This window comes from Ambystoma mexicanum, chromosome 8 (genome assembly GCF_040938575.1).
Source record: "Ambystoma mexicanum isolate Mex_15411 chromosome 8, UKY_AmexF1_1, whole genome shotgun sequence".
NCBI lineage: Eukaryota > Metazoa > Chordata > Amphibia > Caudata > Ambystomatidae > Ambystoma > Ambystoma mexicanum.
The window spans coordinates 1,315,238,207-1,315,382,385 of record NC_090929.1 but is presented as its reverse complement, the minus strand read 5'-3'; positions in this window follow the sequence as shown (position 1 = coordinate 1,315,382,385).

Here is a 144,179-nt window from a genome sequence, read left to right as displayed (position 1 = left end):
AAGCTCCAGTACTCAGAGCTCCTGACTACCACCAAACTTTCATTGTACAAACTGATGCTTCCAATGTAGGTATAGGTGCAGTTCTTAGCCAACTGGATGAGAAGGGTAGGGAACACCCCATTTGCTTCATCAGTAGAAAACTGAAGGAACCTGAAACAAGATGGGCAACAATCGAAAGAGAATGCTTTGCTATTGTGTGGGCACTGGAGAAGTTTAGGCCATACTTGTATGGTTCTACTTTTGTCATTCAGACTGACCACCAACCCTTGAGATGGTTAATGCAAATGAAAGGGGAAAATCCAAAATTATTGAGATGGTCAATCTGCCTCCAAGGGTTTGATTTCACCATTGAGCACAGGTCAGGGTGTCACCATCAAAATGCTGATGGACTCTCTAGGATGTATGTCATCGACTAGAGGTATGAGGTTCATCCAGGAGTGGATTAAATCCTCCTGTCCCTTAGTCTGGGGGGGGCGAGTGTTAGGAAGAATTCTCTGTTTAGGCTGAATTTCCTAACCTAGTGAGTCCCCCAGCAGCTTTGCTGGATTTTTGGGGTTTATTTTTTTCTCCTGCTAAGAGTGAGACTCTTTTACCCTCACTCTTGGACATGACTTGAGAGTGTTTCTGTGACTTGCTATGTGCTTATGGGCTAGGGGGTAATTTTCCCCATAGGCCATCATTGGTTTTTGAATGTGTGTTACACAGCACCCTCAGTGCAGTAGCACAGGGGTGTCCTAGAGACCCCCAAACATAGACTCCACACCCTGGGACTGACTACTGTCTCCCTGGGTCTGTAAAGTTACCATTTACTTTACTAGTCTTAACTTAGGAACTTAACCAGTACAAACCATCTTACTGTGGAAGTACTGGTAGGGGCAATTAGATTGCCCCTGGGTCTGTTGTCGAGGGGGGTACTGTCCCGTCCCCCCCTCGCCGAGTTCTGGCTGGTGGCAGTGGATACCACGGAAATATTCCACCAGAATATTTCCCAATGGGATTTCCCATTGTTTTTAATGCACCACTTTTTGGTGCAATGTTAAAGATACCGCCGGGTTATTTATTTAATATAAATTCACCGGTTGGGATTTTTTGCCAGAACTCGCCGCCAAAATGGCGTCTAGGTTCACTTCAGTAACCCTGAATCCGAGTCGAGCCTTTGTTCCACTTTTGGCGGGCTTCTGCACAGAAGGCCTCCAAAGTGGTGCCATTCTGTCTGGGTACCACAGGGGGTGTGAGAGGGGGTTTAGGCACCCTGGACTGAGTTGCCTTGCCAACTCATGTCGCACTCTAGTGTGATTGGCCCAAGTGGTGAGCCACCCCGCTCACCACTTAGCATGTTTGAGTGACAGCTAGGCTGTATGAATGGGGGTTTGCTGCATAAAAGCAAGGTTTTTGGGACTGGTTCTTCAGAAGTCGCCACAGGACCTAAGAAGCCGAAGAGGGAGAAGCCGAGCCGAACTGCCAAGACGACACCACCGGTGAAGCCCTGCAGAACCGTCTCACCACTTTTCCCGACGACAGAGGAGATCTCCTGCCGGAGAGTCTTCTTCCCTTAACTGGTGGGGACAACCAGTTGCTGCCTTTTTTTCGCCGTCCCGAAGCATCTCGTGGCCGCCTTGCCTGTGCCAAGCACCCTGGCAACCGGGATACCACTTTTTACCTCAACCGCGAAAGAGGGGTAAAAATCCTTTGTGACCGGAAAACTCCACGGCTGGTCTCTTCCCTGGTAGTGCAACGACCTGCAGGTTCCCTCCACGTCGGGATCACCTCTTCCCCTGGACGACGCCGGGACTTACACCCACTACCAGGAACAACTACCACCGCTGGAGGATCCTTTCCACTTTTTAAGGTACTGTGTTCCGCCCGGCCTCCCTTGCCACCGATTGTACGGGGTAGATTTAGCCCTCGGCTCTCGAACCTGGGTAGGTCTGGGACACCCTAACTAAACTTTTCAGAACCGTAGTAAAACCTTTTTCTCTCACCTGCAAAGACTGATGACATTGTGTGATCTTGGGCACATTTTTTCGCCTGGCTCCCTCTAAAGCGGGCCCCAAACTAATTCTCCTTGTTCCACCATTGACTGTCTTTGCTAACCTTATGTGAAAAGTGTTTTACCTTATTGCTCTCTTTATTTCTGCCTTTTCCCTCCCTTTTGGTAATACTTGTTGGAGTGTCATCTAACGTTAAGCGCTCACCTCTGTTTGGAAATAAGTGGGGTTAACTTAGAATTGTCCAACAAATGATTAGGGATGTACATATGAGTAATAGTAACTGTGTTTGACTTTCTTATCTTTTCTATCGTGCTATTGTAATTTAGGAGTGTACCTTTAATAAATAAGTCTATACTTTTACACCTAGCTCTGGTCAGTGTTTGCTCGTGCTACTGTGCCTCTGTACCTATTATGTATCCTCTGTATACTGCCTAACTCTTCTTGAGGGAAGTCTGACTGCTCAGCCACAGCTACCACAGTGAATCTGTGTGGTACAGACTGCTACCAAGTGGGTTTACTGCCAACACCTGTAGACTTAAATCTTTTGCAGTGGTCCCAGAGGGAACTGCACAGGTTTCTGCCTAACACTTACTGCCACCCACTTGGTGTTCAAGGTACATCATGATAGCCTGTGCTACTTGGAACTTTGAAGACTTTATAGTCAGGGCAGAATTCTGCATGACCTTTTGCATAACATATAAATAGTCAATACATACTTCTTTTAAGCCAGATATAGTCTGGTTCCCCAATCTCTGAAAGGTGTCTGTCTCATTTTGTAACCCATAGGGAATGACAGTGAACGGGTAGTGTTTCACTGGTGTATAAAATGTGAACTTTTCCTTGGCATTGTCCGTCCACAAGACCACAGACCACAAGCATCCCCAAACAAGTTTCAGCCTTGTTGGGCCTCATCAGTGAGGAGTAGCTTGAGTCTCTGAGGCCCAGCAGGCACAGGACACATGTCTAGGCAAATCCACCCTACTAGGGATGACTATAGCAAAACTAAAGGGGTGATGGCTGGAAGGTTTAGAAGGTTTAGAATCAATCTTAACCTCTGGCATTGCTCTGGGCCACCCTCCAGTACATTGTTCTTTGCCAGCCAAGCCATTACAAAAGGGGAAATTCCACATGCAAATCTGGCTTGGTCCCACCCCAAAGGGGACAGTCCAGCGCAAACTGCTTGGGTCTCTAGGCTCAGAAATTATGGGACCGATATCTGGGCATACCCGTCCCCCTCGGGGGGACTTCAGCAAAACAAAAGGTGTGATGGCTGGAAGGTTTAGAATTAATCTTAACCTGTGGCCTTGCTCTTGGCAACCCTCCAGTACATCATTTTATGCCTGCGAAGCCATTACAAAAAGGGGAAAGATCATATGCAAATCAGGCTTGGTCCCACCCCAAAAGGAGCAGGCCAGACTGAACTGGTTGGTCACATCAGACCACAAGACTCCCCAAACATGTTTCAGCCTAGTCAGGCCTCACCAATGAGGTGCAGGTTGGGCCTCTAGGCTGAACAGGCATGGGACACATGTCTGGGCATACCCGCCCCCCTGCGGGTGAATACAGCAAAACAAAAGCTGTGATGCTGTAAGGTTTCAAATTAAACTTAAACTCTGACATTGCTCTGGGCAACCCTCCAGACCATTGTTCTTTACCTGCTAAGCTGTTACAAAAGGGGAAAGACCATTTGCATTCAGGCTTAGTCCCATCCCAAAAGGGTCCATCCAGCCTGAACTGCTTGGTCACATCCCTTCTGAACGAGACCACAAGAATCTGCAAACATGTTTCTGCCTTGTTGGGTCTCATCAGTGAGGAGTATCTTGGGTCTCTAGGCCCAACAGAAACAGGACCCACGTCTGGGCAAACTTGTCCCACTCGCGATGACTATAGCAAAACAGAAGGGGTGATGGATGGAAGGTTTAGAATTAATATTAACCTCTGCCATTACTCTGGGCAACCCATTGTTATTTGCCTGCCAAGTAATTACAAAAGGGGAAAGACCATATGTAAAAGGGACAGTCCAGCCTGAACTGCTAGGTCACATCACCTCTGCACGAGACCACAAGCCCCTACAAATATGTTTCAGTCTCTTTGGGCCTCATCAGTGAGGAACAGCTTGGGTCTCTAGGCTCAGCAGGCACGGCACCCATGTCTGGGCATACCTGTCCCCCTCGGGGTGACTAAAGTAAAACAAAAGAGGTGATGGCTGGAAGGTTTAGAATTAATCTTAACCTCTGTCATTGCTCTCGGCAACCCTCCAGACTATTTTTCTTTGCCTACCAAGCCATTACAAAAAAGGGGAATGACTATATGCAAATCAGGCTTGGTCCCGCCCCAAAAGGGACAGTGTAGCCTCAACTGCTTGGTCACATCACCTCTGCACGAGACCACAAGCACCACTAAATATGTTTTGGTCTCTTTGGGCTTCATCAGTGAGGAACTGCCCGGGTCTCTAGGCTCAGCAGGCATGGCACACATGGCTGGGCATACCCGTCCCCCTCAGGTGACTACAGTAAAATAAAAGGGGTGATGGCTGGAAGGTTTGGAATTCATCTTAACCTCTGTCAGTGCTCTGGGCAACCATCTAGACTATCGCTCTTTGCCCTCCAAACCATTACAAAAGGGGAAAGACCATATGCAAATCAGGCTTGGGCCCATGCCAAAAAGGGCAGACCAGCCCAAACTGCTTGCTCACATCCCTTCTGCACAAAACAACAAGCATCCCCAAACACGTTTCAGCATTGTTGGGCCTCATCAGTGAGGAGTAGCTTGGGGCTCTAGGCCCAGAAGGCAGAGGACCCACATCTGGGCATACTCGTCCCAATCAGGATGACCATAGCAAAACAAAAGGGGTCATGGCTGAAAGGTTTTGCATGATTCTTAACCTCTGGCATTGCTCTGGGCAACCATCCAGTCCATTGTTCTTTGCCTGCCAAATTATTACAAAAGGGGAAAGACAATATGCAAATCAGGCTTGGCTACACCTCAAAAGGGGCAGTCCAGCCTAAACTGCTTGGTCACATCCCTTCTGCATGAGACCACAAGAATCTGCAAACACGTTTTGGCCTTGTTGGGCTTCATGTTTGAGGAGTAGCTTGGGTCTCTAGGCCCAGCAGGCACAGGACCCACGTTTGGGCATACCAGTCCCACTCAGGGTGACTATAGCAAAACAAAAGGGGTCATGGCTGGAACGTTTAGAATTAATCTTAACTTCTGGCATTGCTGAGGGCAAGACTCTAGACCACCGTTCTTCACCTGCCAAGCCATTACTGGTGAAGAATGATGGTCTGGAGGTTTGCCCAGAGAAATTGCCAAAGTTTGAAGATTAATTCTATACCGTCCAGCCATCACATCTTCATTTTAGCTTTTGGATCAATGACAGGAACAGCTATCACTGTAGCTGTCCACATCCACTACCACACATCCTCTAGAAGGTGCACCTGTGTAGGGGCTCAAGGTCACTACTCACCCCCTGGGTCTCCTCCGCCATCCTTGCTTCCTCAAAAACTTGAAGGCTTTTCAGTATTTTAGAGTTTCTAACTTTACTGACGTTTGAATGTTCCATTTCTTGGCATATATCATGAAAGACACAGGATTTTAAGCCTTTTATGGAATCCATGTTCAATTCCACTGTGCAAAAATTTAAAGAATTTTCTGGCAGCGTTTCATCTCTGTAGAGGGACAGTTTTCTGATTTGGAGGCTGCTTTGGTCTCATAAAAGTTACCTCCATACACTTGGGGTGGCATGCAGTCTCTGAGCAGGAGGCAGGGGACTTTTCTCTGCAGGAATGTCTTCTGGACAGACTGTTCTGCCTTCCTTTCACTTATGATAAAAGTCCATACACCATCCTCAGTCTTATATTATTTTTCTTTTCATTAAACAGACTTCTGCAGGCTGTAGACAAGTTGTGCCAAAATGTTTGTCTGCCCTGCAAGAGTACAAGAATGAGTAGAGGCTAAAACACACACTCCGCTTTCACACTTCTACAAGCCAACACAATCATAAAGGTAAAACAGGCACAGTTAAGAAATGTACCTCTTTCATCTTTATGGCAATGTGGGCTGAGGGAAGACTATACACTTAAAGGGGGTTGAATGTGGTTCAGCAGCAACCCAAACAGTGCATTATAACAATGCAAAATAAAGTAATGACCCCATGCACAATAATAACTAGAAAACAATATAAAAACCCAACCACCCATAGATAGAAAACAGAATATGTAAAGATAGAAAGTTAGAAAAGATGCAGCTCTCTCGGTAATAGGACAGGAGGTAGAAAAGGTTGCAAAAGAGATTACATTGAGCTAGGGCCCAGAAATGGACATGGTGGTCAGATACTAGACAATAATAGCTTTGCAAACATCTTGCTTCAACGTGTCGAATCAGGTTTCTTAGCTTAATTTGCAGGCTCTCTTCAGTTCAAGGATGTAGCAGTTGTGATGGTCCAGCAGCAAGCTGGTGTCAAGTCAGGGTTGAATGGAGCGTGGCTTTGATCTCAATGCTTCTAATGCAGCTGTGTGGATTGTGTGGCCACTAGGTTTGGTCAAGGTTTGATGTGCAAGAGAGTTAATCTGATGCAGAGACTCAGAGGTCACTGTTTGGGGGACTCTCTGGTCGGGTCAATCGACTTACAGGAGTTGCGATGAACACGCTGGTGCTTTGAATGGTGACTCAAGCAATCAAGGCAGCAGTACTGTGTTGATTCAAGCTGAGGCAACGACACGCTTCGGATGGCGCATGATGGCGCTTAACTGAGCAGAATAGCAAATGGAGGTTTGGAGAGCAATGAACTCTGAAGGCAGGTTCGAAGGGTCCTGGAAGTTCACTCTGCATCAAACACGCTCGAATCACAGCTTACAGGAGTTTGGTGTCCAAAAATACAGGGATCTTGGCTGTTTGGGCTTTCAGGAGCTTTGAGCCCCACTCCAGGGTCTCAAGTGCCAAGGTTTCACCATTTCTCAATCTCTCAACAACAGAGGTGGCTAGTGCACACCTTCAGGGATCTTGCATCACAGTGAGCTCCTAGGCAACAGGGTGGCTGGCTAAGATGAAGGTTTTGGTCCAGCAGCAGTGTTCACCCCAAATTGCCCCTGTGTATGGTTAGGGGGCAGTGCTCACCTCCCACTTGGAACACCTTCCTTCACCTCACAACCAGAGGACTTTAGAAAGGACTTCTCTCTCAGCAGGGTCCATCAAAATCTTCTTCCAGGGTTAGATTACATATAGGATTACAAGATGATTTAAGGAAGTGGTGTGATACTCCTTCTTTTAAAGATAGCCTGCCTTAGCGGTCCATCCCGTGTTCATGAAAGAAGTGGTCTTTGCCCTTCCGACATCACACCCAAAGTGCTTTGTGATACAGGAAATGGAGGGGACAGGAAAGAGAGAGAGAGAGAGAGAGAGAGAAACAAGAAGGCAGAATTGTCCCCTACCTGTACAGATGTCTCCCTGGCTAAACTAACACCGCCCCCTACCCTTCTCATATTTTATTTCCACCCAAAAATAGATCTGGCAAAATACTGGCAGGGTGTGTCTGGTAAGAGCCAGCAGGTCTTTGGTATATTCTAGTTCAGGTGTTATAATTTGTCTATACCATTATTTCTGTTACAGATAGGGAATAAAAGGAGCATAAAATGGGAAAATAATAGAGAAAAGGATTTGGGAAAAATAAATAGCCCGAAATATAATTAAGGAAAGGTGACCTATAACCCTTTCAGGACCACTCTACAGAGTATCTGTAAAATCCCTTCCCTTCTCAGGACCGGAAAGGAGTGGGGTCAAAGAGGGGTTGTTTACATGGCATCTGCAGATATTATTCAAAACCGAATTGGGCAAGGGACAGGAACAGTCATGGAAGTTGGAGACCCCTCCTAAGGGAACACCAACTCACTTTAAATGTAGCATTTTTAATAGGGCAATGTGCATGGTTCTGGAACTGGGGCACTAGCTGACACTAAGTAACAGACATATTCAGTTTCCAGTTGAAGGAACTTTCAATCTAGATATATTATGGGCAATAAGGGAGCATTGGAGAAGCAAAAGGGAAATGTACGCCCTCGACAGTGGGAAGAATACGTGGTGTGGTTGGCAGAAGCCACAAGTAGGTAGAATGAGTCCAAGATAAGAGGATTGAAGGAAACAAATGACAGACTGTGGGGACACATGACGTTTCTATAGACCAAGCGAGCGGCAGGATGCCTACACTAGTATGCCCTCAGATGGTAGACAAAAAGACATCATGGATGAGTGAAATAATGGTAACTCAAGCCCCTTCTTCTCCATCTCATAGGTCAGGCTCCTGTCTTGATCTTGTCTTTTCTTCCTTCCTTACCAACACTCTTATAACTCCATACCCTATCTATTCTTCTGATCACTTTCTACTCTCTTTTTCCCATTCCCTTCCTCCCCTCCCAGCTCTACCTCCTTCTACATCTGTTTGTACTCATCATGATCGATGTTCATTTGATGCTCTGTATTTTTGATCCACCCTCCATTCCTCTCTTCTTCCCCTTTCTAGCTTTATATTTCTTTCTTCTTATTACGCATGACTCCCTCTTCCCTTCCCGCTCTTTCTCTCCCTTTTACATAGAATTGTAACCAAGTGTTAGGCAGAAACATATGCAGTACCCTTTGGGAACACCACACACAATTAAGACTACAAGTGTAAGTACAAATAAACCTTTGGTACAAGCCCGTACTACACAGTAAAGTGGTAGTGATGGCTGTGCAGCCAGACTTATCTCAAGAGTAAAGTGAGCAGTTTTAGAAGTTACACAAAGGACAGCAATTACTATGGTTCAAACAAACACTGACTCAAGGTTTCTGAGTAAAGGAATATACATTTATTTACACATTCATTTGTAAAACAGTACACTAAATAAAGCTGCAGGAAAATCACACTCTTAATATACTACACAACACCCAATCAATTCTGGAAAAGTTAAGCTCAAAATGAAGTGTGAGCAAAATGGCACTCCAGCAATTTAAAAGGGGAGGGAAAGACAAGATTATACAAAACTAAGCCGCACCAACAAGTAAGTAGGCAGAGCTATCTAGAAAAGGCTTGCTACAATAAGGATTCAAACCAATAGGCCTGGGCCAATGTTAATGGTTCAGAGTCTTTGCAGAGGATCACACAGGTCAGAGTAGTTTGCGGTTTAGTCTTTGCCAAGAGTTCGAATGAAGTTGGTCGGAAGAAAAGTTACTTAAAAGAGTAGAGAAGGACAAGCCTTTGGATTGGCGAAAAATTTTAAACGCTTTCACCACGGTCGGATGGAATGAACAACCTGGTTTGAACAGTACCTTTAGAAGAAGAAGCATGCTGTAGCTGAGGCAGAAGTTCCTGGCAGATCCTGCAGGCTCGCGGTTCCTGAAGTGACTGTTGGACTGACACGAAGAAGAAATACTGGAGGGTCCTGCACTGCCTAGGGAAGAAACCAGCAGCAGAGCAAAGCAACAAATAAAAGGTGCACTCCTTAAAACCCAAACAGGGTCCGGTCCTCCTGGCTATCCGGTTCACTGCAGCTGTGCACAGCAAATTCGACCAGGGGAGGGATGCCTTGCTTGGTGTTTGGCGAACTGGTTACTCCCACCAGCTCAAGGGAAGAAGATTCCTTGCAGATCTTCTCTGTCGTCGAACTTTAGGAGATTTGGACCCACAGCAGGGCTTCACCGGGAGGTTCAGAAGTTGCAGCAGTCCTCTTCCTTCAGCTTCTCTTTGTTTCTCTTGATCCAGTGGCGACTCTGCCTTCCAAGCCCCAGAGACCTGCTTTTTAGGCAGTTTTCCCCATTCATGCAGCCTGGGCGTCAATCACACAGCAGGGTGGCTGTCCTGGCGGGACATTCACCTAGCCAATCAAATAAGAGTGTGACTTGGGTCTCCAAGGAAACCCTGTGCAAGGGGGCCTAAAGCCCCTCCCTCACATACTGTCTACCTAGACTCTCAGGTACCTAAGGAGGGCTTCTGTGCAGAAGCCTACCAAAGGACGGAGAACAAAGAAACCAAACCTGGTGGAGAAATCCAGGCATCCATGATAGTAAGGAGGTCTAGGGGAGAAGAGCTGGTGTGAAAGTTGTCAGTGATAAAGGACGTTTTGTTGCATACAGACTGAGAATTCTGTTGATGGACTTACTGATACCGCCACTTGATCCTATGGGTTTCCCACTGGATTACAAGTGGTGGTAAGGCAGTCTTAGTCCCCATATTTGGAGTCCATAGGACTTCATTGGGGATTTTCTGTGTAATTACCCCCAACGAGTGGTAACTCTGCTGATTTTTGGAGGAAAAGTCCTGGGTGTTAGTCTTAGCAGTGCACGGTGGTGGCTCGAGTTATGGTTGCTTGGCTTACCTAACTGATGAATTTCTGGGGTTTTTCGATTTTACTTGTAACTATAACGTCCCTTTAACAATGTTTTTTCACAGAATTTCATAGGTTTTTATTAGTGCAACTCAAACATAACATTCCTATAACAATGTTTTTTCACTGAATATAAATAGAAAATATACCATATTCAGATTGTTTGACAGCCAGGTTTAATTGCTCCAAAGAGTCTAATTACTTTCAGACATGCAAAGAAATGAGTTTGCGGTTTATAAATAGTGGCTACGCAAAGAAAAATATATCATAATAATTTACTAAATCATCTACAAAAAGTAGACCAGGGCTTTTAACACCTACAATTGCATATAACTCAGATCAAATGAGGTTTATCACCATATGTGACTTGCAAACCAACAAAATCAAAGGTATCATTAAAAAGCATTAGCATTTTCCCACTCTAGACCTTGGTTTGCAATCCATTGTAGGGGATACACTGATATGTTGTCATAGACATGGCAACATTTTGTGTGATCTAATCACCAGAAGCCATAATTCTATTCCTAGCCAGTCCAATTGGCTAAATAGCAATGACAAGGGGCTGATCCGAACCTAGTGTCTAACTTTTGGCCTGTCTCTCTCCTTCTACACTACTCTAAAGTGCTCAAAGGGGTTGTGTTCAGCCATTTTACCAATTTCTTAGCCATCCACAACCTTCATGGCCCTCTAAAGGTAGGTTTCCGCTCCCGTCACTCTACAGAAACTGCTTTTATATATGTGTCCAACTTCATCGCCTCTGCTAAGCACTCCAAACTAACCTCTATCCTGATTCTGCTTGACCTGTACACTCATTTTGACACTGTCAATCATTCTGATCACAAAACTAATCTCTTTCTTCTTGGGATTCAAGATCGATCCCTTGTCTTAATTGAATCCTACCTTGCACCCCACCAATTCTCTGTCTGCTGGAGCAACAAAACCACTCAACTCACTCCTGTAATGTTTGGTGTTCCACAAGGCTCTAATATCGTCCATTGGGTTCTTGTAGCAACTCGTCGCGGACGACAACCAAATCTTCTTCTCTTTTCCTTAACTGACCTCTGATCTCTCTATCAACATTTTCAACTGTCTCTCTGCCATTAAATATTGAATGTTCTGTACTCTCTGATGTTAAACTCTACCAAAACAGAGGTGCACTTCCTCCCTGCCAAAAGCTCTCTATCATCTCTTCCTTGGGTGTCCAGTTCCCACCTGACACTCTCCCCTACTCTTCTTCAGCTATAAACCTTGGTGTCATCTACGACCCTTATCACACCATCTCTACTTTCATCTCCAAAACTGAAACATAAGATCCCCTCAACTTCCTAAAAATTAGGAAAATGAAGGGCATCTATGAAACCATTGCAGCACTAGTGAAGAAAGGCGTCCTAGGGCCATCAGTATCACCATGCAACACGCCAGTGTACCCCGTCAAGAAAGCAATGGGGGGTTGTGGTGGTTTATACTGGACTTGCGACCTCTGAACCATACTGTAGAAGCAGAATATCCTTTAGTTCTGAATCCGGTGACAATCTTGTGCAACATTCCAGCGGAAGCTGCATGTTTCACGTTGATAGATTTGAAGAATGCTTTCTTCTCTATACCACTACACCAAGAATCACAAGACTTGAGTTCATTTCTATATAGAAAGAAGAAGTGGAAATATACATGACTTCCTCAAGGGTACTGTGAATCACCCTGCATATGCAAAAGAGTCCTCCTGAAGGACCTAGGCATTTTACAGATTGAGAGCATGGACATACAGTATGTAGATGACATATTGATCTGCAGCATGACAGAAGAACAGTGTAGAAATAACATACACATGCTGACAGTGTTATCTGACAAGGGATACAAGGTGGACAAGGCCAAATGACGGTACTGTCATACAGAACCGTTATACATCGGGCAGGTGATCTCCCAAAATAGCCAACAGGTGATGCCAGAAAGGGCAGAGGCAATACACAGGACAGCAAAGCCCACAACAGTCAGAGAGATGCAGCAGTTCTTAGGGGTATGCAATTACTGCAGGGCATGTTTTTTTTTACAACAGCACGTACACCAGGCCTCTACTAACTACACAGAAGGAAGCACAACAAGTGGACAAGATAATACAATGGACAACAGAAATGACTGAGGCATTCAATGAGCTGATGGAAGCTTGTATGCACAGCTCCAGTTTTAGGGATCCAGACTATAAAAAGGAATTATTTTTGTTCTCACACTCTGAAGGGGTAGTGATGACAGCAGAATTGACCCAGAAGACAAGCTTAGGGCACAAGCCACTAGAAAACTGCAGTGGGAAATTAGCTCCAGTAATGAGAGGACATTATACGTGTGAACAAGCTTTGGCTGCAGCCACATTCGCAGTGGACAAGTCAGGAGTATTACCATGGGATGCAGCACTACTCTTTATGGAAAGACCAAAGAGCACACTGGCAACAGAAAGAGCATCAGGGTATGAGGTATTACTATCCAATCCATCTCTCATGGTAGTGAGATGCAAACTTGTCAATCATGCAACCTTTCTCGCTGACATTCTACAAGAGGGTGACTATGCACATGACTGCACAGCAAACCTACAAGAATTCAGTGACACTTGCAAGGTATAGGAGAACGCACTTGAGGGGGAGATGTGTTCTACATTGATGGGTCTTCAACGATTGACCATGCAGATGCGATAAGACATGTGGGTACAGCTGTGATGAGATTAAGGGATGACAAAACCAGTGAGGTAGTGGTCAGTGCACAATTTCCATCACATTCTTCAGTACAAGCAACAGAATTAGTGGCCTTCATAATATCATTGGAGCACAGCAGAAAAAGGGAGGTGACAATTTACTCAGATTCAGCCTACGTGACATCCAAAGTACATTCAGGACTTTCACAGTGGATGAGGAGGGGCTTCGGTCACGCTGACCGGTCACCAATGAAGCATGCACTCATATTGGCAGACTAGTGGACATCATACATTATCCTGAGCAACTAGCATAACGAAATGGCAAGCACACACTGAAGGGGAGGACCCTGTCTCAAGGGGGAATGAAGCAGTAGCGGCGGAAGAAAAATGCAGTTCATATTTTTGAGAACTCCTAGAAATGGAGGCCTTGTCACATGCCTGTGATTATGCCTGGACAATGATACTAAAAGAGGGTTACAGTGTAATACCAGTGACATAAATCATGGAGCTGCAGGGAGCTGCACCCAGGGAGGAGAAGGTCCTGCGGCTTAGGAGGGGATGCATAGCTCCAACAGATGCCCTATGATGGCAGAATAACACGCAGGTTGGTCCTGCCACTGGCCTTTTTGCACACAGCACTGACACAGCAACATTACCACACACATATCGGGAAAGAGGTGATTGCCGCCTATATTGGAGAAGCATGGTTCTGTCCTAATTTGGCAGAACACATGGGAGCATTTATGAGTAACTGTCTGAGTTGCAAGCAGTTTACCACAGGACATACATTGAGAGTTGTGAGAGGAGCCATACCTCACGCAGTTGGTCCATTCCAACACCTCCATTTCAACTATGTTGACATGATCCAAGTCTGTCAAGGGTACCACTACATTATTGTGCTTGTATGTCCATTTTCCCGTTGGATCAATGCTGGTACAAGTTCTCATCTGATGCACTCAGAACGGCAACATTTCTGGTCCGGAAGTGTTCCCACAATGGGGAGTATGTGAGGTCCGGCAGTCTGACGATGGCCCTCACTTTGCCAATGAGATGTTCCAACTTATTATAAAGTTGCTGGCCATCCAAAAAACAAAAACAAAAAATCTCCTTTGCATATCACCAACAGGTAAATAATAATAATAATAATAATAATAATAATAATAATAATAATAATAATAGTATTATTATTAATAATAATGGGGTTGTGAACGCCTCAATGGCCTGCTTAACCTCCTTAAGCAGGCCATTGAGTTGTTCACACACCCGGCAGCCAAGACTAAAAAGAGCCTCAACAACAATTGGCTACATTGTCTACCCCTAGCCCTGTTTGCATTGGCAACAAGCCCGGGTCCGACCCCCATTTAACCCCACACAAAGTGGTGACAGGTCAGCGCATGCAACTTCTCCTGTCTCCTCGCACTAGGGCAACGAGGGATGCACACAGTGCTGCAAGTATATTGGGTCAAGAAATGTATGAGTATGTTACTTTACTGATTGCTAGTGTCTCTTTTATCTCTCGTCAGATATGATGCCATGGAGGCCCTGAAGCCAACGGGGGAAGCAACAGTATCAGCAACAAAGAGGACTTACTTAAGCAGCCACCTGTATTCCCCTGGTACAGTGTCCTCCCCTGAAATGTCTCTCTTCATTGGGACACACCCAGATTCACGGGTCCCAACCTTGTAGAAGCAGTGACTGAGAGAGCACTAAAGCTTGAGGGAAAGACTGTCTGGAATCATATCAATGACATCAAGCCCTACAAAGCTGTGGCCTCACCTGGCAACAAGATCGACAGGGCCAACAATCTTCAGCAAGAAGAGCAACGAGACACTTTGGAACCAACTGAGTAGAGGACACCCTGACCAATGTTTACTCACTCATGGGCAGCAGACTTAGGGCAAGGACCTCCTACACATCCTGAGTGAGGGTATACTGTCTGTTTGTTATTTTTCTCTCTACACACATTCTTTGTGAAAGTGGGACTGTGTTATTACATAATATTTCAAGCTGCCCAATAATTCACACAGTGATACTTTCCAGACCCAATTTGTCCACTTTATTATAAGGTCCAACAGATTCTGAGCACGTCCTCCTAGTGTGTACTACCATGTTGTTATGGAATATTTATCCCAAGCTTTCCCACAACTCAAACAAGGAAACCCATCTGTCCTTGTAGTACTCAGAGACCCTAGAATTAGAATTGTATGAGAACAGTTATGTATCTTTGCTATGACAGACTACATTATTCAAAGGGCTTTAACTAATGCAACACTAATCCAAATATCGCACAGTTCTGTACATTTCAGGTGGGCAACTGATATCTTCAAGCTAGACAAGCATACAGCAGCACAGATAAATGGAGGGAGTAATTAAAAATATGCTTATCTTGTCTTGTCTCTTATTCCCAAGTGGGGTTTATGCATTCCTCTTTTGGCGAATGCTTCTTGTGTCTAGTGAAACTGCTTTATCCTTTACTAACATTACCCCAGCTCTGGCAGGTGGAGCAACCATGCCAGGTGGATAGGGGAACACTTTAAGTAGGGTAAGGAGAGGTAAGCGCAGTGCTGATGTAGACATGGGGGATAGACCTATATCTCACTGACACTCCTCGAGTCTCTAACAACATGTGGTATAAACACATGACCAAAGTAGGCAAAGAAACCACTGGGGAGAGCTGCTGTGTCTGCTCACTAATCCTGTATGCCATGAGTAACTCCAGAACTTTCATAGCAACTGAAATAGCAGCAGCAGCGAGTGCACAATGCCTCATTTACCTATCCATGGTTAAAAGTCGAGGAAGATTCCAAGGGAAAACAGCAACATTGAGATGGATTTCTCAAACAATATTCCCCTATCAAGACAGTAACAAAAAGTAACACTCTGGGCATGATGAACAATTACTGGCAGTTAGACCAAGCTATACAATACATAACTGATGGCCCACAGAAAGGCAAGACAAAAAGAATAACACTGAAGAAACTACCCTGCCGGAAAGTGTGGTGGGTGGGCGAAAGAAATAGGAGGAGAACCAGGATGTTCGGAAAGACCACAAATACTCATGGATGGCAATGGATGGAATTTGGAAAGACAGAGTAGTAGGAATCAAGGCACACACCCTAGTACGATCAACAGTGAACAGAGTACAAGGAGGAAATGACAAGTGCCTGAAGGAATGGGGTGCAACTGGCAAGTTACTCACCTCGGTAGACAATGAAGCTGGCATGATGTCCGTAATACCTCTGAAGAAACCAGCATTGTGCTACAAGAATGAAGGTGCAGTAAATATTGGAGATAACATAGAATTTAGGTACACAGAAAAGCATCCAGCAATGAAGGTCGGCACAGCAGTATTAATAGACCACTATTGGGCGTGTGGCTCCAAGGCATACTAGAATCTAGCCTCCAACTGGGGAGGGGTATGCTCGTTGATACACATCAATATGCCAGCACTGGTGGTGACACAGAAATATGTGAAGAAAGAAGACTTCCTGAAGATGGATACTAACATGAGAAAGAAGAGGTCCCTGGGAGTTGAAGAAAAGGGAAGAATGGTCTGGGGAAGTGATTAGCGTAAAGAGAAGAATCTATTTCTCATCAGAGTCAGAGGCATCGCTAGACAATGTACCACCTGAACATCGGTTACTCAGCAGGACAGAAATGTTTTTCACGTCAGTGGTTCTAGCCATCCAGACATATACAAACATGAAATGGCTGCACATAACCAGATGGCAGCTGATGCAGACAAACTCTACAGTATATGGTTTCAAGGCAATAAAAGAAGATCTCCAAGCAGTGAGGTTGATGGCACTCCAGAACAGATATGTTCAAGACCTCCTCACAGCAATGGAAGGAGTTTGTGCCAAAATTGGGAGTTCCTGTTGCACATAATTGCCTGCCAATGGCAGAGAGAATGGCACACTGATGAAAGCAGCGACATGAATATCAAAGATGCATGCCAAGATGGAGAAAGAAGCCAAAGGGACCAGGAAAGATCAGAGCTGGGTGCCGTACCTATGGTCATTGATGCCGTCATGGCTGGCAGATGGACTGAAAGTATTACATGGGGCACTAGCATTAGTACTAGTGGGTATGTGTGTGGTAAAGATCTGCATTACTCAATGCCGCATAACCACTGAGAAAACCATAGGTACGAAGGTGATGGTGGATGGTGATGGTGGATGTGAATATGGGAGAAGGAAAGGTCCACTATTCCCAACTGAGATGGTAATATTTGATAACCCATTTGACAAGACGTATGGGGGAAATGGGTGTGCAACCCAGGAGGAGAATGCAGTTATATGACCTGGAGTTGTGTCGATCACACAAATTACTATGGACATCTCGGATGAGTGGCAAAAATATGGCTACCAGGAACGAAGGTGACACGGTATGGAGGATTGGTTGACAAGTAGACCAGAGGGGGGACTGAAAAGAGGATCCCGAAAATGCCCCTTCTCACCCCCATGAACATTACGGCCCGAAGAGTCAAGAATGCCCAAAGTCACTCATTAGTTGGACAACCCCCAAGTGCACCACTGACTGGCACGTATGCAGTGAGGTAGTCCTCTGACAGCCATTCCAACCTTATCTAGTGCATGTCCGTACAGACACAGGTGACTCGACAGTGATCATGGATCTGAACACTATAATGCACTGCATCGATTAAATACCAAGAAACCACTGGACTGACGTCACTAGTGTCACCACAACGTAGCAGTGTTAGCCATGGAGCACACTCACAGCCAGGCACAGCCTTACATGAACACACACTCGTATACATGAAGAACATGCTTGCAAAGTTCTGTAGATAGAGAACAGATACATATACATACTGGCAAAGCTTTTATTATTCTCATTAGTCAAGTGCAGTAATGCTAAAATGCAAGGCAACAAGTGATCCTGAGCAAGTTTGCCGATGCTTATGACAAATAACCCCACGGAACTATAGGAGTATATATGGAGCCTTGTAGGACCACATATGACTAACCTATAGGAAAACAAGTTTAATATAAGTTTATAGAATTCATATTATAAGACTAATGCAAATCACGGAAGGCCTTAAGCTGCAGCACACCAGATAAGGGAAACAATAAAACAAGCACATTTCAATTTCAAATAACAAGGCGCCAACTGCAGGAAAACAGAATAAATCCTCATAAATGCAGACCCAGAGTACTGGTTATTGTGGTCCACAACCACGTGATGAGGCCAAACTAGACAATGGGCATTCACCTGTGGTGGGAAGACGAGCCATTCTCAGCAACCCAGATGAGGAGTGAAACAACTGTTGCAACGTGGAGCGTACTCTCATAGGCAAAGGTGGTGTTACTACCAGATACACTTGGGGCACATAGTCATTTCACATCAGCTTGAAGAGGTGCACAGAGGACTGAGAACTGAACTGGGTCCCAGGTCTGGGAGACCAGTACTAACCAATCAAGAGACAGAAATCCAGGGGTGGGTGGCAGAAGGCAAGGGCCAATGGTAAGTATATGACCCTGCAACAATGTAATAGATAGTTTCTTGGGGATGGGGCAGGTCAGCCACCTAACATGGAAGGACCAATAGAATTAGATGTATATGTACTCGCTAGAGGGTATACCTCCCGAGCATCCAACCAGAACCAGGTATAGGTTTTTAGGGGAGGGCCCAGATGATAACACCATTTGGTATCAAAACTGTGGAGTGCATCTTGTGGGGCTGAGAATTACTGGAGAATTGTGATTGTCCTGTATGATCCCTGTTGGATTTTTAGAATAAACGACATTTCAACTTGCCCTTGGTGAGTCCTCCGTTATTATGGCGAAAGGGTTGTTGGGCATTTGGGAGAGCAATCCACAGACATATGGCATACCAGGTTTCTCACCAACACCTATGCCATGAGTGCCTACTGAAAATGTATAGCAACTGAAATACCAGCAGCAAGAGCAGAATGCCTTATGTACCTATCCATAGTTACAACCTGAGGAAGAGTCCAAGGGAAGACAGCAACATTGAGATGGATAGCCAAGACAGTTATATAAAGACTCTTGACATGATGAACAATTACTGGCAATTAGACCAAGCTATACAATATGTAACTGAAGGCTCACAGATACGAGAAATAAAAACTATAACACTGAAAGAATTACCATGAACGATGAGGGGGGTCAAGGAAATAGGTGGAGAACCAGGATGTTGGGACAGACCACAGATGCTCGTCTATGGCCAAGTACACACAGCAGAAAGATGGAAAGAGGGAGTAGTAGGAAACAAAGCACACAACCTAGAACAAGCACTGGTAAACACAGTACAAGGAGAAGACACAAGTACCTGGAAGAATGGGATGCGAGCACGAACTGCTTCACTGGGTAGACAATGAAGCTGGACCAATGCCCATAATACCACTGAAGAAACCAGCATTATGTTACCAGAATGACGGTGCAGTAAAGGTTGGAGATAACACAGAGTGTAGGTACACAGAAAAGCATCCAGCAATGAAGTTTGGCACAGCAGTATTAATGGATACTATTGGGCTTGTGGATACAATGCCCATGAGAAGCTGCCACCAAACTTAGGAGGAGTTTACTTGTTGGTGCACATCAATATGCCAGCACTGGTAGTGCCACAGAAGGATGTGAAAATAGATGATTTCCCTAAAATGGATACTAACAAGAGAAATAAGAGACCAATAGAAGTGGAACAAAAGAAAAGAAAGAAAGGGTCGCTAGAAGTGAGTGAAAAGAGACAACTATGTCTCATCAGAATCAGAAGCATCACTGGACGATGTATGCCTGAGCATTGGTTGTTCAGCAGGACACAAATGTTTTTTTCTTAGTAATTCCAGCTGTCCAGACATACACAAATGTGAAATGGTTGCAGATAACAAGTTGGGAGCTGATGCAGACAATAGACTATACAGTAAATGGCTTCAATGAGATACAAGAAGAGCTCCAAGCAGTAAGGTTAAGGGCACGCCAAAACAGATATGTTCTAGACCTTCTCACAGCAATGGAAGGAGGAGTTTGCACCAAGATCGGGAGTTCTTTTTGTACGTTCGTGCCAGCAAATGACAGCGAGAATGGCAAACTGACATAAGCAGTGACAAGATTGTCAAAGATGCACACCAAGATGGAGGAAGAAGCCAAAGGGACAGGAAAGGACCAGAGCAGGTTGTCATACCTATAGTCATAGATGCCATCATGGTTAAAAGATGGACTGAAAGTACTACTAGGAGCATTAATACTAGTGCTAGTGGGACTATGTGTGGTCAAGATCTGTATTACACAATGTTGCAAAACCACTGAGAAGACAATAGGGATGAAGGTGTTAGTAGATGTAAACATGGGAGAAGAAAAAGACAAGGTGCGTCATTACTGGTCCAGCAGTAACCCTGCCAGTGCTACCGGCGGGTTGCCGCCAGACCCGTAAAAATTATTGAAGCCTAATTTCCCGGTGCCACCAGGATATTCCAAGTCTGGTATGCCAGGACGATAGGCACCAGTGATTTTGTTAGTCCCCATTCCCATGGAGTCCTTTGGGACTCCATGGGAATGGGGGCACATGAACACCGGCACCGTCAACAATGATGCTGGTGCTCCCGTGAAAAATCTGCAGGCAGGTACCGTCCCACCTGTCAGGTCTGACCCTGGTGGGTGGGGTGGCACCCGCCCGCTGAGTTGTAGTGTGCCAGTCCGGAAACAACAGTGCCGGTAGGCTTACCGGCACCGTTGTTTCCGGACCGGCACAATTGTAATGAGGCCCAAGATAGTAGAAGAAAGAAACAACTTGAGAGCAAGAATAAAGGAACGTCCACTATTCCCGACTGAGATGATAATATTCAACAATCCACTCGACAATAACAGATACTGGGGGAAATGGGTATGGTGCAACCCAGAAGGAGACTGTAGCTATTTGACCTGGAGTTTCAATGACCATACAAATTACTATGGACATCTTGGAGGAGTGACACAGATATGGCTACCAAAAGCAAGAGTGACAAGGTATGGAGGCGGGACTGAAGAGAGGGTGCCTGGAATGCCCCTCCTCACCCCTATGAATATGACGGCCTGAAGAGTCAGAAACGCACAGTCACTCACTATTCACCCAGCCCCAAGAGGACCAGTGATTGACACATATGTAGAAAGATATTCTCTCAGACAGTCATTCAAACCTTATCCAGCGATGCCTTTATGGATACAGCCTCAACATTGGTTGTAGACCCAAATGCCTCAATGGATGACATTGAATAAATGCAGAGAAACCATTGTGTTAATGTCATAGTGACACCACAACATAGCCAGGTTAGTCATGAATCACACTTGCAACCATGCACAATGTTACACAAACACACACTCATATACACAAAGACCATGCTTACACAGTTCTGTAGATAGAGGATAGATACATATACAAAAAAGGGAGCAGGCGCCCCTCTCTAGAACATGCCATGATAACCTGTTCAGAGGTTTTACCCACTTTGAGAGTCCACAGCCATCGCCTTTTGCTCACTGTACTTTTCACAAAGGAGGAATACTCATTTGCATATCAGTCTTTGTGCCGCCCACAAGGGCAGTCCAGCACCAAAATGCCAGGCACATCTCCTTTGAATAAGAGTACCAACAGCAACCCCAGACATGTGTTTCTGCCTTGTTGGGCCTCATCAGTGAGGTGGAGCTGTGGCCCGCTGAGCACAGTGAGCAAGGGGTCCACGTCTGGGTTGCCCCAGGTAACTTAGGGTCATATTGCAGTAAAAACATATTAAAAAAATACAAAATTGCACTTGTCAAACTAATGAAACAATCTCTGGGGAGGTGAGAGGTGATGAGAATGGGATGGGATATGGCCTTAAAAAGCCAAAAAACAGGATTTTGTTTTGTTCCCAGATGTCTGCGAACTGTCCGCAGCAGTCCTGCGATGTTCGTGAACATATTAGATGTTCGGGGCATCTCTAATTATTTGTGCATTATAGGGTTGGTGAAAAGCAGCTTTGGATGGCTTATAAGTTTTGTGCCACTCAATGAAACTGCATGAAATGTCAGAAATTTCACTCTAGACTTTACTCTGAATGGTTCTGCAAAGTGTGGTGGTCAAGAGGGAACAAAATTAGAGGTGTGTCCCAACATATTTGAAAGGCTTATAAATGTGGTGCCATTTGACAAATCTGTACATCAGTTTGCAAAAAGATTGTAGACCTAGATATGAATGTTTGTGCAGTTTGTGGTATTTTTTCATGAGGGGGCAACATTAGAGGGGGGGTCTCAACTTTTTTAGATGGCTTATAACATGAGAACATCTGGAAAACACATGTTGGGTCATTTGGTGGTGGAAAGACGGGCTGGGAAGAGTGGGGGAGTGGAAAAAATGATATGGGGCTATTTTTGTAGGTTGAAAAATGTTGGGCAGGTGCCGTAGCTGCCAATGGGGTGGTTTGCGGGCAGCATTCTGAACACACAGCTTCAGAAAGACATTTGGGGTTATTTGGTGGCTAAAAGAAGGCATAGAAATGGTAGGGAAGTGGAATGAAGGTAATGTAGAGCTGTTTTTATAGGTGAACAAGGGTTTCGAAATGCTGCAGGTCCGCTGTCAATTTTGGTGTCCGTGGACATAATTTTGATTGCAGGGGGTGGGGGTGAGTTACATTAGTTGACCGTGTGTGATACATACTTGTTATGCAGTTAATTGCATTGTGGTCAGTGGCTAGACCCTCCCAGAATATGTGCACTGGGCACAATGATTACAGTAGTAGTATGTGTATTGTATTGTATTGTATTGTTTATTCATTTATAGTGTGCACCGGGCCTGTAGGGATCTGGGTGCAGTGCAGGTTACAAGGTTACATATGGCATGGACATAACAAATAAACAGGTACATACATATACATTTTGTGGCATCAATGTACATATTTACAGTAGAATCCTTTAGTTACTTTTTCTTACTTAGAGAGTGGACTGCAGGGAGGTCCAAAGGTACAGGTACGAGAGGTCACAGTTCTTGGGAATGCAGCCACCTCTTGATGTTAGTCTTAAAGCAGTGAAAGGGAAAGATGGCTCTTAGTGAGTCGGGGATAGAGTTCCATAGTGGAAAGCTAGTGCCTCCCATTTATTTTTTAATTTAAAGTTGTGCATTCTAAGGCTATTGGATTGTGCTTGTCTGATATGTCGTGCCAAGGTGTGTTTGGTGAATATTTTAATGAGGTATAGTGGGCCTTTGTTGGATAGACATTTGTGAGTGAAGCTGAGTGATTTGATCTTGATTCTGTCATTTATGGAGAGCCAGTTGGTGGCACATCTTATGTAAGATATATGCTGTGTTTTAGGGATGCCGAGAGCTGCTCTTAGGGCATTGTTTTGGATTGTCTGGAGCTTGTTGGTGTTGAGTTTGCTGGTGCCTAGATATTGGGCATTGCAATAGTCCACTTTGGAGAGTATTAAGGCCCTTACAATTGTAATAAAGCTTTCTGTGGATAGAAATGGTTTATATGCATAAATTAGTTTACACGTGTAGTTGGTGGCAGATGCTGTGGCGTTTATTTGTTTATTTAGTTTGAGCACAGAGTCCAGGTAGAAGCCTAGGGTCTTGACTTCCTTAGAAACTTTAATCTTAATTCCTTCAATGATTACAGAATTGTATTGGGTAGAGAGTTTAGACAACCTGTTGGGAGACCCGATGATTAAGAGCTCTGTCTTCTTGTTGTTAAGGCATAGCCCATGGGTGGCCATCCATGTTTGTTTAATTAAATAGACTTTGTTAATCATGTTTACTTCTTTGTCATAGTCTCCTATGATAGGGATGAGAATCTGGGTGTCGTCAGCATAGTTGGTGTATGAGACACACATGTGATAGGTAATGGGTCTGCTCTGGAAGATGGTAAGAACACTCTAATGGATCTGTTGTCCAGGAAGGAGCTAGTCCATGTGGTGGCTTACATGGAGAAGTGGGCGGCTATTTTAAGGTGATTGCATAGGACGTTATTGTCGACCAGGACGAACACAGCGGATAGGTCTAACAGGAGAAGGATAGATGCTTCTCCTCTATCTTTCCTGTCATCTAGTTGATTCTTCAGGTCAATGAGGGCCGTCTCTCTCCCATGTCTGGGCCTGAAGCCTGATTGGCAAGTGCCGAAGAGGTTGTTGATCTCAAGATAAGCTTGTATCTGGAGATAAGCAGCTTTATCAAGGATTTGGAGAAGGAAAGGTATGGTTGTGATTGGACTGTAATTTGTGGCAATGTTGGGGTCTAAGTTGGGTTTTTTCAGTAGGGGTAGTGCCCAGGCATCTTTGAGATTGGTGGGTACTGAACATGATTTTAAGGAGGAGTTGATGAATGTAGAGATGAAAGGAGCAGGGTTTTTTGTGGATTATTTAATAATAGGTGCTGGACAGGTATCCCCTAGAAATGTAGAGGGTTTGAGGGAAGAGATGATCTTTTCAGCCTCAGTGGTTGAGATAGAGTTGAATATGAATTGGTGATTGGGTTTGATTTTTTTAATGGAGGTTTCTTGCAGGATGGCCTCTTGAGTCTCTAAGGCAATCTTATGTAATGTGGCTTTTTTGGCGTTAACTTTCCCTTGGAGCGAGGTTATTTTATTGCAGAGAGCATCTTGCATGTCAGTGCACCAAGAATTGTTTTTGATGCAGGGGTCTCTGGGAGTGACCGGGGATTTCATTTCCCTTATGATAGAGAAGACTTCTCTAGTGCTTGAGCTGGCTTTTTTTTATTCTTTCATTGAAGGTATCTTTTTTAGTTTGGATGATTACCTGTTTGTACTTGTCAGCCAGGAAGGTGAAAAGGTGCTTATTCTGATCAGTGGGGTTGTTTTTCCATCTGGCCTCAGCATGTCCTTTCTCAGTGCGTAAAGCATTTAGGCTTGGAGTAAACCACGAGTTCAAGTGAGCTATGGGGTTTTCTTTGCTGAGTTTTAGTGGTGCAATGGAGTCAATAGCAGAGTTAATGGTATTATTGTACAGATCAACCAGTTCTATTGGATTGGAAAGTAGGCGTGTAGAGTTGGTGATAGGTTCTATCAAGGGTAAGAGGTTGGATACTGTAATGTTTTTCCCATGTAAAGTTAGTGGGGGTGGGGCCATGGGTCTAGCCAAATTGGTTTGATGACTGTTTTGAATGGTGAATGAGATCAGGTGATGATCTGTCCACACACATGGTTCAGTATTTGTAATGCAGGATAGGCAGTTGATGTCTGTGATCCAATCCATTGTGTGAACTTTTATGTGCGTTGGTCCGTTATTCCTGAGAGTGATGCCTGCTTCTGTGATGGTGTTAGATAGGGTGAATGCGTTAATGTCGTTGGGATCATTCCGACCTAGGTTGAAGTCTCCAAGTAGAATTGTTTGGGAGCCAGGTTTGGTGTTGGTATTAAGGAGGGTTGCTATGCCTTCTTCAAAGGTCCCTAGTGAGCCTGGGGGCCGATATACCAGGTGCATTGATGCAGTGCGCGAGGCAGATCGTTGTAGTTTGACTGAAAGCAGTACGGCTGAGAGCAAAGGGGTTAATTCAGTTTCTTGCATGTCAAAGTTGGATTTGCATATGAATGCTATGCGTCCTCCTTGGGAGGTTTCTCTGTCTTTTCTGATAATGATGATATTTTCTGCGACAGCTAGGGCAGAGCCAGCAGCTCTGTGGAGCCAAGTCTCTGTCATGGCTAGAAAATCGAGCTGATTGGTAGTAATGATGTCAGCGATTTCTGTGGCATGGGCTACGAGAGATGTTGATGAGTGCACCGCTAATTTCGTGGGTTTCCTTAGAACTTTTGTTGGGTGGGGTTTTGTGGGGGGGGGGGTGATGAGTGGTCAATATCCTGGTTTAATTTGGCGATGTGGGCGATGGTGCAGGGTCTTGGCTTTGTAGCCAGATTGATAAGTCTAGAGCCTATTCTGTGATTTCTCCAGATGCTGGCGCAAGGTTGGTTGTAATTATTATATATGTATTATTATATAATGTACCTATATTGTAATTATAGGTAATGTAGTAGGAGTAAGGTCAGAATGATCATAGTAGCAATATGTTCAAAGTAATTGTCCGTAATGTATTGGGAGTATAAAGTGTTTGTAATATGAGGTTTATGAAATTGAGTCATTGGGTGGAAAAAAAATGTACTGGATACAAAAAAAAAGAAAATACAAATATTACAAATAGCTGCAGGTAAAGAGTTGTGAGACACTTCTGTAAGTGCACGACACGTTCAAACATATAAGCGTATTGTTACATATTGGTGTGCAATAACACAGCATTGGTCAATGGCACTTGCCTTACCCTTACATACCCCCCATCTAGCATCAATGGCAGTTTTCACCTGTGATGGTGTGGTCGCAGGGTGGATGGAGACACTGAAGGTGTGGTACACCATGTGCACCAGAAAGTTATCTTATGCACTGTGACTATTCTGCAAATGGACACCGCAGTGCTGGTGTGTGCAGACTCTCCTTTGAAGACCTCGTTACTGCCATGACCATACATATGTCCATTGAATGTTGTCCCAGGCCTATTGCGCTTACCTCATTCTCATCGTCCTTCTCTTACTTTTACCTAGAAGCTGAACATGTGTAGAGCAATGGTACTTTGTAGGCTGTACTACTGCAACAGCTTCTTATTTAATGCACCCATTTTCCTTCGCGCCTTCTCCAGGTAATAGCAATTAAGGCGGCCAGACTTATCATTTGCCTAAAGACCAGGGACCATACATTAGATTGTTGGTCTTCAACCTTTACTTGGCACCTGTAGTGCATCTAATGTCTACATTGCTATCTAATTTGAAGTGCTATATGGATGACAAGCTTCAAGCTGTGTGCTGCATCCTCTTCTGTCCTATCTCACTTATTGCTGACTGTGTATGTGTGAATTAGGAATGGTGGTCATCCAACAATGTACCTTAATGCCAGTAAGCCTGATATAATTTGTATTAGATCCCTGCTACTGTTTTCCCTATTTCACTCTGGTTGTTCTCCTTGGGCCCTGTACCTATGCCTTCCGGTGAGACTTTGACTCCACCTTCTCCTTATATCCTCACATTACGGAAATCTTGAAGAAGTAACACTACCAGCTTCAGCTACTAAGAGGTATTGTTGCTTTTGTCACTTTCCCCAGAAAATCACTGGCCTACCCTCAGCAGAACTCCTTTCAGTTAAACTCTCTTTAGCCAATACCCGTACCATCCTACATCACCTCATATACAGACCCCCAGGAGTCTTGCCATCCTGCCAGGAAGACATTATCCAGCTACTAACCTTAAAGAATAAACCAGGTACACAAATAATCTTATTGGGCGACTTCAACCTTGGTCTTCACGACCCTAAGGACCCTATCGCTTCTGCGCTCAATGACATCATCACTCAACTAGGCTTTACCCAACGTATTACTGAGCCCACTCACTCCAAAGGTAGAACATTGGACTGGCTGGCTGATCTCAATTGCAATGTCTCTAACTCAACAATACTACATGTGCTTGGTCAGACAACCATTATATCATCTTCACCATTCGCAAAGGCAGTCATAATAATACTCCAGTGGCCACCGCTCCTCAATCCTTGTCTAGAAACAAACGTAATATAACCTTAGAGAACCTTAGGTAACCTTTTACCCTTTCTTCAACCAATCACCAACCCATCAGCTAACTCATATACTGACCCGGCCTCCCTGGTGGACCGCTACAATGTCACCTTGGTACAAGCCCTTAACCAAGTTGCACCTCTAAAATTGAGGAAAGCCAAACCAGCCGCCCACCTAAATGGATGGTTCCCGGATGAACTCAAATCACTACACTCCATCAAAAGAACTTGCAGAAGCTAATTGGAGAAAAGCCCCACCCTCTCCCAATAAGGAAAGATTCTCTAATGCCGCGGCTATTTACATATCGGCCAATGCCAATACTAAAAAAGAGCTTCATAACACCAGAATTCAGAATGCTATTATTGCTGGGACTAAAGAACTCTTCTCCATTCTAAGAGAATTGGAAACCCCACTGTAGACTGTATCAAGGATAAGACCTGGTGTGAGAACATCCAGAAGGCTTTATCAGACAACATAGCTCCCCTAAAATCAAAACAAAAAAACAGCCTCACCCCTAATGCCCATCAGCACAAGGGGCCTAACCATCACTTGCCATCTTGCCCCACTTTTCACTTCTCCCCAGTAACTGTGGCAGAAGTGGTAAATATAAACGCAAGCCTCAAACCATCTAACTGTCAAGGAGACTCCTGCCCAGCCTCAGTCATTAAGGATGGGGCAAAAGAACTGGCACCCTTCATCACAGCAGTGATTAACTCCTCTTTCAAAAACTCCTCAGTCCCTAACATCCTGAAAGAAACATGGGTCATGACTCTGCTAAAAAAGCCCAACCTAGATCCTAACATCCCGACAAATTATAGGCTCATCACAACTGTCCCTTTCATCCTTAAGATTATACATAGAGTAGCTTTCCTCCAAATTCAACAACATTTGGAGGATAACAATCTCTTTGGTCTCAGACAATCATGTTTCAGACCTAGGCAATTATGCGGATAACACCCAGATTGTCATCACACTCTCTGGTTGATACAAGAATGACTCTGTGAAGTTAAACGAGATCTATTCAGAAATTCAGGCCTGGATTGATACTCATAGCCTCTGTTTAAATGACGACAAGACAGAACATCTGATCGTTGGTATCCAGGTTTGTCTAAACAAAACTCGACCCCCGTTATCAATCTTTTAACATAGATGGTAACATCATCAAGGTGGCCAAAGAGGTAAAAACCCTAGGCATTTACTTTGACTCCACCGTATCCTTTAAAAAGCAAATAAATGCCACATCATCCACCGCAGCGTATACTAATAAACTCATCAATGCATGCAAACCCTTTCTGTCCATAAACAGTTGCCTTACCCTGGCCAGGGCCCTGATCTTGTCCAAAATTGGACTATTGTGACACCTCATTCCTAGTAAGTCAAACTCTTTAGAAACGAAATAATGTTAAGTGCAAAACTTTATGTTACACTTTACAGCATAATGGGACACATTCAATTGGGTCTATAGTTTATTAAAACTGGGTTATTGCCACTAACAGACTTACTGAATATGTGTTTTTAAACTGCCAGTTTCATCAGACACTGTAGAAATAACTTAGTGTGTATGATGATCATTGGAAGGGTGCTGACCCAGAGTATTCTATTGAGTTGCAGAATACCTGGATTGTTTTTTCCATTCCCTATCCTGTCTGTCTTATCCTGTCTGTTGTTAGATAACCGGCACACCAGCGATACCTAGTATTAGCGGGACATAGGCAGCTGTAGATAGATCTTCATTCTATCCTTGTGTCCTCTTTGCATGCAACTCAAGCTCTGGGCCTCCTCCTGATTTTCCGTTTTTGTAACGGTGTGATAATTGTTTCAAGTGTCAATTCTTGGTGTGTTGTTCCTTTATAAGGGTACAGCTCTTTCCATGAAGTAGACACATAAAGCATGAGTCCTTATAGATTTGCAAGGTCAAGTTCCATTGTTTTAGATCTACATTTATTCTTCTGAAGTGGCTATTTCTAGCTGGTCAGGGACCCTGAACTTTGACCTTGCTCTCCTCATCAAACATGTGGGTCTACTGATTCGATCTGATAATGTCTGGCTCACATTTAACTGCAGTTGTCCTAGTATTTTAAAACAAGGCCTTTTGTTCGGAGTAAATACATCTGTGCCTATTTATATCTGCTCATGTATTAGTCACTGAATAATGGTGAGATCTGTTTTGTAGAAAGCTGACCTCTGCCCTTTTTGTCTTGAGAGCTAGGCCCTGGATAAACACAGTTCAGGTTTAACTAGAATCAATCTAAATCGAAAACTTTAAAATGACATGTAAAAAGATAAACAAAATGCATTGTGTAAATCTTACTGGTAATGACAGTTTAGTAAATGTAAGCCTTATCAATGGGCGTCATTTCGAGTTTTGAGGCAGCCATGGTGCTTTTAGCACCATGGCTGCCTCCAAACTCGGGTCTGGGTCCGTGGTGTCAGAATGGGGACTTACCGGGACATTCCGACCTATGCGGACCTGGTAAGTCCCCATTTCGAAAACCATTCCCCATTCCCATTTGAGCCCCTATAGGGCTCAATGGGAATGGGGAAGGAGCTAATAACCGGCCCACAAATTGTGGGCCCGTTATTAGCACCATGGTCCCTTAACGGGTCCCGCTAAGGCCGTCTGGTAAAACCAGCTGGCCCTGGTGGCACCCGCTAAGGGACCTCGTAATAGGGTGGTAGGGCGTTAACGGCACTGTCATCCTTACCGGTGCCGTTAACCCCCTACCGCCAGGATCGGAATGACCCCCAATATGTTTAACTCAATCTATGTGGCATGTAATGCAAGTCGCTCTGTCAATTCCTCAGAAAACATTGAAATATAATTTGTATAGGTTCTCATATTTTTTGTGAATATGGCTTCACAAACCCAACCCTCTTTGCATCAGACAATGTTTTCTGGGAAAAGAAACATTTCATCCTGGTATGTTTAACATTAAATTGCATCGTATCAAATATATAATCATTGAACATTCCCCTTATTTGATGAAGTGCATTGCATGTACTCAAAGATTCTCTACAATCCACCCTCATGTTCTGAGTTTGTAGAGGGACAAATATAATGGACAGGGGTGCAATCTTTGATCAATCATTTATTTTTTAATACCAAAAGAAAATGTATTCTTGGACAAGGTATCCTCATATTATCCTTTTTATTTAATCTTCTTGTGTTATGTACTTTTTACTGTCTGACATTGCACTCTGGTGTTGAGGCTTCTTCCTTTATTTAGGGGATGGGGTTTGACATCCACACTCCAAACCCAGAATCAAGTCACTAGTCTGGAAATAATTCTAATTATTTCAGCTATGAGAGATGGAAAACATGCTGGTTTAGTATACGACATGGAAACAGAGGATCTTTTGAATTTTATTATCAATTTTACTTATTTATTCAATTCAACATGTTCATACTATAATTTTAACAGTAATAGCCAAGCATTCATCTTTTTATCTAGACATCCTTACTTAACCTTTGTAATGCTTACCTGTCTTCTACCATGGACTCATTCAAGTCACCTTTTGGAAAACACCTCGCACTATGAAGTTCTTACGTGGATCATCGAAAGCCAAAGTGGAAAGTGGTATTTAGATTGGGAGAGAACGGCCTTTGGCTCTCTCAGCACAGGGAGAATGTAATGTGGTCTTCAACACAAGATATTATGGAGTTGGAAACATGGTTCTAACTGTGTTGAGTAGTTTACCATCATCTCCCTCACTTTTGGACCCTTCATAACAGTATATGGGACACCTAAAGCATGGGCAGAATGTTTTGTCAATGCTGAGCTGTATAGTCTGTGTAGTCTGGCTGTGGAGGCTCTGATGGAAATCCATATCCCCTGAGTAATGTTCATTATGCTGATAAGAAATTCAAAATATGTGTCTTTTGTGTCCCAATCCTTGGGGCATGAGAGGCTTGGATAGCACTGACAAGCAGTTTAGGTGCATGTCCTTTGCAATCCAGCCCTTGGACTGTTATGGGTTTGTACACAGGCAGTTAAATAGAGCAAGTATTTTGTATCTCACTCTATGGGCTTTGAGTAAGGCTGGCCCTAACTAGATTCTGGGAGAAGTACAAGTATTCAGGTAAGTTGATAGGTGCATCTACTGTTTCGCTATCAGCTCATGGCGCAAACGGATAGTGTATTCTTGCAGGGCAGAACTCTAATTAGTGTAGTTGCTTGTCTTTGGCCATTTTATTGAGACAGGGGGCATGGGTAAATATGCTTGCGGTAGCACATTGTCTTAAATTGTCTTATCACTTGAGTTGTGGGTGCAGGGCAGGCAGCATGGTTGCATGTCTCACTGTCTTTGTTATCTTTTCATTGCGAGTTCAGGAATCCAGATGTGATCTCGGAGCTGGATAGTACAAAGAGTTGGTGAAGAGTGTTCACACAGGTACGTGCTGCCAGAGATCCTGTAAAAGAAGCAGCACATTGAGCTGGGCAAGTTATTTTATTGGCTTTGCTCCAATATGGCCACTGGCAAGGAAATCTCCTGGGACTTCAGCTCCCAACAAGATTTCACTAAATAATCATGGGAGTTGTAGTCCATGAGTGCCCCAGTTGCCTGTGGTACCACAGATACCACCACTGTCCCCAATGTCCCCTAGGGAGAGGGTTCTAGGCGTGAGCCTAATATCCCAGATGGAGTGTGAGTCTGTGCCTGGTCAGGTGGTGAGGTCTGAGGCTGCACTGGGACTACACAGATGGGGTAGAGATACGCTTCTAATTTAGATTCCATTTTTACACAGGGGTCCAATCCACAATGGGTTCTGATGATTTCTTTATTTGTATGAGAATTACACATTTTCAGCTGGTTATGTGAACCCAGTGCTCCTCTTCAGTATGCAACCACTGATATGTTATGGATTAAATGAAAAGGCTCCTTTCCAAAAAGGTAGACAATTCTGCTTTTTGGAATGGTTCCTTTAGAAGTATTAGAGATAGACCAGGCCACCTACTTAATAGTCCCATTTTAAGGTCACGTGTTCAGTATAAGAAATACTGAGGTAATACAATTCTTTGGCAATCATGAGCACCAAAGGGGTCATTTGGGTGGCTGAAGTAGTGGTAAATGGGTAGATCTCATAACCATTGGTAATAGTATGCCCAACTGGCTCACAAATCCACCACAAACTTCTTTTGAATTCCACCATTTTCTTGCTATGTCACTCTAAATCCACCCGCCTCCCACACTAGATGTCAGGCAGTAGCCCATGAGTTCTTTCCTCTTGGCTTCTAGAATGTTCAACTTCTTCATCATCACATGACTTGTAAAATGACAAGCCTGGTTGGACTCTTTGAGGAAGGCATCCGATGCGCCGTTGGGAGGAGCCGGAGCTCCTTCGCCCCGTGTTTGCAGGAGCGATCCACTCCATGAGCATTAATATCCCCACGGGGTAAGCCAATGTGCTGTGGACACCTCGCAACATAATCATTGTTTGCCTCTCATTTCTTCTGCATCGTCGCCACAATTGTATTGAATTGCGTGGCAACGCTTGCTGAAGCATTCATCCACTACCGGCATTATCCAGACCCGCTTTACTGATAAAAAAGTGTGGTCCTAAGTTCTTTCTAAGATGGCCGCCTCTTATTCTTCATCTGCCCACAGCCTTTGATGCAGACCAGCTGATTGGGCTGTACACCGTGCCATATAGCCTATCAGCAGAACCGGCAGGTGAAGGCGGCCTTTGCTGAAGGCACTCGATCAAGGCTGCTGACTGAGCTGACTGAGTGTAATGAGCTAAGAGCGTGCCACCCTCTAACAGCTCTGCTCTGCCGGTCCTTATCACCCCACTCCAATATAGCCTGTGGCCCATCACTACTAGCACTGGATTCACCAGAAGCTCATCCAAGATACATCGGTACGAGCCCTGCCAGCAGTTTATTGAGTCAGTACAGTTCCAGCAACGCTGCTCCAGCACGGTGAGACCCTTCTGAGTAACTTTCCACTTGCTCTGTATCCCATTGTGCCATTGAACTCACCATCCGACTTCTAAGTTGCAGAATCCTAATGTACCCACTGCTATAGCCGCACTTGTCTTCTAAGCCTGGCACCACCTTTAATACTGCCCGACAGTTGCACTCCGCTCCACTTTGTGCTTTTGTTTCAATCCGAATTGTCAGTTGCCCAACAGTTAATCATGACGCATTGTACGCTCTGCCATTGTCATGCTGAATGCACCGAACCATTACTCAAACAGAGACTTCCTACTCTGCTTTCGCACTCAACCCTGCCTGCTAGTGTAACGGCATCTGACTTTTTTATCTCTTTTTTGCTTGATTATCTTCCTCCTAACCCATACCGAATTCAGCCTAATACTGTAACATCATACTGTATTACCACATTTATGAGTGCTACACCGTGGATGCCCGTAACGCGTGTAGTGACATTTTTTCATAGTCTCCTGAACTCTCTGCTATATGACCATGCATACATTGTAAGTACCTATCTACAGTCTGCTCTTTGGTATTCCTGCGCCAATAACGTTGTGTATTTCTATAATGCCTGAGATTGCTGACCTATTGTATACGTAACAAATATCACCTACACTCTGATGCAAGATAGACACTTCTGCCCACCGCATTGCCATGCTCATATCTCATATCGATATGCTCTGCATCCATGTTCTATTTGCCCATGTCATTTGTCATCTTCACGCATTGCCCTAATAGAGCTAGTCAGCTTGTACGCTTCAACCACGCTTAGCTGTGTGGGCACCTTGCCGAATAATAGCGACAGATACCTCCATCTGCTTTGAATAACCCAAGTGGTGCCTTTTCACCCACTTAATTGTATCATTGGATGTACACTGTCCTGAATGCCAGCCACAACTCTGTTATCACTGTTTGACCCCCCTTTGCTTTTAACATTGTTCACTGTCACTACCAGACACAGTGGCCCCTCGTTATAACCTACTGTGAATCACAATGTGCCAACTGGAAACTGCCTGCTGACTGCCAGATTTTGTGTACTCCACTGACATAGCCATTTGCTAACTATTTTATGTACCCTGAAACTACTAATTGTCCACTACCTATTGAAACTACTTATTGCCTACTGCCAGCCACTGAATGTGAATTTAGCCTAAGACTTCCGTGTGTGCCCACTTGAATTTAGCCTATGCAGCCATGTATGCCCATTTGAAATTAGCCTATGCAGCCCATTGTGCATATCTACATTTAGCCTAATGTAGCCTTGTGTGCCCATTTGAATTTAGCATAATGCTGCCTTGTGTGCCCACTTGAATTTAGCCTATGCAGCCCAGTGTGCTTATCTGCATTTAGCCGAATGCAGCCTTGTGTGCCCATTTGAATTTAGCCTATGCAGCCTTGTGTGCCCATTTGAATTTAGCCTAATGCAGCCTCGTTTGGCCATTTGAATTTAGCCTAATGCAGCCTTGTGTGCCCACTTGAATTTAGCTTGTGTCCCTGTGTGCCTGTGTGACCATTAGCCTTTGTTCCTAGACCTCTGTAGCCTCTATGCCTATTACCTACCAACCTAGCCGAGTGTACTCACATGCCACCAGCTAGAGGGTACCTCAATTTGAATCTGCCTCTCTATACATTATTCTGCATCATGTGCATCACAGCCCATTGCCTGCTAATCTACACATGTTTACACATGTTTATTGTTCATCACCCACCAATGCAAATAGGTAACCTACCTATAGCAGTCAAGAAAGAATCACCTAACTCCACCTGTACATCACCACCCACCCTTTCCATTATAGAATGCATATATCTGAGTCCCTCAAGCGGGCTTCAAAGAAAGCCATGCAGTCTACCATGCAGAAACGCCAGACTTAGAGCAAGACTCTCGAGACTGCATGAGCCATTGACTAGAACCCTACCCCTGCCAATATATGATCGCCTACCCAGAAAGCGTATATCCCACTCATCAAATCCCAGAAGCTCATAAAAACTCCTACTAAAACAGAACCTACCCATTCTACCACAACGCCCCCCCCATAGGCGGATTAATCAATGCCAGATCCATGACTGCACATGCCACAGATATCCACGATTTGATTTCCGCCGAGAACCTGGACTTTCTCGCTATCACAGAGTCCTGGCTGCATGACGCGGAAGGACCCCTACTTTCCCTAGCAAACCCAGATGTTTAAACCATACTGAGACAGGACTGAACCAATATCCGCAGCAACAGCATTATCATCATTGCTAAGACTAGCCTAGGCATGAGAACGACAACTACTATAGTGTCTGAATCATGTGAAGTGCTCTCCATCAAACTTCCTCTAGTTAACTCCCAGACACTGACCATCCACCTCATATATAGACCTCCCGGACCCATAGGAACATTCAAAGAGGATATCCATAATCAACTTTGTAACAACCTAAAAATGTCTTCACAACTACTTGTCCTAGGGGATTTTAACCTGGGCTACAATGACCCCCTAGAAAAAAACGCAACCATCATTGGCAATATTCTGTCTGATCTGGGTATAACTCAAAAAACGCTCGAATCCACTCATATCAAAGGGAGAACCCTCGACTGGTTAGCAGACTACAACTGCACCACCAATATTAAATCCATCGACCAACAACCCTGGACAGACCACTTCCTTGGTCCTTCGAAATATCCACTTCTAGACCATCCTCAACAGCACCTATCTTGGCCTTGCCTTGCGATCCTACCCATCCTTAACCAACTAGCGGATCGTTTAGACCCTGAAACACTCATCGATGAGTACAACAAAATCATGTTAACCATCCTTGACAACATCACCCCTCTAAAACTCAGACCGAGTAAACCCAAAGCCCATTTAAATAAATGGTTCACCCCTGAACTAAAAGATCTATGACTTTTCAAAAGGGTCTTTGAAACAGCATGGTGGCTAAGCCCCTCAAAAGACTACAAAAATAAACTTATGGAAATCTCCTCCCGTTACAAAAAGGAAATCTATCTGGCTAAAGAAAACTCTTATAACAAGCGTATATCCATTGCCAATTTGAATATGAAAGAACTGTTCACTATCCTCAAGGAACTAGAGTCCCCCATCCCCATCCCAGACACATTCTCCAAAGACAAAACTTGGTGTTTTGATGTCCAACAAGCACTCTCAAACAAAATAAGTATGCTCCAAAAAAAAATCTAAGAAAAAAGTCACACTTAGCCAACCATCCCAGACCAATAACGAAAACACAGTCCCATCATCAAAGGATCAGGACCTAGCTGCATGATTCATGTTCTTAAAAACCTCTACTCTTGAGGTGGAGAAAGTCATCCTCTCTCTTAAGCCATCCAATTGCCAGGGCGACTCCTGCCCTGCCCAGCTCATAAAAGACGCTGCCAGAGATCTTTCCCCATTTATTTCAAAACTTTTCAATGCCTCATTCGTAGCAGGCCTTCTTCCAACCAACTTAAAACAATCTTGGGTACTGCCTTTGCTTAAAAAGCAAACCTTAGACCCTCTTATTCCTGCGAACTACCGTCCAATCACGACAGTACCTTTTCTGCTTGAAATCCTGGACAAGATTGCTTATAACCAGATTCAAAAATTCTTGGAACAACATAAGCTCCTAGAAGTACGTCAATCAGGATTCCGGCCCCAACACGGAACTGGGACTGCCCTCATCGACATGAAGGCACAAATAGTTGATTTACGCGATAAAGGTAAAATGGCTCTCCTCTTGCTGATGGATCTGTCAGCTGCATTCGACCTCGTGGACCACGGGGTCCTTTGCAGCCACCTGGACTCAGCTGCACACTTTTCTAAAGAGGCCATAACTTGGATTGAGTCTTTCCTCAGCGACAGGACGATTAGGGTGTTTTCCCCCTCGGCAGCAGCAGACCGGATCCCCATCTTGTGCGGAGTCCTGCAGGGCTCTTGCGTCTCCCCCACCCTATATAACATATTTACTAAGCCCCTTTTTGATGATCTGGACCATCTTGGTCTCACCTAAACTAACTATGCAGATGATACCCAGATTCTCCTCCCTCTTTCTGGGGATTACAACAAGGATTTGGCCTTGGTAAATAGGGTGTATATCATCATCCAGGCATGGATGGCAATCCATGGACTATGCCTGAATGATGATAAAACAGAGTTTATCATCCTGGGGACTCACTCCAACCTCAAGAAATTAGGCCAAGACTACTCCTCATTTGTGATTGATGGTAATACCATCAAGGTGTCCAAGGAAGTGAAGACACTTGGGTTCTATCTGGACTATACACTCTCATTCAACAAACAGGTGATGTCCATGGCATCTGCCACTGCTTACACTTGTAAGCTCATTAGAGCAGGCAAACACTTTCTATCAGACAATAACTGCATTATTTTAGCCAGAGCTCTGATCCTATCCAGACTCGATTACTGCAATGCCCTTTACATCGGTGCCAATAAATCCATCATCCACAGAATACAAATTCTTCAAAATAACGCCCTGCGTGCTGCTCTCGGCGTGCCCAAAAGATCGCATATATCCAATATCAGGCGCCAAAATAACTGGCTGTCCATCCAATATAAAATCCATCTAAAAACTGCATCGCTTGTTCACAAAGCCCTGAACAATGCCACACCTAGTTATTTTATGGACAAATTCCATAAGAGAAGCTCCACTAGACCAGCAAGAAAATCCAATGCCAATAGCCTCATTATACCAAGATTCAGGCTGTCTAAGGCTGGGGGAGGCAGCTTCCAGGTCCGAGCAGCCCAACATTGGAACTCACTGCCCCACCCTTTACGTGAGGAGCAGCCCTTTCTGAAATTCAGATCCAAGTATATCAACTTCCTGAAAGCTGCCGAAAACTAGCTTACTAGCACTTACTTAGTCCTGTAACCTCCTAGGGTAGATATGCTAGATACCTCCTAGTTGCCACCAATGTGTACATATTCCCCTTCTGACTAGTGATTGATGTCCTGCCAGCACTTGTATATATGCCGGCTTCATTTATTCTGTATTTGACCCTCTTTGGTCAGTGCATATTTTGCCTGTATGTTACCTGCATTTAACTGTATATTCATGTACATTATTGTATATTACCCGCAACCTTGTAATTTAAGCTTCGCATTGTCTGTATTGTTGCGCCCGGCTAACTTCGGGTTTGGTGCACATTATAAGTGAATAAAACAAACAAACAAACAAGGTCAACGTGAGAAAAGATGTGATTGATTATAAAATGGGAGCAGTCTCCACCTTACAATTAGGAGCTAGAAGAAATTCAATCCATTTGGTAAATAGACAACTAACGGTTAAAATATATTTATTGCCTTGGGCAGAACAAATCACCAGAACAATGACATCGCCTGTAGGTTGGGCGTCGGCAATGTCATTCCTCTTTTTATCGAGGAACCTGTGAGCGGGAGAGGCCTATTGTAAATGAGCACACACCAATACCCCTTTAAATATATATTTAGTTCTCAACCTATATGTGGCAAATTAACAACGGCATGTAGGCTTTCCACCATTTTTTGAAATCCTTGATGACCAGCTGTTGCTGCTTCATAGGTGTGATTTAACATAATACTTCAGAAAGAGTTAGGTGCTGCCCACTGAGCATAACAATATTGTAAACATTGCTAAAAACTGGCATTGCTTAGCTCTTCATTTGAAGCTGTAGTTAAATTCAGCTCTGAAGCACCTCGACTCCATTGAAGAGTGGAAAATTCACTTTCAGCACAAGTTTTTGATCAAGTCACTGTTATTTGTGTTTCTCCTAGGAGATGTTCTGTATCAATCCATTCAATATGGTGAGTTCCAGTCTTGTCTAATTGATCTACCAAATAATTTAATGTTTTGTCAGGACCCCCATCTGAGAGTGTCCTTTAATTTCTTTGTTTCCACTAGATGGTCACATTTCTCATGTTACTAAATCATATATTGTTTGGAATAACTTTCTGTGTTCCAAGGTGTTTTTTGGAACACAGCATATCCCTGGATTTCCAGTTGAACAGGTGTTCTACAAATCCATTTCAGACATAATCTGAATCAGCAAGTATCACGAGTTCCTTCTGCTGATGATTTGTGGTGATAAAGACAGCTTGATGTAAGGCCATGAGTTCTGTAAGCTGACTATTCTGTGGACAAATCTTAAAACTGGCTCTGTGTTCAGGGGTGTCATTTACTCATGTGTTTCGGATGCCAGCAACTAATTCCTTCTCAATATTTTCTGTGATATGGTACAAACATCCATTAAAAAAAAACAATCTTGGGTACTGCCTTTGCTTAAAAAGCAAATCTTAGATCCTCTTATTCCTACGAACTACCGTCCAATTACGACAGTACCTTTTCTGCTTGAAATCCTGGACAAGATTGCTTATAACCAGATTCAAAAATTCTTGGAAAAATTCAGATGTTCTCGCTGTGCACTTTGTAAGGAGAGTTTAGATATGCCTCCATGTTGTCAGTTGTATTACATTTTTCATCTTCTAAACAGTTATCCTCAAAACAGTCATGTAGGTGTGTCAATCCTTGAGCCATTGTACTCTTTTTATTTTGGCCAAATCTGGTTTCTACAGGGTGCACTTGATTGGAAATAATCAGTCAAAATGTTTTATTTTGGATGACAGCCATAAAAGCCAGGTACAAAATTATAGAACACACTAAAACATAGTACAACCTATTTAACAATGATACAACAAGCACATAAAATAATACATTTAAAAACACTGACATTCCAATCCATATGAAGTGCAACATGCATTATAATCCCCGAATATTGTTTGGCAATGATAAAACAAGCACATATGGCAATGCATTCAAGAATATCAATATTCTGTAAATTATAAGGTGCAAGTGCAATATAAACCATATATTGAGATTGCACTTTTATGTTACAATTGTGTCATACTCTACACTGGAGAAATATAAAAAGCCAAAATACCAAATTAAAATACAATCAGTCAGCTCAGTCATTGCATCTCAGGGTAAGAGCTTCACAAATGCTGTTCTTTCGGCCATGATCTGTAAACATATTTTGCTACTGCGAACACGTTAGCAGTGCCATCTGACCTTCTACAGAATGTCATAGCTTCGCTTATTGATCTGATGGCAAAGTGAATTAATCTTGGTCTCAAGGACAGCTTTATATAATAAAGGAACAAAGGCTATTCCCGGAAGGAAATGCTCAATTGACTCAATCCTGTCCCAACAATATTGACACTTATTGACACGGTGGAATTTCATTTATGTTGCAGTGCTGCCACAGTCAAAATACTAAACCTCAGCTTAACATATAACAAACGCATTGACCTAGGCTTCATGACATCCAAATATGGTTTGTAGCCTTTACGGCTCTTGTTCCCCCAATATATTGACATTGGCAGTAGAGGTAGATATCGTTCTCATTAAATCCTGCTCTCTTTTCTGACAGTAATTTGTTTTAACAGTGTGTTTGACACTGCCTGTAATATGGGCAAGGAACATCCAAAGATCACTGTGACCGACCTCAAACAGCAATCTTTTCACGTGGAGGAACTACCTCAGTCTCTCTAAACGTATATAATTCTGCCCTATTCCATATTCTTAACCACTATAAAATTGGAGTAAGGGCCACAATGTCCCCTACTGCCGCCAGTCATTTCTCTTCGTGAGTTAAAATTGTGCATGCCCTAGAGGGAAGCCCTAGGTTTTTTTTTTTATAAAGCCATTTTCAATGTCGCCAAGCTTGCTGGAATTCGAGTGGCCCCAAAGCTCGGCTCCATATGAATCATGCTGCCTGGTTTGAGCCTTATACGCCTGTAAAAGAGGGGCCATCACACCATCACCAAAATCATAGGAGAACCTGGTGATAACTCCAATATATCTAGAAAGTGTCCCTCCAGCTCTAGCCATTTCTTGGTCCCACCTACAGGAGGCTGAAAACCGAACACCCAAATTATCAGAGCACTTTACTTGTTATAATTGCTCATCATCCAAGGACACATTGCATACAGGTTTTTCCTTTTTCTAGTAAACATCAGAGATTTGGTCGTACTGATGTTTATTGACAACCCCCTTTCATTGCAGAATTCTAGAATAGCTGAAGTCGTTTTTTAAAACCACATGGGGTTTTCCGAAATTAAAATAGCATTGTCTGCAAATAGTGAAACTGTGAATTTCTCCCCAGCCAAAGAAGGAGCATCAGTTGGAAGGTTCAACAGTTTTCCTATCAGACCAATGATGTATAGCAGGGAAAAACGTGGGTGCCAGCACACACCCCTGCTGCATGCCCTTCTGAACCGGGATGGGTTTTGTAGTTTTTCCCCATACCCCATCAAATCACAGCTCCATTGCCCCCATACAACAATAATATAGCTAACAACAGGGAACATGGAATGCTATAAACTCTCAGGACTTCCCAGAGTTTGACGCGGGATATGATGTCAAATGCAGTGCATTTATTGACAAATACTGTAGAAATATTTGTATTTGTTATTTCAACTCCACGTGCTTATCTATTATCATCATTAGTCTAACACATTGGTCTATTCTACTGACACCTTCCCTAAACCCTGTTGGCGATGATCAATAAGATTTAAGGAGGATACCTATTTGTTTCGGTGCTCCAGAACTGCCTTTGCAAATATTTCTCCAGTTGAATTGAGTAAAGAAATTGACCGATAATTGCAGGGTTGATCATATCCACCCTTTTTATATAACGGAACAATTTCAGCACTTGTCCAAGACTTAAGCACCATGTCCTCCATAGTGACTGCATGAAATAAAATTTATATATATATATATGGGGCCCAAATCTGCACCTCTGATTTAAATAGGTCTCCAGGCGCTTTATTTGTTTTCTGTGTTGAGATTGCTTTGATAATTTCCTTAAGAGTAAAGGTTAATAGGATTTGCACCTGTAGATCCTGTGCCACATTAGAATAAAGATTGCCCATGCTAATAGCTCAGGAAAGTATTAATTCTACTAAAGACAAGGAGGCGAGCATTATGCTTTTACTTTCTTTAATATTGCCAACTCAGCATTTTAAAAGTTCAACTTTAACTTTTTCGATTTAGTTTTTCTTACATATCCTTAGGAAAACAAATGTAAACGTTTCAAGTTTCTTAATAGAACAAAATTTCACCAAGTCTCGTAGGACCACTACTCCCATGATCCCGAGGTCCTTTGTAGTCCTGACCTCCTCCTTCCCACCAATAGGTCATGGTATAAGGTCATGGTATAAGGTCATGGTATAAACACTCTCCCCCCTCAGGTCCATTTCTCTTTCTTTGCAATCTGAGACTAACTCCGTAACACTTGAACTGTCCAACTCGTATCACCGGAACTGTCTCGGTCCGAAGCAGGCGTCTTCAAATGAAAACAGCTCATTGATGCACGAGCTCACAAAGTCTTCTGGTCGTCTCCTACGAGAGTAGAGAATATTCACATGAGGGTGGGAATGCATTCAAATGCTACACATATTCTCATATTGAATGTCATATAGAACGTCTTAAAGGTAGACTCGGAGGACCAATCGGCTGATTTCATAATATCTTGTTAATGGCACTCCTGATGCAAATGCCCTAGAAGCCATCGCCCCTCTGGCCGAATGCGCACCAAATAAGGATAAATCTATTCCTGCCCCGTGCATCACTTCTCTTACCCACCTCGCAATGGTTGCTGAGGCTACCGCATGATGGGGCTTCCTACACGCTATAAGCAATTGTGTTACGCCGCGCGGTCTAATCTGTGCGGATGCTGCTTCGTAATCCTTAATGCATTGCGCTACACATAGTTTTTTATTTTCTGTAAAATATGGATAGGAAATCACTCTTGAGTCGGTCTTTGTCCTTTTAACGATATTAAAAGCTACTCCTTCTGGATAAAATATCTTCCTATAAATCTCCAATGCCTTAAGATTTGATACTCTCCGGCAGGCGACGAGGCACAGAAGCATGGCTAGTTTGCCTGACAACTTCGACCGTGATAATGCGGCATTCTCAGGCCACCTCTGAAATAACTGAAACACGTCTCTGACGTCCCAAAGAACCGCATATTTAGGCTCTGACGGTCTCCGCAATTTCATGCCTTTGAGGAGACGCATAACTGCCGGATGTTCTCCTGCTGGCCTATTCTCCACCTTGTCATGGCCCGCTGAAATTGCTGATCTGTACACCCCTATAGTTCTATAGGCGCAGTTATCCTGAAACTTTGAAGCTAGGAAATTTAGAATGTGTACTAAAGGGGCTGAAATGGGATCCAGACCGTGCTGTGAACACCATCACACCCAGCCGTTCCAAGCTGTGTTATAGCTCCTAACGGTGGAAGGCGCCCAGGAATCTCAGATACAGTCTGCAGTGAGTTCCGAAATTCCTGGCAAGTTCCATCTTCCCTGAAATCCGGCATGCCATGAGCTGTAGAGACCCCGCCTCTATCAGCGGGTGGGTCCGACCGGTCGGATCGAGCAGAAGACGCTGCATGCTCGGAACTATCCTCGGAAAATCCGTAGAAAGTTCCATCGCTACTGGAAACCAGGCTTGAGTCCTCCAGTAAGGCAACACCATCACCAGCTCTGCTTGGTCTCTGCGAACTTTCGCTAGCGCTCTCGTGATCATCACGAACGGGGGAAAGGCGTAATGCACTGCTCCGTTCCATGACTGCAGGAAGGTGTCTGTACCCACTGCACCCGGGTCTATTCTCCAGCTGTAATACTGTGGGGTTTGCAAATTCAGCCTGGAGGCAAATGGGTCTATCTCTAGGGGTCCCCATATCTCTTTCAGGCGTCTGAAAACCAGGGGGTGTAGCCTCCAATCGCTGAAGTCTACAAGATATCGAGAATTCCAGTCTGCTATACTGTTTTGGCTCCCTGGAAGATATTCTGCTGTTACTGCAATGTTGTTCTGCAGGCAATAATGCCAAAAATCCTTCGCTAATTCTGCTAGCATCTTGGACCTCATGCCTCCTAGTTTGTTGATGTAACGGACTGCTGAGATGTTGTCCATCTTGAGCAGTACGCAACATCTCACTCTGTCTTTCGTAAAGGCCTGAACTGCGAATGAGCCTGCTAGGAGCTCGAGACAATTTATGTGGAGATTCAACTCTTCCTCCGACCACTTCCCCCCTGTCTGAACCTGTGCACACCTGGCTCCCCAGCCGGCCCTGATCGCATTGGACTCTATGGTCAACTCTGGCACGTCTCCGAAAATCGCTCTCCCCTTCCAGGCTTCCATGTTCTCCAGCCACCATTGTAGTTCTGCTATGGCTTCCTGATCTAGATCCACTACCTGATGGTATTTCAAGCCTCCATGGAGGTGTTTTATCTTCAATCTCTGTAACGCTCGGTAATGCAATGGACCCGGGAAAATGGCTTGAATGGATGCTGCGAGCAGCCCCACTACTCTGGCCAGATTTCGCAGAGAAATAGATTGCTTCTCTATAACAGCTTTGTGCTCCTTCTTTATCGACCTCACTTTGCGGCTCGGGAGCTGCAAGATTGCTTTCATTGTGTCTATGGTGAAGCCTAAAAATTACAGTCTCTGGACTGGCGCTAATTGTGATTTCTCTAAATTCACTAAGAACCCTAGAGAGGATAGGAAATTGAAAATCCACCGTACGTCTTTCGTGATCGTCTCCTTGTTGCATCCCGTTACTAAGATATCGTCCAAGTAGATGATCATCCGTATTCCTCTCTCTCTGATAGCAGTGACTACCGGCTTCATCACTCTCAGATATTTTCGAAAGGCCGGTGCTATCGGAATCGTCAGGTACGTGTCCTTGAGGTCTAGACGCGCTAACCAATCTCCTGAACGCAATAGATCTCGAAGGAGTTGAATGCCCTCCATCTTGAAGTGACTGTACTCTAACAGCTGTTCAGATCTTTCAGGTTTATGACGGATGGATCTTGTCCTCCCTGCGCACTAAAAACATGTTGCTGAGAAACCCTTGATCTACTACGCGCTCGCGCTCTATCGCTTTCTTGTCTGCCAATTTTGCCAATTCGCTGTGCAACAGCACTAGCTCTTCTTGAGCCATATGAATGGGAAAGGGCTCCCTGTCTTGCACGGGGGTGTCTGTGAAATCTAGATGCATCCCCGCTACCGTCTGTAAGACCCAAGCATCACTTGATAAAGCTTGCCAATGCTTTAGAAAGAGGAGAGTCCTCCCCCCGATAAGAGTATATGGTGTACTCACCGCCTGCGGCACTGGGTTGGCGAAAGGAGCCTCTTCCTCTGCGACCTCTCGGATGTCTTCCTCTTGCCGGGAAGAAGGTGTCTTGTTGGCACCCTTCCCAATATTGGGCGCGCTGACCTTGAGGCCTTCTCTGATAGTTGAAGCGACCGGACGAGCGACCTCTGGAACGCCCGGTCCCGGCAAAAACACGCCCTGGGAAGATTTTTCTTATCGAGCTCTGGGCTCTTTCGAGGGCCGTGTATGTACCCACAAACTGGGACATTTCCTTTGCGAAGGCTTCTCCAAAAAGAAGACTTTTGGCGCCTTCGCCGGCTTCGTATGTGGCTAGGTCGCTAAGTTTTTTATCAATCTTTAAGAGAACTCCTCTCCTCCTTTCCGATGATAACGTGCAGTTGGCGTTGCCTAGTAGGCACACAGCCCTCTGTGCCCAGTTGCCTAACGCTTGGACATCTACCGGGGTGCCTGTGTCCTTTGCTTTCTCTACCAGATCCATAATTTTTGCAAGCGGTCCTGTCAGATCCAGGAGCTTGTCTTGGCAACCCTTCCAAGCATGATCCACACCTTTTCGAGTAACAAAGGTGACCATTTTAGGATCTAAGTCTGGTGTATCCATTAATCTTCCCAGCAGCTCCGGTCTCGGGCATTCCGATTGCATGCGGGATCGGACCTCTCTGTCCAGCGGTTTCCTGATGTGCTGAGAAATGTACAACGCTACTCTGGGTGAGGGCACACATTCAGATGATTTAGGGTGTCTAATAGCTTTCGGGTTGAACATATCAATGATACTGTCTTCATCTTCATGGGCACTTTGTGCTATAGGTTCAACCGTCTCCAACTCCTCGCCACCCTCATCATCGGGGGCGTAGCCTTCTTCGTAATCCCTTGAATTGTACACCCCTAGGGCAGGGGGCCTATCATGGCTCTCTGCCATTTTAGCTAGAAAAGCTTTTTTTAATCTGGCGACAGGGTCGCTCTGACTGAGGGGAACAGTGTTGTCCCTTTCCTCCGTGCACGCGGGGGTCAAAGAGTCTAAGCTCTCTCGGGCTTTCTTACACCCCTCCTTGTCAACCCTTTTACAAGGTTGTCCAGCTGACGTTCCCTCCCCAGGGCTATCCGCCCGTCTTTTCCTGGCTGCTAATTGCTCTCGTTGTTCAGCCAAATTTGCTTCAAGCATCTCTAACCTCTGCGTCAAAGGTTGCACTCCTTGAGAAACCCGCTTGAATGAGGGAATCACCCAGTACCTTTTTAAAACTGAGGGACAAATCGTCCTCTTGCCATGTGTGGTCTTCTTCCCATTCTTGATCGCTCCATTCAGGTGTGGTGGAATGGGAGTCTCCTGGGTGAGATGAATGAGCCATAATCAAATGTTAGCAGGGCTAACTGCTTGGGAGTCAGCGTATAGTAAGGCTCTTCATCAGAGTTCGTTTTAACACACACTGAGCTTCTCCAGCTACGTGCCCGCTCCTTTTTAAAAACATTTTTTTATATGAAGCCAAAAATCTTCAACACATGCTCCACTACTCTCCCAATCCTTCCGCGGTATTCCTCTGTGAAAACGAATGTTCGGGAGCTGCGAGGAATGCTGGGAAGATTGTTAGGTAAGGTTGCCGCTGGGTCCTAAAATCCTCGTACGCAGCGGCGCGAGCCGGCTGCAAACCTACATGCGTAGGCTGACCCTTGCGTCTCCGGGTCCTACTGCCCTGTTCGTATGGCGATGCCTCTATATCCCTCACGGAGAGCGGGGTGGCTGCCAGAGACGAGCGGCTTTGCTCGCGGCCCCAACCCGCCTCTCCTCCTGAGACGTCGAGCGAGTACCCGGCGTTCGGAAAATGATGCGCTCTGACTGAAATACTGCGCGCGCCTAAATATATAAACAAACACGTCTAGTCTACACGACTTAAACTATGAATCAAAAGGCTATAATACAGAACGGAACTCTAGGATAATGTCTAAATCATGATCAAATATACACTGCCAATACCATAATAGCATCAAGGAAACATGTATCTCTCTGAGTCAGCAAAAGAAAGAGGAATGGACCTGAGGGGGGAGAGTGTTTATACCATGACCTATGCCCGGATTGGTGGGAAGGAGGAGGTCAGGACTACAAAGGACCTCAGGATCATGGGAGTAGTGGTCCTAAGAGACTTGGTGAAATTTTGTTCTATTAAGAAACTTGAAACTTTTACATTTGTTTTCCTAAGGATATGTAAGAAAAACTAAATCGAAAAGTTGAACTTTTACAATGCTGAGTTGGCAATATTAAAGAAAGTAAAAGCATATTGTGAGCCTCCTGTCTTGTCATAGAATGAGGAAATATTGTGACTCACTATAGAGGTTGGAAAAATACTGTTCCGAGCATGTGGCACTAATACTCCCACGAATAAGGTTTTCTGGGACCTCCCGACATGCAGTGATAAGCTTCCAGAATCTAGCTGAATCTTTACTGCGCAATGCCAAAACTATTTCCTCCCATTTCTGAACTTCATATTACTTTTTCTTCAAAGCTAAAAGCTTCTTGTACATTAATGTAGCTTCAATAAGTTAACTCCTCCCCACGATATTCAAATTGTTGACCTACTCAACCAGGGCGGTTTTTGCTTCTCTGCAGTCCTTATCATTTCAAGTTGTATTTGTAACAGCTTCTAACAGTCTTGTTTGGGACAGTCATATGATCTCTTATAATAACACCTATATAGTTGAATGAGCAAACATTTTGGAATTTGCTGTAATATGGCTTCTCAGCAACTGTAAATCATCATATAAGTGGGGGTAAGACATAACCGAGATTTAAATTTGACCACTTCATGGGCTTCCTTATCTGTCTTGTAATTTCAATTGGCAGATTACCTTTTAGGAATTCATCTTGGTGAGACAGAACCCCTCCACTTGCTAACTGCAACACTGCAGGTCGATAATCACTTTCAGTCTTTGAAATGACTTCACATTTTAGCACCTAGCCCAAGCCTGAATATTAATCATAACATAATCAAAAGGTGACACCAGGTCTTTACCATAAGAGTGGGCTTGGCCAGGACGTCACCTATGCTCCTCCCATCACAGGCTATTTCATTTAAATTAATACATGTACCCGTGATTGCAACGTGTACTTATTCTGCTGCTTTGGATAGGCCACAGCCAAATCTGGAATGTCCCATACTTGGTCCTCGGTTTTTAGCAGGCCATCAATTGTACATAGTGGTTCAAATTGAACATTTAATTTTGATTGCCTACTACAATTACAGTTGGTTTTGCTATGTGATTCACTTGCCAAGTCCTAATTTGGGTATCTATCAACAAGATAGTTTTAGTGTCAGTTCTTGCTACAAAAATGTTATATAAATTAAATAATAATAGGATTCCAAAGAATCCAGGATGTAATCCTTCAATTAGTGACATTTCCAGTTTGTAGTCTGTCGCTCTGCCAACATTGCAGAGGCTGGTGGTGTCAAATGAGAAATTATATCATGCCTCCCATTGCAACGAATATGTGTATATTGGCCTACGCCAAGCTGCTTGTAAGCCACTTGCAAAGAAATCCGTGTTGCAAGGTCCTGACCTGAAAATCAATGTAAGACGCCATTTTAGGTCAATCAGTCATTTTAGGTTCTCTCTGTAAAGTCACCCTGTGAGTTAAAATGGTGGACGATGTAATTCCGAAATACAACATGGCCGCCTTGACTTCTGTGTGTAATTAATATGTAACTTGCCTGCAGGCCACTTGTTGAGGTCGTGAACTGAGACCTTGTCCTTCGTTGACCTGTGTGTAAAGGATTACTCGTGTCAATGAAACGAATCCGCGAGAATATGTTAAGAACAATGTATTCAAATACTGAACTAAGAACACTTGTTTTACTACATTGTATTAATGTTTGAGAAGACCTGTATGGGAAATCCCAAAATACACAGTTGCCGTGTAGGCTTGTTGATGTATGTATTAAAGGCAAACTAGTTACATGTGGATATGCAAACTCCGCATGAACCCTAGATCAGTAATGTATTAGAGGAATATTAACCCGAAGTAGGGTTGGACATCATGTTCGCAAATGGTATAAAAGAGCAACGAATTCTAATGTACAGCGTCTCTCACTGAACACACTGAACCACACTGGAGTTCGTTGTGTTGTACTGAGGGCCGATAGCTATCTGTTACTTTTCTTGGAAAACTGTTCAGTATAAAATAAAGTTCTTTGTATGTTCCTTTGTAACCCTTGTTCGGTGTATTTCCTTTTGGGGTACTCAGCCTTGATATTTTGATTTTGTTTTCACAGTGGGAGGTCTCAACTATAATATTTTCCCTATAGATCAATGGGCAGGAGGTTTTTAGTGTCTATACCATTTCCAAGAGTGATTTCTCACATTCATTAAACTTTATTTCAGCAGGTGATAATGGGCCTCATTACGAGTTTGGAGGCAGCCATGGTGCTATTAGCACCATGGCTGCCTCCAAACCGGGCTCCATTACCGGGTTCCTTCAATGAGGAATAACCGGGTCATCCAAACATTGGAGCACCCGGTAATTCCGCCTTGAAGAAACCATTCCCCATTCCCATTTGAGCCCCCATAGGGCTCAATGGGAATGGGGAAGGAGATAATAACGGGCACATTAAAAATGGCCCGTTATTACCTCCCTCTTCCCCTCGCGGGACCCGGAAAAGACGTCTGGTCTTACCAGACGTCTTTTCCGGGTCCCGCAAAGGGAACCTCATAATCAGCACTCCCGTAATGAAGGGTGCCGGTCCCGTACCAGCACCCTTCATTACGGGACCGCAAGGGTCGTAATGAGGCCCTTACTTGCACACAAAGTTAACTTTAAAAATGTGTTATGCTTCTGGTAAAAGACTGTAGTTTAATAGGTGTCAGAAAATCCTGTTTCCAGGAAGAGCTCTTTGTTTATAATTGGGTAAACAAACCAGGGTGTTTGGAAAAGTTCTTGTTTAACTTGTTTGCAGGTATTTCAGAACCAACAGCACGATTCATGGAATAAATGTGCGCCGAAAATCCCGGCGCAGAGGGGCCAATGCGTGCGCTGCGCCGAAAATCAGCGCAAAGCGCAGGGAAACCAGCGCACGTCGATTCATGGAAGTCCCTGCGCAAGAAAAGCAGAGGACGTGCGCGGAAATAACGCGCGGCGCAGGCCGGCGCACAGGTCAACCAACGTCGTGCGCCACGGCCACTGCGCCATCACTCCGAGCGCAGCGCACAGCTCTAAAGTAGGCGGAACACAGGGCGGGACACTCGGAATGGGGAATAAAATGGGGCACAACACTCGGAATGGGGAAGAATGTGGGCGGCACGGGGAAAGTTCAGGAGGCAAGTGCGCGGAACGCCCACACGCTCGCATACAACACGTATTCATGGAATAGAATAGGGCAAAAAAGCGCACGCTCAAAGCAGCGCACAGGCACAAACAGGCACAAACACGACCGCCACAAGAAAGCAGGCGGTAGCGTGTCTGCGCCTGCAAGAAATGTGCGCTAAAAGGCGCGCCAACAAATAGCACCTATATACAGACATGACCAATGTACAATACTGTTGCCCTCCTGGACAAATGACGTACAAAGGGGTACCCACAAACACAGACACGCGCAGAGAGAAAAAATAAACGTGTGCGTGCATACCGGGGTGCGCGTTAAGTTCCACACGCGATATGGGCTGGGCGGGTACGTGGATTGCAGGGGTGCGCGGGAAGTTCCACACGCGATATGGCAGGGAACGTGGATTCGAGGGGTGCGCGGGAAGTAGCACACGCGAAATGGCCGGGTACGTGGATTTCAGGGGCGCGCGGGAAGTCCCACACGCGATATGGCAGGGAACGTGGATTCGAGGGGTGCGCGGGAAGTTGCACACGCGAAATGCCCGGGTACGTGGATTTCAGGGGCGCGCGGGAAGTCCCACACGCGATATGGCAGGGAACGTGGATTCGAGGGGTGCGCGGGAAGTAGCACACGCGAAATGGCCGGGTACGTGGATTTCAGGGGCGCGCGGGAAGTCCCACACGCGATATGGCAGGGAACGTGGATTCGAGGGGTGCGCGGGAAGTTGCACACGCGAAATGGCCGGGTACGTGGTTTTCAGGGGCGCGCGGGAAGTTGCACACGCGATATGGCCGGGTACGTGGTTTTCTGGGGCGCGCGGGAAGTTCCACACGCGATATGGCAGGGAACGTGGATTTCTGGGGCGCGCGGGAAGTTCCACACGCGATATGGCAGGGAACGTGGATTCGAGGGGTGCGCGGGAAGTTGCACACGCGAAATGGCCGGGTACGTGGTTTTCAGGGGCGCGCGGGAAGTTCCACACGCGATATGGCCGGGTACGTGGATTGCAGGAGTGCGCTGGAAGTTGCACACGCGAAATGGCCGGGTACGTGGATTTCTGGGGCGCGCGGGAAGTCCCACACGCGATATGGCAGGGAACGTGGATTCGAGGGGTGCGCGGGAAGTTGCACACGCGAAATGGCCGGGTACGTGGTTTACAGGGGCGCGCGGGAAGTTGCACACGCGAAATGCCCGGGTACGTGGATTTCAGGGGCGCGCGGGAAGTCCCACACGCGATATGGCAGGGAACGTGGATTCGAGGGGTGCGCGGGAAGTAGCACACGCGAAATGGCCGGGTACGTGGATTTCAGGGGCGCGCGGGAAGTCCCACACGCGATATGGCAGGGAACGTGGATTCGAGGGGTGCGCGGGAAGTTGCACACGCGAAATGGCCGGGTACGTGGTTTTCAGGGGCGCGCGGGAAGTTGCACACGCGATATGGCCGGGTACGTGGTTTTCTGGGGCGCGCGGGAAGTTCCACACGCGATATGGCAGGGAACGTGGATTTCTGGGGCGCGCGGGAAGTTCCACACGCGATATGGCAGGGAACGTGGATTCGAGGGGTGCGCGGGAAGTTGCACACGCGAAATGGCCGGGTACGTGGTTTTCAGGGGCGCGCGGGAAGTTCCACACGCGATATGGCCGGGTACGTGGATTGCAGGAGTGCGCTGGAAGTTGCACACGCGAAATGGCCGGGTACGTGGATTTCTGGGGCGCGCGGGAAGTCCCACACGCGATATGGCAGGGAACGTGGATTCGAGGGGTGCGCGGGAAGTTGCACACGCGAAATGGCCGGGTACGTGGTTTACAGGGGCGCGCGGGAAGTTGCACACGCGATATGGCCGGGTACGTGGTTTTCTGGGGCGCGCGGGAAGTTCCACACGCGAAATGGCCGGGTACGTGGATTTCTGGGGCGCGCGGGAAGTTCCACACGCGATATGGCAGGGAACGTGGATTTGAGGGGTGAGCGGGAAGTTGCACACGCGAAATGGCCGGGTACGTGGTTTTCAGGGGCGCGCGGGAAGTTGCACACGCGATATGGCCGGGTACGTGGTTTTCTGGGGCGCGCGGGAAGTTCCACACGCGATATGGCAGGGAACGTGGATTTCTGGGGCGCGCGGGAAGTTCCACACGCGATATGGCAGGGAACGTGGATTCGAGGGGTGCGCGGGAAGTTGCACACGCGAAATGGCCGGGTACGTGGTTTTCAGGGGCGCGCGGGAAGTTCCACACGCGATATGGCCGGGTACGTGGATTGCAGGAGTGCGCTGGAAGTTGCACACGCGAAATGGCCGGGTACGTGGATTTCTGGGGCGCGCGGGAAGTCCCACACGCGATATGGCAGGGAACGTGGATTCGAGGGGTGCGCGGGAAGTTGCACACGCGAAATGGCCGGGTACGTGGTTTACAGGGGCGCGCGGGAAGTTGCACACGCGATATGGCCGGGTACGTGGTTTTCTGGGGCGCGCGGGAAGTTCCACACGCGAAATGGCCGGGTACGTGGATTTCTGGGGCGCGCGGGAAGTTCCACACGCGATATGGCAGGGAACGTGGATTTGAGGGGTGAGCGGGAAGTTGCACACGCGATTTGGCTGTGAGCTCCCAGGCATTACCTGTACACCCTCCACGGCCCCTGCAGGCAGCACACACCACAGGGAACTACCCTGCACACCTGCTCATGTCTCCCACCACCCCCACCCCCAGCACTGTGGGCAACCTGCCAGCAGGCCCCCACCCATGGCCAACCCATGTCTCCCACCACCCCCACCCCCAGCACTGTGGGCAACCTGCCAGCAGGCCCCCACCCATGGCCAACCCATGTCTCCCACCACCCCCACCCCCAGCACTGTGGGCAACCTGCCAGCAGGCCCCCACCCATGGCCAACCCATGTCTACCACCACCCCCACCCCCAGCACTGTGGGGAACCTGCCAGCAGGCCCCCACCCATGGCCAACCCATGTCTCCCACCACCCCCACCCCCAGCACTGTGGGCAACCTGCCAGCAGGCCCCCACCCATGGCCAACCCATGTCTCCCACCACCCCCACCCCCAGCACTGTGGGCAACCTGCCAGCAGGCCCCCACCCATGGCCAACCCATGTCTCCCACCACCCCCACCCCCAGCACTGTGGGCAACCTGCCAGCAGGCCCCCACCCATGGCCAACCCATGTCTACCACCACCCCCACCCCCAGCACTGTGGGCAACCTGCCAGCAGGCCCCCACCCATGGCCAACCCATGTCTCCCACCACCCCCACCCCCAGCACTGTGGGCAACCTGCCAGCAGGCCCCCACCCATGGCCAACCCATGTCTCCCACCACCCCCACCCCCAGCACTGTGGGCAACCTGCCAGCAGGCCCCCACCCATGTCCCCCTGTCCCCTGGTCCTGACGATACACAATAATGGCAGTAATGACCAGCATACCCAGCACAAACACCCAGGCAAGGATTGCATGCACCCACATAGTGAATGCAATCACATGACACAACCCCAAAGGCAAGTAAGCAAAAGAACACATGTCCGCCACACACACATACACAATGGGTGCAAGTCAATGTCAAAACCCATATCATGGCATGTAAGAAACCAAAGAAAAAATGACACAAGTGTAAGATAATATCAAAATGTATTAAAAAATAAAAATAAAGTAAACTCTGACAACTATCTGGTAAAGCAAATAAAAGGTCCATGTCCGGGAACAAAAATGAGAAACCAAAAAACAAAGGATAGAAAAATGAATAGATCTTGTCCAAAGTAAACACATGTAGAATGAAATGAAAGATAAACCATTACGACATGGTGTGACCAATATGAAAGTTAAAAAATTTATCTCACAAAAAATAACTATATTTACAGGATTGTTCAAGGGTCCATGAGCCCAACACCACAAATTAAACCTAATACTAACTATCTAAAAAAATATGTACAAAGAAGTGGCCATTGTCCAAGCGGTCCAAAAAAAAAAAATTAAATAAAGGAAACCTAGCACTAACTAACTAAAAAACTATATACAAAGGCAGCGGGCTAGTCCTGCGGCTCACTTGGTGATGCTGGCCAGGGCATCCTCGAACTCCACGTCAATGTCCTGGAGGCGGGACTCAGTCCTGGCCCCGAGGTCTCGCAGGGACAACCCCATGTGCTCTCCAAATTCCCTGCGAGCCTCCTCGAGGCACTCAGCCCGCCTCAATGCCTGATGCATGGAGATCTCCGCCCTGGCCATGGCGAGCCGCTCCTCTTCCGCCCGCTGCCGCTCCGCACCTATCCGCTGGCCAAACTCCTCCCACACGGAACACACCGCCATGCCAGGGTTGCCCTGCCCTCCGGCCGATGCCTGCCCCTCCGATCTTGATGGCCCTGAGCCATGATGCCTCCCACGTCGAGCCCGCTGCTGCCTGCGACGCCACTGCCTCTGCCAGCACGACGGCATCCAGGCTGATGGTAACCACCGACGCCGTCGTGCACGTGCCCTGCCCGATGATGCCGGCACATCTTCCATCTGCTGGGGTCCACTTGCTGTGTCGTCCACCCCTGCTGGACCTCCGACTCCCAACTGTGGCAGGGATGGGATCCCCACCGAGATGGCTGCATTGGTCGGGGCAGGTCCACAGGGGGCCATGGTGGCATCTGGGCCGGAAGACGGCAAGGAGAACGACTGGTGGATAGCCTGCACAGAGGAGGAGAGGGCTGTCAGATTGGCCAACACATGCAGGAACCCCCCGAACATGGCCGATCCCAATTGGGCCACGTCGGCACGGTGCACTTCGTGATGACGTGCGTGCTCCTCCCGGGAAGCACGCACGGCATCACGAATCACAGCCGTGCGCATCGCGACCCCAATCAGGACCTGCTCCACGCGGCCAGGGGTTCCCACGGCCGCAGGTGGAGGGGAGTCAGTTGACATGGACATCCCCTCTACCTGCGGACGGGCCTGGGACGGGGCATCCCTGCTGGTGCATGGTGGTGCACTCACAGGGTCAGGGACAGCGACATGCACAGGCCCCTCCACGGTGACCTGTGCTGCCTCCTGCCCCTGGCCCTGGACTGCACCACTTGCACCAGCAGGGATGCTCCCACCAGGGCCCATGTGTGCACCAGTGTCGGCCTCCTCCTCCTCTGTGCAAACCACCAACCTGGATGGCTCCTCACCGTCTCCCGCCGTAGCAGGCCCCTGTGGGGGCTCACCCACCCCTTCCGCTGCAGCCGTGGGGGCATCCCCGCCGCCTTGCTCCACAGCGCCGTCTCCGCCCTCTTCTTCACTAGCCGCTGCGTAGAGGGAGACAAAGAACACAAGCATCAGGCTACTGTACAATGGTCCCCTAGACAGGAAGCAATAGCAGATGAGCACCCCTGTCAAAGTACACTTCCATCATGTCCCTCCACAACACATGGGTCAGTCCAGGCAAAACACACACAGTAACAGGCATGGTGCATGCCATGCACATTTCCATGCATGTCCAATTGACTCTTGAAACATTCAATGAAATGTAACTCACATGCATCATGGCTCATGCATATCACATGCACACACTACACCTCAGTCACATCCATCTGGCCACAATCACACCAAACACAGGCAAAACAAGGGTAAGGTGGGTGCGTCACTGAATCTGTGCATTGTCACACACATGAGTCATGCATCCATGGCATGCACAAGTCACAGACATGCAGGTCAGGCACACAGACATGGCTACCATATATGTACCTGGCATCAGCACCCATCCTCACCCCCATCCATGTCCAGGTACAGAGACTGGCATGCTCTCATGTCCCAAATCTGCATAGTGCTCCCCATGCCGCATTTCTACACATGCAACAACCATGTGGGTCACACATCACTGGTCGCACATGCATTACCATGATGTCCCAGCACACATACATGCATACATGGCACATGGCACACATACAGGCAAGTATCATAGAACCAGCACACCGCAACATGCCCTGTCTCACACAGTGATGCTTGGACACTTACCGCTCAACTCCAGACGGGTCTCCCTCTCAAGGATCTGGGCGTGGAGCGCTGGGCGTACGCGTTCCAGGACCCTCTTCTGGATGGAACTCATGTGGCCCCGGCCCCCCTCCACGAGGCGCCGGGCCTTCACAAGGGTCCTGGACCTCAAGTCCTCCCAGCGCTTCTTGATCTTCAAGACGTTGCGGGTTGCCACCCCCTCCGCGTTGATGGCAACCACACAGTCGGCCCAGATCCTCTCCCGTCCTTCCTTGCTGGCGCGGGACGATCCAAAGAGGGCATCATACTGCCCCAGGACATGCTCCACCAGGACACCAACTTCGGTGGCAGTGAAGCTGGTGCCCCTCTGCCCCTCTGGCCTGGGGTTGCCACTGGTGCCAGATGTAGAAGTGCCCGACATGGCAACCCCAGAGGCAGGTGTGGGTGGGCAACTGGGTCCTGGGGCTGGGCTGTGGAGCGATGTAATCCCAGTTGGGAGTCTTCAGTTCCAGCAGGGGTGGACACAGCAACTGGACCCCTGCAGATGGCTGATGTGCAGGCACCAAATGGCAGGGCACGGTGGCAGCAGGCAGGCAGGCAGGCAGGCAGCAGCAGATAGCACGTGGGAGGCTGCTCAGGGCACTTGGGGGGCAGTAACTCGGCCTTCTGGGCAGGAGCGTGGTGTTCCGTGTGTTTTCGGGTGGCCAGCTTGATACGGAGTGATTTGGCACGTGAAATTCCTGCACGTCAGCGTGAAATCCGAGGAAAGGCCCTTAGCGCGTAAGTGCGTCAGCACGCATACGCGATTCTATTGGACCAGAGTCCCTCATCGCGTAAGCGCGTCTGACGTGATCCGCACGGGCGTTCCCCACTCAGCACGTGAAGACGGAGCACACGTGGAAATCCTGCACGTCAGAGTGTCATCGCGTGTAATTGGCCAAAAGTGCGCGTACACGCCATTGGCCTATGTACGTGTATTTCATCGCGTGTAATTGGCCAAAAGTGCGCGTACACGCCATTGGCCTATGTACGTGTATTTCATCGCGTGTAATTGCCCAAAAGTGCGCGTACACGCCATTGGCCTATGTACGTGTATTTCATCGCGTGTAATTGCCCAAAAGTGCGCTTACACGCCATTGGCCTATGTACGTGTATTTCAGGGGCGCGCGGCCACTTACACAGGCAAGTACGTCAGCGCACCTGTATGCCTGCAGCGTGGGAATTTCCACACGCGATAGGAGTGGGAACCCGATTCCAGGGGTGCGAGGCTCACACGCTGCCTACTACACGCGCAAGGCATTAATTTGCGCACTTTTCAATAAACAAGCCAGATGCCAGGATGAACATACCGTTCCTAGCAGCAGTGGCAGTGGGCTACCAAAGGAGGATGAGGAGGAGAGTCAGGGCCAGAATATTCACACCCAGAACCAGCCTATTCGGGATGCCTGATGACCAGGTGTATGGGAGGTACAGGTTTCCAGCACACATCATACTGGACCTGGTCAGTGAGTGGGAGGATGACCTCACATCACCCACCCTGTGCTCCCAAGCACTCAGCCCCCTGCAGAAGGTCCTGAATGTACTGCACTTCTTGGCCACTGGATCCTTTCAGCGGACAAGTGCCATAGTGGGTGGTGTGTCACAGGCCACGCAGTCACGCTGTCTACACCAGGTCTTGAACATCATCACTGCACGGCCTTCAGTCCGCAGGCACATATATCTCCCCAGGACTCATGCAGAAAGGCGGACGTGCATCCAGGAATTCTATGGTGTGGCTCAATTCCCCAAAGTGCTTGGTGCAATTGACTGCACACATGTGGCTCTACGTCCACCCAGGGCAACAGAGCACATCTATAGAAACCGCAAGCACTGGCATTCCATCAACGTCCAAGTTGTATGCAATGCCAAGGGAATCATCACATCAGTATATGCCAACTATCCAGGGTCCACCCACGACAGCTTCATCTACAGAATGTCTACCCTATGCCGGGACCTAGAGGCTGGCCAGCATGGAGATACATGGCTGCTTGGTGAGCATGAATGCCACTCCACATGCATGCATGTCAGATACTGGGTCATGACACAACACCACTAATGATACCCATCACCACCTCCGCAGGGGACAGTGCCTACCCTATCAGCCCCCACATGATGACCCCAATCCGGAACCCCACCACGCCACCCCAGGTAAGGTACAACACAGCACACATTGCTACACGGGGCATAGTGGAGCGCACATTCGGAGTGCTCAAGTCACGCTTTCGCTCCCTTGACCGTTCTGGCGGGCAGCTGTTATATGCTCCCCGAATAGTGTGCAGGATCATAGTGGCAGCATGTGTCCTGCACAACGTTGCAACACGCCGGGGCCTGCCCGTGGACATGGTGGTGCCCCCACATCCACAACCACATGCACGCCCGCTGCGCATGGGAGGAGAAAGGGCACGGGGGGAGGCAGCCCGTACGCAACTGGTGGCCAACTTCTTCACCTAGGAATCACAGTGCTGGCTAGTGCACACTGCTCTGGCACATACCATCTGACAATCAATGATGACTCTACCTGACAATGTCTGAAAATTACTTGCCAATGAACTGTCAGATACACATCAGCCTGAGATTGTTAACATGGAAGTGTCAATATGTGTGCACCCCTAGCTACACATACACCAGCTATGCATCACAACGCAAAGACACAACTCCTTCAATCTAAAATGCATTGCCACGGGCGATTCACTACATGACAACATTGCCATGTCACCCACTCCCTTCACAGTCCCGCCACTGAGGACACCATGTCATGGTATGTGACAGCAAACAAACTGGCCATCACAACATGACACCAGTGTCACAAATAGCAGTGCCCCAAATGGAACATAGCCGCACTTGAGCAGCTAACCGCCCTGGAGCCACTACTACACACCTGTGTAAGAGTAATTTCTATCAAATTACACACCAACCCACCCTGAAGCCCACCCAAACAAGACACATTGCATGTAATCAATGGTAGTCTCATTACCTGATTCAGCTGGTATGTCCTCACCGTCCAGATGTACAGTGATGGCGCCATGCAAAAGTGTCAGTGCACATCTACCGACATGTAGTGTGACTCCAGAGAGTATGCCCTTGTGAAGATCTGTGTGAAATACCTGCAAAACATGAGCAACATATGTAAGTAGAGGCACATATCATACCATCATGCATAGTTAGGTGCAACAACAATGAACACTATGAATGTCTACACAGTATTGACTATGGACTGGCCAACAGCTCATGGGAGTCCAATGTCACCGTGTAATTTGCTGTCACTTGGGCACACCCTTTGCAAGCCCATGGAAAGGGAAGCAGGAGGGGTGTGGATGTCTGCTACCCAAGCATCGAAACCAAACTCAGGACAAGCCTGCATGTGCCCAGCCACAATACAGTGTATGCCCAGGTACCCACACAAGGCAACACTCTTGCAAAATAAAAATGAAAAAGAGAAAAAATGGCCATGAAAGGGCCGGCGGGGGGGGCCACCTATGAGGTCCGAGGACAGGATGCACGCCACAATCCACCTGTGTGGATCATGGGAAAGGAAAACACCCCATAGGCTCGTGGCCCACACGGCTACTCTGTTGTGGGAGATGAGTCGCTATGGCTCTGCCCAGACCCTGCAGCTGACTCTGGAGGTGGGGGAGCTGCCTCAGAAGATGGTGTGACAATGGGAGGCAGCCCACGCAAAGCACGAGTTTGCTCCTCCATGGCTGCAAGCAGGCGGGTCTGGTAGTTCTGGTTCTGGGTTATAATCATGCGGAGGTCCCCATGCAGTAACTCCCGGGATGACCTGACCTCCGCACGAGTTGCCTGCATCTCGGCCGAGAGCGTCCGTGTCAGACGCTCCAGCTGCTCCTCTGTCCTTCTATGGGATGAAGCCTCAAGCTCTAACAGGGTCGACCTGAGGTGACGGAGTTCTTCCCTCAGGGCTTCCCTGTGGCGCTGGGACTCCATGGAAAGTGATTCCCCCAGAGTCGCCAGTGCCGCCCGCCTGTCCATGTTGGACGCCAACATATCCTCCCTGTGTGCCTGGCAGATGGACTCTGTAGCCTGCTCCAGTCGCTCCATCAGCCTTTCTGGGGGGACAATGGAAGTGGCCACCCTATCCATGGCCTGTGCAATCATCTCGGATGATGCTGCCTGTTGGGTGGCCATACCGTAGATGGATTGCTCCCATACGGTATTGCCAGGTGGCATACGGCCACCACGTTGACGGGCACCACACCTGCCTGGGGCAAGGCGGACTGCGCCTTGCTGTGCCGGCAAGGCCTCAGGCTGCAGGACTGCATTCCCTCTCTGATCTGCAGCCCCAGGAACAGGATCAGAGATTGGGTGGTGTGGCCCTGCATCCGTAACCACCAGAGGCTGATCTGCCGACACTGACATCCCCATTGAGGCCAATGGCCTGGCTGCAGGTGGGTCGGACAGAGGAGATTCTCTCCCAAGAACACTCACCTGCGACTGCACATAGGTGTCATCCTCCGAGTCTACACCTGAATACTGCTCGGGGGAGGAACCCCCAGAGACACCCCTCGACAGCACGGCCTGCAGCACTTGTGGGTTTTCACCCACAAACACACCACGTCCCTCACTTGTGGTAGGTCGGCCCGGGTTGCCCTCCTGGGACGGCTCCACCACCACATCCCCAGCATCAACAAGTGCTTCGTCCCCTGCAAAGACATGAAAGAGAAAAATGGAAACAGGCATTAGCACCATGGCATGCAACAAGGGCTGATGAACAACATAGGCAGTAGTCCTACGACACATGTCCTACATGACTGGGAGTCCTCCTATGCATTCACCATCACTGGGTCTGTAGGGGAGGCTCAGGGCATACTATGTACTGATTGGAGAGCAACGCCTGCTCACCTTGATGCCTAGCACTGCCATCACACATTGGGCGGTGATTGCCATGTCAAAGGCACATGCCATCACACACATGGCATGTGACATAGCCACCAAGTGAAGAGGGAGAGGAGGGCTACTTTTTTGGATTTCAACCACTCTGGTCCTGACATTGCATCGTCACATCAATTAGTATACATGTTGTACATGGATCTGCTAGTCCAAATTGGCAACGATGCACAGTGCCTTGTCTACATCAACATAATGCAGTAAACATTGTGATTCCACCTCCCCAACACCTGTAACGGAATAATTTTGCATTCGTGAAGCACCGGTCAAGTAATGTTTGTAGGTGCAGCGGAGCACTGAGGGGTGGTGGGGCAGAAGGGGATGCCAGTCAACAATACTACTGGTGCTGGTGTCATTCATGTCACGCAAGTGCAGGGGTGGGTGGCACAATGAAGTGCAAGGGGGAGTGGCGGCTGGAAGTGCTGTACAAGGTAAGTAGGACTTGACGTCAAGGGCAGATGGTGTTAGGCGCAGACAAGTGCTGGGGGGGTGGCCTATAGGGGTACAGAGACAATCATGCTGTGCTGTGGGCTCGGAGGGGACAGGGGAGGTACACACTGCCTCTGGCTCGGCAAGGTCCTTTCAGATTTCTATGTGTCCTGCAGAGTTGTCACATGCCGCAGATATGTGCCCTTGGATTGGGGATCTCATCTTGGTGAGAAGGGTGAGGCGCTATTGGCTTTGGAGCATGTGGCAGGCCAGTTTGCCAGAGGATGGCCATGATGCAGGACATTCCCTCTCTGCCACCCGGCACCTGTGGTTTGGGTTCCCAAGATCCGAGTCATGCCAGGACTCTGCATTGGCATGGGGCTTCAGACAGGTGGTCATGACCGTGGCTAAGACATCCAGTGTACCTGACATGGAGTGGAGCATGGAGTGGGCCCTGTCAGGATGGGAGTGAGCCTAAGGGGGAGCTGGATGGGGGGGAGATTTTGGCAGCATGAGCCTCGACTGACACACACTTCATGGGTCGGAATACCAAGAAGGTGTGTGACAGTGGTGAGGGTGGCTTTGCCTGTGGGGTGTTGAGGGTGAGCTGGGAGGAGAGGAGAATGTGATCACTCCAGGAGAGAGGAGTGCAGAGATGGACGGAGAGGGGAAAGTCAGATGAGATCAGAGCATCAAGAGTGTGCCCTGCAGAATGAGTAGGGACAGACGGGAGTCTAGAGGGTGAGAGGGAGTTGCTGAGGTCACAGAAAGGTCACGTGGGGGCGTCAACAGGCATGCAGGTGGATGCGTACCGCACCAAGGATGAGGAATTCTGTGTCTGGGGACATGAGTGAGGAGGAGAGGTGAGGACACTCAGAAAGGAAGTAGTACATTTGACCAGTTTTCCCAGACACAGTACGCACTGTTTGAGATTGTCAAGGTGTGGTGGACAGAAACCTCACACAAGCCATTCCAGAGTGGAGTAGGTCTAAGTAGGTGTGACAGTGGCAGGAATACCCTCAGGGAAGCCAAGGGCACACCCCCCCTGCACAGTAGTGGCGGGCCAAGGAGAGGGTCAAGGGTGCAGACAGAGCTGGCCGTCAGACATGTTTCCATGAGACCAAGGATGTCAAGGTGCATAACCTCATGTAAGTGACAGTTATCGGAGGAATGCCTGATGCAGCCGCAGTGAGAGGAGTGTAATTGTGGAGGAGGTTGACAGCCTTGTAGGACTTACGGGGAGTGCTAGAGATCAGAGGTGCCGCATGTGTAGGAGTTGGAGTGGGAGGCGGAGAAGGTTCATGGGAGGGTGCAGGGAGGCAGTGCAGGATTGATGAGGAGAGAGGAGGGGGGACAGCAGGAGAGGTAAGGAAGTTGATGAGATGTGGGTAGCATTTCTCAAGGAGATTGAGGTTGGCCTAAGGGCCTTGGACTGAGACGCTCCCATTACCATGCACATCAATAGTGGTATCTGAGGATTGGAAGGAGGCCAGGAGTACACCCCAACGGGTCCCACCTATGATGGTGGAAGAGGAGCAAGGAGAGAGGACAGGGACCATGTGAAGGGTCTATGGGACAGGCAAAGGCATGTATGAGCAGATGTCAGTGAGAGTTAGCTTAGAGTAGGCTCAGATGCACTGGTCAGCAATAGGGTGGGTCGCATTGGAGGGCAGGCTGCCCTCATTTGACTTTTGGCAAGCAGGTGTCGTGCGTAGGGCACGATGGTCTGAACTGTAGAAGTCATGGAAGATAGACCATGAAGAGCAGCATGGAGTGTGAGGGAATGGGGCTTGGAACCAGACGGTACCAAAGGACCCAGGAAGGAGGTGGATGTCAAGGCTACATCCACAGTATGACTGCATGTTGGTAGGCATTCATATACAGAGGACGCATTAGCATGTGGTATCATTGCATGTCAGGCATGTGAAGATGAAACTTGAATGGCTGGGGGAAAGGAGAGGAATGGTATGTAAGACATCAGATGAATAGACAGGGGAGTATGAGCAACAATGTAGTGACAAAATTACTAATCAAGGGCGACTTCCATGGTGTTGGCCCATATGTGCACTGTTGCCAGTAGGGATAGTGCTGTGGCCAGATGGTGTTGCACTGAACATACTGGATGAGGCACATGGGTGCCACTATCAACTCTGCCACACACCCCCTTGACAGGCACCCAACATGAATGCTTCACACACACACCATGCACATGGATAATACACACATGCATGTGCACTCACCGGATGATGCCTCGTAATCAGGGAGGTCTCCCACACCTTGGAGTTGTCCCTCGGTGACGTAGGATCCAGCTACGGACTCGTGTGGTGTGAGTTCTATTTCCTGTGCTGGGGACCCACCTCCAGTCACCAAGGTTGCGGCATGACTTGAGGCCAGCTTATCCTTTGCCCTGCGCTTAAGGTCATTCCAGCGCTTCTGGCAATCACTAGCTGTGCGCCTCACTACTCCAAGGGCACTTATTCTGTCAGCAATGGTCTGCCAGTGTGCCTGGCGTCTGGCATGTGTGGTCTTGGACCCTGCAACGATGACCATTTCCCTATCATGATCTGACACATACTGAACAAGTGCATTAAGTTCGGCGTCTGTGAAGCTTGGCTTCCTTGATGGGCCGGACTGTGCAGCCGTGTCTGGGGCATCAGCCTGTGCCGGACGTGCACTCTTCCTCTTGCGCTTGGAAGGGGGTGGGGATCCAGAGTGTCCTACGCCGCTGTGGACACTAGGGGCAGGAGCCGTGGTGGACTCTGTACTGGGTGTGTGTGATTGCCCACTCAGCATGGGAGTAGGTGCAGGCATTGGGGGTAGTGGGATGGGGTCAGGCCTGATCTGAGGTGCATGAACTAGGACCGACACAGTCTTGGCAGGGTGTATGAGAGGTGGGGTGGATTGAGCCACACCCTGGCTACGGGGGCCAGCAGATGACCTATCTGGCATAGATGCGCGTGCCCTGATGACACCAATGTGCACCGGTGCACGTGCAGTGGACCTGCTGACCTGGATGTCAGCGATGGAATCACCCTCGGACAGGTCTGGTGCCACAATGGCCTGGTCCGACATGGGCTGATCAGGGTTGGTATCAGCCACATGACTCTCAACTGGGGGGGGGGGGGGGGCATGGGTGTCCCTGACTGTTCCTCCAGACTGGGGGGAACAGGGGCGCCCTGCAAGTCACAACCACGTCCCCTGTTGGATCCTCCACGGCCACCACGTGTGGCTCGGCCACCTTTGCCACCCTTACGGCTTGCACGCCTCCCAACCATGGCACTGATGGTATTGTGCGTATGGGAGTGGGTGTGCACAATTGTCCTGGGCAATTGGGTGTCAAAGGGGTTGGGTACCAGATGGTATTCGTACCCTAGTGCAGTGGCAAGGCTATATGACACCCCTGGGGAAAGATGACGGGTCACGCAACGCACAGGCACCCCAAAAAAGTTAAGGAACGTGCACAATACCCCTCCTAGACCACGTGTGCTGATGGAAAACCCTGCCCTACGCTGTGGCATCCAGTAACACAATGAACGTATGCGTGTCACACGCGGCCTAGATTGACCTCTGAAGGGGTAGGCTACACACGGGGCAAGCACAGATGTTAGATACGTGCGTGACTCACCGTCTGCCAGGTAAAAGAGCGTGAAAAAATAGCACTTTTGGTTGGCAACACCCCCGCCAAAAGAAGAGGTGTACGCTGTCTGAGGAGACAGGACAACTGTAGAAGGGGACACTGTTTGAGGGAACAGGCCCAGGAAAACCAGTACAAGAGGAAAAAGAGAAAAGAGCTGTCAGAGGTAACAGGGAGTACGAACTGGAAACGCCGTGAAGTAAATCGCGTGTGAAACGACAAGAAGTACCGAATTCACCCACTCGCTCTCCACGAAAAGCACGTACAAGGAAATTGTGTTCAACACTACCTTTTATACAGGCCCACACGTACATCGTCACTTACGGCGTGTACGTGCTTGGCCCATTTTCACCAATCACACGCTTTGGCACTCCTGCGTGTAGGTATCTTTTCACCAATCACACGCTTTGTCACTCCTGCATGTGGATCCTTTTTCACCAATCACGCGCTTCGACACTCCTGCGTGTAGCTCACTTTTCACCAATCACACGCTTTGTCACTCCTGCATGTGGATCCTTTTTCACCAATCACGCGCTTCGACACTCCTGCGTGTCGCTCACTTTTCACCAATCACACGCTTTGACACTGCACGTGCAGGTAACTATTGACGCACATATGCTGGTGACGGGTTTTCGCGCGATGAGTGTGGGGTTTTCAGGTGCAAAATCACTCCCTATCAGGCTGTCCACGCGTTCTAACACGAAAGACCACGCTCCTGGCCAGGAGGCCGAATTTAAGTCCCCAAGAACCCTGAGCACGCTCCCACCTGCCATCGGCTGCTGCCTGACTGCCTGCTGGCCACGTGCCCCACAGTGCTGGTGGGTGGGGGTGGTGGGAGACATGGGTGAGGGCCTGGTGGAGGGTGCCCCTGGTGGATGGGGGTTGGGGGTGGTGGGAGACATGGATGGGGGCCTGATGGCAGGTGCCCCTGCACTGCTGGGGGGTGGGGGTGGTGGGAGACATGGGTGGGGGCCTGGTGGAGGGTGCCCCTGGTGGATGGGGGTTCAGGGGGACATGATCAGGTGTGCAGGGTAGTCCACTGTTTTGTGGGCTGCCTGCAGGGGCCGGGGAGGGTGTACAGGGTACACCTGTGGGGGCCCACCCAGCCTATTCGCATGTGATAATTCCCACGCACCCCTGTGATACACGTACCCTGGCCAATCGCGTGTTGAACTTCCCGCTACCCCTGTAATACACGCACCCTGCCTGTTCGCGTGTGATGATTCCCGCGTACCCCTGTGATACACGTTCCCTGGCCTATCGCGTGTTCTACTTCACGCGTCCCCCTGTAATACACGTTCCCTGGCCCATCGCGTGTTGAACTTCCCACTACCCCTGTAATACACGCACCCTGGCTGTTCGCGTGTGATGATTCCCGCGTACCCCTGTGATGCACGTTCCCTGGCCTATCGCGTGTTCTACTTCACGCGTCCCCCTGTAATACACGTTCCCTGGCCCATCGCGTGTTGAACTTCCCGCTACCCCTGTAATACACGCACCCTGGCTGTTCGCGTGTGATGATTCCCGCGTACCCCTGTAATACACGTTCCCTGGCCTATCGCGTGTTCTACTTCACGCGTCCCCCTGTAATACACGTTCCCTGGCCCATCGCGTGTTGAACTTCCCGCTACCCCTGTAATACACGCACCCTGGCTGTTCGCGTGTGATGATTCCCGCGTACCCCTGTGATGCACGTTCCCTGGCCTATCGCGTGTTCTACTTCACGCGTGCCCCTGTAATACACGTTCCCTGGCCCATCGCGTGTTGAACTTCCCGCTACCCCTGTAATACACGCACCCTGGCTGTTCGCGTGTGATGATTCCCGCGTACCCCTGTGATGCACGTTCCCTGGCCTATCGCGTGTTCTACTTCACGCGTCCCCCTGTGATACACGTTCCCTGGCCCATCGCGTGTTGTACTTCCCGCTACCCCTGTAATACACGCACCCTGGCTGTTCGCGTGTGATGATTCCCGCGTACCCCTGTGATTCACGTTCCCTGCCTAGTCGCGTGTAGTACTTCCCGCGTACTCCTGATTTGGAGATTGCCCGCTTTGCTTTCCTTGTTTGCCTGCCCTGTGAAGTGGTCCGGGGTTAGCGCAGCCCTTAGCGATGATTTAGCGCTTTTGATGGCTTTTCCGTGCGCGAGGGCGTTCTTGGGGGCGTTACTGGCGCTGCTGCAGGCTCGCTGCGATTCTCTGCGCCACGGCTGTTTTGGGAGCTTGAAATCCATGAATACGCTGTGCGCGGAAATCTGTTTTAGCGCACGTGCCTGGCGCAGACTATCGCAGGCGCACGCTGTGCGCCAGCCGCGTGCGCTACTTGTGCGCTGGATTCTATGAATTACCCTGCAAGTGTTCAACACTATGCACACCTCAATTCGAAATAGTTGTTATATCAAGATTTAAGGTAATCTAGGTGTCTTTGGTTATTAGATTGAGGATATTTGAGGTGCAGGGGAGATAATCTCAACCTTGGCATCTGGGTTGGTACTAGAACAAAAAAGAGGGTGGATGTTCCCAAAATGGGGAACTCCCGTCCCCTGCACACTATCTATAATATGTATATAGAGAAAAATAATTTGGCAGTGTGATGTACTCTTATAAGGCAATGTGTTGTAACACTGTCCTATAGAGTCACCCAATGAGCTTCATATATTTTAGGTATATTTATATAGTCTTAATCTACTGTGAGTCAAATTGACTAACAAATTTCAGTCAAAGCAAGATATAAATGAAAAACAGTAACACGTTTGTTAACACAAGAACTTGACTTTAATCCATAATGTGATCACCCAACGCATTTTGAGATTTCTCTCTTCATCAGGGGTACATAAATCGAGAATTTTCATAGTTTCTATTAAAACAAAGAAATAATATCAATTTTAACAGAATTATATAAGTGCAAATTAGTTAGCAACGAACAATCAGTTCAAATTTCAGAGCATTAACTTTTGATGACTGTTGTGGCAAATATCCTTATTTTTGTGAACTCATCATCATACAGTTTCATAACAACATTTCCATGGGATCACAAAGTATTGATATGGCATAATAGTTATGGTTTGCAGTTTTATAAATGCCATTGCCTGCATTTTTCAAAAAAACAGCATTCTAAGAATCACAAATGAACAAAATTAGGCTTGCTAACCTTGTGTGTAGTATACAAAGGGGTCCTCTGGAGGTCTTGTCTCAAGAAGGACGATAACATCCAGGGAGTTTGGTTAAGGAATACGGGTTCAGCAATTACACGTGGTTGCCTATAACAAGGATCATAAATTAAAAGATAGCATATGGTGGTTTATGCGTAGTATAAATGTATATACAATAATTAGGAGCTAACAAGGTTTTAGCACTTTTCTTAGGAAAATACAGGAATGCATAAAGATATGTCCCAAGATGTAGAATTATATACTAGAGGATGTCTAGTATGTGCCCAATTTAAACCTGCTTCACCAATGCATGGAGCTCCATTAATGAAAAGAGGCCTAACTCTTCCATGGTCAGATTTGCAAATAGACTATGTAGGGCCTGTAAAGAGGTCGAGCAGGGGGAACTGTTATATTTTAAGTGTGGTGTGTTTGATTTCAAAGTGGATTGAGTGTATTCCTGCACCAGATTGTAGTGCGCAAACAGCAGCCACATTGCTGGAGAATCATGTGTTTTCAAGGTTTGGGTTGCCACAAAGAATAGAATCAGACAGAGGAAGTCATTTTACAAGTGCTCTAATGAGCAAGGTATGGCAAATACTGGGTGTGAAGAGAAAGCTACATATTGCATATCGGCCGTCTTCTTCAGGTGGAATTGAACGCAGCAATAGGTCTGTTGTGGACATTTTAAAGAAATTCGTGGAAGAAGCAGGTTCCAGCTGGGATTTACGCTTACCTTTGGTTCTGATGGCAATCAGATCAACTCCTGCCAAAGCAACAGGTATTAGCCCTCATGAAGTTTTAACAGGTAGCAAAATGATGTTACCACAACACCTGCTATACAGGACACATGAGCAAACACTTGTGAGCGCTTCCACAGTTCATGAATATATTGATGAACTGAGGAAGCATTTACAACAAGCATTTGCTTTTCTACAGAAAAATGTAGAAAGAGCTGCTGACAGTGCAAAGTCATATTATGATAATAATACGTCAGTAAAGGAATATTGTGTGGGCGACCAGGTGTATAAATTTAATTTTGGAAAAGGTAAACAGAAAAATTCCAAATTTCTAGAAGCCTGGCAGGGGCCATATCGAATTATAGATAAGGTCTCTCCTGTGGTCTATAAAATTTTGAAGACTGAAGGTGAAACAGCAACAGAACAGTTTGTTCACGTGAATCAAATTAAACCATGTCACCCCAAACATGGGATTAAACAACTTGAGCGTGTAGAAACAGATAAAGTCCCTTGAACATAAAAAGGTAAAGTAAATGGGTCTAGTCAATAGTAGTGGCAGAGAAGTTAAATAAAGATGGTTGATTATAATAATGGCACATAAACACTGTAATATATGTAAATATATATTTAAAAAAAATGGAAGCTGAAATTTATGAAGTTGGTGTGCAAAATGAAAATGTATTATATATTGAATGTTGTTATATGTATGTTTGTTTTCTCTTTAACCTATGTTTAATTTCAGAAAGCAGGAGGAAAAAGCGCGAAATATTTTACAAAGCATGTTTTATTTTTGGCAAAAGGGTGAAGTTAGTATTGTGCTATGTACTTAATTTATTTATTTTCTATTTGATTTAGAATATTAACGTACATTTAATTGCTGGTTCCGGGACCAGAGGACACGGGAGACGATGGAGTCTTGGAGTCCCCTGGAAGAAGATCAAATGATGCCTGCCTCCGGGTGGAGGTGAAGACAAAATAACCGGAATGCCAAAGAAAAGATGACTTCTATGGAAAAAAGATCCAAGAGTGCCAAGATGGAATAGCACCCGAATGAACCAAATGATGTGACATCGCCGGTCAGGACATATCAGAGGCAGACAAGTGTCCCGGAGTATGGGGTTCCACGTATTTATTATTTTAATTAATTATTTTAATCTGTTATGTTAATTATTTATTTTAACTATTTGTTTTATTGTATTGTTTTGTGATTAACTTCAAGTATAAAATTAAAACACTGGACTAAGGACACTTCCATTGGGAAGAGAAATGTAAAATATTTTATAAGAACTGATGGACTCGAAGATGCAGTGACTTTTCAGTTTCATTTATTCACATATGAGTATTGATTTTGTTGGATTGCTACATGTTAAAAGAAGAAAGGGGGCAAGTTGTATTTCTTCCCATTGTGGCTTGGACCATGGCCAAAATTCTCAGAAAAAAGAGGGGATATGTAGGATTATTTAGCGTGTTTTTGGAGTGCAGCACCACTGCATGGGATCCATGTATTGCTATAATGTAGTACAACAAGACATGTGTTGCCGGTGTAACATATGGATATGTAAATGAAGACAGGCTACTCAGTCAAAAACACATAATTTTTTTCACATTTAAAAACGCACCATTTTTTTTCTCACCTGAAATGCCTCTGTTTCAGGAGACACATTAGAGGATTAATTAACTAATATAATTAACAGTACTAACATGATTTTAACTTATTGATATCATAATGTGTTCTGCAAGTGCAAAATGAGGCAGGCTGAAAGTCATTTTAAATGGACATTCAGAATTTATTTTTCTTTCTCTTTCTCTGTGCTTTTCACGGTCTTTGCTAAAGAAACAAAACTCGAATAAGCAGGAAATTAGTGGATACAGTTTCTTACTGAAAAGTGAGCTATTGTTTGAAGAAGGAGGGTATACCATGATTGATTTCTATTGGATGCACGTCACATTAGGGGCTGTAACAGAGGTCTCTTGGTGCATCTCGGGGAGGAAGAAAGGCAGTGGACATTTTGCAAAGCTTCGGTGAGGACTTGGCCGGAGTTGCTGTGGGCTGCCTGATTGAGGAGCGTCGTTCCAGTGTACTGCTGACCTTCACAGGCTGGAGATTCCAGTCAATTGGCACTGGCTTGAAGACCAAAGAGTGCAGATTGGAACTGCATGTCCTCGCCGGGTGCTCTAAAAGGAAGCCCCGAGCCATTTAAAGAAAGCAACCTGTCCAGAGAGTTTGCGTGCTGAACTGCTACAATTTTGCTGGTAATTATTTTACACGAAGCGAGAATGCGGTGTGTGAATGAAAGCTATTTCAGTCAGGCAGCGTAGCGATAGCTGCATTCTAATGTTGCCATTCAGAACTGCAAGTCAACTGATGAACTGTTCTTTTTATTGTTGCAAAGAATCTAATGAAATGCCATGTATTTTGCAATTGCTTCTCTTATGTTTATTCTAGAAAAGACTGCCTTGCAAAACTGGTAATGTATGATTTTTGAAATGAAACTGATGTAAATCACAATCCGTGTAAAGGCTTCTATTTGCTTCTGTTTTTCTCTGGTGCAGTTAGCCCATAACACTTGATTAAAGGGGAGGTTATTAGGCAATATATGCCAAGCATCCCATGTGGAAAAAGTTATGTTATCAGTAATTATAAATAGCTGTGTGCGTGGTTCCACTCAGTGTATATGTGTGTGTGACTTCTGAGTGGAACACAATCTGATAGTCTGCTGGACGTACATGAGTCAGCAGAGAGAGAGGCCTCTGGAAATAGTTTCACTAATGTAAATAAATTAGTGATTATACCACATATTATTGTGAATACTTTATGGAAACATAGCTCACTGGTGTAGATAAATCAGTGATACAGCCATAAGTGGCACTCCATATGAAAATGTGGTGTTCTTAAATAATGTAGAAGCCTGAGGCCTCTAGAGATCACAAGAACAGTCTAAACAAAAGAAAGGGGTTTTGTATGTTGGGGCCACAAATAAAACAAAAAAAGTATGCTCATCACTATACCACAACAAAATGCAATACAACTAAATGTATCTGTGTACTGAAATAATGCATAGCCCCGATACCACTATAATACCAAACCCAATCTGAATGCAAGGAGTGATTATTGCTAAATTACTTTTATTCTTGGTGGTAAGAAAATACTGCTAGGCCCCAAATCTACACAAAATACCCTACAGTTTCCCATTTTGGGAACATCCACCCTCTTTTTTGCAGGTATTTCAGATCCATGTCATAATTCTCTATGAATCTATGACTGTCGTTAGTCAGTCCTAAGATGCTTTGTACCTCATATAGATTTGTGCGGTCCTTCAACTTAAATAAAGCCACAACCTTCTTTAATTCTGAGCATTTTGGCCATCAACTCTGATTCCATGGCCTAGAAAGTGTAGTTTGGATCTGCACCACTATGCTTTCAGAAGAACTAGTTGTGCGCCTGCATTCCTCATTTGTGTCAGCATGTGGCAGATCCGCAGCAAGTGTTCTTCCACATTTTTGCTTTTTATTAGTAAATCATCTTCATAGTACTCGCTTTCCACAAGGCCAGGGATACATTGATTTATTCCTGTTGTTAATGTACCCAATTGTTGTGCTGGTCCATGCACACAGTTACCCCCCAAGGGTAAAGACAAGTGTATAATGGAGTTCACAGAGCACCAAGACAGTGCAATATCCATTTGTCAAATTGAGAGCAGAGTATAATTTAGAAAATTGGTTCTGTGCCAGTCTCTGATCAATACAAGGTCACATATCCACTCTCTTGTTCGGTTCCTTTGGGTTGGCAAATTGGGGCTCATTATGAGTTTGCTAGTTAAACAGCAATAATACTGGCTTGCCAGTGTTACCATTTCTGGCGGGGCAACCACCATAATTACCGGAATGTACATGGGGGGCCAAATCTGACCCGCGTGTCCCCACTCAACTCTCAACATGAAGGCAGAGAAACAACAGATGTGCCTCACTTTTAAACCCATCACTGCAAACTTCAATGTACCGCAGGTTATTCACTCAGACAACTGTTCAGACCATACCCAATTGATGACTTGGACAACATGGAAATGACATCAAACCAGAAATCAATGACATCATCACAATACATGAAATACATATTCATCCATTCATGAAGTTACACGAACATGCACTAGTTTGCTTCAAGATCAGTTTATCTTGCTGCACACAAAGATGGAGACAGAAATGAATAATGTCGGAAAGGACAAAGGTTGGCTGTCTTACATATTCTCATGGATACCGACATGGATGGCCAATGGAGTGAAAGTCGTGGCAGCAGCTTTGATACTAGTGTTGCTGACATTCTGTGACATCAGGATAATCATCACGCATTGTAGGAAGACAACTAAGAAGACTTTAGGTATGAAAGTGCTGATAGACGCAGAGACTGAGGAAGATGAACAAACAAAGACACAGAATGCACTGCAATCAAAACTGACACTGTTCTCTGTTCCTGACAGGAACGGTGTTCCAGTATCCCTACAACACCTATTGGGGAAATGGATTTGGTGCAACCCTGACGGCGACTGCAGCTACATGACATGGAGCCTGGATAACCATGCAAAATACTATGGACCTCTTGGGGGGAAAACAAAGGTCTCGCTGCTGAAATTGCAGACAACCCAGGAGAGTCATGTAAGTAATGTGGTCAACAGGTCATCCAGAGAGGGGATTGTAGATGGGGGGCCAAATCTGACCCTCATGCCCCCCACACGACTCAACACGAAGGCAGAGAAATGACAGATGTGACTCACTTTAGGCCCAGCACCGCAAGCTTCAGTGTACCACAAGTGTGAGAAGCGTTATTCGCTCAGACAGCCTTTCACACCATACCCAATTGATGACTTGGACGACATGGAAATGACATGGATCGAGCAAGTTGACTAACTGCAAAACCAGATATCAACGATCTTATCACTCACACCACAACGTAGCCGGATTATACATGGAGTACATATTGATCCATTCATTAAGTTACATGAACATGCACTAGTTTATTGCATACAGGCAAGAAGCACATGCGTATGACCCATGTAGGTAGAGGACAGATGCACACACATTTCATTATACACATATCTTTTGCCAAAGCTGGAACCACAAGAAGAAAAGTATTATATATTTAGCTTGCATATACTTGACTGCTACTAACATGGAGAAGCCATAAGGAATGGTATAGAAGCTATAGGTCTCTGAAATGGATGGCAAAGGAGAGACAGGCGTCGAGAACATGGAAAAGCTGACATGATCGCTGCAGCCAGAGGCAGGCAGAAACAAGGCACTCAGCCAAGGACACGTGGAGATGGGAAAGTTCCAGTTACCAAGACAATGGGCCTCATTATGACCCTTGCGGTCCCGTAATGAAGGATGCCGGTATGGGACCGGCACCCTTCATTATGGGAGCGCTGATTACGAGGTTCCCTTTGTGGGTAAAACCAGACATCTTTTCCGGGTCCCGCGAGGGGAAGATGGAAGTAATAACAGGCCATTTGTAATGTGCCCGTTATTACCTCCCTCCCCATTCTCAACGAGCCCTATGGGGGCTCAAATGGGAATGGGGAATGGTTCCCTTAAGGAGGAATTACCAGGTCCTCCAATGTTGGAATGACCCGGTTATTCCTCATTGAAGGAACCCGGTAATGGAGCCCGGTTTGGATGCAGCTACCTCCAAACTTGTAATGAGGCCCAATGAGCGACCTGCAGAAATCTAGGCTAAAGTCCATAATTACAAGCAGGGCAGCTTCATTTTGTGATCCTCACACACATGGTCCAGCTGAAGAGGACTGTTCCCATTGAACCAGAGGGAAAGATTCTACAAATGTTGCCTACAAGTGACTAACTGAATGCTCTCTGCCAAGCATAGGTGATTAGAGATGGTAACATTAGGGAACATTCCGCACCTTCATGTTCATTCCTATATCCTTGAAAAGGTACACCCAGTCTGGTAACCGTACAGGGTCCGAGGGATGGTAGGACACACTCTGACCAATCCAGATTCACCTTTCACATGGGGATATTGTTTGTTGCAAGGGCCAATGGTCTCTCTGTGACCCTGCACCATTGTAGATTGATACTAATAGAGGTGGTCCTAGGGGGAGCCACTAAATATAGCTATCCAATTGGAGAACTAACATGTATATCTTCTATATGTATCCTACCCAAACTGACCAATGTAAATGTGTCTCTCCTTCTCCTCTCACATTTCTGACATCTCAAAAAAGTCTAACTATCAACTACAGCTCCTCAGAGGCACGCTACCTTTTGTCACTTTCCCCCAGAGTCTCACTGTCTACAGAGCCCAGGCTCTATCTAGGCTGGACTACTGCAACAGCCTCTTCCTCAACCTCCCTGTGTCTACCCTGCGACCTCTACAACTCATCTAGAACAGAACCGCAAGAGTTATCCTTGGCTTCAAGTCAAGGCACTGCATCTCTCTGGCGCTGAAATCCATTCACTGGTTCCCTGTGGCTGCAAAGATCAAATTCAAGACCCTCTGAATTTTCCACAAGGCTTTCTGAGGCCTGTGACCCACTTACCTGCAAAAGTTCCTACCTAAATACTGGCCCTCTCGAGCCCTCCGCTCTTCTTCCTCCAACCTTCTGCGAGTGAGCCAGTTCTCCAAGCAGAGATTTGGAGGGAGATCCTTATCCTCAGCATGCGCCTGCCTCTGGAATATCCTCCCTGCCACTCTCATTCTTCAGCCTGATCTTCTTAAAACGCGGAAACTCCTCAAGACTTCCGCTTCTCCTCCTCCTTCTGTCTCCCCCATCCTGCTAACTTAGCTCTCTGCTCTCTCCATCTATTCCTCCTCTTCCATAAAGCTTTGCTGACTGGCCTCCTGGTGCTCCACTGAATCTCACAGGTCCCTGGCACACCCACCAGTCCTCTTTGCACATGCCTCAGGGTCCCACTCACTACACTTCTGAATAAATCCAAGAGAGCTTCTCTCTCTGCACTTATCACAGCCTCTACCGACTGGGTGCACTTGCCCACACCCCTCCATTGACCGTCTTGCATGATCTGCATGCATCCCTGCCTGAAGATAGTTAGTCTTTTCTCCCTTGTCTTCACCCTTTAATGTGCAATCGCTGTCAGGCCTGTTTGCTGTATCTCAACTGTTAAATGTATCTTTTGCACTTACTCTGCCTGTGCAGACCGTTATCGTCTACAAATTTCAAGGGCTCTGAGCGACTATTGTTTTTTCCCCGTGTTCCCACCCTCCTTGAGTGATTTGAAACACTGCCTGTGTATAGGCGCTTTATAAATAAACATTACCATTACCATTACCATAGGTTTCTGGGATGGAACCTGGATTCGTGACATCACATCGGGATAAAACTGGGTGGCACATGCTTAGAAGATGAGAGCTCTGGAGGATACTTGTTTTTCTGATGTGATCCCTGTCATTTTGTTTGCTACTTAAAGACAGCGGGCCTCATTACGAGGGCAGAGGTAGCCTTGTTGCTTTTACCAGCAAGGCTACCTCCAAAATCGCATCCGGGTCTGGCACCCGCGAATGTGCAATTAGCGGGCTATTCCGGCCCAGCCAGACCCGGTAATTGCCCTTTCGCGGGTGCCGGGCCCAGTACATCCCCATTCCCACTTGAGCCCCATAGGGCTCAATGGCAATGGAGAGGGTGGTAGCACAGGTACCATTCATAATGGTACCGGTGCTACCATCAGGTTCTGCTTGCGGGTGCCGGTACAGCCACCAAGTCAGACCTGGTGGCTGCAAGGGCACCCGTGAGCAGTCAGACGCCTGGACTCAGGAGCAGATAGCCACCCTACGTGACCAGTAGACGCCGGTATTTCAAACTCTCTGCACCTTGAGTTGGCCCTTTGCCTCAGCGGAGAGCAGAGGAGGCATATACTCCCCAGCTACCAACAGAGGGCATCTGCTGGAATTCTTATACTTACCAAAGCGGACAACCACGATCGGCACCACAACGAGACATTCCGTTCGACACTGTTTCAAGTTTCATGAAGCATCCGTGAAACGACAGCAGATCATAATTGACACCATTTTGGGACACCACATGTCGATGGAGCAAGATTGGGACCCCAGAGAATAATCCTCTATGAGGGATGACAAGACGATTGTGAACCTACATACCTACTTATCAGTCCTGGACCGGACCACTTCGGGACAGGTTCCTGATAGAAACCAACTAGGCACTCAATGAGGAAGGTTTCACCGTAACATTGATGATCCTCTGGAAGAAATGAACTCCCATGCTGCAACTCAGCGACTGACTCTACGGCTGTTAACTGAATGGCTTAGACTAGCAAGATTCCCAAATGAGAAGGGGAAGACACCCAGTGCAGCTTCTGTTACATCTCTTCAGGGTCTGAAGACTTTAATGCGTTAACCTTAACATAACATTAGATTTGTCATATGGTTAAGCTATATGATGCAGCATTTTATTTGCTTTTTGTACAAACACTACCATTTTGCCCCTGATGAATTTCCGTGGAATGAAACCCAGATATGATTGGGAAAGAAACATGTTGGGCTTTTAATGCTTTGGTTTTATGTATGTTGTTTTGTGAATGAACACAAATAATTGGGAATGAGAATGGTATGAATGCGTCAGAAGTGGATGAGTGGAGAATGTGATATGTCCAGTGTGAATTTGCACAGCACAAGCCACTTTAAAGATTAAGCTATGGAAAGAGCATGCTCTTAATTGAAGGTGTTTTGTATAATATTACTCAGATTCCAGTATGCTTACTGAGATGATGAGTTGCAGATTAGATTTTTAGCACTTTTTTGGATTCTTACCATTGTATTGCCTTATAAATTGTGAAATGAAGATTAAAATATGTATTTTTCTAACCGTTTAATTGATGTTTTGTTCAACAATGTTCTGAAACACGACCGCTGCATGAAGTGTTTTCCCCACAGACAAAAAACAGCTTGAAATCACAAGCTCTTTGTTATTGTCTAATAGTAAAGGGTTAATCCCCTTTTATTGAGGATTTGCTGTGATTTCTCGTAACTACCCTCAACCTCCATGTGTAGTGATTTGGACCCGCAAGCAGAACTCCTAGTTTGGCGGCATGGTAGCAAGGGTGCCAGAAGTATACTGGCACCGTTGTTGCCTTACCACCATACTTGTAATGAGGCCCAGTAACTTCTCCCCATGGCTGAGTCTTTGATGGGCCTCAGTGTTCTCTGCTGATAAATGGGGTGACTGCTAGAAGACCCTGTCCGCGCCTATACACGAGCATCACAAGTCCTCGTGTGCACTCATGCATGCATGCAGACCACCCCGCCAGAAACGATAACACCAGCAAACCGGTATTACGGCCATCAGCAGCTATCCACTGGTACTACTGACAGATATGTGCCAGTAATACCAATACCAGCACCCAAACTGCTGGAATTACCAGCACTGGAAATAGTGTCACCGCCGGAAAAGAAGTTAGCCTGTGACCATCTTTAAAACACAATTCACCCCGAATATACCATTTTCTGCTGCCATCCACTAGGAAAATAGTTGCCATTGCAATGTCTGATACTAAGAAGACCCATGGACCAGATCTCAGGCTGAGGAAGCAACATTTTAAAGATGCAGAGCTGACTGCATTGGCGAATGCAGTGGTACAAGATTCAGAGACACATTTTGGCACCATGCAGAGGAAAACCCGCAGCAAAGAAAAAACACAATCTGGCGAGAGGTCATGGAAAGGGTTACGGCCATGGGGACTGTGCCCCGCACCATTAGGGATTGCCACAAGCAGTGGGATGATCTGAAGTTGCGGGTATGCAACCTCATTTCTCACCACAGGAGGGAGAGTACCAGCACAGGCAGAGGGATGCTGGCACCCTTCTGCATCATGCCCTGGGAGGAGACATGCAGAACCATACTCCACATGAAGGACATTGAGGGAGTCAGAAATGCAGACACAGGAGCAGATATCCAGGGGAATGGCTGTAAGTACAACCGACCCACATGTACAACCAAATGTCGTGTCAAGATACTTGAATCCCCCAGCAAAGTAGGACCAAATGGGTAAGAGATGCGGTCCAACAAATGTCAGTTACAGCAAATGGCCTGATCACTTACACTGCCAGAGTATGTGGGTAGATGTAGCCATGCACAAGCACCATAGTGGAATAGTGTGACCCGACTCATGGAAAACACGAGATGCGCCCATGTGTGCCAAGGGTGTCCATGTCAAGAATTGATGGCCCACCGCACACACAACAAGCCACTTCGGCAGGCCAACAGGCAATGTTCACTCCCACCACCCATATGTAGGAGCACACATCGAAGCCAATACACCCATGTAATCCTCATGAAATGTGCAGGACACACAGAATTTTGCATGATTGTAATGCAAGCCTGCAGACATGACTGTGAGATGACTAACAACATGCCTATCTATTCCCAACAGGTACAAAGTCCATGGACAGTGACAGGGCTGGACCATCTACATATGGGACAGCAGCTGCATCCAGACCTGCTAAGGCCACACCCCTTGACAGCAGGCCCAGGCAGAAGGGCAGGGCTTACGGCCCAGTTTAGCCACCAACAGCACCATCAGCCCCACCACCATCAGCGCCAACAGCCTCACCACCATCAGCACCGTCACCCCACCACCATCAGCACCATCACCACCTGTGCCAACATCACCAATGCCACCTCCACCCACCACGGCAAATGGCACAACAGTGGTCCCTGTGGCTACCTCCATCACCAGGCTGGTGGTCAGTGGCCACACCACTGGCCAGTGGGGAGTGACACCAGTTGCCAAAGCTACCTCTGTCGGCCAAGACCCAGCCCCTATCATCGACAATGATGACATGTCCTATCCATCAGCATGCTACCCCGGGTCATTACACAGTCCTCCACCTCTGCCCCTGACAAGTTTGAGGGCCACGGATACATGCCTGCATCCTATTGAACAGAGCCAGTCAAAAATGACCATACTTGCAGGCTGGCAGCTTGAGGAAATGCATTTTATGCATGCAAGGGTACAGCCATAGGATGGCCTGGTCTCTTGGCCATACCACCACTGCCCTGGTTACTCTTGCAGAGAGAGTGCGAGAGAACACTGATTCCACCTCGGCCACTGATTAGGTGATTAAACATTTGCTTCAGCTCACCCTGCACTACATGTGGGACCAGGGGTCAGAACCCCCACCTGTGACACCCCTACAGAGGTCTCCCAGCCTGGAACCCCACAGTGTCACTCTCAGCGTCTCTTGTAAATGAGACCACATAAGTGACACTTAAAAACTTAAACACTGCCAGGGTTCATCACTCAGTGTGTTTGGGGAGTGTGTTGTGGGTTTTTGGGGAGGGTGTCGTAAGTGTGGGTGTTTGGGGAGGGTTTTGAGGGTGGGTGTTTGGAGAGGATGTGGGGATGGTGGCTGTTTTTGGGAGGGTATTGGGTGGGTGGGTGAGCGGATGTTTGGGGAGGGTGTGGGGTGGGTGGGTGTTTGGTTATTTAGGAATATGTTGTGATATAGGGGATGTCTCAAGTCACTTTTCACTTAAAAACATTTTCACTTGAAGCAATGACAGGACATTCCATTTTTCAAACAAGTGTTTACTGTGATGGTGCAGGATTTCTACAAAGGTGCAAGGGGTGTGCAAAGTTGAGGGCAAACTCAGTTAAAATTATCAAGCAATTCTTTCCAGGTGATGCACACTTTCCTGGCCTCCATGCACTTGGTGCACACGTGCACGGGCCCAGCTGGCACAGCAGCATCATCCTCTGGGGGAGGAATGTCCAGATCTGGGGGGAGAAGTATGTTGCACCTGACACAGACGTTATGGAACATTGAACAGGCCAGGACTATCTGTCCTACCTTGTCTGGCTTGTACATCAACGCACCCCCAGACCGGTACAGGCATTCGAATCAGGCCTTCCATTGGCTGGAAGTCCGCTGTATGGTCATCTTGGTCCTCACATGGGCCCTGCAATATTCCACTTCCTGTGGCATCTGGGGAGTCCTCAAAGGGGTCATCAGCCACGGAGGTTGCCGGTATCCAGAGTCATCTACAAGGGGGAAAGATACAGGAGTGACTCATGATGATCAGAGGTTGTATTTCCTGTGACGGCAGCATCTCAATGGTCAATCTGTGCATGCATGTCCCATTTCTCATTATACCACAATGTTTCACATTCCAATCTTTGCATGCAGATTACACTGTTCAGGCGGGTGTCCATTCTGACATGTTACTACTTGCACACAGCTCATGGCCAACACTCATTGGGCCTCATTACAAGTGAGGCGGAACAGGTTAACGGGACCCGCTAAAGGAGGCGGACCCGTTAAACCTGTTCCGCCTCATTACAAGCTCCCCTCGCGGGACCCGGTAAGTAACGCCTGGTCAAACCAGAGTATAAAAGGTAATAGCTTCCAATTCATTAGGGCAAAGGGAATACAACACACAATTCCACTCTTTGTCGAGTATAGATAGTCTCTGATCTGCTACCATCAGTATTGTTAGAACAATCTTCAGGTATTGAACCAGTGATACGGTTTAAGTCCACTGAAAAAAGTTTTGAATTGACCAATACAGGTATATTGAGTAAAAATGACACTTTGGGGATCATTATTGTCAAACAATATTCAATTTATACTATCTTTAAAATATGCTAATGGAGTTGGATGCACTTAAAGTCCTTGTTGGCAAAGAATATCTTTTAAATTAATATAAGCTTCTTCATTAAACAAGGAGTTCCCTTTTCTGATCCTTATTGGCAAATTATTTGTCAATTCATACCAGGATTAATGACTTCCTCTTTGATCTGATCTTGAGCAGATTAAGGTAGAAATTGAGCTGAGAAAAACACCTTTTTGAGATCTTTGAAATTCATTGGGTTACCCCTGTTTCTGGAACAGACTAAACAATCAAAATGAATTTCTAATTGATGTAGCATGTGATTACAGACATAAAAATCAGAAATAAAAGCTCATATGACCCAGCACTTGTGAATTATTGTTTTGGTTCAAATTGTGATCTTCAACATACACCTGCTCTGCTAATAATCAGGTGTTCTGAATCCATTGCATCAAAGTCAGAATCCAATTTGTCTGGTTGATTAAATGTAGGTTTCTTGCAATATTTTTTGTTTTCTCAAAGCAGTTTTTCACGGTTAAAGCTCCTTTCTTGAGTTAAACAAACTTCTGAGACAACCGGATCCTTACCTCTATTGATTTGAATGGGAAGATTATGAGCTCTACTTTCCTTCGTTGGATCTATGTAATATTTTTGAAAATAACATACTGAAACCCAAAATACCTAAAAAATCATAATTCCATTCCATTTCGCTGCCCCATATCTCTCCACATTTTTTATTAGTTTCACCCACCCACCCAGACTTATATCCAATGAAATGAGGCATCTGAAATGCAGCATATTTGAGATTCTGGATTTTCTGCCGTGAAATTATGGGGTGATATCCCTTTGCATAGTCACTAGATTGCTTATTATGGCCCTGATTCACAGAAGCGTTTTATATTGGTGCAATCCCATTGGAAAATGCTCTGTGAATCAAGCCCTATATCCCCTGAGGTACCCACTGTCACAGATGACTCAAAGAACACACCAATACTTAAAGGCCGTCCCACTCCCTATCTTCTAAAAGTACCAATTGCACATTAACCCAAGCGTCCCTACTACCCAGGTTTTCATGCCCGTGCTGGACTAGGGTTTAGTCTGTTCTGAAGTGGGGCGAGCACCAGCCGATGTTCTGAAGTGGATTGTTGTGTGATGTGCTGGACTAGGGTTTAGTCTGTTCTATGGGGCGAGCACCAGCCGATGTTCTGAAGTGGATTGTTGTGTGATACACAGTCATGTGAGTTCTGTGGCTTCTGCATTGCTGTGTTTCCCGCTGGATATGATCCGGGCTGGTCGGCTTCCGTCTGTCATCTGGTTCTCGCTGCTACATAGGTCCAGTATGTTGTCTCTGAAACAAAGCATGTATCTTACGAGTCATGGAGTGAGAGAATATTGTTCTGCAGAAGAAATACTGGCACCTACAAGGGGCAGGGTTTGAGGCCCTCTTACCTTCCACCATCCACCTCTGCGCAAGGACTAGCTCTGGATTTCTCCCTGGTAGGCTTCCCACCTCACCCTGAAAGGGGTAAGTGACAGAACTATGTTACCGTATTGTAAACAAAGTACCGTTATTGGAAACAAGATGTTCCAACACATGCTAAACTGCAGTCTTGTACCAGAAGCATAACTAGGTTTTTATATTAATTCCGTGTGCAAGACATTATCGCCCGACAATTATATTTAATGAATGTGAAAAATCACTCTTGGTAAAGGAATAGACAAAACTACTGCCCATTGATTTAAAAGGAAGATATAATAGTTGAGACCTACCCCCATCCCCTGCACGAACTGGGAATGTTTCTAATTCATGGATTAATTCCTTGATTCTTTCTAATCAAGGCTGCACTGTAGAAATCAGTTTTGTCCAAAATAAAAAGAGTGCAAGATGAAAAATGTAATACAACTGACAACATGGAGGCATATCTAAGTTCTGTTTATAAGGTGTATGGCAAGAACATCTGTTGGGGGATGCCCGTAGTAAATGTGGATGGATAGTCCTACCATATCACCGAAAACCATGAGAAGGAATTTGTTGATGGCTTCTGAACCACTTTGGTAAATTACACCCCTAAACACAGCCAGTTTTAGGATTTGTCTGCAGAATATTCACCTTGCAGAACTCATGGCCATATAGTAAGCTGCCTTTTCTGCCATACGTTATCAACTCAGGGAACTAGTGATAATTACTGATTCAGATCATGTCTGACATGGATTTGTAGAACATCTGTTCTAATGGAAAGCCAGGAATATGCTGTGTTTCAATAACAAGCCCTTGAAACACAGAAAGTTAATCCAAACAATATATGATTTAAGGACGTGAGACATGCCAACCTCTACTGGAGAAAAAAAAGTAAATGGGCATTCTCAGATAGGGGTTCCTGACAAAACAGGAAATTATTTGGCAGATCAATTAGATAAGAATGGAGCTGACCCATTTGAATACATTGATACTGAACACCTCTTACGAGAAATACGAATAACAGCAGTAAATTGATCACAAACTTCAATGGAGTAGAAGTGCTTCAGATCTGAATTGGACTACTGCTTCAAAAGAAGATCCAATACAATATATGGCAGTTTTTATCACTATCTACAAGATCTAGAAAATGTTCCTGTATCTGAATGAAAAGAGGAAGATCATTGAGTACTGATTACATTTCAGAAGCTGTTTAAGATCCAAAATGGACTCTTGTTTAGGAAACCCTAATATATTTATGATCAGTGATTAACTCCTAACTCCTGCCGTAGTATAATGTTAAATCACACCTATGAAGCAGCAGCAGCTGGTCATCAAGGATTTTAAAAAAATACAGAGATCCTACCTGTGATTTGCTTAGTGCCACACATATATTAAGAACATATTTAAATGGGTATTGGTGTGTGCAGCCAAATGTACAAGCCAACTCCTGCATGGCCAGTAATAGTACACACAGTAAAGATACCATAGGAAAACAAGTTATTACTGGCTCTGCCACTATATGCCAGTATGTACGGACATTCTCCTGTTGGCTTTGCCCTTAACACCAGGAAAAATCTCCTGCCACAGGAAGATAGCATGATATTGCTGAATGCACAAATGCTTGCTCAAATCCTGCAAAACCATGTAAGAATACTCTTCAAGTTGACTTTGCCCTCAACGCCAGTTAAAAATGCAATGCAACAGTAACAAAATATGTAATTGTTTGGCTGCACACATGATGCCACTCACTATGTGAAAACACACATCAATGTGGCCTTGTCCCTTATGCCACCGGTTCTGCCCCCATGAGCAACAACCCCATCTATCTAATAACATTCATCAAGTTGACTTTTACCCAGAAATGCCAGTAAAACATGTAAGAAAATGTCCTTGTTCCAATGCCCCTTGCTTGGGCCCCAACCTTGCATGCACACATTCATAACCATTGATGCACTAGTCACTGAACCTGTGGCAGCTGGTGACATCTTTAATTGAAGGGGAATAAACATTTCTAACATATATGCCTGACTGGCCAAGCATAGCGACGAAGGGCAAGCTTTCCAAAGGACATTCAGGGGTGTTTCCCCACAAAGATAAATGAATACTCGGGTAAAATAAAGTATTGTACAACACACATTCTGTGGAAATAATGGATAAAACGCCAGAGCATTTGCAGATGGTTTTGTAGGGTAAATTCAGTTCAAAAATCCAATGTAAGTCACCAACAGTGAACAGGAGCATTAATGCTTTGCCATTAAAAAATCAATGTCACAATAAGAAAATATTTCCAAACTATCTGCACAATGTAGGCCTTTCTAGACACATAATAAGGCCTTGATGATGCCAACTAAAAAATATCATCTCACCTACATGACTAGACTGGCTGCACCAAAATGCTGGTCTGGCCACATAATAACACTTAAGATGCTTACTCTATTATAGTTGCCCTGATAAATATGCCATGCCACACAAAGAAATGGCTGGACTGGATGCACCGAAATACCAGTTTAGCCAGATAATAAAACCTATCATGCTTACTTTATTATAGATGCCTAGTAAATAAATATCATGCCACACTGAGAAATGACTAGACTGGCTGCACCATAATGCCAAACTAGCCACTAATAAACATAGTACACCATCTTTTTCATGTATGTCCATTAAAATGACAATTTAGCATCCCTTAAACCTCTCCATTCCCTCCCATCGCCCTCACACAATCCCCCAAACCAGGTCCTCAGCCCAGCATTAAACACAAACACACACACACATATTCACTCACCATTCACTTGCTCATTTACATGTGCACCCATTCACCATAGACTCACAACCACACACACACACACACATCCACCCATACATCATACACTCACTCATTCACAAACATTACATAATTAATTATAGAGTGACGGTCACTCCCCTATAGTTAAGGTGAGTCGGAGACACATAGGAATCCCTCAACATTCTATTGTTAATAACTTTTGATTTGAGCAACGGATTTGGCCAAAATTTTGAAAGTGATTAAAAATCTGTGCCCTCCCCCAGACTGCAATGTTTCATAAATATTTGTTAAAAATGAAAAAGTTATTAAGCGTCAAAAACATTTGTTTTCCAAAAGTGAGGCCATTCATTTTCCCATAGACAAAAAAGGTCAATATTTGCCAAAGTGAACAGCCCAAACCGCTGGATGGAAGTGGAACAGGTCTAAAACAACTTGTGCACGAATAGTTGACTCGCAATCCATGCATGGTTTGGGGTTATACAGTGCTGTGGTTATTTTAAAATTTGATGGAGAAGGGGGTGCCCCTTCTCCAAAAATTATAGTTATATCTCCCATGGTGCATTGCAAGGTCATGGTTTTCAGAAATGAAACGACTGCCATCTTGTTTTTCTCTTGATGAGAGAGATATTTGTGGCTGTAGCTGAGGTTTTGGGAAAATGAAACACAGTAGAATGCTATTTGTGGATAAAATAAATACAAATGCCGTCAGGGTAGAGGTGGGGGATGGCTAGAGGGCGTTAAGTGAAATCTGGGAGTTGGAGGAGGTACAGGGACTGAGTTTGGAACACAAAGCTTTCCGTAGTCTGGCTAAAGTCACAAATAGACAACATCTCATAGCAAACTGTGATGTGAGGCCATCTGGGGAATGGAGGAAGCTGGCATACATGAGGGAGGCACTTGGTGAGGTGCAGTGGGGACAGGAAAGCATTTTTTCAGCCATTCTCCGATATTAGTGGCTATATCCAAGGCTACAAAAGACTACAGATAGCCAAGGATTTGTGTATGATGGTATTTGCTGCTATATAGTTTGGGGTGTCAGTGTTTTATATTTTTTTTTAAAGTACTTTGTTTAGTTAGATATAGTGATGTTGGGGTGAAAAATCATTGGCCAGTGACCTTTATTAGAGAGTATTTTTATTTTTATTTTAGATGTGTATTTTCAGACTTTTGAGCATGTGAGAAAGATAGAAGAAAATAGTTTTACAAAATTAGTAGAAAAAGGAGCCATTTTAGTGTAGTTTCAGATGCACCATACAATGTATTTTAGGTTGTGTATTCTCACTTATGGTATTATGTTGCGTGGATGTGCAATGTTTGCTGTTATATATTTTTTTCATGATTCTCATTTTTCATTTACCTTACATAAGTACACGAGTAGTGTTGTTCTGTATTCATCATTTAAGTTGGATTGTAGTATAAAATTTGAAGTCAGTCACCCTTTAAATGACATTTTGTAGCTACAGGTATAATAAAACATGTTTTGTTATTATTTATTGTATTTGTGTATTTATGTATGATGAGTAGTCCATAAAAGGACTGTAGAAATTTCGCACATCAGGAGTAATGCAAAACATGCTAATTAAATTGCTAAAAATGAAAAAATGCAAATTAAATCACTGTTTTGAAGGAATGCTGCATTCCCTTCATTGGTTAGGTGTACTTTGTCATGTCTATAAGAATCAGCCATGTAGCTCTGTATGTTGTTGTTCGCAATCCATAATTGGTTGTGGTCTGTCATGAATGCTGAAACTGCTTTATTAACATTTCTCCAGGATTTCTCAATTTTACCAATACATCTGTTGGTACGTCTGCATGTTTGCCTATGAGTGAGGTTGGAAAAGATAAAGATGGTGTGAGGAAATAGTTCCATTAGATATACCATGTCTTGTTTCATCATTAAATTAAGGGTCAGCCCTCGTATATTTCCAAAAAGCATGCCTCCACAATGAATTAGTATGACGTTTGGGTGCTCTGTACTTCTCAGTCTCAAGAATTTTGGAAAAACCTGGAACCTACGCTTTCACCGCAATCCAAAATATTTAATTGTATAATCTCTCAGACCTAGGCCCATGCTAATATTTAGTTTCTCACAAAAAGCCAGCAACCAAACAGCCAACTGTCTCCAACAGCCACACAGCCGCACAGTTTTCGAAACAGCCATGATATCTGCAGTATTTCTCTGTTTCCAGAAAAGAGATTCCTAGTTTGAATTTCTAGTAGTTTGTATGAGCAGGGTATGTATGTGTGTGTGTGTTGTACTTTCTAACTTGTCGATGGTGCTTTTGTTAGTATTCACGGCTATCCAACAGACTCCCAGCACACAGAATTGCTAATCGCAGGTACATTCTCCCACCACTGCCCCTTGCAGCTGCGGCTTTATTCAAGCAATTGACATGTTTTGTGTTTGTGGACGTGTGGTAGCCACGGCTATCTGAATGTTTGTGTGGGGATTTCATCTTATATGCATTGAGTGTTTTGGGGGATTGTGCAGGACTAGGGAGTGGAGGAGGACCATGAGAAGTGGAGGTGGTGCTGGTAGGCATGTTGGGGGCAGTTTTTGGAGTTTGGGGCAGTGGAAATGCAATTCAGAATTCGCAGTTTTTGTGAATAGTCGCGGTTACCAGCATACATCTAAGAGGGGCTCTTGTATGTGCATAGGCACATCAATACTATTCTGTGTTTCGTTTGTTGTGGCTGGAGCCGCAGGTATGTTTAAAGCTGCGTCTATACATTTAAATTTTCTGTGCAGTAATCAAATGTTCTTGTGATGATATAGTTCACAATTTTATTTGTGTCTTATTTTATGTACTTATTTGATCACTTATTTGATTTGATGGTTTGAAGGCTAATTTTGTTTGATTTGGGCCTTGTAGGAAAATGTACATGTAGCCGCAGGTACAAATCAAGGTCTGTAGCTGTGTCGAATAGACTCAGCTATGAAAGATTTTAGGTGGAGTAAAAATGGGTTTGTGTCAGTTTCATTGTTGTTGGCTGTTGTTACTTTTGCATTTGTGTCGGTCTTAGTGATAGGGTGTGCTGAAAATGTGTCAGTCATCGCAGTAGTTTAATTGGTTCTAGTCCTCTTTTTTTGGTGTTGGTTTTGGAAAGTATAAAAGCCACCATTTTCTGCAGTTTTGTCTTTTTGATTCCTGAACTCTAACTGTGCACATGGCAGGAGTGTGGCTGATCTGAAAGTAGGTGTTAGTCTTTCTTTACACATTTGAAGGTGTGTTTGCAGCGTGTGTGTGTTAGTTTTAGTGACCATTGCTATCAGATGGTGTTCATTATTATTTTTTTCATTTGCTGTTCTTGTACTTTTAATGTATTTTGATGTATGCAGTACTTGTAGGTGATTGGAGTGTTTTTTGAGGTAGATGAATTGCTTGTGTTGTGCAAGTTCATTTTTGTAACGTGCTTATATTTGTATATTCTTTTAGCTGCATTGTTGTCATCATCTCAGAGGATTTGCACTAGATGTTGTACAATTTAACTCCCATGAAAGGTCAACCTACATTCAAAAGATAGTGGTACTGCTGCAGATGGAAGCAGGAGATGTATGGAAATCTTTCTTAGTGACCTTTGCAGTATTTATCTTGATTTTTCACATGGAGTGGAATCCCTCCCATTCCTTAACTGTGGCATCTCCCCTTCGCGACCCATTCGCGGCATCATCCACACAGAACTTTCATCGCTGAATCTGGGAAGAGTTATGAGGCAGTTCACCTGGTAAATGCCACTTGGTTATGATACCATTATTGAAGTTTTGAAAAAAAAGTGGGGAAAAATTCATTTCCACTTAAAAAAATTAACTAAATATGACAGGTAATCTGGTGTTCTGCGATAAAATTCTTCCATTCGCTAGATGTGGCATCTTCCTTAACTACCCACTTGCAGCATTTTGTACGCATGACTTTCATCATGGTTAGATTACTGCATACCACTGCTGATGTAGATGCTTAATTTTTAGTTGGAGCTGTTAATGCACTGGTGGATGGAGGTTATGGAGGTGATGCTGATCGCCATCTATGCAAGGAACAAGGGTGATGGGTGGAAGGTAGCATCAGTGAAACAAACAATATAATCCCCAGGACATTCACGTAGACCTGTGTGTGTGAAAAGGAAAATAACAAACAAACAGTGTATTATTAATCAATCTGCACAAGTATTCCAGTGGCCACTTCTGCTGCTTGGGATTGTGTGACCATGGGATGTCGGGGTCTCCCTAATTGGGTAATGTCAGCATGCACTTGTAGTTCCTCTAGGACCTGAACGTTGGTCCTGTCAGTCACAGAGACTCTGTTTCCAGGTGAGGCCACTGCTTTGTAGGGCTTGACATCTTGAAGGTTATTCAAGACTGATTTACCTGCTAGTTTAACAGCTCTGTATGCTACCACTTCAACCATGTGAGGTCCAGTGAACATAGGCACATTCCTGCGCCTCACACAATTTTGCAGGAGAACAATATCTCCCACTTTCACGGAATGTTACAGTTCACTGTCTTGTGGTGCATCGTCACAGTCAATCTCTGTGCCATCTTCTGGGCCTCCCTGGAACCACTGTATCTGGCGAGAGATAAAAGAGGCACTAGCAACAAAAGAAGTAATGTAATCATACATCTCCTGTCCTAACACATCTGCACTATTCTCACAGTCTTTCTTTGCTCTTGTGGAAGGAGACTGAGGAAGATGCATGCACCATCCAGTCACCACCTCATGGGGCATTATGGTGGTCCGACCATGGCTTATTGCGCAATTCAAACAAGGCTAGAGGTAAACAATGCAGCCAGGTTTTTCTTGGTGCTCTGCTGAGTTTTGGCTATGCGCTCCTTTAGGCACTCACACATCCCATCTGCTTGCAGGTGGTACACACAGGCGAATTTATGCTTAATACCTGGCAAGGTTATGATGTGTTGCAACAGTTCATTGGCGAAGTGAGGGCTGTTGTCAGACCACAGGACTTCACACACGCCCCATCTCGGGAAAACTTCCCTGACCAGAAACCTGACCGCTCTAAGGCTGTCAGCATGTGAACGGGGCCCTGCCTCTATCCACCTAGAGAATGGGCATACAACCACTATCATGTAGTGGTATCCTTGGCAAACCTTCATTATATCCACGTAGTCCATGTGAAGGTGCAGAAATTGGCCTAAAGGTTTTGGTATGGCTCCTCTCACAAATCTCAAAGTATGCCCTGCTGTAAACTGTTGGCATGTCAAGCAGTTACTGACAAAATCAGCGACATGTTCAATTGAATACAGACAAAACCATGTTTCTCCAATGCGTGTAGCAATGACCTCCTTCCCTGTGTGTGTTGGATTGTGTAATTGTGCCAATACTGTCTTCAATAATGCTAGTGGCATGACCATTTTCCCTGTGTTGTTCTGTCATATAAGGTATCTGTTAGAGACATGGAGCATCCTCTCTTTAGCCATAGCTCCTTCTCCTCTTGGGGAGCAGCTCCCTGCAGCTCCTTAAACTATGACTCTGGTAGCACATTGCAGCCTTCCTTCATCACCATGTTCCTTACTCCTCCCTGCGCGTCTTGTCTCTCTTTCAGTTCCCACAATTGCACAAAATATGCTGCACATTTTGCCTCATATTCAGCTGTTTCATTTCCTTTTGAGATAGTGTCTTGCCCTTTTGTGTGTGCCTGGCACTTCACTAGTGTTACCTTTTTTGTATATGCAATCACCTCGATCAATCTGTCCAATAATAGTACATGCTGCACTGGGGTCCCATCTGTTCTCCTGAACCCTCTTCTGAACCATCGCACCAGTTCTGAGTGCACTGTTGACGTCACGTAGACAGAGTCAGAATAAATCATCACTTCCTTCTCTACAATGCTTTCCAGTGCTAGTATGAGAGCCTTTACTTCTGCTGCTTGTGCTGAATAGATAGTCGTACACTTACAACCACCTCCCTTTAACCCATCCTCCTTCAGTCTTACCACAGCAGTCCCAGTATGCCTGATCCCACCAGTTTGATCAATCGTTGAAGAACCGTCAATGTACAGCACGTCTCCCCATTCAAGTGTGCCCTCCTCTACTTTGCGTTTCTCACTGAACATCTCTATGTTCTTTGTGCAGTCATGTGCATAGTCTCCTGCCTTAAGGACAAATGCCAAAATTGTCACTGGGTTTACAGTCTTGCATTTTACAATCTTCAGTCCTTCATTCAATAGTATCACCTCATACCCTGATGCTCTCTGTGTGGTCAGTGTGCTCAGTGTGCTCTTTGGTTTATGCAGTATCGCAAATAGGGTGTGCTCCACGTACAAAGTGGTGGCGCACCCTACTGTCACTGCTGATGGCTTCTCCATGGCGAAGGCCGCAGCTGCCAAAGATTGTTCGCACAGATAATGTCCTCTCATTACTGTGTCAAGTTGTCCACTGTAGTAGGCTTATAGTCTTATGTGTCAGCACCACCTTCATCACTACACCATCAGTGTGCACAAATAAGACAAATTCCTTTATGTAGTTTGGGGTCCCTAACACTGGGGCAGTGCTTTTGGCCTCCTTCAGTTCCTCAAAGGCCTCAGTCATCTCTGTGGTCCACGTCAGTGTCTTTGTTCCCCTTTGTTCCTCTTTCAGAGCACACAGTAGTGGCCTTGTGTATGTGCTGTAGTCAACGACCAATGCTCTGCAGTAATTACACAACCCCAAGAACTGGTGCATTTACCTCACTGTCGTGGGCTGGGGTGTTTTGCATATTGTCTCTGCTCTCTTTCAGGCAATCTGTCAGCCGTCGTTGGATATCATCTGTCCAAAGTACATCACCTCCTTCTGGCAATACTGTAGTTTGGCCGTGTCCACTTGTCAGCTAACACTATCAGCATGTGCACCAGTGCATCCTAAACTGGTCTTCTGTCTCACAGCAATTTAAAATGACATCTACATACTGGTAAGCTGTGCTTTCTGTCTGTATGTTACTTAGATCCATCTGTATCCCTCTGTTAAAGATAGATGTTGACTCGCAATACCCTTGTGGCAACCAAGTATGTTTCCACTTTTGGTTTTAGTAAATAAAGCAGGTCAAACCTTGTGAGTCTAGGTGTAGTGGCACTGAAAAGAATGCATTCTTCAAATCAATGACCGTAAAAAGGCAGTTTATGCTGGAATGCCGCATAAAATTGCCACTGGGTTTGCAGCTAAAGGATACTCTCCTTCTACAATATGGTTGAGAGGTCTTAAATCCCGAATAAAACAACATAACCCCTCATTGGCATTATGCAGGGGGTACACTGCTGTGTTGCATGAAGATTCTGATGTTACCAGAATGAGTCTGTCAATCAGTGCTGTGATTGTTTCATAAATGCCCTCATTTGCTTCCTTGGTTAGGGGATACTGCTTTACTCTTGGCAAAATCACTCCTGGTTTCAGTTTAATCTTCACTCCCCCTATGCTCTTTATGCAGTCCATGTCATAAGGACTTGTGGTCCATGAACTTCTGGGTACTTTGGCCATGTCCTCCTCCCAAAATCAGGGTAGTGCCTCCAGCGCCATAGCCATTTTCTGTGGCACCTCTCTGTAATGGATCTGTAACCAGTAGGTTATCCTCATTAAGAACGCCATCTCCAATTCCAGTCTCTCTTCCTGAAAAAGTTATTCATCTGTCACTGTGGTCAGCCTGCACCCCCCTGCAGAGTCATCCACTCTGTGTACTGCAATCCAATCCTCCCTCACCAACACTGCCTCTATCTGTATGGACACTATCGTTCCTTCTGGCTCGTTCAATTGTGTGTTTGGCCTAAACAGATACTCATTTGGGACTTGCCTCACCTTTCTTGCAATGCCTGGCATCCATGGAATGGCAATGTCACTCCCATATTGAAACATCTCTGGGTCCACTGGCATCCCCCTCTGTACCGTGCATCCGCAATATGCTTGAACAATCTACTTTACATTTAAAGTGTGTATGCCTGGTGTTGAGCACACTATGGGCCTCATTCCGAGTATGGCGGTAAGGGATAGTGGCCACCGGTAACGAGACCGGTGACGGTGATCCCTTACCGCCATACTCCGAGTTCCCTTTGCGCCCTCGCCCTTAACGCCTGCTTTGAGCAGGTGTTAAAGTCGAGGGCGCAAAGGGGCCTCCAAGCCAATAACGGTGACCATAATGAACGGTCACCGTTATTTGCATCTTCCCCATTCCCATTGAGCCCTATGGGGGCTCATTTGGGAATGGGGAAGAGCCTTGGTGAATGGGGAATTACCGCCCCGCCAACCTTGGAATGGGGCGGTAATTCCGCCATCCACCAAGGCGCTGCCGGTCCGGGTACGGCGTCAACCAAGGCGTTAATAGCGCCATTGGTTAGCGCCGTACTCGGAATGAGGCCCTATGCCTTTGTCTGTGAATGAGATGGTCATGTTTAGTCTGCTCATGATGTCTTGTCCCAATATGTTTACAGATGACTGTCGAGAGTAAAGCAAAGGTAGTGATAAGTCGTGATCTCCTATAGATAGTGGGATATTATCAGTAAAATGAACCACTTCTCTAGCCCCAAAGCTTTGAGTGTTCATAGCATTGCGTGACAACGTAAATGTTCCTTCCCTAATGCGTGACCTAGTCGCCCCAGGTACAACAAGAAAGGAAAAGGTTTTGTCACCTATTGCCACTCCTATGCAAAGTACCTCCGCAGGGTTGGGTGAGATCGACAGGATGGGACACATCAAGTTCGTCTGTGGGCTGTCCTATTGCGGGTACATGGATAACCCATTCCCTGTAAAGGGGTTGTTCCCAACCATTTTAACTCCCCCCAGTCATCGGACAGGTACTGTTGCTACTGTGCCTACCTGTACCGGTGCGTTGTCATTCTGTATCTGCGCTAGTTCCTGTGTGCTCCCTCTAATCTGTGGTGCTTGTAAATACTGTGGTATCCTTGCTGACATCTGTGGTACCTGCATCTGTACTTGTGGTTGTGCTTAGGGTTTTTCTTGTGGCATCTGTTGATATGTACCCTGCATCTGCCCTTGTGGCTGTTGATCCTGTGCATAATAATCTTTTTGGCATCCTTGATATGGTTGCTGGCCCTGCTCTCCCCAATTCTGTTGTGTCCCTTCAAATCGGCATACCCTTGAGATGTGAGTTATCTGGCCGCAGATCCAGCACTGTGGTGGCTCCCTCCCTTGTCCTGGAAAATCCCCTGAAATTTGATTGTGAAGCATCTGTGGCACGACGCCACACCCCCTTTATAATCCTCCCCTTCCTTGAAACCCCTGATGTGGGCTGCCGCATCCATGTAACCTCCCCCATAGGAGGTGTGAATGGTTGTGGTTGTTGATGCTGCGGTTGCGGTTGTGCTTGTGGGGTGTGGCTGGTTATAACTTCCCCTTCCATCGCATAATTTGATAGCTTTCTCTGTACTAGTTTGGCCTCATCTACCTTCCTGTCTTCCACTTTTTGCTTAACTTTTTCCTGTCACAGTCTACAATAATGGACTACAGTGAGCTGTATTTCTGGTCATCCCTTTGCTTCCACCCCCCCAGTTTCTTAGAACTCTTCTGAACTGGCTCTGGTAGCCCCTGTACCAATATGTGATAAAATATTGCTACTGTTTTGTCCCAAGGCTTTCGAGTTTCGAGGCGCCAATGCTCCTGAATCTCCTGAATGTACGGCACAGGGTCTTCATCTTCCCTAATCTTGCGTGACGTAATCACCCCAATGTCTGATGTATCTGGGTATTGTGTCCTTAATGCTTGCCATACTGCTGCACTCCTGTTTGGAAATGGTGCCCCTTCATGCACTGTGTTCTGTGTCATCACCCCTCGAAACCCTGCCCTCTTCCATACGTCATCAGCTGCGTCTCCTAATATCGATACCAACAGTCCCTTTACATCACCCACTGCTAGTCTGCGGCCAGCTATCATCTTCTCCATCTCATAAATCCCTTTCCCTGCTCCTGCGCTCAATTCTCCTTGTCTGCATGCTTCCATGGTATGAACTGACTTCTCACCCCTCCTCTCTCTAGTAAAGGCATCTGTGTGTATGCTGCCTCCTCTTCAAGTGACCTCCTAGTGAATCAAATTTGTCGAAGCCCTCTCTCGTCCTCAATGTCTGTGTATATATCTACTGGTTCCAGTATAGGAACTCTCATGTTGTCGTCATAAGCTGTAGTCTTTGTCCTCTCGAACAAGCTATGGCTGTTTCCTCCTCCTTCATACTGGGAGATCCCTCAGTCTATTAACATATGTGCAGTGTGAAGTGTAAAGGTCATCCACCTTCCTCTTCACCCTGTGTATGTTTCCTGAATTTCCATTACACCCGTTTGTCTGTCTCTGACCCCATGGACAGTGGTCGATATTGCTCCCCCCTTTCATCACTGCTGTATTTGTCCGGGTTTTCAGATTCTGTGTCCATGTTACTACAAAAATCATCTGCAAAACTCAGTATCCTCAATGTCAAGTTTGTGTTGGGTTTCATGCTGAGATCAATGTCTCTCAAGTCACCCCTGCTTCCTCCTGCCCATGCCCCTATGCCTGCTCCACCTCCCATATTTGTGCTCTTGCCCCAAGAGTGTGTGCTATCTGGTTCTGTCCATCTGTCCTCCTCAAGTCTATTCCTTTTCCTATCCAGTGCTGCCTGTGTCTTCACTGCCCTTATCGCTCGCTCGTCCTCCTCCCTACACGCTCGTTCCCTCGCCAGTCTGGCCAACTGCAACTTCCTCTGTTCTCTCTCTGCTAACTTGCGTTTTTTTCCTGCTCTGATATCTCTCTCTCTGCCTTTTCCAGTTCCCTTTCCATCGTCTCCCTCATCTCCCTCTCCGCTCTCTTCCTTTCCTTGAGATCCCTCTCTATTCTTTCTTCCCACTCCCTTCCCAAGTGTTCCTTTTCTTCCTCCCTTCTTTGTTCCCTGTGTTCCAGCTACAATTTCTCTTCAGGCTTTCTATCGCCTCGGTCGCCATTTCTCCTTCTCCATTTGTCTGCCCTTGAACCTTTAAAAGTACCTGCGCTGCTATCCATTTGTTCGCGATTATTCCCCCTAAACTCTTCCTTTGTGCATTGCTGTGCCTTACTGCTCACCCCTGCACCACTAGCTGGCTGTTCTGTGCCTTTCGGCTTATCCACCTTAGTATATGGTCGGATTTCAATACCCCTCTCCTGCCCTTAGTTCCCTCATTGGATACATTCCCTGTTCACCATCTGTATCATGGGACACTACACTTGGAGGGGGAGGAGATGCAGAGGGACGGGTTCCTTCGTCCTTCACCTCCTGCTGCTTTAGCATCCAGTGATGGCTTGCAGCATCCCCCTCTCACTCCTGAAACATGCGCCACAACTCGAATACGGCCATGCATTTGGTCAATTTCTTCCCTTTGCAGGCACCCTGTATGTGTGTCAATAGCGATTGCTGCACATCTTTGGAGAAACTTCCACCAGGTGGCCATGATTTGATTAATTTACCTTCTGCACTTTTGGACCATTCTATGCAATATTTGCATATCTTTTCCATGTAAGGTGAAAGTGTCTTACACAGGTGCTGGAGGGGAGTAGTCCCCCCACTGTTACCTTGATACATTTCAATACCTTTTACCTGACCACAAGTCGAGGGTTTCGATAATCCGCTGTTCGGAGATAAAAGTCACAATGCAATGATAATACTTTCCAGTTTCTATGAGCCCCTCTGGCTCTACAACTTATCAGGCATGCTACATGCACTGCACCTCCTTCACAATCTCTGCCTCCTCAGACACACTCACAATCTTGCGCATGTGCCTTCCGTGCACCGCCACTAGTTCACCTCGTCTGCCAATCCGAAGTTCTGAATACTAGCTCCTCGCCGTCTCAAACTCTCTTTGTCCTATATGCAAACCTAAGGGTAATGTCACCAAGCTATCAGACAACATAGGTAAATCAAACATCGCACACACCCTGTAATAGCCCATTACTACCAACCCAAACAAAACCCCAAAGCTGTCTTCCTGCACTCCAGGAAAAGTATACCAATATTCTCTTGTGAAAGAACTGCACCCGTTGCGGCGCCTAACTTGTGAAACGACTCACTCCACGAAACTTAACCAGCTGACTCACCTTCCACAATTTAGGTTAACTCCCTTCATAACCCTCACAGGGATACCATAATCTCTGACCCAAGCTAAAATGCCTAACCCACATATAAATTTGTCACCCAAGCCCTTGAGTCTAGGTTATTCACCAAAACCTTTTATCTTGAAGACCAAATGTACCCTAAACATAGGAAAAGGACTTCTACCTCCTCTCCTGTCCCTACTCACTATAACAATACTCAACAACACTAAACAATACTCAGTACCCTCCCTCACACCCACATTGCGCTCGCCTTCCTGTCTTGGTCTGCCTGGACAACTTGCTGACTTTGGGAAGGATGATTTCCAAGGGGCTCCTGACAACCTGCAAATGGGCATGCGTTTTCCCATCTTCTCAAAATATACGAGGGTCCCACAGCCTCTCAGTTTCGGTGGCAAAGGAGTCGATCTGGTGCCGGGATGGCACAGCCAACCATACCTCTGCTACCAACTTGTTGGGACAAACTACCAGGTATGCTATACGGCCACTAGGAGTTTGCGGACTCTGAAAAAATGCCCCACACCTTCCACAGGACAAATGGAGGACTCAGTCAAACGGAAAGTTCAAACTGTGGTTTATTACAGAAAAGAACAACAGGGATTAGTAAAGGGACAGAAGAAATCTGTGGACGTCTCAACATTTCCTGGTTTGTAGGCCAGTTTTGACCTACCCGTGGCCGGGTCACGTGTTTGAAGACCATGATTTGGAGCAATGAGAGTATGTATATGTATCTGTCCTCTATAGAACTGTACAATCGTGTTCTTCATGTATTTGAGTATGTGTTTATGTCCCGAAGTGTGGATGGCTCGTGTGCTTCATGTCTAACGCAGCTAAATCATAGTGTCTCTCTAACGACGTCAGTAACTTGGCTTCTTGGCGCTTTAGTCAATACTGTCAATTGAGGTGTCTTTGGTTGCAGCCTGGGGCTTCTCATCCACTCTGGGGTAGACTTGTACCTCACCTGGCCTGTAGGGCTGGGTGAGGGGGTGCTTCTCGACATACTTGTTTTTAGTTGGAGCACTGAGAATTGGTCCAAAATAGTATGGGCATTCACAGTGTCTCCTGGCATTCTTCCGTGTCCTATATCTTATAGGAGTGGGAGAAGGGGGCAAACTTCCCCATCCCTCTTCATCACCTAAACCCAGTTACTAGAGCTTCAGTTAACTATCTTGGATTTGTTGTTGGTAATGGGCTGATTCAACCTCAAAGTGAGAAGGTGAAAGTTGTCCAGGAAACTACATTGCCCAGAATTAAAAAAAAGATCTAAGAGCTTTTTGGGGTTTAGTATGGTACAATAGATGTTTTATCCCCAGTTATTCTTCCATCATGTTTTGCCTCACTGATATACCTAACAATGTAGAACTCCAAAAGATAAAGTGGAGAGATGAAGACCAGCTATGTTTTGAAAAACTCAAAACAATTCTGAGCAATGAACCAGTGTTGAAGGTGGCAGACTTTTACAAAGAGTTAATTTTATAGACGGATGTTTCACATGTCGGGTTGGGGGCTGTCATTTCCCAAGATCACATTGACATAGTACACCCCATTCTATATATCATTAGAAAACTACACCACAGAAAAATATCTATGTGCTTACTGAATTGGAGGCCTTGTCAATGAAATGGGCAGTGAAATGAACTGTGCCATATCTTCAATATTACCTCACCATCAGATGATTCACTGGTTCTTAGATATGTAGCACAACTGTTTCATGGTAGAACACAGAAAAGCACGAGTACAGGGAAATGTAGACTTCCTTTCCAATTACCCAATCAATGCTGAGAGAACCAGCAGACTTAGGGGGAGGGGTCCACCGAAGGTTTCTCAAAAAGAGGGTGCACAAGGGAGAGCTTCAGGGGGAACGGAAAACTCCAGTGGTAAAGGAGTGGTTGCAGAAGTCAGTCAAAGCAGCAGCTAGGGTGTCAATGTGGTCCTTGATGGTTTGAGAGGAACAGGGGTTTTCAGAAATCAGACTTGTCTAGTAACCTCATCTCGGGAGAACAGGGAGAACAGGGCAAAGGCAGAGAAGGAGGGAGGAGGGGTAGCCACAGAAGGGCCAGAGAAAGAGCAGGTAGAGGGAGGAGGAGGAAATAAAGAGAGAGAGGACCCGATGTCCTGAGTTTTAGAGATGAAATGAGAAGTCAGGGCCGTGTAGAGGGGCTGGGAGGGAATAGGAGAGGTAGAGACTGCAGCAGGATTGGCCAGCTCCATGCAGATTTTAAAAAGTTTGGCTGAGTTGTTGGATGCCACAGAGACCTGGGCTTGGATGAGGGCTCTCTGCGGACAGAGAGCCGTTATTGCCTTTGGAGCAGGTGGCAGGCCAGTTTGTCAGAGGATGTACAGAAAGCATGCCATTTCATCTCAGCCACCCTGTACTTGCGTTTAAGGGTGACAAGGTTTAAGTCATACGAGGAGTTGCACTTGGCTGTGGGCTTCAAGCGGATCCTCACGGCAGGGGCAACGGCATCAAGAGTATCAGATATAGCAGAGTGGAGCATAGAGAGGGCTATGTCAGGTTGTGAGTCAGCCTAAGGTGGAGTGGGGTGAGAAAGTGGCAGCAAAAGCCTCAACTGACACATGCTTCATGGGTCGGATAACCGAGAAGGTAGGTGGCAGTGCTGGAGTTGGCTTGGCCTGTGGGGTAGAGAGAGTGAGCTGGGAGGAAAGGTGAAAGTTATCATTCCAGGAGAGAAAGAGAGATGGATGTTAAAGTCTACAAGAAGGAGGAGTTGAGTGGTCAACACCAGGTGGGAAGAGGAGAGGTCCGCCCACTCAGAGCAGAAGGAGAAGATCTGACCAGGAGGGTAATAGGTGGTAGCTACAGTAAGGGAACGACTCGGAGAGAGAGAGAGCCTGCAGCCAAGGCATTCAAAAGAGTAGTAGGCCTCCGTAGGAATGACAGAGGCAGGAATCCACTCAGTGAAGATCAGGGCTACACTGCCTCTGGAACTATTGAACCTGGGCACACAGATGATCTTTTAGCCATCAGGAAGGACAGTGTCAAAGCTCGTGACAGAGCTGGCTGTGAACCATGTCTCAGTGAGACCGAGGACATCAAGGTCAAGTTCTTCCAGGAGGCAGCATATGTCAGTGGAATGTTTGACAGCTGAGCGAGAGTTTAGAGTGGCAATATGGAGAAGGTTGCCATCCTTGAAAGACTTCCAGGGAGGGGTACAAATCAAAGGTATGCCTTACGGAGGTGTAGAAGAAGCCCGAGAGGGGGCAGAAGAGGAAGGAGGAGAGGGAAAGGTAGCCAAGGAGGAGACATCAGGAGAAGGCAAGTAAGCTGTGGACAGAAGAAGGGGATAGCAGGAGAAGCAAGGACATTGATGAGGCACGGGAAGCATCTATCAAAGAGCAGAGGTTGGCCTGAGGGCATTGGAACAAGATGGTACCATTCAGATAAACATTAATTATGACCTTGGAGGAGTGGAAGGAGGCCAGGAGAGCTTCCCATGGGTGCCACCATTAATGGGAGAAGAATAGAAAGGAGAACGCAAAGAGACCATATGAAGAATCCATAGGTCTGGCGAGATAACGACAAGGAGGATGTCAGTGAGGGGTTGGCCAGGAGGAGGCACTGGTATAGGCGTCAGCGATTTGGAGACCTGAGTCAGCCAGAGTTGGAGAACAGGATGTCCTTTTTAAACTTTTTCCTACCAGATTTAGTGAGTAGAGCATGATAGTCGATAGAGAAGCAGTTAGAAAAGATAGAAGAGACAGAGAGCACCATAGAGTAGGTAGGGAGAGGAGAGAAGAGAAAGGGGGGAGGGATGGGGAGAAAATGAGGGAATGACACTGGAAGGGGCCAGACGAGAAAGGCCTAGGATTCAGAAGGCAATTTAATACTTTCTCAATGCAATTTAAATACTGGAGAAAAACACACCTAGGTCTGAGAGTCCTGTATAGTGGGAGAAAGGTCTAGGTTTCACAATGCAATTTGATAAATACTTTCACAATGTAAATACTGGAGAAAAACACACCTAGGTCTGAAAGGCCTTCGCAATGCAGTTAAATACGGCCTATAACCATTGTGTTATCTTAGAGTGGAACAGGCTAATAATCACAGTATTATTCCAGTGTGGGTAAACTTGCTATGTGGCGGGGTTATCAGGGTAGAGTGATGGCTCTATTCCTAATCCGGGCCACTCCTACCTTACCAGTAGCTGCTGGTTGACGGCAGGCCACTGGCTTCCCCTGCTGACATGATATGGAGCCGCCTTTATAGGAGCCGCCTTTCACCTAGGGGCCCTTAGCCACAGGGGCTGCACGGGCAGAGGGCTGCCCTGGGAAGAGCAGTTAAGACCAGTGATCTGGCCTATCAGGGGAGGTGTAGCTCTTATAGGTAGATGATTGTATTTGCATGTCCTTTTTGACATTGGCTTGGGGCTGGCCAAGTTCCCTCAATGATGCCAAGTTAACAGCCACATTTCTAGTACACAAAGTATTCACCAGGTTGGTCTATACAAAGTGTTGAGGTCTGATAATGGACAGCACTTTGCCAATGATCTTTTCAAGGAGATAATGTCCTTAATGGCATTAAGCATAAATTATGCCCTGTGTATAATCTCTAAGCCAACAACTTGTAGAGCGCCTTAACGGTCTGCTAAAAGAGTGCATTGCCAAGTTGTTAGACACACTTGGCAAGAATTGCCTTGATTAATTGCCTCTCGTTTATGTGCATTATGCAATTCCTCTGGCGCAGATCATCATTTGACTCTGCACAAAATTGTCACTGGCAGGAGAATACATGTGCCTCTCAGTGCTGCATATACAATTTGAATGCTAAAAGCACTGCTGTCAAAATCTCTGCACTAGATTCAATTACGTCAAGGCAGGCCGGCTGACCCGTTATCAAGTACAAACAATCCATCAGCCCAAGGGACTGCAATATTTGTGGCATAGCATCATTTCTATCCTGGTGACAAAATATTGATCAGGAACTTCAGGAGGTCTTTGAAGGAGCTGTGATTTACTGGGACCAACACAGTGACATTCTGCACCCCAACAGCAGTGAAAGTGGCTGAGAAGCATCCATAGATTCATCATACAGATGTCCTCCGGGACAAGGCCAGCACTCCTCTTGCAGGAGAAGGAAGGGGGGCCGACCGATGGGAGGTATAACACAATTCACATTTATTTATTTATTTGAGTTTGTATAGCGCACATCGGCCCGGGGGCATTGTGGCGCTGTTACAGTATGCTCACTTACATCTTACAGTACAGGAAAATATTACATCAGGATTGTAAGGTAGTAAAGGAAATGTTACATCAATAAGGTAAGGCAGGAAAGTATGTTAGCATATCGTAGACTCATTTGGTATAGGAAAACAATACAGCATGAGAGTACAGCAGGAAGGTGCCATCCATACGTTATAGAACAGTCAATATGTGGAGGAGGGTGAAGAGGAGGTTAGTTAAACAGAATGGTTTTCAACTGTTTGCGGAAAGCGGTGTAGGATTTTTCATTTCTTAGTGCAGTGGGTAGAGCATTCCAATTCTTTGGAAGCTGGACCTGTCTGCTTTCTTCCTTTTGAAGGTGAGTACGTGAATCTGGTTGGTCAGATGGGATCTCCTGGGTCTGGTGGACGAGTTGACAGTGATCCTTTCAGATAAGTAGGGAGGGGTGTCAGCGGAGAGGCATCTATGTGTGATGGCCATGGTCTTGAAAAGGATAGGGTCCTTTACAGGTAGCCAGTAGGCATCTTTCCTTTGACATTGGCATTCCTATCTTCGGTTTGTCTTTATAGAAGACCAGTGATCAGTCCAAAGGAGTTACAGCAAGGTGAAATAGGATGAAGAGAGAAGGGGAGAAGGGGTTGTATAAGCTATGTTTTTGTAGTGTAGTATTTTCGTTTTTTAGTTTTTTGTTTATTTGGTTTATAGTTGAAAGGGGACAGTCTGCCCCTAGTAGGAGTACTAATGAAGAAGTACAACATAAAAGAGAAGTATTTAATTTTGAATCGTTTGAAAATGGCATTCGGAGCAGGCATGGCACTGAGTATGGCAATGTATGGTATGACGATATGAAAATGGTGGGGCAAGAGAGGGCCATTGACACCTGTGCTCTCTCGTTCCACATGTTACAAGGACACCCAAGCTCTTTCTCCCACAGGAGGTATCGGTTATGGAGGGGGGCTGTCTGATGCATCTGGCATTGTGCAAAACAAGGGGTGTGTTCCAGGGACATACAGTCGCTGTCCACCTTACAGATAAGGTGTATCTAACAATTATATGAAACCACAAAGAGGGTGAATATAGAGGCCACCAAACACATAATATTGAAATATGTAATAAAAGGGGTGAGAAGGGTGGAGCAATTGTTTACAGCCCATAGTATATTAGCATGCACCAATGCCTCAGGGCAGAGCATACCATGGTGCCATACCAGACCATTAATGTGCATTGAGTGGTTTGTTTTTCATGACAAAGGGTGGGAGAGGGAAATGTTGCAATTTAGAGCTGAAGAACTGGTAGTGTTTGAAGAAAATGTGGTGCTAAATATTAACAATAGTTGTCAGGTAATTTGGAAATAGCATGTCCAGGCTCTAACATGGATAGATGAGAATAAGCAACCTTTACACATAAGGGAGCTCACACTATATTCTTTGTTTCAGATGTAATGGATTGATCCACTCTGGGACCAACACAAGGGTAAAGGATTACAGAAGGGGTGTGGGTTGCTGAACAAAAGTAGGTGGGTTATGCCCAAGCATTATCTGGTAACATGAAAAGGAAGGGTGGATGGGCAGACAAACCCTGGCAACAATGCGCAAACAAGCACCTGTAATGTTTTAGAATGATCCTATATGTCTTTAAAAAATGAGGTCGAAAGAGGGCAACGCTCTCCTGTCATACTGTAGGGTACTGTTACTGTCTTGGTATGTATTCTACAGACAGCAATGACATTTGCCTGGGCCTGTCATCAAGCAGCAACGTAGTAGGTCACATAAAGGACAGATACATTTCTAACTGTCCCTGCCTCTATGGGGTCATATAGAGACAGGGTCATAAAGAGACATATAGGATCATTCATGAACATTATACAGGCTTGTTTGAGCATTGACACTAGGGTTTGCCTGCCCCCCCAACCTTCCTTCTTGTGTTACCCGACTGACAAAGTGTGGCAAAAGGTGAAGATGTTGCTGTTGTTAAGGAGCAGGACTGCAGCATTGATTGACTTGTGATGGGTGTGTCGGACCGAGGCATACGCCCACCTTCCCGAAGACTGGGCTGGCACTTGCTCCTTAGTGACACTTCACAGACCCGCCCTTGTGATACCACACTCAGAATCATTGTATTTTGTTGATTACCCTGCACTGTTGAATAAAGACTTACATACCAACAAAACATTGAGCGGGGGGGTGCACACACGGTCGGGCTGATCCTTGAATGTGTACAGAATTTGCAGGGACAACAACTACTGGTCGCAAAAATCATCCGATAGACTGGCCGCCATGCTCAGCAAAGAATATACATTTTTTTTTCACTTTTGCATCCCAGAGTTCAAGCAGCAGCGTACTTCAAATGGATTCAGATCACCTGCACCAAAGTATTGGAGGTAGCAAATTTGATGGAGAAGGCCCTGAACGCAGTGAGGGAGGAGAAGAGGGCTCTGAGGCTGGCTGTGCTCCAGAATCAATACATTCTCGATCTTTTAACAGCACTGGATGGTGGGGTTTGCAAGAAGATGGGCAGCTGCTCCTGTACCTTCCTACAAGCAAATGATGCATCTAATGGAACTTTTGTCTGAAAGAATTGATGAACGGAATACATTCCATGGGACAATGACAACAGAAATGAGTCCAGCAATGCCTGAAAACTGGTCTGATAACCTCTTTTCCTGGGTCCCCACGTGGTTGTATAATATTTTTAGGATAACTGTCCTAGTCCTCATTTTGGTATTAATCAACTTTTGTGCATGTCAAGTAGATTTAAGAATTTGCAAGGGAAGCAGGGCAGGGAGACATGTGTGTTACCCTTGAATGTTGATGGGGCAAGGGTTGGCTATACCCTGCATATGACATATACAAACACAACAGAAACGCCTGAATGTGGTCCCCAGGCAATATGTGAAATGCCAACCCTAGATTTAGAAAACGCTGAGGATTTATCGGTAGATTGTTCAGTGGAGGAGTAGGTTTGTTTGATATTTGATTGCTCCCAGAAGAGTATGAGGCACACACAGGGAGCCTCTGCAGGGTAAAAAGGATATGGATACTAAAGGACAAAAGTAGGAAGCTAATGTCAAAAAATGAGTCCATTGATAGATCAATCAAAGGGGGGGAATATTATAAGGGTACAGGTTCAGCGCTGGCAAGGGGGGTGCATGTACCAGTTATGCAAGTAACGTGGTGATGTAAAAGTAATGGGGTGGGTGACATTGGGAATGGGGACGTCATTGAATGTGATGCCAGTAGCATGGGTATAGGTTAATAAACCTCAGGAGCAGGTGCAGTGCGAGAAGTCACACAGGGGAACAAAATGGAGTGTGTATTTTGTTTTAGTGATGGGGTAGTTGGCACAGCATGGGCTCAGGGGTGGGGGTCCAAAGTGTCCTATGGGGTATTAGGGTCAGAGGCTTTTGATCAATATGCAAACATTATAAAAGGCATGTTTTGTAGGTTCATGTTATGAAAGCATTTTATTTTTACAGCCGTAATAAAGGGCTATAGGCTTGTGTGATAGCAATATTCAGGTTTTGAATAATCAACTGAAACAGTGCACAGTAATGTTGCAAGATTGACGTTTCCCAGGAGAACGCAGTCCTAGCAGAGTCTCTTCAAGAGATACTATCGAGGCCACAGGGCTAGGCACCTGGGTGTCCGAGAAGACTTGGCAGGGAAAAAGGAATCAATACAGTTAATTGAACAATATTCACTGTGTTGGTTACATTTTGAGAAGCACGCCTAAGGTGCAACATTGAAAAGTGTCCTTGCTGATGCCCGTGGGGCATGTCATTGTCAGACTCTGTTAGAATGTCTCAGCCCTGTGCCATCCAAAGATGCCATTTCCAATCAGCACTCAGTAGGGTATCCACTTGTATATTGAACAGTGCCAACCAAGGGACGGTCATTGTTTTATGACTGATAAGTACAATAATGTAATTGTGGGGCGGTGTGGGAAGGTCTGTGATGTCATGAGTGGTCTCCATGTGATTTTGGTCCAAGAAATGTTTTATCCAATAAGGGTCACCCAAGATAAATGTATCTATAGGGGTTTGACATACTTCCACCAATCAGCTCCTCTGACCTGCCCCAAAAATATAACTAAAATGATGTATGGTTAATCTCTAATTGTAGTAATTTGTGTATATAAAGTACGGCCGCAGTGGTTGGCGTCGAGAACTCATTTAATTCAGTTCAGTTCCACAGGGATGTCTCAACCGTGTCTCCCAGCTGTTTGGGTCCAATACAACCTGCATTACCTGTTGCATGGTGTGTGTTCCTTTTTTAATTACTTTTTCTTTATTGGGATTACTCTTGACGGAGGTCCCCTGGTAGACCTTGCTCCATAGTGCCGAATGCTGGACGAAAACCCATTTGGATTGGTGCAAGGATGGAATTAGCAGTTACCCATTCCTCCATTTTATTTAGGAGGCATCTTTCAAATATTTTAAAACTCATGTTAAGAAAAAAGATAGGTCTATAGGCCTGAGGGCTCTCTACCACCCTTTTAAAAAATTGGTATGGAAATTGCTCTCCACCAATCATCAGAGATTATGATGGACTTTAATATTGCATTGTAAAGTAAAGTTAGAAGCAGCCCTTATATTTCGATGAAGATGAAGATGAAATCCTGGAAGTAACCTGCCCGGATTCCATAATGGCCTTTGTGATCACCTTAAACATGAACACAATCAGTTTCCCGCTATGTGGTTTGGACATGATATCTGCATCACCCATTGTAGTTACTCGATTGTTATTCCAACCCCATCCTTCTTGGACATCATCCAGAATGTTATAGGATTCCTGAAAATGTTCCACCCATATTTTGTCGGGGATCATTGTTTCCATGCCTGACAACAGTTCTTCATGAATGGGGCCCCTATTCACTGTATCCCAACATTTTTGGGAATTGTTCTCCCGACTTGCTGATTCCAATTCCTTCCAGGCAATATTATCTAATTCTGGTTTCCTATTTTTTTAACTTCTTTAAAAAACAAATATTTTGGAAGCGTGAAAAAAACAGCTAAAAGTAGTGATCCAGCTACACACTACTCCATCACTACACCAAAAGAACACTTACAGAAGCGCCATTGCTCCGGTACGCATTTCCGTATTAAATGTTTTTACTCAATCACAATACCCATGAATTAGGCAACGTTAGATACAAAAAGCAAAACACATAGAGATGGCCTGTAGATACCTTCTTCTTTGACTCTCTCTCTACTCTTCCTTCCCCTAACTCGGGAAGGAGACGAACTACACCATTTCCATCGGTAATAGTCGACTCTCCTCTGCGCATTTTATCCTAATCCAGTAACTTTCGATGTAGAGAGAGTTTCATCCACCAATGGATAAACATATGTACCAGAGATATGACGGTACCAGACGCTTCCGTATACCAACCTAACCTAGGATATGAACCCACGCCAATCAAAATAGGTAAATATACTAGAGAATGGTATGGCTGATATTCAATGTCATAATACTATCCAGGCTATACATTTGGGATAATAAAAGCCTGATCCTGGCCCATTTCTTCTCTCCTCTGTTTACCCCTATCCAGCCGCGTGACATTTATGAAAATCCTCAGTCCAGGACACGCCCAGAAAACAGCAACAACTCAGCAACACCAGAGCAAATCGGCACAACCTAGGATGGTGCTCCTCCCTAAAGGCTGCGAGGTAAGAGATTCCTTTTCCACCATTAAGGGCACTGACTTAACGATCCATAACCCAGTTGACCGAGACATAGATAGAGAAGCCAGCGGATCAGCAATCTGCAGAACAGGTATCCATTCAGAATTAGCTTATTTCGGGTCCTCCCCTGTATTTACCTAACAGCAACCTGCACTAGAGTATCCAAATATAGAAGAGCCACTAACTGTGCCTGATGAATATACTCGCACTAATATTGCTCTCTTATAGAGAGTCCATTTTTACAACAGCGCACAGCTAGATTACCCTTATCCTGGCCAACTATTACCGTGAGCCAGCAACACTCAGGGTTCACACTTTTGAACACCTGTAAACTGAATATAGGCTATACTCTGTGCCTTTGCAATCCAGAAATGATTGAGTGTGTTTTGTCAATGTTAACACTGAAACCGTTCAAGAGCTATTAATAAGCCTTACTTCAAGCTGGATTCATCACCAGCATATGATATTAAATAATAACTCACAAATGGACATTGATTTTCCATTTCTTACCGTTTTCTTGTAGGGGAAGATACCTCTTGTAGCCCACGACACATCATTTCCAGAATCAGAAAACTCAAATAGCCTTGAATCTTAATGGACTATTTTCATCATTATATGATGTCAGGCTAGCCAATGCAGCCCTAGGAATCTGCTTGTGTATAATAACCTTAACTTCTATTTCCCCTGATGAATTTCCGAGGAATTGAACGCCTAAAGTATTAGGAAAGAAACATGTTGCGCTATTTTTAACTAAAGTTTGATTTTATGTATGATGATTGAATGAATAAGTGAAAGAGAATGGTACAAATGAGATTGAAGTGGATGAGTGATGAATTTTGGTATGTCCCTGTGATTTTTGCACAACACAATTCACTTTAATGTTTTGAGCCACAAAGCTATTGGCTCTCAATTATGGGTGTTATACACAGTGCTTTTCAAATCCAAAATACCTACAGGAACTTCTACTAGCATATCAGTCTTGTAAGTATAATCTTGAATGAGTCTCGAAATTATAACTTTATAAAAAAAACTGTTTGCATCAACTGCTTAGTGATAATAATAATTAACATATGTATTCTTTATGAAATTAAGTAATGTTCTAGCTTCTTTTTGCAATCTGGGTGAGACATAGGTGGCATGAGACATCTCCCCCCAGTGTACACAAGAAAACGGTTCTTTGGAGTCACAGGCTCTATTGTTTAAAATTTAAAGGGTTAGACCCCTTTTATGAGGGACCACCTGAGACTCCTCAAAACCACCCTCTACCTCTTAATGTGTTGTTGTGTTCCTATTTTTTAGAACACGTTTGTACTGGGCAGATATAATCTCACCCTTCAAGGCATCCACCGTTTTAAATAGACGTAACTCCCTTTTAGCCACTCTGCAATGTTCATTGAACCATCCCTTTCCTTGTGCACTTTTCGACTGGACACTGCCCAAGAACATAAATACTTTATAAAGGCTAGATAGAAGTTTCAGATAAGTAGATATAATTGTCTCAGGCTTTCATCTTCATTAAGTAAAATGTGGAAATGGTGTGAATTGGACTTAAGTATGTGGCCTGTATCATTGTTTTTTCTGCCATTTCCCATCTGAGCCTTTCAGTTGATGCCCTCTGAAAATAACACCCTACAGGTGGGGGATAACATTGCTTTTTGTGAACCCTCAGCCCATTGCATATTTAAATATATAGCAAGGTGATCACTAAAGAGTCTAAGATGATTCTGAATCTGTGCAAGTTTTGTCCAGAGATTGAATGTACATTAAAGTTCTACAGTGGAATTCCCGCTCTGGCTTCTAAAACTTAGGGAGCCGGGAGAGTGATCCATTGTCCTATCATTGATTGCTCATGCCCATTTCAAAGAGCCAGTAAATCAATAAAGGGAGAAAGACAATTCACCCCTAACATTCACTATCTCTACCTATAGGGTGTATGAAGATATATTTAATAAAATAGATAGGACAAAAAAATAATAAACTCAATGTGTAATACTAAGACCCTACACGTATTCCAAACTCGAAGACGTGTACTAATATCTTGAAAAAATAGATAAAGTATGAAAAATACAGAAATATGTACATTTATTATACAAGAGAATAAAGTTCATAATTGAAAAAATAAGATGAACAAAATAAGTTAAGACCCACAATATAGCACAAAAACTGATTGTAAGGAATACAATAACATTATTCAATACACATAAAAACCATTATACATAAAACATTTACACCACATTACAAAAACACACTCATAGCAGCAAATCACAATATCCTAAAACAAATGTGTTTCAAACAATGCATATATTCCCATGCATATATTCCCGACATGTAACATGTTTCAGTTCTTGGTGCCCTAAATGGCTGAACTCTCTTTAGGGGAAACAAACACTTCTTTTCTGTAGTTTTAAAGTTCTTCCAATATTGTGCGTTAGGGGTCCTAGGCACATCTACCAACAGATGTAGTTAAAACCAGCTGAAAGATATAAGGGGCAGATATATACCTTGAGTAATCAGCTATCACAAAAAGTTAACTCAACAACATTCACCTCTAAAGTGAAAAGAGGGAAAAGGAACCAGTCACCATGACAAGATAATCAAGAGTATGAAAAATCACCCTCTATGTGAAAGTACATTCACAAGTCTGTAGAAAGGATCAATAAATAATCACTTAAGGTGCGACAAATCAATATTTTTGTTTGCCAGACCACCACAAATGTGGTCCCACAAGTACAGGGTGGATTAGTCACCAATAGGTAAGTAGAGAAACCGTCACCAAGAGCATATGACGAGAAGGAAAGCTGTCAGTAACACATATTCCCTTAAAATGTCAAAACTGTAAAAACCTGAAAGTAATACAGCACTGTTCAATATTCACAATCCAACATGATGGTCACGTGGGTAAAAAACTGGGGTATACAATCGCGCTGTGTGTCAACCGAATGTCAAATCACTGGCACCTCTTGGATATATCGCGGTGTGTGTATACACAGGCTGTTTATATTGAGTATAGTGCACATACGTTGCTAGACAGGCTCTACATTAATTTGATTACGTGTTTGTATAGCTCTGTGAGACACTTTACAACAGCAGTCGCATTAGCAGTCTTCTCTGTGTTATTTCTGATTTCTAAATACATTTGGACTCACGGCGCCAGTGATTTGACATTGGGTTGACACACAGCGCAATTGTATACCCCAGTTTTTTACCCACGTGACCATTGTGTTGGATTGTGAATATTGAACAGTGCTGTATTACTTTCAGGTATTTTAAAGTTTTGCCATTTTAAGGGAAAGGGCTTCATTACACGGATGGCGGAGAACCATGGCGCTATTAGCACCATGGTTCATGCCGGTAAAATACCGGCACCGCCTTGGCGGAAAGGGAAATTACCGCCCCATTCCAAGGTTGGCGGGGCGGTAATTCTCCCTTCCACCATTGCCCTTCCCCATTCCCATTTTTGCCCCATAGGGCGCAATGGGAATGGGGAAGGCGCTAATTACGGTACCGCAAATTGCGGTACCGTAATTAGCTCCCTGGGTCCCTTTGCGGGTTGGTTTTTAACACCTGCAAAAAGCAGGCGTTAAATCCCCCAACCCGCAATGGGACCTCCTAGTAAGGCGGTAAGGATTTACCGGTACCGGTATTTTACCGGTACCGGTAAATCATTACCGCCATCCGTGTAATGAGGCCCAATATGTCTTATTGACAGCATTCCTTCTCGTCATATACTCTTGGTGACGGTTTCTCTACTTACCTATTGGTGACTAATCCACCCCGTACTTGTGGGACCACATTTGTGGTGTTCTGGCGAACAAAAATATTGATTTGTCACACCTTAAGTGATTATTTATTGATCCTTTCTACTGACTTGTGAATGTACTTTCACATCGAGGGTGATTTTTCATACTCTTGATTATCTCGTCATGGTGACTGGTTCCCTTTCCCACTTTTCACTTTAGAGGTGAATGTTGTTGAGTTAACTTGTTGTGATTACTGAGTACTCAGGTTATTTTTCTGCCCATTATATCTTTCAGCTGGTTTTAACTACATCTGTTGGTAGATGTGCCTAGGACCCCTAACGCACAATATTGGAAGAACTTTAAAACTACAGAAAAGAAGTGTTTGTTTCCCCTAAAGAGAGTTCAGCCATTTAGGGCACCAAGAACTGAAACATGTTACATGTCGGGAATATATGCATGGGAATATATGCATAGTTTGAAACACATTTGTTTTAGGATATTGTGATTTGCTGCTATGGTTGAGTTTTTGTAATGTGGTGTAAATGTTTTATGTATAATGGTTTTTATGCGTATTGAATAATTTTATTGTATTCCTTACAATCAGTTTTTGTGCTATATTGTGGGTCTTATCTTATTTTGTTCATCTTATTTTTTCAATTATGAACTTTATTCTCTTGTATAATAAATGTACATATTTTTGTATTTTTCGTACTGTATCTATTTTTTCAAGATATGAGTACACGTCTTCGAGATAGGAATACGTGTAGGGTCTTAGTATTACACATTTCAAAGAGCCAACACTGTATGCCCTCTCCGCAGGTGTGTGGGTTTACCATTTTGGGTTCTGGTATCCAAATCCTCCTTTGGATCAAATGAGCCCTCAGGTGGCCCATTGCTTAATTTTAGATTTAAATCCCCATCTCCAAGTACAAATGGATCTATATGGGGTCAGAGCTTAAAAAGCTCTTTGATTTCTCATTTAATTAATGTTATTGAGGTAATCGAATTAGTAGGCATAGGACTATTTTAGATGTAAAAAATTTACACAGGCTTGCCCTGTTGGGCAATAATTCAAACAGTTGCATTGGAGCATCGAAGTGTCTCTCCATTCCCAATATATTACAGTCAAATGAGTTCCTAAAAAAGGTCCCTAGAACACCGTAGAATCAGCCATTTTGTGAGCTTTTATTTGCTGAGCCAAATCTCTGTCTAATACCAAATCCCCCCTCCCATGTTTTCTGTACTGAAATAACAGCATAATTGTTGATGAGGGACTTGGTTTAACATATCGGCCAGCTTACTTTTTGCACCTGCTATATTCAAGGAAAGCATCAAAAGCATGGATGTAGAGAGTTGTAAGCTATGCTCATTATTGGATTCTTTGCTGCTGATTATGTTTGCTGCCCCCGGTGCCAGTGTTTCCGCTGGGATATTACTATCATATTCACTCCGGGCCCTATTACTCTCAAATAGTCAATCTATTTCTTCCAGTGACGCTAGGCGTTCAAACCTATTTTCCAAAGCCAAAACCCCTGCTACTTTCTTCTCTGGTTCCTTTACAAGTGAATGTTTGCCTTTAATAGTTCTCCCCATTTGTCTATTCATACTATCCCCTCCAGAGAAGTGGGGGGGATTAAAATTGTGTCCTGAGGTTCTAATTGCAGGTTGAAGCGAAGGAAGTGTGAGGTAAGTGTAGTCAGATGGAACTCAGCACAGCCACAGAACGATTCCACTGCCTTGTGTCTTTCTGTATTCTCCCTCCTTCCTGTCTCATTAATTTCCTTTAGCACAAAGCACGTTGGTCAGAATGCAGCTGAGCAAACATCATTTCTCAAAAGGACAGTGCTTGGACCCCTTAAAGAAGGCTTACCTGTGTGCAATCACCTGTGGACTTTTGCCTGTAAAAGAGGGGGGTCTCCAACATCTTCTTTGATTCACTTTTGGATGTTCCATGGCTTAAGGAAGAATTCATTTGGACCTCTTTTGGGAGAGTTGACCTTTCCAAAGCCCTCTGTCATTGAGGTGAAGGAGTGCTACAAAGCAAAGGCACTTTGAGACTGTAAGAACCCACCTTGTCATAGAGCCCCTGCAGTGGGTTTCAGAGCATCCTAAGAGCCAGAACAGTGAGAATTACAGTTTTGCCATCTAAATGCTTCAATCTATCTTCAAACCAAATGCAATATCCTCAAGCCAACAGGTACTGCTGGTGCAGCCTTTGGCACTTGCTCGACTTCGACCCACCGTCTCACATCATCAAACCAGCTTGATGCTGTATCGTTCCAGCAGAGCCTCACCACTTGGTCAGCTCGATCGCCAGTGCACCATGCACTCGACTTCAAATCATTAAATTAAACCAAGCATCAAACCACCAGGAATTTGCATTGCATTTGGACTTGAACAGCTGGATCACTGTGACGCTTATCAATCAGCGGTACGCATCAACTCAAAAGATGCTTGATAATTGAACAGCTTCTGGCAAGCCATTCACCATGCACTGCTCGACGCTGCCTCAAAACTTCACAGAGCAACCGCTTGACCCCAACTCAAATCCAATTTGCCTCCTGACTCAACATGACTAGATGCATTGAAACCTGATTAAATCTGCATGCACAACTACTCGAAGTCCAGCTCGATGCCATCAAACCACTTGACATTGGACTCAGGTTCTTTCTCTGAAGTGACCTTGTCCCCCTGGTCCACCTTTTGGGGCACTTTTTCCACCAAGAACATATCCTTTTTGGATTTGTTATTGCATTTGTTGCCTATTTTCCTCACTGCTAAGTATAAAGAGAGTGTGGTATCATTATGGTTTGCATTTCTCTGTCTTCACTTTACAGGAGTGGGTTTTTTAAATTAATGTTACCTTGCCATGTTTAATGAAAGTAAATATTTGATTGGAAAAACCTTTATTTTGGACTGCTGTACTATTGTTGTTTGTGTTGCTGCTGGTTCACATTCACACCCCTTCTGAGAGTATAGCCTTCCTTAGCCCACGTTACCAGTCTTAGCTGTACCTGTTTTATCTTTACGACGGCGATCAATGTTGGTTTGTAGAAGTGTGGGGGCTAAGCAGGCGGTTTAGCTACTAATCATTCAGTGATGCTGAATGGTTATCGGAAGCGGCTAGGCTCTGTTTCTGTGAGCAGGCTGTGGGATATATTGACCCACTCAACGGCATTGCCCCACATCACTAAGCTACATTGGCGCAGAAACCACAAAAGGGTTGCACTGGCTCCTGTGAGCGCCATGGCTCCAAACTGCATTTTTCAACAACAACCAAAAATGGCTGCACCATCCTGCCAAGCACACATCGGGCAGGATGGAACAAAGGGGGCACATTGAAGGAGATTGCCAGTCTGTACCGACATCAAAAAAAGGAAGAAAGTGGAAAAAGCAGCATTGCTTTGCTGCAAAAGCCAAAATATCCATTGAAAAGAAACCCTTTTTCACCCTTGAAAATGCTGCTCTGACACTATTGCGATCTGTTCTTCCTCCAACCACTCTGATTAATAAGGCCGTGCCATGCCCATGAATATCCCCACTGTCCCTCAGCAAAACCAAGCCTTGTTCCAGAATGACAGGCTGTGCCAGCCAAAACCTGAAAACCAACAATAGCTGTACTGCATCAAACACGGAAACACACTTAACTTTGGCTAAAAAGTGTCAAAATCACTGTTTGAAAAGTAATCAGAGCTGTATGTACAGATGTCAATTTTATGGGGACCTTTGCCTTGTCCAGACTGCTGTGTAAACTATATTGGAAAGACAGATGCCAAACCGAATTTAAAGGAAGAAATGCTAGCAGTTTTCAACTGGCCTATTTAAAAAGTAAACTGTTGAAGGAAAGCCTGCCATTAGCTAGCAATGTGAAGGGGTTTGGGGCTGGTGATAATACAGACATAGGCTATTTTTATTCCACAGGTTTGTTTTAATTCAAGACTCAAAATAGGAAAATAAAGATTAAGACACATGGGCTGAGTTTGTAAGCTCCAAATAAAAATCATTTATTCAAGTGCCAGCCCTGAAACTTCCCCCTAAGAAGGGAGGCACACCATAAACTTCCAGGACATGAAAGTGATAATTGCCAGCTTGAAAAACTTTGAATGGGCCAGGGCAAAGAAAGTTCACACTCTCGTCAGACATTCATCTGTGCTCCAGGCTGGGACAATAGAAGTCTTGGGACACTAACCTGTGAAGTGTAAATGGGCAATAAAACCATCAATTAAGCTGAGAAACCATCACCAGGCTGAAGGAAATGACAGTTGGCAGCAGTTGAAGTTAAAGAAAGAAAATGACCCAACAAAGGAACTGCCATTTGTTCACAAAGATTATTTCAGGAAAACTTTACAGACTTTTTATCTCTGCAGCAGGACTTTAGAAAAATGAAAATATTTCACTGTTTAGAAGTAATTTAATGGCCTTTCTTTAAGACGGCATAGGTTTCATTGCTGCATAGGGAACAGAAGTAACAAAATATTGCAGATTACCAGAAAAGTATACATGTCCCAAATGTACATTTTTATACTTATATACCTTATGATTAACCCCACATATGTATACAATTATGGAATTTTAGGACAAATCTTTCATGTATAAAGTTACCAAAATGTATCAGAAGGGTGTAACAAGGTCCCACACACTTGAGGATTGGACTGGTATGTGCTGAACATAATATGTAACTTATGTGCCTGTGTGTATAATTTGCCCATAGATTGCAATGGTGTAAATGTATGTTTTTGGCAAAATCAGATTTTTCAGTAAAGTAACTGGGAGTTTTTGGACATTGTAAAACTCACCTCATAAACCTGACATCCTTCCATTGGAAATCCAACCAGTTGAGAGCAAGGTGGAGATTAGCACACCTGTCCAATCCAATTATTTTAGGGGCGTGCTTAGTTAACCCTGCCCAGCCTCTACTTTGGTGATGTCATTATGCACTATAAATAAGGGTCCCTGACAAGACTCTAGTCTAGACAGACACTCCCTTCCTGATTTCCTGTGTGGCGTCCTGTTCCTGTTTCCTTCATTTTGCACTGATCCAGATTCCAGATCCAACTACCAGTCCAAGCATGCTGACCCTTCCAGCAAGGCCTCAATTCTAAAATCCCAATACTTAAAGGGAGAAGCGGTGGTATTTTATTTTTGTGGGAAGCCTCCTGACACCAGCCTGGCTTGCGACCCACGAATCGCTGCCCAATAACTGCATCCAGAGATACCTGTGCCATCCGGTGACCAGAACTATCCTTTGGTATCCAGTCCCTGCCTAGCTGATCCTGTCCCGTTGATTTTGTCCGGCTGTCCTTTGTTCGACCAGATCTGTGTGGTGACTTGAACGCTGACTGTCCCAAAATCCTAACTAAAGTGGACTGTAAGTATTAATAGGAACCATAGAAAACCATAGTATACCTTATCTTGTCTTGTCCTCATCCCACTCTCTAAATCATTCTATCCTTACCCTGATAACTTGTAATTCCGTCAGAATCATTCTTGCAACCCTGCCTTTGATTTTTAGTGCTTGTGCCATCTCTTAATTCTGGCTTGTGTAAATCCTAAGCCCTTAGCCCTATTTCGAGGGATCGGATTGGTTCCTCCAGGGTTGGGCGCTGAGGTGCTAGGGTTGAACTCGTGAATGAACTCTGGAGCTTACTGTGTCCCTTTGGTAGCCTAGCCTGAATGCTCTAGTGTAGAGTAAAACTTTTCTTGACAAAACTGATTTATTTTCTGTTTTTGCCACTCCATTTTACTCAAAACACACCTTTCTAGATCTTGCATAACTCATTTACCAGCTAGAGACTTAATTTCACTTCCATATTGTACCTCTGATCTATAGCTATTCCCCACCATAAAAACCACACTTCAAATCAGTGTATTTCACCAGTTTTTCCAATGTGTCATTTTGATTGCAAACTGTTTTAAAACTTCCACTCATTTTTCGAAAAGGTGTTCTCTTGGTTATCCATTCTTTGGGATTGTTAGTATATTTGCATTGTTGCTTTAGTGAAGAATTGTATCTGCTTCAAGGTTTTTACACACATTCATTATTTTATTCATCCATTTCTGAGTGTCATTTTTAGCATTGCAAAGGGGTCCTAAATCCGTTTTCCTCTCTTATTTGGGGAGGCAAGGTCAGATTTCAATTCTGTTTCCTATTTGCCATTCCTGAATACCTGCTGTTTCTTCATATCCATTCAGAATTGATTATTTGTGTGTTGAAGGAACATTGCAGGGGGGATCCTAACTTAAGTGTTATCTTTCCTAAAATCAAAAGTGTTTTTATTCACTGGTGTTTTGTATATGTGTCAATAAAAGGTTAAACTAAGTGCATTGCTTACATTCCTATTGTTCTTATCACCCCATTGCTGATCGCTGCCCCATATTAAACATTGAATGATTTATTTAAATTTTCAAATAAATAAATAAATATTACCTTTTATCAACCAGCCTGGTTCATGCTCCATTGTGACCCGGGATATTTGAAAAGTGGGTGTGATATGAGTGGTGTACCATCTCAATATTGAACCTAACATAAAAATAAGCATTTCATTTGTGCGCTGCATACTAGGCTGAGACCAAGGTGTGTTTCGCCTGATTGAAATCCTTAACAAACTTGGGTCCTCGAGTCCAGGACTGAGTTTGGTTGCCAACAGTGACACTCTAACACAGCAGACTAACCTGCAGGGTAGTAATACTTTGTGTGGTGTGAATACTGGGTTACAGTGTACAAGCGCCTCCCCAAAACAAATACTTTAAGTACCAGGCCTGTCTATAAAAGTAAAATCAAATCAACCCCGAAATAATTAATAAAGAAAGTACATTTCCAAAATGGCTGTTCCAGTAGCGATCAATATGGCTGGGGAGCACCTTCTGCACACGCTATTTGTCAGAGGTGAGTGGCCAGAACAGGATGAAAAGGTTGGGCAATAAGAAATAACCCAACAGGTCACTGCCATGGACCTGGATACATGGCATGACAGTGGCCTATTTCACCAAGTTCTGAGTGAGCTATATATGACCGCAAAAATTAAAGAGGAGTAAAGCAAAATTGCCAGAATCACGGCCTACATGTATCTCCACACAGAAGTGATGCAGGAAAGGCAGGAGGAAAATGAAACTCTAGCGCAGAATCAATCTAAACTCTTAAATATAGTCCAGATTGATTTACGTTTGCCGGAACAAACATTACAAAAGAGCCAGGAGTTGGAGGTAGAATCTGCAAACTACATCATACAATTAAAAGAAGATTTGGCTCCCCAAAAGCAAAACAATGCAGCCCAAGAGGCCCAACTAGAAGCAGCAAAAATAGAGTGTCAGGAGAAGGTTGACTCTGTAGAAAAGAGTCAACAGAAGCTGACTCAACAATTAACTTATAACAGGGTCTGCGAAGAGCAGATAGTTACTCTACAAAATCAGATAGAAAAATTGAGAGAGGAAAGTAATAAGTTAATCTTGAGAGACCTCCAATCTCAAACAGAATTTGATGAAGAGCGCCAGAAATTCAATATCATCAGGCAACAAAGGGATGACCTGGCTGAACAGAAAGGCACCCTAAGTCAGGAGAGAGACGCCCTAAGCAAGGAAGTAAGCCAATAAAAATAGAGTTACAGGGAAGTGGGTCAACCCTCCAGAAACTCAATGACCTCAAAACAAAGTATGGGAATCTACTGGAGCACCCCAGACGGGTAGAAGGTGCTCTGGAAGAGATCACCCAGACCAAAGATGATAGAACTCAGGAGTGAGTCTCCTGCAGCAGAAATTATCTCAGTATTCCCAGACCATACAGGAAGCACAGAGAGACAATGAGGCTCTCTGCGAAAAGAATGATGGGCTCAACAAACAAGTGGCAGCGCAAGAGCAGGTCATAGAGGCCAGTAAAGCATTGATCGCTGAACAAAAAGCTCAGATCTTTGCTTCTTATCTAGAAGCAGGGGCTGAAAAGGAGAAATTAGCAAGGTTGGAGAAAGAGGGTGCTAGATTTAATCTTAACTGGAGGGACCCCGAACAGGTAGAGAGGGACAGGGTAACCCCTGATCATAGTATGAGGACCTCTATGCTAATGGACTCCAACCCATTTAATACTGTGAACACTGCCCACTTCATGTCTACTGGTTCAAATGAGCAAGAAACCATGAGGCCGGCCGAATTCAAGAGACCAAGCATGATGGAAATAACAGGTCAGCGCCCCCCAGAAATTGATGGACGGGCGTCCCAGTATAGATACCCAAACATTCAGGCTGATGTCTCTGACAAGGAAGTCTCCTATGAGGGGAGGGTCTGGGACTTAGACCCACCGAAATATTACTTTCCAATGGACCAGTTGGTCCAATTTAATGAAAAACCCGATGAAATGAGGCCCAAAACGAACATCCTGGATATCTCTACCCAACTAGGGCAGTGGGGGGAATGCTCTGCCAACCCTGGGAGTAGGGAGGAGTCAGAAGACTACTCTCCTGTGGCCCACAGGAATGGAGAAACTAGGCCCCACCATTCTGTGAGCTCCTCTCAAGTTTTTCCGCCCACAGAAACCTCCAGTGCAGGGAAGATCAGGCCCCATGAGAGTTTGTGCAGGAGCTCAAACGCACCTTTTCCCAGAAAACTAGGAGGGTGCAGACATATAGCAGGGAGTTTGAAACCACCTTGATTCATGCACTATCCAAGTATATTAAGACCCAGATAGTGAGGGACTTCCACGAGAAAAGAACTCTGGACTGCATCATAGAGCAGGCGACCCATATTTATGAGGTCCAAAAACCTGTAGAAAATAAAAATCCGAACACAAACCCCAAAACAGTCAACCCCCCTGCTGCTGCTAAGGTGGCACAGGTGAAGGTTCCCTCCATTTTGGACCTAGAGATGGGGGAGCCTAAAAGTACACCTGCACAAAGTCAGCAGAATCAAAGAATCAGAAGGTCTTTTGGCCAGTCACAAAAAGGTGGCAGTCTGGGAGGTAATCCCACTAATGGGACCCCTAACTCCCCTGATTATATCAGCCCTCGATACAAGGGCAACAGACCAGTCCTGGGCTATGTATGGACTCCCCCGGCCCAAGGGCGGGAACCAACCAGGTAAGTGCTGCCCTGGGAAACTTCCCTCTTAACTTCCCTCGGGAGGGCAGGAATTCCCCAAATGCTGGGTTAAGCTTCTTCCCCCGATACCCACAAAACCCCAACCTGCAGGACAACCCTCCTTTCATTCCCCACTTTCAGAAACCCAGACAACCCAATCCGGGAGAGGGGAGGCCAAGGGTGGAGGGTTACCCAAATGTGCCATATCCAGGGCACTATGGGAGAAGGGATAGTTACCCTTTCCGTGATCCACCTAGGGTTGACCAGAGACCCCCATACCAGCCGGAACGGGTATCCTAACTGTAGAGCCAGGTCCAGAACCTAACCCAGGATCTGGTTCGCATGTTGAGGGCTCAACAGAACCCTCAGACAAACATGGTGGCTCAGAACCCCACAAACCAAGGATCTGGCACCCCAGAACAATGACGGGTCAATAATCCTGATAATTCACCGGTTCCAGAGGAGGAGGCACAGGGGGTAGGAGGATGTAAAACCCTAGAAGAAGCTTCCTTCCTCACTTGTGAAAATCCCATGGACACCCAGGAACCAGAACCAAAATCTCCTGCCCCCGAAAACCTGCCACCCAACTAACAGAGGGTGGTAGGACAAATAAAGAACTCAAAAAGACCCATTTTGTGGAGGCAGTTAGTGTCCTCCAATTTGAAGGGGATGAATCCTTAGGGGATCCTGAAAAAAAGGTCTTCTCCTTCAGGGACAGGGGGGACTCCTCCCAAAGGAAAATGCGTCCCAAGAGATTTATATAAAGACTGGGTGGATGAGGGGACTGATTCTGAAACGCCCATCCAAGAACCCTAGATTCAGCATCAAGAAGGCATAATATTAAAAGAGGATTGACAAACTTCCCAAAGCAATTCTAGTGGCTGTCTCCAAAAAGGGGGGACAGCCCAGAATCAGAAAAGGAGGAGCCCAAAACTCCTTGAATCTCCAAGTGCAAAATGTCTTTCAGATTCCCAAACTCCTACACATAATTATGCCCAAACTATCCCTGTGACAGAGTCCAAAATAAGGAAAATGGAAAACTGAACTTGCCCAAAATGCACATTATCTTTGCCCTCTGGAGGAGAAGGAGGGTAAATTTTATGCCCCGGTCCAGGTGCAGGGGCAATGTATATTTTCGGCACTGGTGAACACTGGATCCTAAGCAACTCTTCTGTCAAAAAGGACCTTTGATCAGATAAATTCAGGAAGGGGGGGAGAGATACCAAATCCCTCTCACTCCTCTTCCTGGACAACTCCAGAACTTTGATGAGAATGAAATTCCTGTTGGGGGGACTGCGAATTTGGAAATAAAAATTGGGCGACATAAGGTGAAACATCCTGTCATAGTCGTAACTCCAGAGGGCACACCCTGTCTACTAGGGAATGACATCCTGCGAAGGTTGTCCCCTTAATAGACTGTGTTAACAAGATCCTATGGACTCAGGCTAACTGGCCAATAAAATTGAAACAGAGTGTCAACCATGTTAGTTTGAATGGCACATGCCACATGCCACATGGTTCAACAAAAACCTGATCATATTGAGTTTCATTTCCAGCATAACCAAATACCTGACATGACAGTAATTACTGTAGGACAACAAACTGGTGATGGGAAATGCTCTCCATTCCTGAAAATCAACCTTCCATGCAGTCTCAGTGGCATTCCACACTGGAAGGAAATGCTTTGAAATTTTATACCAATTCACAATCAGAAAATCCCAATTCCATAGCCAAAAGTGATGAGAAACCAGCTCAAAGTTTATCTGACATTCAGAAAATTAGAGAACAGTTATTTATACCTATTCAGTTAAATGAGGGGAAGGAATCGGTTCTCGCCTTAGTGTGCCAGAACAAGGGTAAGAGCTTTATCAGCAAAGCCATGTTTTGACAGCTCCCAAAATATCCAGCCATTCCCACATATAAATTGATCGATAAGTGGGAAATGAGCGTGGAAACTCCCAATTCCAGACATCTCCTGCCTAGCAGGTGTATACTCAAAATTTCTATCAGAAACAAAAGCATAGTACATAACTGTTGGGTCATGCAAGATGTCCCTGCTACATTCTATTAAGGCAGTGACATCTCAATTGTTTTGCCATTAACTTGATAAATTACAAAGCCTGGTCCCGACTAGGGGGTAATCCCATGGACTTTGATGATTCAGAAAAAGCATTTCGGTCAGCCCAATTGCTGCCGTATGCAGTTGAAGTTCAAATTGGAGAGGAGGTCACCATCCCAGGACCGACACGACTATTCCCCCTTGAATTAAAAATTAAAAGAGGACAGAAACTGCAAAATACTGATGCATATGTACACCTTAATCCCCATCTCCAACAGCAGGGGTTGGGGTTAAACCCATCACCATTAGTCAATGTAGAACACAACATCATTCCAATATTGATGGATAACAGTGACCTTAGGAGTATCACTCTGGGCGCAGGCACCATTATTGGAATGGCAGTTGACAACCAACATTTTTCCATGGATCTAGGTAATGAACTGATAGGACCAATCCCCAATGACTGTTTTGACAATGACAGTGACAATGACTTACCACCGGATAGGATCTTTACCCAGCAAGGGGGGAAATTCCTGGTGTCCTCTTCCTGCCCTTATGGGGAGGAAGAGGTGACTTGTGACATCAAGCAGAATGAGGTGATCTTCCAGGTCCCCAATGACAGCTTTGCCTACCTGAACCCTCTGTCCAGGTCAACACTCTAACCAGGGAGCTCTCCACCCAGCTGGAGGAGGCCGCTGAGATAGCAAAACCGGAAGTCTTACCAAGCTTCATGCAAATGGTTCAAGAGCGAGTCCACCTAGCTGATACCTGTGAGACTCTGGAGCAAAAGCAAAAGTTGAAACAGGTTTTCTTAGATTTTCAAGATCTCTTTGCAGTGGACTTGTATTTCTGTGGTCGCACCAAAATCCATACAACATTACCCATGGACCCTGGAATGACTCCAGTGTTTGTGAATCAATACTGCTTGCCTCTCGCATCCATGGAGTCCCTTACAGAAATAGTCCCATGGGATAATTTGTCCAGTCGACAGCAACTTTAATAATCCGGTGCTGGGGATTTTAAAACCCAACGGCCAGTGGACACTCTGTGCTGACCTGAGGGAGCTGAATCAATGGGTCCACATGTCCCGATGGCCTCTCCCCTACATTGACCAGGGGCTGGCCCAGATCCAGGGGTCAAAGGTATACACTGCCATTCACCTGACCAATGGGTACTGGACCGTGCCTGTCAGTAGGGAGGACCAATGCAAGCTGGCCTTTACCTTCGGGGGGCAGCAATATACGTGGACCCGGACTCCCTTCGGATACATCAACTCCGGCAATGAATTCAACATCTTCCTAAATAAGGCCATGCCCGACTTGGGTGAAAGGGGTAGCCTGGCCTATGTGGATGATGTCTTGATAAAAAGCTCAACTGTGGAGGAACACATAGCGGAAATCCGTTATGTTCGGAGCAAAATTATCCTTCCAAAAGGCACAGTGGTGCAGAACCCATGTCAACTTCTTGGGGCATGAGATAACTCCTGAGGGTCTCTATCCACAGGAAAAGAAAGTGGAAGCACTCCTAAAACTGAAAGACCCCACAACTCTGTGTGAGCTCAGAAGCCTCCTTGGACTGTCTAATTACAGTATGAAGTTCTTTGAGGATTATGCAGATATCACAAGACCCCTGATCCATCTGTTGAAGGGGGGGTCAAGCGGGAGTGGGGTCCAGAACAAGCCGATGCAGTAAAGCAACTCAAAAGAAGCCTCTCACAAGCACCTTGTCTAGCTTACCCTGTCAAAAACAAGGAGTTCTTCTTGGAAACAGGATTCTCGAATACATGCTTAACAGCAGTATTATATCAAAAGCATGACACGGTCAATAAAGTCATTTCCTACGCAAGCAAGACTTTATCCTTTGTGGAGGAAAAATTCAACGATTGTGAGAAGGCACTCCTGGCAACTGTGGGGGCATTGAAAAATGACCGCCCGTTTATCCAGGGGGAACACATCATCGTGGAGACTCCACACCAGTCTTTGCAATACCTTCAAAGTGACAGAATCTGGGCCGGAAATGTGAGTAATTCCAGAATTACTTCCTGGATTCTGTCAATGCAAGGCTTTCCTGTGGAGGTCAGATATGGCCAAAACAAGAAGAGTCCCCTTGTGCAAGGTCTGGCTGACTTGCATGATTGTGCCAGAGAAAACTGTCTCGAAGACGAAAGTCTTAAAATCCAGGGCAACATGGAGGCGTACCTGAATTCCCTGATCAAAGCCTATGAAGAAGACAAGTGCGAGAGAATGCCCACCATTTATGTAGATGGTTGCTTCTACCATGTTGACAACAATGACGAAAAGGAACTGGTGGCCGGCGTTGGGAATGCCTGGGTGAATGATGCCCCGCAACCCTCCGCTGGGTACAAAATCGGTCTCCGCAGTAGTCAGGTGGCAGAGTTGATGGCAGTTCATCAAGCCATCCTCACTGCTGTCCAACACCAACTCCATGAACTGGTCATAATCACTGATTCAGATTATGTTCGGAACGGGTTCGTGGATCACCTGGTTACCTGATTAATTGGAAAACCAGAGGCATGCTATTTGCTTATAATAAACTGCTTAAACATGGCAAACTGATCCAAAATATTGATGATCTGGTCACCTCTAGTGTAGGGATGTAACGGTATAACGGTATAACGTTAAAGATACTGTGAACAACTTAATTGAACAATAATAACCGCTGCGTTGTTTATACCGGTATACTGTTTATACCGTTAAGTGTGCTTTTCAATCTGATTTGGAAAGGCTGCACTAAGCAAGTAAGCAAGTGCTGCAGTATTGGTCTTGCACTGTTGGATATGCTGTCTGCCAAGGGGGCAATACCCACAGGGACATCACAAGGATGAGCTGAGAGCCTGAACTAAAAGTGTCCATTTTATTTTTCCTTTTGTGCGTATGTAAACAAATATAATAAAATGTTCAGTGACTTGCAAAACAGTGGAGCCAGGAGCACTTTGCTTAGCAACTACTCAGCCAGCAGGAGCAGAAATGTATCAATTCAGTCTGGCTTGACATCATGTGCCATTAGTTCAGTAAGTTAAACTCCTACTGCACTGAGCAAACACACATCGGAACAGCTCTTGCTGTGGCTGTGTAAATTGAAAAAAAAATGACGGCCAGTGAAGTCATGCATATCGAATTACTCTCCCCAAGGTTTAGATTCAAGGAACTCAAATTTCCCATGGTCATGGATCGGATAGCCATCCAGCTCCGTTTTAGCTTAGAATTCTGGGATTTGTAGTTTTCCCACCAATTTGAAAGATGGGGAACTACAAATCCCAGAATTCAAAGGGGGGAATGAACTGGATGCCCTTCTGATGCATGTCCACAAACAACTTTAGCTCTGTAGACCAGGCATGGACTGGCCTTTAAGGCAATAGACCCATGGCCGAACCAAAACGCAAAATGCTTGTGTGGGCCAGTGTGGGGCCCTTTTTTGGCCAAAGTGGGCCAGTTTGATGAGTGACTTCACTATGTGGCTAATAGTTCTGAACACTGTTGCTGAATAAATATTCACATTTTATCAAAAATCTCCTCCTTGGGTACTATTCAAACAGTGTTACAAAAGGAATGAATTGCCATTTGAAAAGAACTGGTGGGTCCAGCTTCCCGGTTCGAGCAGCACAGCTCTGGAACTCCATCCCAGATGCACTTAGAGCTACCCCCTCCTTCCATGTGTTCAAAGCCAACCCTAAACTCTGGCTTAAAAATAACGACCGCTAAATGCCCCAACTATACCAAATACTCTGTATATTCATTGCAAACACTGTAACTGTAACTCATCTATACTGTAAGTCATCCGACAGTGCTACACACAAGATTCTGATAAATGTAACATATCTCTCTTGTAAGTAAAAATGCCTTGTAAGTAATGCTCAATATATGAGCCTGTAATATATGATCCTGTAACCTAAGAAATGTAACGTATTCATGTACCTGTAACCCAAGATTTATTTCTCTGCAAGCGCCCAGTTGCTCAACGGCCAGGCCGCTCTATAAATAAATAAACAATACAATACAACTCTGGGCCACTTTTATTTTGGTGCCCAAGACAATTTTATGCCCCAGTCCGACCCTGCTGTAGGCTGTGTGAACACTGGGCCTATCGGTGCTTTCTGCTAGTAAATAAACTGCCCCCGACTGTCCTCTGCGTAGATTTGCGCTTTGGCACTAGAGTTGTTGCTTGGCATGATCCTTCACCTACCTGCTTTCTTCATATGGCACTGGACTCAAGCAGGCAGGACAGATTCTACATTCAATTTGAAGTTTCCAGAGCAACAGGGGTGAAATATTTCTTAGGTCTATTCTCAATTTTTGACACCACCCATGAAAGCATTCCTCCCTCTGAACTCGCATCACAAGGGTCCCAATGCACTCAGACATTTGCAAAACAGTAATTATGGGGCTGTGGTGAGGTGTTGGTCTAGGCCATATTTGTGCCGATATGTATTAAGAAGGTAAATGAACATGTATTGCAAGAATCAAGAAAGAAATCAACAGTGCCCACTGACCGCTGTCCCTTTAGGATTACATGGTCAGTGGTGATTCCGACATCAGATCTTCATAATACACCAGGCAGATGGAAAACACGCTATAGTGGTTAGATCACTATACAACCTTTCGATGGGTCTGTGTTGGCTATGACATTTTGACAAAAGAAACACAATGACATGGGCTTTCAGACCGCGCATGAGTGACCTTTCGCCCCTTAACGGGATAAAGAATTGTCAAAACAAACTTTTTGTCGCAGCAAGGGGTCATGATGCACATGCCATGTGCCAAAAAAATGTTGAGGACAATTTTCAAAGCGAAGACCTGTGACTGAGCAGCAAGCTCATTGCTCAAAATGTGCATTATAACACTTCCACTAGTCACTCTTTCATTCAAGGCGATCAACGAGTGAGCACCATGAAAGACCAATTCTGCAGCCGCCTTAGATTCCTGGAGGATCAGCTAAATATGTGCAGAGACAAGTTTCAAAATGCTACCTTGCTACAGCTGGAAAATCCTGCCCGCATATTTGTAAGTAAACTAAAAAGCATTGACTTAATGGTAAATTAAAGAACTTAACAATGTAAAAAAAAAGTTCTTTTTTTTGGTACAAGTAGTTTCAGTTGGAGCAGTTTTTAATGCCATTCTGTAAACCACTCGTGCCTGACACAAAATCAGTATGTTAGCAATAGGAAGAATAAACACGGTGCTAAGAAGGAAAAGGATTTATTTTGATTTGGCGGCTTTGAGGTTTATATATTTATAATGGATAATGTTTTCCAAATATATTACAATGGGGATTTCCATGGTTCTATCATTGAATTTACATATAATAAGTCACTCTACGAAATTCACTCATCTCTGTGGGTATTCCCTGCTGCCATACCAAAGGGTAACATGCTTGTGATTACAGAATACCTTTTGGCCTGCAAGTAAACTAAAGGCTGTAACGTAAAGCGAGAGAGTGCGTGTGTGTGCATGCGTACAAGCGCATACTACTATCAGCCTCCATTGATCTGTGGTATGCAGATTATCAAGATGGCAATATGTTCATCATCACCAGTAGCCAGTGGTGGAGCTAAAAGCCTAAATGACCACTTAAGAAAAGGTATTAAGTTTGCTTTGCCAGTCGCAGCATGTCTCCCCCTGCCTCCTCCTCCTCTTCTCCACACGTGTATTTGTGTTGTTTGGTGGAAGCATGGGGTGACATTTCAGTGGAAAGTATGTTCTGGCCCTGGGTGCCTCGTTTTGTTTGTGATGATAAATCTGACAATTTATGACATTTTAAGAAAATATTTGTTTAGATCAGTTAACTCCACCTGCTATACCGTGATAACCATGATATACAGTCATTTGGCAAGAAGGTTATCGTACTGCCATTAAACTAATACTGTGACACCCCTACTCTAATGGGATGACCATTTATTGGAAGAAGATCAAGGGTCATTCCAGTATAGAGGGGCCAGACAAAACTGGAAACTACCTAGCTGACCAGCTGGCAAAAACTGGTGCCATCCAGGGGAATCTCCTCGAGATAGAGTCCCTTTTGGGGAAATCCAGGTCGCTGCTATCACTAGTTCCCAGACAAATGCTCACAATGAACTCTCAACTGCCCAATGGAGAAAGGAGACCCCATATGCTGATTTAATCACGGCACAAAAAGGGGGTCTGATTATTGGTAAGTTTTATCAACACATTGTGGACCCTGAGAACTTTCCCTGACGGATACCGATTACATTGGGAAAGAGGACCTCAGGGTGTTGATGAAGAGTCCAAGACGGTTTGTTGGTAAGGAGATCTAAGGAGATCCATATCTGGCAGTGACCAGTGGGTGGTCCTTACCTCATTCCGAAGCCTGATACTAAGTCACGCCCATGATGCAGCCACAGCCGGTCATCGGGGGTTTCACACTACCTTAGAAAATTTGCGAGAGGTTGCATACTGGCCACACATGGGGCAGGACCTCGACCAATACTTGAAGGGGTGTCTGATGTGTGCACAATTTCAGCCAACCTCCCTCACACACCGGGCTCCCCACAGAAGAGGGGGATGATACTGCCTTGGTCAAATTTACAAGTAGATTTCATCAGCCCGGTGATTCGCTCCTCTAGGGGGAACAGGTACATGTTAAACATAACATGCTTGTTTACCAAATGGGTGGAATGTCTCCCGGCCCCATATTGCAGGGCAGAAACAGCAGCTGCCCTAATGATCAATCCCATCTTCTCGCATTTGGCCTACCCCTAAGGATTGAGTCAGACCGAGGTCATCACTTCCCCAGCGAAGTGATGACAAAGATGTGGTTGATACTTGGGGTAAAAAGGAGACTTCACATTGCATACCACGCTCTCTAGTGGTGGAGTGAGAGGTACAATAAAACCATTGTGAGCATTCTAAAAAGGTTTGTGGCAGACTCTGAGCTGAGTTGGGACATCCGATTATGGTTGCAGGTCAAATGGTCGAAAACAAAATGATCGAATGACCATTTGATCGAAGTAAAATGGTCGACAAAAAAAGGTTGAATTTTTATTTTTTATTTTATTTTATGTGGGGGTTCCTCCCCCAACCCCCCATTTTCTTTATTAAAAATATTTTTCACCAACCAAAACTAAACAAAAACATATAAATAAATAAATAAAAAAAATGTAACTTTTTTTTTTCGACCATTTTACTTCGATCAAATGGTCATTCGATCTTTTATTTTCGACCATTTGACCGGACACCTCCGATTACTGCTTGTCCTGATGACCATCAGATCTACACCTTCTTCTGCAACTAAGATGTCTCGATTTGAGCTGATGACTGGACGAAGGATGGTGCTACCTCAGCATCTGCTCTATAAAACACAGGAACAGACACTAATTAACGCCTCCACAACTCATGAGTATGTTGAGAATCTAAGAAAACACCTTCAACATGCTTTTGCGTATTCTCAACGGAATCTAGAAAGATCTGCAGAGGGGATGAACCAGACCAAAGATTGCACATTTTTGCCCAGCTGGCGATGACCTTTTGAAATTGTAGACAAAATCTCACCTGTCGCCTACAGAATCTGCATCCCCAAAGGCGTATTAACAGAGGAGAATCCACATTAATCAACTAAAGAGTTGTCACCCTAGGCACACCTTGCAACAAATTGAGGAGCTCAGAGAGAATCAAACAGAGGAGACATCGGAAAACAGGAGAATAAGGAAAAGAAGAATCAGTAGGGAGCCGATAGGATTTATAGATATGATTATGTAACAGGGAGTATTTTCCTTCACAATTAATTGATATCATTGAATGTCTGCGTATCCCACTGCTGTCTACCCATTTGGTGGGCAGTTAGTGGGAAATTCTCATAACCAGTGGGCATTCTCTGTTATAGATTTTTACAGGTTGCACCTATCTAACGACCAAGGAGGACCTCCCTGGCAACCTGGAAGGGAGAAACCAAAGGAGATTTGGGAGTGTAGCTCCACACCATGGAAGGAAGAAACCAAAGGAGATCCGGGAGTGTCGCTCCACATCATGAGAGGAACATCCAAGAGGAAGCTGGGGTGTCATGCCACGTTCCGACCTGAGACAGCTAGGAGACCAGGACGCACCGTTCTCTGTTGAAAGAAGGACTCATACCTGCCTGATCCTGCCTTGTCCAAAGAAGAAATCCCACTTCCCCGACTCTGCTTTGACTTGGCAGCCCAGGAGAAGTTGGGGGTGGATGTGTGGCATATATTGACGGCATTGCCCCACATCACTGAGCTGCATTGGTGCAGAAACCACAAAAAGGTTGTGCTGGTTCCTGTGAGCACCATGGCTCCAAACTGCATTTTTCAACAACAGCCAACAATGGCTGCACCATCCTGCCAAGCACACATCTGGCAGGATGGAACAAAGGGGGCATATTGAAGGAGATTGCCGTGTGTGTCGATATCAACAAAAGGAAGAAAGTAGAAACAGCTGCGTTGCTTCGCTGCAAAAGTTTAAATATCCATTGAAAAGAAACCCTTGTTCACCTTTAAACATGCTTCTCTGACACTATTTCCATCTGTTCTTCCTACAACTACTGTGATTAATAAGGCCCTGCCATACCCATGCATATCCCCACTGTCCCTCAGCAAAACCAAGCCTTATTCCAGAATGACAGGCTGTGCCAGCCACACCTGAAAACCAGCCACAGCTGTACTGCATCAAACACGGAAAAGCACTTAACTTTGGCTGAAAAGTGTCAAAATCACTGTTTGAAAAGGAATCAGAGCTGTATGTACACATGTCATTTTATGGAGACCTTTGCCTTGTCCAGACCGTTGTGTAAACCATATTGGAAAGACAGATGCCAAACCAAATTTAAAGGAAGAAATGCTAGCAGTTTTCAGCATGTGTAAAAACGGGCTTTGCTGGCTGAAGAAAAAAAATATCCTATTTAAAAAGTAAACTGTTGAAGGACAGCCTGCCATTACCTAGTAATGTGAAGGGGTTTGGGGCTGGTGCTAATAGACACATAGGCTATTTTTATTCCACAGGTTTGTTTTAACTCCAGACTCAAAATAAGAAAATAAAGATTAAGACACATGGGCTGAGTTTGTAAGCTTAAAAAAAAAACAGTTATTCAACTGCCAGCCCTGAAACTTCCTCCTAAGAAGGGAGGGACACCATAAACTTCCAGGACACGAAAGTGATAATTGCCAGCTTGAAAAACTTTGAATGGGCCAGGGCAAAGAAAGTTCAAACGCTGGTCAGACATCATCTGTGCTGCACGCTGGGACTATAGAAGTCCTGGTACACTAACCTGCCAAGTGTGAAGGGGCAATAAAACCTTCAATTAAGCTGAGAAAGCCCCATCACGCTGAAGGAAATGACAGTTGGCAGCAGTTGAAGTTAAAGAAAAAAAATGACCCAACAAAGGAACTGCCATTTGTTCACAAAGACTATTTCAGGAAAACTTTAAAGACTTTTTATCTCTGCAGCAGGACTTTGGAAAAATTTAAATATTTCACTGTTTAGAAGTAATTTCATGGCCTTTCTTTTAAGACGTCATAAGTTTCATTGCTGCATAGGGAACAGAAGTAACAACATATTGCAGATTACCAGAAAAGTATACATGTCCCAAATGTACATTTGTATACTTATATACCTTATGATTAACCCCACATATGTATAAAATTAGGTAATTTTAGGACAAATCTTTCATGTTTAAAATTACCAACATGTTTCAGAAGGGTGAAACAAGGTCTCACAGACTTGAGGATTGGACTAGTACGTGCTGCACATAATATGTAAACTGTGTGTATAATTTGCCAAGAGATTGCAATGGTGTAAATGTATGTTTTTTGGCAAAATCAGATTTTCAGTAAAGTAAATGTGGGAGTTTTTGGACATTGTAAAACTCACCTCATAAACCTGACATCCTTCCCTTGGAAATCCAACCAGTTGAGAGCAAGGCGGAGATTAGCACCCCTCCCCAATCCAAGTAGTTTAGGGGCATGCTTAGTTAACCCTGCCTGGCCTCTACTGGTGATGTCATTATCCACTATAAATAAGGGTCCCTGACAAGACTCTAGACAGACACTCTATTCCTGATTTCCTGCATGGTGTCCTGTTCCTGTTTCCTTCATTTTGCACTGATCCAGATTCCAGATCCAACTACCAGGCCAAGCATTGCTGACCCTTCTTGCAAGGCATCAATTCTAAAATTCCAATACTTAAAGGGAGAAGCTGTGGTATTTTTGTGGGAAGTCTTCTGACAGCAGCCTGGCTTGCGGCCCACCAATTGCTGCCCAATAATTGCATCCAGAGGTACCTGTGCCATCCCGTGACCAGAACTATCCTTTGGTATCCAGTCCCTGCCCAGCTGATCATGTCCCACTGATTTTGTCTGGCTGTCCTTTGGTAGACCAGATCTGTGTGGTGACCAGAATGCTGACTGTCCCAAAATCCTAACTAAAATGGACTGTGAGTATCAATAGAAACCATAGAAAACCATAGTATACCTCATCTTGTCTTGTCCTCATCCCACTCTCTAAGTCATCCTATCCTTACACTGATAACTTGTAATACCGTCAGAATCATTCTTGCAACCCTGCATTGGATTTTTAGTGCTTGCGCCATCTCTTTAGTAATTCTGCCATGTGTAAATCCTAAGCCCTTAGTCCTATTTTGAGTGATCGGACTGGTTCCGCCAGGGTTGGGTGCTGAGGTGCTAGGGTTGAACTCGCGAATCAACCCTGGAGCTTACTGTGTCCCTCTTTGTTAGCCTAGCCTGAATGCTCTAGTGTAGAGTAAAACTGTTCTTGTCAAAACTGATTTCTTTCCCGTTTTCACCGCTTCATTTTATTCAAAACACACCTTTCTAGATCTTGCATAACTCATTCAATTTACCAGCAAGAGACTTAATTTCACTTCCATATTGTACCTGTGAGCTATAGCTATTTGCCCAAAATAAAAACTTGTATATGTGTCAATGAACCGTTAAACTAAGTGCATTGCTTGCATTCCTATTGTTCTTATCACCCCATTGGTGATCGCTGCCCCATATTAAACATTGCATGATTTCTTTTAATTTTAAATAAATAAATAAATATTACCTTTTATCAACCAGCCTGCTTCATGGTCTATTGTGACCCAAGGTATTTCAAAAGGGGGTGTGATATGAGTGGTGTACCATCTCAATATTGAATCTAACATAAAAATAAGCATTTGAGTTGTGCGCTGCATACTAGGCCGAGACCAAGGTGTGTGTCGCCTGATTGAAATCCTTAACAAGGCGCAGTGCGGCTTGACAGACATACCCTAGGGCCCTTACTCTAGTGTGGACGTGTACAGGAGAGCATCTGTGAGCGCTGAGAACTGTGAGAGCTGGAGGGAGCCTGACTGCCTGTTCACCCACCCACCCTGCTTAACTGCCTGAGGCAGCCAGGGACTGGAGAGAGGCAGTAGAGAGAAGCATGAAGCGTGAATCAAGAAGCGAGAAGAAATATACACCCCTCCCCTAAGGTTAGGCTTGCCCAACTTGGCTCTGTTCTGCAGCCTGTGGCCCTGTGGCAAGTACAATCTGAACCCCGCTGCTGGGCTGTAGGCTCCGACAGGCTTTGACAGACCAGTGCGTGAGGCCGGGCTGTGGGTGGGGGGGTGTGAAGATTGTACTTTGATGCTTGTTAGGCAGAATCCTGTGCAGTGCCCTTAGGGACCACTACACACAATTAAGACAAGTGGTAATACAAGTTCACTCAAGAGTAAATGAGCAGTAGTAGAGATTACACAAAGGACCACAATTACTGGTACTCAAGCAAACCCTGACTCAAGGTTTCAGGTAAAAAATATAAGTACTTTTATTTAAAACCATCTGTTCATAAAACACTTCACTTCTATAAATTCAAAACGATACGTCAAATACATCACACACAACCACTTCCACTTGTTCCAACAATTCAAGGTAAGTACAGTAGGATTTGACAGACCGGTGTTGCGATACTAATGTGTACCCGCGGATAGAAATGCTCACGAAGCTAAAATACACAAGGTAAGCAGTAAAATAAATAAAATAGGGCCAGCTGGTGGCAAGTGCAAGGTAAGTGCAGACAAGTGCTGGGAGGGGGGGCTGTAGGGATACAGAGACAGTCCCGCAGTGCAGGGGTTGCCAGGGAGGCAGTGCAAGTGGAGAGTGGCTGGGCCCAGTACCGAGGTCGGTGAGAGTGGCCCAGTTGCAGATTCAGTGCAGTTTAGAGAAGAATTTAGCATGGGAGAGGGAGAGAGAAAGCAGAAGCAAAGAGGAAGGTTTTGAGGTGCTTCCGGAACCGGAGATGGTTCTCCTCAAGTTTCAGGGAGGCAGGAAGGCTGTTCCAGAGGGAGGCCCCTGCCGCAGAGAGAGATCTACCCCCAGCTCGTTGCTTCGAGAAGCGGCTGACCCTGAGGGAGTTGGAGACAGATGAGCGAAGGGCTCGGGAAGGAAGATATTTAAGAAGAGAGAGTTGAAGGTATTCAGGCCCCAGCAGGCCTTGTGGACAATGCAGAGGGTTTTGAACTTAATCCTCGCAGCCACTGGGAGCCACTGTAGAGATTTCAGTCCTGGAGAGATACGGTCCCTGGGCTTGAGGCCAAGGACAAGTCTCGCAGTCCTGTTCTGGATGAGTTGCAGAGGGCGTAGAGTGGATGCAGGCAGATTAAGATAGAGGCTGTTACATTAGTCCAGCTTTGAGAGAACCAGAGCTCGGGAGACAGTGAGCTTCTGGGGGAAGGAGAGGAAGGGAAGAATACCTCTGAGGAGGTGCAGTTGGTAGTGTGACTTCTTAGAGACGTCAGATATATGAGGAGAGAAGGAGAATGTGGAGTCGAAGATGGGTGTGCCGATGAGTAGAATCTCAGTCTTACTGGCATTAAGGCAGAGGTCAAAGGCGGCACACCATTCCTGGATAGCAGACAGACAGTCAGAGATGAGGGAAGGAGAGGAGGATGCCGAGGGTAGCCTGAAAATGAGCTGGGTATCGTCCGCATAGCACTGAAAGTTGGGGCAGAGAGCGGCGATGCGGTGGGCAAGGAGTGCCAGATACTGGTTGAACAGCCAGGGAGAGAGATTAGATCCCTGGGGGACACCACAGGTGGAAAAAAAGATGTCAGAGAGGAAGGACCCTAGTTGGACCTGGGAGGGTCGATTGGAAAGGAAAGAGGTCAGCCACGCCAGAGCCTGACCAGTGATACCCAGGTTATCACGGAGACGGTTGAGCAGGATGGCATGGTTGACCGTGTCAAAGGCAGAAGAGAGATCGAGCAGAATGAGAACACACGGAGTGTTGGAGTCGAGGTTCAAGAGCAGGTCCTCACGGGTGTTCAGGAGAGCAGTTTCCGTGCTTCTGGCAGCTCTGAAGCCAGATTGATGGTCATGAAGACTACCAACAGATTCAGCATGGAGGTTAAGCTGGGAGATGGCCAGTATCTCCAGGAGCTTGCCCAGGAAGGGAGTGATGGAGATTGGGCGATAGTTAGCCGGGCAGGAGGGGTCGGAAGAGGGTTTTTTAAGAAGAGGGTGCACAAGGGAGTGCTTAAGGGGGGATGGGAAGACTCCAGAGGCGAAGGAGTGGTTGCAAAAGTCAGCCAGGGCAGGTGCCAGGGAGTCGATGTGGTCCTTGATAGTTTTGGAGGAACAGGGGTGAACCTGTTTAGACGAGACTTTCATAGATCGGACTTGTCTGGAAACCTTGTCAGCAGAGAAAAGGGGAAAGGCAGAGAAGGAGGGAGGGGGGGTGGCTGCAGAAGGGCCAGACGAAGAGCAGGGAAGAGAGGGAGGTGATAGGAGGAGAGTGAGGACAGGATGTCCTGAGTTTTAGAGATGAAGTGAGAGGCCAGTGCAGTGCAGAGGGCCTGGGAGGGGACAGGAGAGGTAAAGACTGCTGCAGGGTTGGCAAGCTCCTTGCAGATTTTAAAGAGTTCGGCCGAGTTGTTAGAAGCCGCAGAGATGCGGGCTTGGATAAGGGCTCTCTTCTTGATGAGAACGGAGAGACGGTATTGCCTTTGGGGCAGGCGGCAGGCCAGTTTGTCAGAGGATGAACATGAAGCACGCCATTTCCTCTCTGCCACCCTGCACTTGCGTTTTAGTGTGACGAGATCCGAGTCATACCAGGAGTTGCATTTGGCTTTGGGCTTCAGGCAGATTCTCATGACGGGGGCAAGGATATCAAGAGTATCAGATATTGCAGAGTGGAGCATGGAGAGGGCTGTGTCAGGGTGGGAGTCAGCCGAAAGGGGAGAAGGGGGCGAGAAGGTGGCAGCGAAAGCCTCAACTGACACGCGTTTCATGGGTCGGATGACCGAGAAGGTGGGTGGCAGTGATGAGGGAGGCTTTGCCTGTGGAGTAGGGAGGGTGAGGTGGGAGGATAGGAGAAAGTGATCACTCCAGGAGAGAGAAGTGGAGAGAGGGACGGAGAGGGGAAGGTCAGAAGAGATCAGAGCATCAAGAGTGTGCCCTGCAGAATGAGTAGGCCCAGACGGGAGAATGGAGAGTGAGAGAGAGTCACAGAGGTCACGAAAGAGTCCGGAGGGGGGACAGGAGGCATCCAGGTGGATGTTGAAGTCACCAAGAAAGAGGAGTTGAGTGGTAGAGGACAGGAGTGAGGAGGAGAGGTCAGCCCACTCAGAGAGGAAGGAGGACATTTGACCAGGTGGCCGATAGATAGTAGCCACGGTAAGGGAATGGCTAGGAGAGAGAGAGAGTCGGCAGACAAGATATTCAAAAGAGGGGTAGGTCTGCGTAGGAGTGACAGTGGCAGGAATCCACTCAGGGAAGATAAGGGCTACACCCCCCCCTGCACGGTTGGGCCTGGGCACGGCGAGGATCTTGTAACCGTCAGGTAGGAGTGTGTCAAAGCTGGTGACAGAGCTGGCAGTGAACCATGTCTCCGTGAGGCCGAGGACGTCAAGGTCCAGTTCCTCAAGAAGGCGACAGATATCAGAGGAATGTTTGATGGCAGAGCGAGAGTTAAGAGTGGCAATGTGGAGAAGGTTGCCATCCTTGAAGGACTTCCGGGGAGGGGTACAGATCAGAGGTATACCCTGCGGAGGTGAAGAAGAAGGAGGTGTAGAAGGAGCACCAGAGGGGGCAGGGAGGGAGGGTAGAGGCAAGGTAGCCGAGGACAGAGGAGGAGGGGGGACAGCAGGAGAGTAAAGGAAGTTGATGAGGCGTGGGAAGCGTCTATCAAAGAGGTGAAGGTTGGCCTGAGGGCCTTGGACCAAGATGGTCCCATTAGCGTAGACATTAATGATGGCCTTAGAGGAGTGGAAGGGGGCCAAGAGGACATCCCAACGGGTGTCACCATTAATGGGAGAAGAGGAGGAAGGAGAGAGCACAGAGACCATATGAAGGGTACATAGGTCAGGCGAAGGGATGAAAAAGAGGATGTCAGTGAGAGTTTCCTTAGAGGGGGCACTAGTGTAGGTGTCAGCGATAGGGAGGCCTGGGTTGGAGACCAGGATGTCCTTTTTAAACTTTTTCCTACCAGATTTAGTGAGGAGAGCAGGATAGTCGATAGAGAAGCAGTTAGAGAAGATAAGCGAGATAGAGAGCACCATGGAGTAGGAGGGAGTGGGGGGGAAGACAGATGAGATGAGAGCACGCAGACAGGAAGTGAGCGGCAAGCTCAAGTTTACCACATTCCAGAAAAACAACAGTAAATGCGTATTAGGTACACAGTGCAGAGGCCACCTAAGTTTGAGAGTCCTGCGAGGGGAGAAAAACCCTAGTTTACCACATTTCAGAAACAACAGTAATGCGTATTAGGTACAGAGGCCACCTAAGTTTGAGAGTCCTGCGAGGGGAGAAAAACCCTAGTTTACCACAACAGTGAGGTGTACACACCATGCGAATGATGTGACAAGGTGTAGGGGCCGGGTGAAGGTGGAGATGGCAGAGTGAACCTGGCACCTGGCGTCCCCTGCGGACACCTGCAGACACACAGGGAACCGCAGCCGTGGGAGCCACCTTTTTCCTAAGTGGCCCTTAGCCGAAGGGGGCTGCCGGGCAGGGGGCTGCCCAGGGGGGTGGGATTTAAGGCAGGAGGAGAGGGAGGGGGGGTGTGGGCGGGCAGGGAGGCGGGAAGGGAGAGGGCAGAGGCGGATAAGGAAGTGTGGAGGAGGGAGGGGGCAGGGGGCAGCACAAGTGCGCACGGAGCGCCAACAACAAGACTGAGGAAAATATAAAACAAACAATAGAGGCTTACTGAAGCCTAACAGGGCTTGGATGGCAGCAAACAGCAAGCCATACAGGGCTACGGGCGACAGCTTGATCCCGCTCTGGCTCAACAAGAAGCGAGCGAGGAGAGCAGTCGTCACCTAGTCCTGGAGGGCCTACGGAGACAACTAATCAGTGGGGGGGTGGGCGGGGAGGCGGGAAGGGAGAGGGCAGAGGCGGATCAGGAAGTGTGGAGGAGGAAGGGGGCAGCACAAGTGCGCACGGAGCACCAACAACAAGACTGAGGCAAATATAAAACAAACAATGCAGGCTTACTGAAGCCCAACGGGGCTTGGATGGCAGCAAACAGCAAGCCACACAGGGCTACGGGCGACCGTTCGATCCCACTCTGGCTCAACAAGAAGCAAGCGAGGAGAGTATTCACAGGCCTGGCCTGCCTTCTGCTGCCTCACCAAAAGGAGATTACACCTCTCTGACTGAATCAGTGGAGGAGTACCTGGGACTGCAGGAAAACAGAACAATGAACTTCCCTTTGCTCCAAGCAATTGCTAAATCAGGGTGTCGTAAATGGCTTCCTCTTGGAAGGAAATGGGAGGGGCACTGCGTCTATGAGCCAGCTGAGCTTGGAGGAAGTGGACAAACCAGAAATTCCCCCATGTGCTTTGGGAACCACACCCCTCTGGGCCAGAGCATAATTTTAGAAAGATGGATAATTCCTAGTACATAATTGTCAAAATTATATCAATAATATCATTATTCCTGTGATTTTTCTGTGCACATTTTAAGAGGTGTTAGGACTCTGTGGTATGTTTGGGGGTAGTAGCGGAAAATAGGGTATTACTCCAAATGTCTGTATGTTAAAAATCTGACACTTCATCATCTGATGACCATATTCCTTGCGCACATTTGTGTAAATTCTGGAAAAGTTTAGAGATTGTGTTCTGGATGAAAAGGGCAGAATTCTGTCAGAAGTGAACACAACATTTTACAAAGACAGGGATCGGATGGTTTGGCGCTACAGAAAATATGTTAACTGGACATATAATATTAGAAAAATTGTACATAGATAAATATGCATTTAAGTCAAGAATAGATTTGCGTGCAAAGTGACAAGGCAAGTGTTCTTTCTGTATGCCATAGAAATGATGTCTCATGACACGGGATGGCTCACAACTCAGTTCCCCAGTCAGGCGACAGAGAATCCTACAGCCTATCAGGATCCTCAGAGGGTTGGGCATAGAAAGTCAGCCTTCCTACCCACTTTCAAAAGACATAAAAAGAGTCACTGAGACCCACGTAGAGACTGCTCTTTCCATTTTCTTGCAAAGCACTTTGCCGGACTAGACAATATCCAGAAGTACCATATCCAGAACTTAGGCTCCAGGTAGAGTCCAGAACTTTGAAGCAGAAGGCCTACTGTAAGCAAAAAGTATTCTAATAATAATAATAATAATTAGGCTTTTATATAGCGCTACAAACCCTCAGGTATCCGAGCGCTGCTTATTATTACCCACGGTGTGTGGTGCTCATTTATCGACCTCGGAAGGATGAAAGGCTGAGTTTGGCCCCGCCGGGATTCGAACCTGCGTTAACAGGCTCTGCACGGGTGTCAAAGCGAGCGCTCTACTCAGCTGGCATTACAATTTTGCAAACAGATTTACCCCAGACTTCCAAGGGACACATCAGAATAAAACATCCAGGCTGTGCTGTTTGATTCTAGCCAAGAACTCTCTGTCAGAACCAGACCGCTGTGTAGTGTCAAGAACTTTTGCCAGAACCCTGTGCCAGACCCAGAAAGTAGAGCTGTATCCCAACCGCAGACCAGACCCAGACCAGACCGCTGTGCAGTGCCAAGAACTTTTTCCAGAACCAGAGATCCAGACCAGCAGAGCAGAGAGAATCGCAGCTAAACCTGTTGACCAGATCTGTGACGAGGCCCATTCCTTCCAAAATTAGGAGTGAGTATCCAGCCAGAGCTATGCAGAACCAATCTCTTAGTTTAAAATAATCTAATTCACACCATTTCCACCTATTTAGAACTGAATAAAAATTGTGTGTCCATTCTGTGATTTCAAACCGGTGACAGTGTCATTTGTCATTTGAATCTTACTTTATATCTGAGAATCTACCTCCACCAAATTGTCTGTATCTTTTGAACCGCACGTCCTAGGAGCGAGATTTAACTTTCATTTTAAAGCTTTCTACTCCTTATAGTTTTTCCGTAATCCCGCTCGACGCACTCGGAAAAAGTGCAGCGAATTGCAATTTGACTCAAACTTCTTCACCTGTCAAAATAGCTGTCTTTTGCTTCCATTGCTGAAATTCGTTTTCATCCTGATAATCCCTCATGAATCATTGCTAGTGCTGACCTGAACTAATTCAAAGTAGCTGTCACCCACCCTGAATCTCTATAGGGAATTAAAATCATTTTAGCATATTTTCACTTCATTGCAAATGACATTAAAAGTATTTTTTAAATGTTTGAAAGCATACTGGTTGCTCTAAGCTTGCTAGGGGGGAACTAGAATTTGTATTGCATTTGATTATATTCCTGAAAATTGTGTGCTCTCCTTCCATCTCCTTATATTGCATACGGGGGGAGTGAATTGTCAAAAGAAAAAGTGATCATATTATCTCTTGTGGAAACCATCTCAGTTATTTCTGTGCTGAATTCTTTTCCATCATTGCATTTCCTTGAACCCATAAAAGCATTCTCAGCTACCTTATCCTCTATACCAACTCCTAAGTAATTTAAAAAGTGTGCTAGTGTAATATTATCCATTGTTGATCACTGTCATATTCATAAGTGTGCTATCAAATATTAATTTATTTATAAAAGTGTGATATATATTTTTCAATAAATCTTTTAATTTGCAAAACAAACCTACTTCTTGGCTCAGTGAGGTCAGGGGGATTCAAAGAGAGGGGCGTTATACAAGCGTTTATCATCCAGATCTTTGAACTTGTCATAAAAATATATAAATAAGGGCTTCCTTGGGCATCCCAGACTAGGCATTGACTTAGTTGGAGTGCTGAATTGAAGCCACTTAACAGAGTGGGGGCTCGAGCCGGGACGTCTGGATTAGTTCTACCACTTGTGCAGCTTAATACAGTGTGCTAACTGACAGGATACATAAATCCTGTTGGATCACCGCGCTGTGTTACACTGTAAAAGCACCCCTCAAAAGAAGGACGCTCTAAGTAGACGGTCTGTTTTGCAAAATAAAATACTAACTTCTGTAAGTCAGGAAGGAAATCAATTTCCAGAACGATGACCTTGGTAGATATCAAAATAGCCAGAGAGCACCTCTTACATAAGCCATTTGTGAGAGGCGAATGGACGGAACAAGACCAGACGGTGTGGTTGCAGGCAATCGCACCCCAGATCACTGCAACAGGGTCAGACATATGGAGAGATCAGGTCCATTACACGTGGCCCTGAGTGAACTATATATGGCCCCTAAAGCTAAAGATGAGCACAACAAGATCGTCAGGATAGCGACATATTTATATTTATATATGGGAGCCAGACAGGAAAAATGTGCTGAAGGCCAAGATCTGGCAAATTGGCAAAGATGGCATTAGAGAAGGCCCAATCTGACCTGGTCTCTTCTGAGCAGAGGCTGC